Below are 144,179 nucleotides of genomic sequence, written 5' to 3'. Positions count from 1 at the left end.
CTAGTCGTACATTTGTCTTGAATTTATAATTATTTGGCAGTGCATCCTATGGATCCGTAATTGGGCCTCTCTCTTGCATCAGCTTGCTGGGCGTGCAGTTGTTCTCTTGCGTTATATTGCCTTTTTCATTATTTATGCTTCATTTGGTTTGACATAACTCCTTAAGGATTTCTAATCAATCAAATTTGCTGTTCATTTTAAAACTGTTCATTTTTTTAATTTGCTGTTCAATCAAATTGCCGCTCATTTTAAAATGCATGGAAATCGAGAACTTTTGTGGTCACACGAATGGAAACGCAGTTGAGATAATCAGTGATGCATGTCCAGTTTTCCACTGTCTGATCTAGCATGTCAAGCAGGCTAAACACGTGTCAGCATGAAACCAGGCTGAAACTTCCAGAGCTTGATTGTAAGCTTGAACAGATAGGCAATGCTCTCGCAGAGAGTGATGATGAATCTGTGTGTGATGATGATATTGCAGACCCATCATATCAGTTAGATGAAAACGCGAACAGAGAAGATAGTGATTCTGATGAGCTTACGGAAATTAATCAGGAAGTTGGTAAGAGTCTTCCTTTTATCACCTTTTTAAATGTTGTGTTTAGTTTCATTTAAAAGTTTATTACTTCCAGAGGTTGGTGATACAGAAGATTCGTCTCAAGTTAGTTCTGCTCAATTAAACACGGCTGAATCAGGCATAGAAAGTAATGGTATGTATGGTATTCATGTTTCTGATTTATTTCTCTTCTATTTTCAATAAGTGGATCTTTTGAATTATTCAGGTATTGGTTATGGTGAAATGCATGAAGGCAGTGATATCACAATGAAGAAAAAATCAAGAAAGCGAAAGAGTAACCAATCAGCATGGCCAAGAAACATAAGAAAGCAGAAGCGTGTTACTGGAGAAGGAAAGGCAGTTTGTGATGGCCAGTTATGCGCCGAAAATTGCAGAAGACAATGCAATGCTCATCAAAAATAAGCATGGATGTGCGGCAGCGCCTGTTCACAGATTTTTACTCCAAAACTTATGATCAACAACAACAAATTCTATTCGGTTGTATCGAACATCATGCCATGTCTTTCAGGTACAGGGTAAAAGTTTCCACAGCAAGGTGTGAAGAAACTACTGTCATAGCTGAGGAAGTTTATATCTGTAAAAGTGCCCTTATGAATATTTTTCAAGCAAAAAGAAAACGAATTGATCTCATCAATGCTCAGGTGAAGGAAGGCAATGTTACACCAAAGGACGATGGAAGAGGAAAGCACGCAAACAGACCAAACAAAATTGATGATTCACTAAAAGAGAACATTAAAACTCATATTAAACAATTTCCTAGGGTACAATCACACTACAGCCGTAGCCACAACCCGTATCGTGAATACTTGTCACCAACGCTTAGCTTTGCTAAAATGTACCGAGAATACGTCAATAGCTTGCCGCAAAAAGAAAAAGATCCGATGTTTGTAAAGCAAGGGTATTATAACAAGGTGTTCTCCGAGGACTTCAACTTGGGTTTTGGTTCACCAAAGTCTGACACATGTAGTGTAGGGTGCACACAACCCCCTCATATGCTACAATTGACTTATAGATTTGTGAGGTTGTTCCACTAGTGGAAAAACTTTCCAGACTCAAAAATCAATGACATCGGACCGTATTTATGTGGGCCACCATCCACTCAAAGTTTCCAGATATCTACTGAAGGCTTAATCGGAACAATTTTTCCTTTTTTTGTAATATTTTGTTTCTTTTTTCTTGTTTCAGAAACACAAGTCTACAAGTACATCAAATATAGTTACTATTCATTAAAAACCTCTACAGCCTCTAGGTTTTTAGTGAATAGTAACTATATTTGATGTATATAATTCGCTCTACTTGGCTTTTTGCTTGGCATTGAGCACTTTTTTGTAGTATTAATAGTATATATTTATTGTTTAAGTCTACAAGTAAATACGAATCATTCGTAATAAATGTGCACTAGATTAGATTATTATAGATAAAAGTCTGCTTCGCAAGTCAGCAACAGCAGCCACTATCATTTTGTTTTCGTACACATTTTGGAAGAGACGTACCTTAACGTCAATCCGTAAAATTTGACTCTGTTTCATTCACACGAGTCAGAAGGGGAAAAAATGGGATTCTGAGTGCAGAAAAACGAGGAAAATACTCTAAAAAAGAAACACATAAACTGTTTTCTACTACAGCTTTTTGTGACAGCACTGAAAGCAGCACTAGCGAGGAAGATGAACAACCTCTGGTATCGTTTGCTCTCAAGGAGAAACCGAAACCTCACAAGCGAACCTGGCGAACTAGAACTGAAGCAGTCATTCCACATTATCATCATTCCAAATATCATTAAGTCCCCAAAGTTAGTGACGTTGGCTGCTCGAATTAAGATGACACCAGCACAACAGGCAGCATTTACAAAAGCATTTGTGGATGAAGTTGGTGGTGATTCCTCGAAAGTTGATAAATTGAGGCGTCAAGTAAGTCACGAAGTTGCTCAAGAAGTTAGGGAATCTTGGGTTGTACCAAAATTTGCATCCATTCACTGGGATGGCAAAAACCGTCCTTCTCTTTGTGACAAATATGAGCAGGAAGAACGATTAGCAATCGTTGTTGGGGACTCACGAGAATTAAAGGTGCTTGGAATCCCAGCATACAAGACCGGTACTGATGAACTGTTTGTCGTATCCAGGCTTACACCTGGTGGTTGAAGATTTAGATTAAGTGGACAGGAAGGCAAGGAAGCCAATCTTCGTGTCCACCTTCAGGCATGCCTTTAAGTGTCCTGCCAGAGACACAGCCGCATGCTCTTGAGCGGTGTCGAACCGGCGCCCTTTCGATTGCCGTTCCAAGGCTCTCACCACTCGGCTATGCAACCGACACTGATGAACTAACTGGTACAATCATCTCTAGACTGTGCTGCGATTTGTTGACAAATTGGCAGACTGCTCAGACACTCATCAGACAGTATTGTTAATATGGTATTTGATACAACGTCATCAAATACTAGACATCTAACGGCAGCGTGTATCAGTATTCAAAACAGATTGGAACGTGCTCTTCTCTGGTCAAGTTGTTTACATCACATCGATGAAATCTTTGCGTCACATATCTTTGAAGATTTCAAGCTACAGGTTTCAAAATCACTAGACATGAACATCTTCATGAGACTCTGCAAAAACTGGAATTCTATTCCACACGGCAGTGGCCAGCTGCTAAGTACACTGGATATCAACACCTTTCCAGTAACAACACACGATCTCAATCAGAATCTCAGAGATGACGTTGTTCAACTTGCACAAAACCAATACGAGTTCATTCGAGGCAATTATAAAGAACTTATGAACTTGTGGATTGCTTATGCCAATCCTGGTCTACAAAATGTGAAATTCTACCGTCCTGGGGCCACACACAAGGCCAGGTGGATGGCCAAATTGATTCATTCCTATAAATTGGTGCTCCTGGAAAATCAAATAGCTAAGTTATCTCAGGAAACTATAACATCAGTTCCACAAGTGGCTAAACTGAAAGATCTCATGAACTTTATTTCACTTGTCTACTGTACAATGTGTACATATTGGTTTCGGTGTAGTGTTACTGTAGATGCTCCTTGGAACTGTTTGACTATGTACAAGAACATTCTCAGATATGGAGCAGTGCATAAGTTGATATCAGATGCTGCTGAACGTAGCTTCAAACGTCACTTTTGGTATCTCTCTGCTGAGATGGTACCACCCACACTGTTCAGCTCTGAAGTTCAGGAAGAGGAAAAACATGAGATGGCTGATGAACTTATATGTGTAAAACCTACAGATCCTGTTTTTACACCAGCAGATCGGTTTGACACTGGCTATATGGAAACCACGTTTTCCATCAGAAATCAATCTGGAATCAAAACTGACAGATTTTATCACAAAAGACTCTTGGTTCTTTTTCTCTGTTTGAGAGATATATGATTTATATATGATGATTTTCTTCCTTTATCAGTAGAGAAATGGTCTGAATCAGAGTCGTACCAGAAAGCTGTTTACAATGTTGGTTCCAATGTCACAAATGATGTAGCTTAACGTGGAGTTAAGCTGAGCACCAATTACCCACATGGTGCCAGAAACAAGGAACACTATCAAAACACTTTACAAATAGTAGAAGCTAATAGAAAAGACGCACCTAATTTGAGAAAGAGAAAAAACCAATATTCTCTTACACAGATTAGGCTACTCGATCACATTGCTTTCTGTGACAAAGTGTGTCAGTAAAAGTTTGCAGTTATATATATACTGTAAACAGATTTAATACCAGGCTTTCTTGTAGCAAACTTACTAGCCTATTAACTTTCTGTGTACTATTTGATCTATTTCCAGTGCGAAATTAAAATTTTAGACCACTTTCGCTCACTGGAGTTGTATTTTTAGCTATTGCAACGCGTAAAAATGTTAATTCACAGAGATCTCGCATAGACAAGCATATTCTTTTAATTCCCTGTACAATAGATAGTCACACAGGCATACTTTTTATGAGTTTCATGAATACTATTTTGTTGAAACATACAAATTCTGCTAAGAAGCATGAAAATAATTCAATATTTACTAATTGGCAACTCTGAAAATTTGAATCGGATGGTGGCCCACATAAACGTGCCCCAATTTTACTGATTTTTGGGCCAGGAAATTTTTTTGGCTAGCGGAACATTCTCACAAATCTACAATCTAATAGTACAAAAGAAGTAAAAAACAGGGGGGTTGTAAGCACCCTAATGTAGTGTCTGTGACATGATTGATAAAACAAGCAGGCATTGAAATGAAAGCTGACCGGGAAGAAGCTAGGAGCAGAAAAGGAACGACTTTTATGTGTTTTGACCTGCAGCAAACCATGTCTTTGCCCAAGTTATCTACGTCCATTGCCTTTTATTTGCGACAAGTCTGATTTTATAACCTGGGAATTCATATGGTTCTAATGAAAGAGGATGGTGATGTGGAGGAAAATGGTTTCATGTTTTCCTGGGTGGAGAATGAAGGTGTACGGGGGCCTGATGAAATATTGTCATCGTTGCATGCCTTCTTTTTAGAAGCTGATATTAGAGGTGATAAACTTTTAGCGTGGTCTGATTCGTGTGGAGGGCAGAATAAAAGTTTTTTACCATCACGTTCTGGCAAAAATTGCTCCTTTCTGGAAGATTCAAGGAGATTTATCACAAATTCCCTGTTGTGGGACATACATACATGGACTGCGATTGAGATTTTGGATCGATAGAGAAGCAACTTCGACGACGCCAGACTGTTTATTTACCATCCCAGTACAAGGAAATTATTCGTGACACGAAGCACAGAAACAAGTACATTGTTTATGATATGTCAAACAACTTCTACCGCTTCAAAGATCTTCCTTCACGCCTTGGGTTGGTGCGGCGAAAGAAAAATGAGGAGAAGGAGGATTTCTTTATTCAGAAGGTTTGCGCTTTGCGCATTTTAGAATTTGGCAAGATTAATTAGAAATACAGCTTCAACGAAACCACTTGGAAAACGGTAAATATCCAACACAAACGAAAAAGCCAGAATCTCTTGGACACCATTGACATGGCAGCTCTTAAAAAGAAACAAGATTTCTCATACCGGATTGCTGCGAAAAAATTAGCAGATATACAAAAACAAATGCCTTATATCCCAGAACAACACCGCTGGTTCTACGAACGCTTGGTGGAGCGTGACAGCCATGAGGATCGTAAAGATTGCTAAGCAGTTTCTGTTATATTACTTCGATTACTTTTGCTGTATCATGCAGTGTTTTTTAAACAAATCACGTTTTTCAATAAACAACACTTTTTTCAAAGTTTGTGAAACACTGTGGATAAAGGTGATATGTCAATTTATGTTCAAATAAACAAACAGTAATTTAAGCAAGATGTCATATCGATGTGAAAGATAGTTCTAATCATCACCAGCTATCGAAAGATTAGAAAAATATAAGGAATTGGGCAGATGCGTGAACAGGGTAACTTTGCAAAGTTATGAAACTTCAAAAGGCTTTTTCTCGAAAACAACTTTTTTGACGTATCACCTTTTTACACTAAGGGCTTCAATTGTTCACAAAGATAAGTGTTCCCAAACATGGATGCAATTTTTTTCGCATTATCTCGTAATTTCAGAAATAGGGTTGCAGATACATGTTCTTTGTAAAACACTTCCGGAGAAGTAACGTGAAACTTCGACTTTAACGTTGTATTATTCTGAAGTTCAATCAGTTCCATCTGCACGCTATTGTTCGCATCGGCTGGATCCACATCAAAAGGTGTTGCCAGTAACGCGAATTCGTGTTTGTGCTTTCGCATGTCCTGAAACCGGGAAGCAAACTGCTGTTTGATGTCAACAATAACCTCCACATATTTCAACGTACTTGACGGACTGTTGTTACCAAGATTGGAAAAATGTGCAATTTTAGAATTACGAAGTTGGTGTTCCCAAAGTCGCAGCTTACATTCAAATGCAGCAATAGAATCATAAAGAGAACTTATCAGGTGTCCGCAACCTTGTAATTTTAAATTCAAATCGTTCAAATGGGTTGTTAAATCCACCAAAAAGGCCAAGTCAGTAACCCATTCGGGGTCATCAAAATAACTTGTGTTCATGTTCTTTTGTTGCAAAAATGCACAAAAATGAAACATGTGCAATGAAGCATATAATTTGTAGCACGAAGTAGTATCCGTGGTTTTGTTGCACTATGATTCAGTCTTTGAAATTAGCCTCGGCAATTGCCGAGGTGACTGCCGAGGCAGATGCATGAATGGCACATTAGCCTCGGCAATAAAAATGCCGAGGCCACACGAGCGCGTGTAAGGACCACAAGATTACAAAAATAACCCTAATTTTCTCAGACCAAACCAGACTAGGAGGTTGATTTAATCTTACTATTGCTTAATGTTTTTATTTGGGTTACTTTCTACTTCGCCGGCGCTTATAGAAATATCACCCTATTTGCATTGATTCAACGCCAGTAGACGTCAAATTATTGTAAGCATTTACTCCTTATCGGATTCGCCTTCCGTTATCTCGTCCAGCTGTATCAAAAACGATCGCGCCGCTTTCACAACGAACCACACAACATCAACAGACGTAGAATACATGTAAGTAATAGGTTAACGCGTTAACCTTTGTTAACCTTTAGAGTGAGCGTGGTTACGAATTGCGGTTTGTGATAGATGTCTGGTTGCGTAACATTTTTAACAACAACATGTGCAATTTTATGCGCTGACAATGCTCATGTGAACTATAAAAAAAAGTTTGCAACCTTATAAATACTGGCTTAATTGTTACGCAATAAGTTATTCTTTCATCAAATGCTTGTTCTTTTCCAGTGTCATTGCCAATATAAATCATGGTAAAGGAAGAGTAGATACAGTTAAAATATGGAATTTACCTGCTATAGGTTATGAAACAGAAGGGTCAGAAGGAAAAGTTAGTTAGTATTTTGCAAAATTTGTAAAGAATTTTATGACCGAAACAAATCAGAATTAGAAAAGCTACGGGGCCCAGTTAAAAAAGTAGTACAAAATTGGATAAATGGTACTTCGGCAGTAAAGAAAAGTAATGCTTCCGATCATATGACATCGCGCGTTCATGAACGGGCAGTTTTGCGTCTTCAAGCTTAAGCTTCAAGCGTCTTAAGAAATGACGTCGTCGTCGTCATTTCTTATTGAACGTTGTTGTTACGCAATACAACCGGTAGGGTGGTCCAAAAAAAACTTTTTTTGTAAATGTTAATGTCTCACCCTAAAATATTGTTACCATTGATGAGAAAATGACATATGTGAATTTTCATAAAGATTGGTTGATATTTAGAGGTTGCTACCGGGGTTCAAAATTTTGTCGTTTGCCCCTATTTTAACGTTTCGAAAGGATATGATACGGTACAGTGCCATGGTATATTGCAGGAGAAAATACAGTTTAATAATTACTTCTATAGTCTGTTTATAAACTCATGTGTCTGTATTACGAATTATACTAACTGGTGTACATGTACGAAATGTGTGACTTTGTATAAGGTAAAGGTGAGTCCCATACTTGAATACAAGCATCGAGGGATGAGGTTCTCATTATACTAAGCCTTCGGCACTGACGAGAGTAGGGTGGCCAGTTCCTTTCTCTCAGCCGCCTTTACTTCAACAACTACGCCCACCCAATATATTGCACCCTGGGTAGAAGTGGGCGTGGGCGATGTTTGTCAACAACCAGTATAAGCCGAGAGTCAAACCAGGATTGCATAATTGGAAAGCGAGCGCCTCACCTCTGCGACTTTGTATACTTGTGTTTAAAATTTAGAGACTAAATTGGACATTCAGTAACAACTTTAGAATACAATAAATAAACTACATGTACAAATGTACATGATGTAAACTAATATACATAGTACATACATATCGGAATTATTGCGCGAGGGTCTTTCTACTGCAGTCTGGATATCGCTGACGGTGATCGGCGACGACATGCAAAAGATACTGTTTTTGTTCTTTGTCACATGTGTGTAATGTGTTTTATTCCATGATCAACGCCACTCCACGCTCGGCAATGTCATTTACAACCTTCATTTCACTCACAATTGCTCTCGCTCTTTGATACGCGTCATTGGTCTTCCAGTTATCTGGGTCTATCTCCAAAAATGATGAAGACAAATTCAGAGCCTTAAAAAATCTGTTTGTATTTGATGCAACAAAATCAATGAATGACCATTTTATTTGAAAACCAAAAACTTGTTGTATTTGGCCTGCCGTCATCATATTCACGAGATAGTTCTCGAGGCAATATTTTCATGTGTGATGGGTCGTTCGACTGGTCTGGACATGTCATTCATTGCTAAAGATGATGTACAATGTGCGTGCACTGACGACGAGGCTTTAAAGCATGTGACAGACATAGCAGATGCCATAATAACCTTCGCTAATGAAAATTGTTAATACAGCAACATTGCGATGACTAAAGAGAGCTCCTTGAGTTGACCAATGACCATCATATTCTTGGGTAGAGTTCCTCTTCGTTGCATCAAAATCATGGCTCCTGGAGTCCTGGTGCCCTTCATCGACCGTGCCAGGTGGATGGCGAAAGCCATCTATGCACTCAAAGTTGGGATGTACCGAAAACAGTACATGTTGACTAAAAGGGAGGATGTCGCTTTGCGCAATATCTGTGTGTTTGTTGTGAGAGTGTATGTGAAAGCTTGGTTTGTTGCCCCATCGCCGATTCTTGCACTACCTCAGGATCTTGCATTTCCCAACATCTCGATCAGTACAAGGATATTCATTCAAATATGGCAAAGGCCGCAGTGAACACTGAACAAGATGTTGCGTCATTTGTGGTACCTGGTAGAGGAGCTTATCGCGTTGGCATTCTTTATTAATTCTGTATCATCAGACACTAAACGGAAGATGATGACTCCAATAAAGACATGTGACGAAGGAGTAGAGCCTAGAAAAAAGCTGTAATTGGCCACAAAGAAATTGCAGACAAAAGTTTGGAAGATTTTGCTACATCAAATACAAACAGATTTTAAAGCCCTGAATATGTCTTTATAATATCATTTTTGGAGATAGACCCAGATAACTGAGAAACCAATGACGCGTATCAAAGAGCGAGAGCAATTGAGAGTGAAATGAAGGTTGTAAATGACATTGCCAAGCGCGGAGGGGCGTTGATCACGAAATACGACACATTACACACATGTGACGACTGACAACCAACAAAAACAGTATCTTTTGCGCGTCGTCGCTGATCACCGATATCCAGACTGTAGTAGAAAGACCCTCGCGCAATAATTCCGATATGTATGTACTAAACAATAAAAACTATTAATACTACAAAAAGTGCTCAATGCCAAGCAAAAAGCCAAGCAGAGCGAATTTAATCAAATATAGTTATTATTCTCTAAACCATTGACAGCCTGTTTTACCCTAAAAGGAGGACCTTCTGATGATTACCCATTTAGGGTGAAACAGGCTGTCAAGGGTTTAGACAGTGGTTCTCAACCTTTTCTGAGTCATGGCCCCACAGACTGTGGCTCTAAAAGACCATGGCCGCCTTGAGTGAAATAAAAATGTATTTGTTTAAAGAACAACGAAACAAAATCAACGAAAACAGTTAACAAGTGATTAAATGATTTAATGCTTTCTTTTTCGTAATAGACTAGCCTACGCTAGTAAATCAAGCGTATCCTTAATTGTTACGTTACAATCACAAAAGCTGATGCAACATGCAGTGAGATAGAACATACGATGAAAAAGCATGCTTTTAGCTAGCTTTACGATACTAACACCTACATGAGTGCTTTTTGTGTCACAATTCTACGTTTCTGTCAATATATATATATACATGTTATATTATAATTCATTAATGAAGCCTTTTATCGTGGCTCCCCTAAGAACGCTCTGTGGCCCCTTTGGTGGGCCGAGGGCCACGGTTGAGAACCCCTGGTTTAAAGGGTAATAACCATGTATGTACTATGTATATTAGTTTACATCATGTACATTTGTACATGTAGTTTATTTACTGTCTTCTAAAGTTGTTATTGATTGTCAAATTTAGTCTCTGAATTTAAACACAAGTATCCAAAGTTGCACATTTTGTATATGAAGAGTCCAATTCCAAAACCACTTAGGCGCCACTTTCACCAAAATTGAGTTTAGAGTGTCATTAGGTAGAGTATTACCATAGGTACCTACTATCAAATTCTTTCTTTTCAAAATCTTTGCTATCTGCTTCAAATTCGACACTAAAAATTGCGTTTGTTTCCTAAACCACTTACGCGACATCACACTTTGTTTCCAAAACCATTTGTATCCACAATTAACCAATCATATTAAGCCATTGTATCACATGACATATCGCTGATTGTTTTGTCATCGTTTCGTGATAAGCAGGAGTGTTGCCATTTGGCAAATTTCACTACCAAATTCGAGAAATTTGGCAGAATTTTACGTTGTTTGGCGGTAAAATTTTGAGTTGGCAGAATTTTGGCAAACATTTTTGGTGAGTTGGCAGTCAGTCTCTTTTCAGTTTGGCAAAATTTGAAATGTGTTTGGTAGTTTGAAGCATCTACTATCTGGCAACACTGATAAGCAGTGTTGTAGGCTTGCAGCCTACTGTTCAGTTACCAACGGTGCTTAGTAGCCTATTTGAGCTTCATAGCTGTTTTTTTTTTGCTTTGTTTAAAATGGATTTGGATTGTGGTGATGAATTAGTGGTGGTCAGCTTGGAAAAATGCTTTCAAAATTGGTTTCTTTCATTCTGGCAATTTTTATTCTCCAGTTTATTTCCAAAACCACTTATATCCACATTTCTAATTTTATAAAAAGGCGATTTTAAGCCCTCCAATATTCGTTAGATCTGGCAAACGTCATGTCTCAATTCAGTAGGTAGTTATACATCGTTAGAAATCAAAAGCGCATTACATTTACCAAGCGAAACTGTCATAAACGTTTTTCGTGGTTTTCTCAAAATTACCGAAAGTGAATGTAAGTGGTTTTGGAAATAAGCTCTTCATATGTAGACCAGTTAGTATAATTCGTAATACAGACGTACATGAGTTTATAAACAGACTATAGAGTAATTATTAAACTGTATATATTTTTCTTGCAATATACCATGGCGCTGTACCATATTTTTTACTGTACTGTATCATATCATATCTGTATCACATCCTCTCAAAACGTTAAAATGGGGGTAAACGACAAAATTTTGAACCCCGGTAGCAACCTCTAAATATCAACCAATCTTTATGAAAATTCACATATGTCATTTTCTCATCAATGGTAACAATATTTTAGGGTGAGACATTAACATTTACAAAAAAAGTTTTTTTTGGACCACCCTAACAACCGGTCGGGAAAATTAAATCGATTTGTGCTGACTCGAACGTTGAATCAACCCAAAATTAACATACTTCCCCCCCCGTGAGTTATTTAACATGAATTATCGTAACAGCGTGGGTATCGCGTTGCTCGTTTTATCGCTACTTTTGGTTAGAGTGGTCCAAAAAAAACTTTTTTTGTAAATGTTAATGTCTCACCCTAAAATATTGTTACCATTGATGAGAAAATGATATATGTGAATTTTCATAAAGATTGGTTGATATTTAGGGGTTGCTACCGGGGTTCAAAGTTTTGTCGTTTGCCCCCATTTTAACGTTTCGAGAGGATATGATATGATACGGTACAGTAAAAAATACGGTACAGTGCCATTGTATATTGCAATAAAAATACAGTTTAATAATTACTCTATGGTCTGTTTATAAACTCATGTGTCTGTATTACGAATTATACTAACTGGTGTACATGTACGAAATGTGCGACTTTGTATAAGGTAAAGGTGAGTCCCATACTTGAATACAAGCATCGAGGGATGAGGTTCTCATTATACTAAGCCTTCGGCACTGACGAGAGTAGGGTGGCCAGTTCCTTTCTCTCGGCCGCCTTTACTTCAGCAACTACGCCCACCCAATATATTATACCCTGGGTAGAGGTGGGCGTGGGCGGTGTTTGTCAACAACCAGTATAAGCCGGGAGTCAAACCAGGATTGCATAATTGGAAAGCGAGCGCGTCACCGCTGCGACTTTGTATACTTGTGTTTAAAATTCAGAGACTAAATTGGACATTCATTAACAGCTTTAGAATACAACAAATAAACTACATACAGGAATTATTGCGCGAGGGTCTTTCTACTGCAGTCTGGATATCGCTGACGGTGATCGGCGACGACACGCAAAAGATACTGTTTTTGTTCTTCGTCACATGTGTGTAATGTGTTGTATTCCGTGATCAACGCCACTCCACGCTCGGCAATGTCCCAACCGGGGTGCCAATTGCAATGCTCAAGGGTGCCGCGAGATATTTTAACTTTAACCCGTTAAGTGTGGAATTTATTTATTTATTTTAACTCTAATCCACAATAAGCCTTTGTTTTCTCGCCCAGGAATAACAGCGTGAAAGAGATTTTGAATCGTTGCTGTTTTTTCCATAAAAACGTTTGAAACGCATCATTATTGCCAGGTTTCATGATTTTATTTTGCGTTTCACGGCGCACAAAGTCAAATTGCAGTGATGGATTATCGGATTGTGTGACCCAGCACGATTATAAAATTGCACGATTGTTTGCGAACCACTATAAAATAGAAACTTTTGCATGGGGGATACCATACCTGCGCATACAAACACGATAGCCTACATAGCTAATCGAGAAAAGGCTAAGTTATAATTGATTTATTCTTTATACCAGTGCTCCGCAACCTTTATTTACTCACGGCACACTTAAAAACTCTTTAAAATTTTGCGGCACAATTCGGCCGACACATTTTCAAAATGTAAAAAATAACTATCATCTTTTTAATGAGATATTTGCGCTTGTTTCTTGCTTTAATAAAGTTAACAATTTGGATACAGTCATTCATTGTTTCTGTCAGCTCCCTTGTAAAATGTTTGATCATCAAGGCTTCCCTGTGTAAGCAGCAATACATAAGTTGAATGGCTGGATTTTGACGTTTTACCCATGCAGCTAAACTTCTTCCTTCGCCCACCATTGCTGAAGCACCATCTGTGCAAACGTTGATGCAGTTATTCCAATGGATACCATGGGTTATGAAAAACTCGTTGGTCACTCTAAAAATTTCCTGGCCAGTCGTTCGTTCCTGGCTGGAAGTTCTTTGCAAAATAATTAGGCTACTCGTTTGTTATGGACTCGCCATTGACAAAACGTTGGCTACTACACTTAATAGCTGTGCTTTCAATATTACGAAATTTTTCATTAAACACTGCTAACTGACAATTCAAAATGACCTAGCCTGACTTCTAAAAACGCACTACCACGTTAACCAGCCTTTTTTAAAACTAGGGCAGCCTTCCCATTGCGAAAACTTCAATGTGAGGCAAAAAAATCATAAATGCACTGTGGGAAGTCTAGCTAGAGTTTGAGTTGTCTTGCAGTGGTAAAGCGAGAATTTTTAAAACATAAAAACTCCTTTCTTTTCAAAAAGTATGTTCTGATGATAGTTATCCCGCGGCACACCGGTTGCGGAGCACTGCTTTATACTTATATGAATATATTTTGTGAATTGCTTTGCGATTACAATTGGGTCTCCAAATTAGTGGATTTTCCGTACAAACGAACATTAAAACTAAAAAAACGAGAACGACTGCTTATAGTCGAGGAAGAAATGTGGGTGGCTTTGTCGAATGTGCCTCGAGATATTAAGGGACTTGTGCAAGAAGTCAAGCCCAAATTTCACACTAAATTTTGAATAAATACATTTATTTATGCGCGCTATACTGTACAACTCATTCTGTGCTATTTCATACAGTTACTTGAAATACAGAAATCTCATAAAATTGACCCAGTTTTGCCAGGATGCCGCAAACTATTTATCTCTTCGATAGGGTGCCGCAAGGTCAAAAAGGTTGGGAACCACTGCTCTAAACCCTTGACAGCCTGTTTTAACCTAAAAGGAGGACTTTCTGATGATTACCCTTTTAGGGTGAAACAGGCTGTCAAGGGTTTAGACAGTGGTTCTCAACCTTTTCTGAGTCATGGCCCCCCAGACTGTGGCTCTAAAAGACCATGGCCCCCTTGAGCAAAATAAAAATGTATTTGTTTAAAGAACAATGAAACGAAATCAATAAAAACAGTTAACGAATGATTAAATGATTTAATGCTTTCTTTTTCGTAATAGACTACGCTAGTAAATCAAGCGTATCCTTAATTGTTACGTTACAATCACAAAAGATGATGCCACATGCAGTGAGATAGAACATATGATGAAAAAACATGCTTTTAGCTAGCTTTACGATACTAACACCTACATGAGTGTTTTTTGTGTCACAATTCTGTTATAATTCATCAATACATGTTATAATTTATTAATGAAGCTTTTTATCGTGGCTCCCCTGAGAACGCTCTGTGGTCCCCTTGGGGGGCCGAAGGCCACGGTTGAGAACCCCTGGTTTAGAGGGTAATAACTATGTATGTACTATGTATATTAGTTTACATCATGTACATTTGTACATGTAGTTTATTTACTGTCTTCTAAAGCTGTTATTGATTGTCAAATTTAGTCTCTGAACTTTAAACACAAGTATACAAAGTCGCACATTTTGTATATATATGTAGACCAGTTAGTATAATTCGTAATACAGACGTACATGAGTTTATAAACAGACTATATAGAGTAATTATTAAACTGTATTTTTCTTGCAATATGCCATGGCACTGTACCATATTTTTTACTGTACCGTATCATATCATATCTGTATCACATCCTCTTAAAACGTTAAAATGGGGGCAAACGACAAAACTTTGAACCCCGGTAGCAACCTCTAAATATCAACCAATCTTTATGAAAATTCACATATATCATTTTCTCATCAATGGTAACAATATTTTAGGGTGAGACATTAACATTTACAAAAAAAGTTTTTTTTGGACCACCCTACTTTTGGTATTATTACATCACAACAAATCAAACAATGCGGTCTTGATAGACTACTCTATTATATTTTTCGCTTCTCGTTTTACATGTTGTGGTAGCCTACAATTTTTTCGTAATAAACGTTCACAGCAATTGCCGAGGCAATTTCAACTTTTGCCGTTTGGCCTCGGCAACGTTTTTGCCGAAGTAAAAATATGCTAATTTCGAAGACTGATGATTTTAGCATGCAAAAAACAACTTATTTATCGTCGCGGGCCGAATTGCGTGCTTTTGCTTGGAACTGCTCGCGGGCCGGACCTGGCCCGCGGGCCGTAGGTTGCCGACCCCTGCCCTTAATGGTGACATTATAACGGTATAAATGGTCAGGTTTTATGAAAGGCAGGCGGTATACAGTTGAAACAATTTACTGAGCAACAAGCAGTTGAAACAATTTAGTGTCGTAAGATGGTCCGCAATACCGGATTACAATCCCGATAAAGCAGTTATTGTGTGGTACAACGATTCTCGGAATGGCCCGTTTCGGTGAGTCCGATTCGGTGAGTCCGATCCCTTAACGGGGGATTTTTTCAACTTTTTTTTTAAATTATTGGGTACCGTAGCCTAATTATCATTGCCGTTTTAGGGTTAGGGGTTAGAGGTTAGGAACTCACCGAATCGGACTCACCGAATAGTAGCAGACCCAACGATTCTATAGCAGGACGTCGCCCAGACTTCAACAACACTAAGTGATCATTTTAGCATTGTTGCAAGTTTAATTTTATTTACTTGTGCTATCGTTATTTGTATTTTGGCCTCCAAGCATGCAGATTTGGCCGCCGAGAAGGAGCTCTTGGTAGGCCACGATGGCTGCCGGGAAAGAACACGAGTTTTAAGGCCTGAAGACGCCGTCGGGCTTCGCCAGCTGGCCATCAAACCCCCCCCCCCTTTCTAAATTCCTGGCTACGCTACTGCCAATGTGTATGATGTGGCTCTTTGCGGTTAACATAGTAAGAAATGAGGCTCCTAGTCTCTGACTGGTTGGCTACCCCTGGACTAGACTGTCAAACAGCTGTGCCAGCCTTCACTGCTGTGTGTGAAGTGACAGTTTCACCATGGTTTCAGGCAAGCACAGTAATGATGCACACCTGCAGTAACAGTGCGCAAGAGATAAAAAAAGAGGATAGAACAGCTATACAACGTAAACGTAGCCACATTTCCCAATAACTACAGTACAGTACTGTACCACTACGATTCGTACTGAACGAAAAAGAAACAGTGAAAGGACCAAAACTATTGCCGTCTCACCTGCATTACCTGGTTGCGGTGCAATTCTATTACTGCCGGTATATGTCTCATCACGTTCATGAACAGAATCAGACATTCTTGTATATACTTTAGACTTTTAGATCAAGCAAAATAATTTCAACAAACACTTTGTCTCTACTTACAACAGACAAAAAGTAATATAATGGAAAACGATTTAATAGCCTATATGAAGGAAAATCGAGTAAGTAGTTAGCAATGTTAGTATTGACATAGCGATTCATTATTGCAATATTGCAAATAAGTTTCCATTTTTTAACTATAGTGAACCAGTTTAACTAACCTATATGTTGTTTCGGGTGCGACCTATTTCGTCCCCTGAAAAGATCAAGGAAAAAATACAACAGAGCCGAAGTCGCTGATCGGAGTTGCTGCAAACATTTCAAAATTTCTCTTCATCTTTTCAGAAGACGAAATAGGTTGCAGGCCTTGAAATTCGATTTTGTTGACGGCGAACAAACGTGTCTGGTCTGAAGTGCTATCTGGGCAGACACACCAGTTTTAACGTTGATCATCATGCTCTCTCTCTCTCGTTTGACTTGTAGTAGCTTAGATTGGCAATGCCTCCTCGTGCAGCCAAGATACGGTAGTTGGGTCCAGTTGTCGAATACCAGTGATTCCACTTGGGGGTCGTAAGATCATCATGCTTAATCACTTTATCTTGATAATTCTTTGCCATTTGAGAACTATATAGCTACGGTTTAGAAAGCTTTTTAAAATTTCAGCAAAGTCACTCTGAAAGGCTTTCACCAGACCAACGACGAGTGATTGAACTTGAAGAGTTAAAGTGCCCTGTAGTAGCCCAATACGCCACATAACTGTTTAACTTCCACCGAACGAGGTCGTGTGGCTTCTTGCATCACAATCAAGGCCTATGAGAGGGGGGTACGGAGGGATGCAACCTAGTTCGTACCCTGAACAAGTTTGTACTCTCAGTTTGAAGTGGAATGAACTGGAAGTGGAAGGCCATGATGATGAGTTCTGCCATGGCATCGAAACAGTGACAGACTTCTGTTATCTGGGTGATCGGATAAATGGAAGTGGTGGATGTGAAGCAGCGGTGACAACAAGGGCAAGATTGGGCTGGGTAAAGTTCAGGGAATGTGGGGAAATGTTGTATGGCAGAAAATTTTCACTAAGGATGAAAGGAAAAGTCTATCGGAGCTGTGTGCGGCCTGCAATGCTATATGGTAGCGAGACATGGGTATTGAGAGAGAGTGAACTGGCAATCCTGAGAAGAACGGAAAGGTCAATGGTGAGAGCAATGTGTGGGGTGAAAACGAGAAGGGAAAAAAGGATTGAAGAATTGTTGGATATGCTAGAGATGAGAGAGACCATAGACCAAATGGCAAGGGCAAATGGAGTAAGATGGTATGGACATGTGATAAGGAGGGAGAAAGGAAGTTTTCTTAGAAAGGCACTAGATCTAAAGGTGGATGGGAAGAGGAAACGCGGTCGTCCAAGAAGAACGTGGAAACAACAAGTGAAGGATGAATTTAAAAAAGTCGGACTGAAGGAGGAAGATGCAAGGGACAGGGTGAAATGGAGAAGAGGGATAAAAAAAATTGCTGCGCGGAAACAATCGGCCACCCCCACTAGTGGGGAACAAACCGACGATGGATTATGATGATGATGAGTTTGTACCCTGAAAAGATCGAGAGGAAAAATTAAAAAAAGCCAAAGTCGCTGATCGCAGTTTCCGCAAACAAACAAAAACTCTTACGATCATTACTGGAAATCAACCCTTTTAAAATGTTTGTGAAAACTGCGGAAAACGGGTCTATTTTTTCTCTTGATCTTTTCAGTTTGTTTGTTTGCGGAAACTCCAATCAGCGACTTCGGCTATTTTTAATTTTTTCTTCTCGATCTTTTCCTAACCCTAACCCTTTTAAAAGTTTGCGGCAACTGCGATCAGCGACTTCGGCAAACTCTTAGGATCATTACCGGGTACGAAGTGTTCAGGGTACGAACTAGGTTGCACCCGGTACAGAGTACCCTTGAAGGCCCAGGACTGTGATTGTTGGGGGCCCGAAATTGTGATTTTATGCGTCTGAATATCAACCTGGTGCATCAAAACGTGGAGCTGCTGCTTCCTCAGAAAGTGAGTTAATGTTGCATTACAGATGTTCATGTTTTTTTTTCGCTTTGCAGGTGGTAACTACGGTAAATCATATTTAAAAAAGATTAGAACCTTCTAATTATTCAACTGCTCAGTTTTAATTTTTAAAACTTGTTTGTTTTGCTCTAAACGCTTCCACATACATTTTGTGTGCAGAAATACTTTAGTTTGTAATTGAATTGAATTTGTAAAATAGAATCATGTTTATTAGACCAATTTATGATAATTTTTAAAGAATAACCTAACGATTAACCAATATATAGAGCGTGTAGTTGTTTGGTTTGAGTTCTCGATCTAGACTTGGCTTGTTACCTTGTTCACAATGTTCAGTTTTAAACTGACTATTGAGTAACGTGTGGAATGTGGATGTTCATTTAACAGTGATGGAAAATAACAACGGTTGGAGGTTCCAAACGATTGTACCGAAACTGTGTGGAGAGTTATGCGACTTTTAATGAATGACGATCTGGCCGCTCAGTTTAACTGGACTGGAAAAAATGTAAAAACTGTCTTTCTTGATCTGAAAATAAAAAAAGTGTTATTTGGTAAGTTTGTATTTATATGATTGTATATTTACGTAGTTTTACGAGCTATCGTCAGTAATAAGTGCTGCCAATGCTAACACCATGCATACTACAAAACGATGGTGGAAAATGCCAGGCCTCTTTGTTCTTATGAATGCAAGTTAAATATAAATCAAATCAACTGAGGATTGACAAATTGGAAGTTTTATCAAGGAATGGAATATTTTTCTGTAATACTATATATAATATAAACGTTAAAATGGGACAACGTCCAGTAGCCTATTAGATCAGCTTCTACTATTTAGCCCTCCCTTCCCAATATCACCATGACGTTAACATAACGCTTTGCATAACCCCCCCCCCCCCCCCCGTCGAAGGCGTTACGTAATATTTGAATGTTCCCTAATTACAATTTTTGACGTATTTTTTATGTTACTTTATATTACTACCCGTCTTGCTACGTCATTGGAGGTTTATACCAATATGCAGTACATTTAATTGAGTTAGTAGTGTAATTAAGTTGTTGTGAGCGAAATTGTTTTCACAGAGAGCTCATTTTGTATTATTACAGATGTGATTTGAAGGCAAGCCAAGGCGACGGATAGGCATGGGCAATTCAGAATACCGAATCCAGAAGGATTCGGATCCTAAACTATCCGAATTCAAAACGGCAATAAAACCGGGTAATAAGATTCGGTTTTAAAGATATAAGTTACATCAGTCTTGTGCAAGCTGTCAGCTGGAGACAGTGAACTGAAAAAAACTGTGGTTTACTCACTTTTTTCTTTGCACTGACACCATCCGCAGTTCCGCACTTTCAAAAACGTTGTGCGCGCACGGCGCATGCAACCCTATACGTCACTCGCTCGCATGAGCAATCAAAGAAACTAAGCGCGCAATTTTCTTCATGCTTTGTACACATGCACAATCGTGCAATGCTTTTTTTCAATCCACGTGCGTATGCGACTCTGCGATAGTTTGACTGGTGGGCGTAACAACACTGAGCAGATGCCCCCTGCTAAAGGAGTTGGCTCTGAAACACCTCAGCATACCTGCCACATCAGCATCTTCCGAGCGATTCTTTTCGACTGCGACTTAACGGAAACTAAGCTGCGCTCCCGTTCAGCGTTGCCAGATGGGGAAATAGAATATCAAATTAAAAAATTCTGGTGAAATTTAGAGGCCTTTATTGCCAAGCTTTTGATCTTGGAACCAGATAACTTTTTGGTGAAATCTGGTGAAATTTTCCCTACTCAATTTTTTTCAAGAAAGTTTTTTCAATTTTTTTAACTTTTTAGCAAATAATCCCTGCTTGTATAGAAAACGTTTTGCAAGAGGTTTGCATATGGATGATGGCAGTGTCTTATCTCAAAAACTATTTGTATTTAAGCGAAATTGCTTTATTTAGGGTCAGGGCCGTAGCCAGACCGCAGAGCAAGGGGGGCAATTTTTTTTTATGGGGGGGGGCCGAAAATTTTCTTTGGGCAAAATCATTATAATTGTAGCTGTTGCTCGAGAATGTTGGGATTTTGCCAGGGGGAGGCGAAATTTTTTCAGGGGCGGGGGGCGATGCCCCCCTGGCCCCCGGCTGGCTACGGGCCTGTTTAAGGTGTTTTAAATATCTGGTGAAAGTTTAGTTACTTTTTGTTGCCAAGCGGCTTCCATCATCTGGCAACACTGCTCCCATTTGGCTGGAAGTCATTTAGAATGCCTTAATGTGTTGCATTGCAACTAACATTTACTTTGATTGTGTAGCTTTTGTGTCTGAAAGTTTTTAGTTTTTGTGTTGCTGGAGCCTGGAAGTCGGTATTCATAACAGAATTCGGTATTCTGGATTCGATTCTGGATTCGGTTTAGTATTCTGGAATAATTCTGGAATAGTGAATTATTCTGAATTGCCCATCCCTAGCGACGGACAAAGATATCGAATCTGCAGTGAAGCGGTATTTGAAGGCGGCTGGTGACAGAAACGAAAAAAAAAGAACTGGGCAAACAAAACTTCCAGCGCAGATAAAACTTCCGACAATACATGAAAGCTATCTTGTTTGTTGACTTTTTAGTGTTCACTTTTAATATGTTTACTGTTGTTATTCAAACGTGTTTTCGGAGGCATGTTTTGCCGCCAGTCCTAATCCCTAACATTGCCGCGAACCCAAGCTCTTTGGCGTCAAAACGACCTGTTCCCAGTTTTTTTTCATATTTACGTAATGGATGTCGAAACGCAATAACAGCGCAATAATCACTCATGATTGTTGATATACTGCATATATCCTACCCGGGTTTATGTTTTTTTCATGCAATGGTAGGCTATGTTATGAGGGTTTGAATTTTGTGTTATCTGGCTTTGAAGGTTGCCAGCATGAGAGCCACAACAAATGTGCAAACGAAAATGCGTTGTGGTCGTCGTTCAGGCGGCCCTTCCCTATAATTGTGGTTGCCGTGCTGGCAACCATCAAAGCCAGATGGCACAAAAAACTCATTAATTTGGATTTCTCTGCTGGCTATGTATTAATCTTATTACATCATAGAGTAGGCCTACAGTGCAAGCAATCTAGTGTTCTTGATGTTGCTGTGTATTTTCTTCCAGTGCTGTGATTTTGACGTATTGGAATACCTACCATATATGCTTATTGCTTATTTGTAAAAGCTCCACAGCTGTTAAGTAAATTTTGACAGTTTTCGCGCAAACAACAATTTTTAAGGAAGAAGTTCTATTAAAAAAAACTTTCTTGGTTTTCGAAACTAGTTGTATAACTTTACAGTTATATATTACTATATATAGTTGTAACATGTACCATGTTTTAAGCAACAAATTTATATTTTAACATTTAACTGAAATTTATCATTATTGCAAAATGCATTTCAATGCTACAAATTCAAAACCTAACGTTCTCACAGAACATAAGTCAAGCTTCCTGTTAACAAACGCCACTCACACAGAATCTAGCTCAACACATCTGTATTTCTAATGCGACATAACTATGAAACCGGTATAGCTTTTCCCTTGATTCTTACGATAGCTGTTATTGATGAAAAGGCTCTACCGGTATATTATGAAGTAAGCGAGGAATTGAAAAGGACAGGCATTCGAAATTAGACTTGAAAAGCGAACGGACTGAACTTCAGAACAAGAAGGTAAAATTCACGACAGGAGAATGTCACTCATCCGACACCCGTCTCAATAAACTAGATTGGTTAGCTATTTTCCCAATTTTCCAAATAGTATTATAAAACTTGTAACACGGATTAATAATAAAAATGTTTAATTCTTTTTAATTCGTTTGCTTTTTTTGTAGGAAGTCATACCCCTAGACTAGACAGAGAGCCTAAATTATCCCCCTTTTTAGAGTCTCTCAATATCCTTTTAAATTATCCTTTCTATATTTTTACTAACAAAATTACAACAAATTAGACAGCCAAACCCTACGCTGGGGACTAAGATAGGTAAAATCCCTACATTGGAGGCTTGTCCAAACAAAATGATGATTAACTTTTAATTAATTCCACAATATAAATGAACAGCAAATGAGTGAATAAGGTTTAGTGGAGTCAAAATATAGAAGTTTATGAGATAGTCAGACAATCTTAATATAATTAACTTATTAAGCCTTTAATTTAACATATGTAATATACATAAATGTTAGCCTACCACATTGGTGATACTCAGACAAGTATATAAGTTTAGAAAGATTTTCTCCAAACTAGCTATGACAAATCTGGTAAGTACCGTACGCTATGCTACAATGTTTTATTTCTGAGGTAAAAAAAGCACGTACTGATAAATATATTTTAAAAACATGGTTACTTGATAAAATTTCACACGTTGATTCGCCAACAAATTTTTGTGTAGCCTACTGTACTCTTAAGCGCAACGCCGGCAATTTATTGCTTGTCAAACGTACCTGATTTCTGTTTTTGATCATGGGAAGTAATAAAGCGAATTGTTCAGCGATAGACCGCTTATTTAGCCGCCGATGTCGACAATTTTATTTTTATACCGAAGCACCATTTGTCACTTTTAATATTTTTAAACGTTCACATTAGGTTTAGCCTACTAATTGCCTACAAGTTGCCTTTTCAGGGAAACATAACCAAGTAATTTTTGTTGAAAAATCGCAGTGTCAAATGTAACTTGAATTTTTAGCTCATTTTAATATTCCTTTTTATTTTGCCTTTCGGCATAGCAGATTGCAGGACACCCCGTCCCAATCTTATTTTATACAGACGTGCAGGCGCCGCTCTGCAAAGCGTTGTGGTTTCGCTCCCAAGCAACCTTTCGTGATTTTTGTGCGTCTTTTTACTCCGGCTAGGAGTTATCCACTTTGGTACCCTTGACGTTCTCAGCTGAAGCTATCAGTTCGTGCAACTCCCTGGGGCAAAGGATAGGGGAAATCATGCGAAGTCGCCTTCGCCATAGAGGTTGTTATCGTTCCCCCCCATTTTTTTAGTATTATTAGAAGCTAACATGATTTGAGAAACTTTGTTTAGCAATTTTAGCCGCTGTTTCTCTTTTGTTTGAAATTGCAGTATATGCACAGTTAGTTACCCTAAATATGGAACTTTGTGTGTAAGCTTAGTTGGCATTTGGCCATGTAATTCTTTTATCTCTTGATAAGGCAGAAGCACTGCTGCATTCTGAAATCAATAAAACAGTACCATTCATCATACGTCGTTCAAACGTTGATTAACCACTAAAAAACATACTAGCCGCTTTAGGCCTAACGATTTTATCTCGGTATGTTCTATTGAACCATTAGGCCTACTGTTTCCTGTTACATACACCCTATTAGCCGTAAGCTTAGCCTACGCCATGACACTGTCATGTTACGTAGTATTCCCATTTACCTTATGCTATTATTTACCGCTTTTACATATCGTACTTCAAGCTACGCCATGTCTCACTGACATTGTTCATTTACTGATATATCGCATCACCACCTGTTTTCACTGCATTTTATTACAATATTAGGTGCTCACCATTTCACCTAGCCTACGTTAACTAAGCTATTCCTTCTCAACGGCTTCGCTCATTCCCTGACATTGCATACCCAGTATAGTATCACATTGTACTTGCAGTCTACCAATTTTTCCTGCCTGTTCTTACAGTTGAACAGCTTCTAGAACCTCATAAGCTGGCATCTGCCCTCATGATTAAATCATGTTGCCTTGTCATTTTGACCATTTTATGATATACTTTTTGTTATTGTGTTATATTACCATGAACGTACTTTACTTATTATATAATACCGTAATTATGTATCTTGCGGATGCTACTCTGTATCGCTGTTTGCAGGCAGTGGCTATTTGACCGGCTCCGGTCTTTGAATCTGAAACACTATTTGACCGGTCATGACGTCACTACATTAGCACTTTTTTCTTTCAAAGCAAAAGACGATAAGCGCGTTAAGTTTTAAATTCAACACGTTTTCTTCAACTGAGTCCGTGGCGCATACGTAACGTCTCGGGCTGCCATTTTAGAGGGAATGAGTTCGATACTATCCGGAAGCGTTTTTTTTTTTTTTTTTAACTACAAAAGGATACAAACTGATATGAATGAATCAACAAGTGAATAAAAAAGTTTCAAAACGAATTAAAAAAGTTTTTTCTAGTCTTTATTTTTAACAAATTCCTTTCATTTCTTAGCACAAATTCTCTGAAAAAATCACACCTTCTAACAGGCTGTAAGATTACGTTTCGCTAAAGTCCGAAGTTAAAAATTAAATCCAGTCTCATTGTCGCACAACAATCAGTCAAGTTTCAAATCATCATCTCAACCAACCCTTCAAGACAACTTTCCACTTTTAAAAATTTAATTAAAAAAAAAAAAAGAACGCTTCCGGATAGAATCGAACTCATTCCCTCTACAATGGCAGCCCGATACGTTACGTATGCGCCACGGATTCAGTTGCAAAAAACGTATTGAATATAAAACTTAAGGCGCTTATCGTCTTTTGCTTTGAAAGAGAAAAAGAAAAAAGTGCTTATGTAGTGACGTCATGACCGGTCAAATAGTGTTTCAGATTCAAAGACCGGAGCCGGTCAAATAGCCACTGCCCTGTTTGCAGATGCACCCCTCACCACACGGTTGCTGCTAGATGAGATGCGAGAGACCTTAAGAGACTACAGGCTACAGCACTACGACGGATGAAACGACAAAGTTCTCTATCGCCACCACACGGTGACTCTCATCAACTTACCTCCACGTGAGATACCTCTATTCGAGATGCCTTTACTTAAAGAAGCACTAAGGAGATAGTCAATACGGCTAACCTCATAGCCGCCGACATGCACCGAAGCTGCATCGTTATCTTTCAACATGGTCAACCTCATGTCCACTGCTACATTGCGACACCACGCGTAGTTGCATTGTTACGCACTCAAGCCTTCTTCACACAAGAAGCACTGCTGCTTGCGACACACCCACGTGCACCACAGTGGGCGCCAGATGTTTCGTCCCTGAGATGTTTCGTCCCGACGTTTCGGCCCTACAAGACATCGGCTGCTTTGGTGGAAAGTGCGAGATTAACAGTGGTAAAACACCGCGACCGAAAAAAAGTTTTATTCGAAGTCGGCAAGGGGTCGAAACATCTCTTGAGCTGGCGAACACCGCGGCCGAAAAAAAGTTTAGCCTAATTCCGCGGGCGAAAAAAAGTTTAATTCGAAGACGGCAAGAGGCCGAAACATCTTTTAAGTTTTCAAATTAACAACCTTTGGGCTACGGCCGTGTGACACACGATGAAGAAAATCAATAACTATTGCCTTATATGCCTACAATACAGCCACTGCAGGATTCAACATAACAGCATTTGATAATATTCGTCAGAGGTAGATGAAGACATGACCTTTAATTTCAACTGTCAGATAGTGGAAACAAACTAATAGTAGGCCTATCTGAATACAATTGTGATTAAAAAAGCTATAGCCTAATTTAAATTATCATGTCATATATTCATTGATTTAGACTAGAAAAAGAAACGCATGTCGTTTTTTTGGTTATTCACAAACGTATTATTGTAGCCTATAGAACATTGCTTGAAAAAGTAGGCTAAAACAGCCACAGTAGGCTACATCATGTCTATTCGTCTTTCCATTGTTGGCCAGAACAATCAAGCAGCGACGATCGCTCCCCGCGGAGCAGCTGGATAGTGCAATCATTTGTAGGTACCGCGGTAGCCTACTGTGTAATTTTTTCAAAACGAATTTGTATAGAATAAATATGCCAATGGTGTGTTTAGGAAAAAAGACAATTGTTACGGTATTTCAAAATAATTATTTTATAATTTTTGCCATCATCAAAACAAGAATTCGAACGCCCAAAATTACTAGGCCACACGGACGTAGACTTCCTTATGAGATCACTCAAAACAAATAAGTTAAACGTAAGTTTTGAAAATGAATAAATCAAAACATAGGCTATTATGTCTATTCGATCGTGTGCATGTTTAGTTTTCTTAAATGTGTGACAACCCAGGTAGCAATAGTCGGCGTGCAGCTGGCGTCATCAGGGCGGCGAGCGCTCACATTGGCGACATCGAAAATCGTTAGCTGTAGGACAGCGCCTCACTGGCGAATATCGTCATGATTTTTTTTCTGTAAAGTCATGACGATATTCACCAGTCAGGCGCTGTACTACAGCTAACGATTTTCGATGTCGCCAATGTGAGCGTTTTCTGCTAGCTTCGCGCCGTCGACTTTCGAGCGAGAGACGCGCTTTCGAATTTCGCTCGCTTTCCGCTGGCAGCGCGCCGTCGAGTTTCATCAGATGGTGTTGGTTTCGTACGAAAGGCCGAGCTTCGCGCTTGATTATACCGTTTAGTTGCGCTTGATTGAAGTCACGTGCCATTTCAAACACGCGGTTGATTTGATTTGAAGAGCCTGTTTGTCTGATCAATTGTCTTTTGCGCTTGCTCAGTTATTGGGTAGACTGCTGTACAATAAAGCTTACTTTGCACTTATTTTGGTGTACCCGGTTATGCCTACAGCATGTAAGAAAGTGTCGAAAGAGGAAACTGTGTCCTAGTCTATTGTGTTTTAACCTTTAATTACATGAAGATTTAAGAAAGCTAACAAACGCTCTCTTTTTGATCTGGAAGAAAAGTTAGAAGAAGATGCGGATGTTTCGGCAGCCATTGTAAGTCACTGTACTCATTTGTTATAACTTACACTTTTATGCCACAAGCTACATGTGCGATAGGCCATGTCGGAATAGGTACATGCAATCCTATTCCGACATGGCTACACCAGCCTTATGTCATGCAACAACCGATCAGTTAAATTCTAACATGACGTGTTGACAAAATATTTGTTATTGCACCTATAAAGTAACTGTTGTCATATTAGTTACATGTTTGTTTTCGCTTTGCAGGTGGTAACTACAGTAAATCATACTCAAAAAAAATTACAACCTCCCAGACAGCAATATCCGTCATTTTTACAATGATGTGACGTCTGCGGACATTGAACCAATGTAAAAATGACAGATTTTGCTGTCTGGGCTTTTAATTATTCAACTGCTCAGTTTCAATTTTTAAAACTTGTTTGTTTTGCTCTAAACGCTTCCACATACATTTTGTGTGCAGAAATAACTTAGTTTGTAAAATAGAATCATGTTTATTAAACCAATTTATGATGATTTTTCAAGAATAACCTAACGATTAACCAATACAGTAGGCCTATATAGAACGTGTGGTTGTTTGGTTTGAGTTCACGATCTAGACTTCGCTTGTTACCTTGTTCACAATGTTCAGTTCTAAACTGACTATTGAGTAACGTGTGGATGTTCATTTAACAGCGATGGAAAATAACAACGGTTGGAGGAAATGATTGTACGGAAACTGTGTGGAGAGTTATGCGACTTTTAATGAATGACGATCTGGCCGCTCAGTTTAATTGGAGTGGAAAAAACAAAAAAACTACCTTTCTTGATCTGAAAATAAAAAAGTGTTATTTGGTAAGTTTGTATTTATATAATTGTATATTTAAGACTTAAATTTTAAGTTTAAGTAGTTTTACGATTTTAAAATAATCTTATCCTTAAATTTTAAGTAGTTTTATGAGCTACCGTCAGTAATAAGTGCTGCAATGCTATTGCTAACACCATGCATACTACAATATTATAGTGGAAAATGCCAGGCTTCTTTGTTTTTATGAATGGAAGTTAAATATAAATCAAATCAACTGAGGATTGAGAAATTGGAAGATTTATCAAGGAATGGAATATTTTTCTGTAATATAAACGTTAAAATGTGACAACGTCCTGTAATATATCAGTTTCTACTATTTAGCCATGCCTTCCCAATATCACATGCGTGGTTGTTGTTGCAGGATAAAACACCGGTTTCAGCAGCACCTTATCACAAACGATGTTTTAATAATGCTGAGTATTATCACTGATGAATTATATTAAACCCCCTCCACCACCGATGTAGCGCTAACGTAACGCTTTACATACCCCCCCCCCCCCCCCCGTCGAAGGCGTTACGTAATATTTGAACGTTTCCTAATTACAATTTTTTTATATTACTACCCGTCTTGCTACGTCATAGGGGGGCTTTTACAGTACATTTAATTGTAATGAACCCCGCTCATGTCCTCATGCAGGTTAAGGATACTTGCCATCGGTTCGATCCCTAATAATGAGTTAGTAGTGTAATTAAGTTGTTGTTGTGAGCGAAATTGTTTTCACAGAGAGCTCATATTGTATTATTACAGATGTGGCGCGGAAAATCCACTGTAGATCAGGTCACACTGTTGACCCAAGACATGGAGGACTGCTTTGAGGCAAAAAAGAAGGCCGGCGCTGTCTTTCTAGATCTCACAGCTGCCTACGATACCGTATGGCATCGCGGCCTTACTTACAAGCTGCTTCGCCTGCTTCCTGACCGACATATGGTCCATATGATTATGGAACTTGTCAGGAATCGAAGCTTCACCCTCACCACCGGCAACCCACGGCGAAGCAGACTGAGACGCCTGAAAAACGGCGTCCCACAGGGATCGGTCCTGGCTCCACTTCTTTTCAACATCTACACCCACGACCTGCCAACCACGGTCTCCGCAGAATACGCTTATGCGGACGATCTGGCAGTTCTCCACTCCACAAAGTCGTGGGAAAATCTAGAAGACACCTTGAGCCAGGACATGCAAACCATCTCAACTTATCTCCAGAACTGGCGACTGAAACTCAGCGAAACCAAAACTGTGGCGGCAGCTTTCCACCTACACAATCGGGAAGCTGATCGTGAGCTACATGTCCACAACAACGGAAAACCTCTGTCCTTCTGCCCCGAGCCAAGGTACCTTGGGGTGACACTAGACAGATCGCTCACATACCGCCACCATTTGGTGTCACTGCGCAAGAAACTGACATCCCGCGCTGCATTACTGAAGCGCCTGGCAGGCTCTAGCTGGGGGTCGAGGGCTGACACTTTGCGAATAGCAGCCTTAGCCCTTGTCTACTCTTCAGCAGAGTACTGTGCACCTGTCTGGTGCCGCAGTGCTCACTGCCACAACATCGACACTGCCATAAACAGCGCCCTGCGCACAGTGACCGGATGCCTGCGTCCCACACCATTGGACAATCTCCCCATTCTCGCTGGCATCCAACCTGCTGAGCTTCGTCGCGAAGAAGCCACTCTGTCCCTCGGTCGACGGGCACTGGAGCCTAATCATCTTCTCCACCACAAGATCTCTGCCTTCCCAAATGGGCACCCCCGCCGACTGAAATCAAGACACCCATTCGTGCCAGCCGCTCAACTTCTGATCAACGAAGCTGATGAACAAGACATCTCTGCGGCTACTTGGGCGGACCATAAATGGAATTCTGAATGGAGGTCAAGCACCACCAGACTCCATTCATTCATCCCCGACGCCGACACACGCCCAATCGGCCTGACACTACAGAGACAGGCGTAGGTGCGCCTCAACCGTCTCCGTACGGGCGTCGGCCTTTTCCGCTCAACCATGCACCAATGGAGAATGGCTTCTTCCTCCTCCTGTGAATGTGGTGCCGAGGAACAGACCGCAGACCACATCATCAATGACTGTACCATCTTCAAGCCACCTAACGGAGTGGAAGGTCTGCGCGTCATGGATGATGAAACTAAAGACTGGCTGCTCTCTAGCAGCCTTCCAGTGTAGTCAGGGAACATCGTGAATCTGGGGTGGTAAAAGGATAGACCCTCGGCCCCAGAAGCTCAGACGACGACGACGATTACAGATGTGATTCGAAGGCAAGCCAAGGCGACGGACAAAGTTATCAAATCTGCAGTGAAGCGGTATTTGAAGGCGGCTGGTGACAGAAATGAAAAAAAAAAGAACCGGGCAAACAAAACTTCCGGCGCAGATAAAAATTCGGACGCTACATGAACGCTATCTGTTTTTTGATTGTTTGTTGACCTTTTAGTGTTCTTTTTTAACATCTTGCTGCGAATTATTATTTTTGCGTGCCTCTTAATTCGGTTTGCTTCCTTCGTACAGTAGTTGCATTTGGGGACAATTTTATCCCGACAAGCTATTGCCAAACACTGTTGTGCCGCCTATCCACTGATATTAATTCTTGTAGTGAAGTCGAGTTTAATGTTATTAATCATTTAATTAATATGTTTAATGTTGTTATTCAAACGTGTTTTCGGAGGGGTGTTTTGCCGCCAGTCCTAATCCCTAACATTAACCCGAACCAAAGCTCTTTGGCGTCAAAACGACCTGTTCCCATTTTTTTTATATTTACCTAATGGATGTCGGAACGCAATAATCACTCATGATTGTTGGTATACTGCATGTATCCTACGTGGATTTACATTTTTTTTCATGCAATGGTATGTTATGAGGGTTTGAATTTTGTGCTATCTGGCTTTGAAGGTTGCCAGCATGACAGCCACAACAAATGTGCAAACGAAAATGCGTTATGGTCGTCGTTCAGGCGCCCTTCCCTATAATTGTGGTTGCCGTGCTGGCAACCCTCAAAGCCAGACAGCACAAAAAACTCATTAATTTGAATTTCCATGCTGGCTACGTATTAATCTTTATTACATCATAGAGTACAGTGGAAGCAATAGTAGTGTTCTTGATGTTGCTGTGTATTTTCTTCCAGTGCTGTGATTTTGACGTATTGCAATACCTATCATATATGCTAATATGCTTATATAATAATGATACTGTCGTATGTAGTACACAATTGGTTTCTAACCGGGAGTAAATTTTACTTACCCCTTACCCTAGGCCTAAGGTAAATCTTGCAAGCAAACATTTTAATCAAACTCATTATAGTTTGGAAAACCAAGAAAGTTTTTTTAATAGAATTTTTTGCTTAAAAATTATTGTTTTGCGAAAACTGTCAAAATTCACTTAACAGCTGCTGGGCTTTTACAAATAATCTCATGTTTATAGTCTTTAGCTTTGCTCTCACATAGCTTGGACTTGTAAATTGTTCTGTTATTTGTATTACAAATGATCAGAAAAACCGCCATTTATTATTACTGAAACATTTTTTAGCATTGTGTTACGAAAATGGAGCTGTGGTAAGTCAGTGTATTAAAATGCTTCATTGTTTTCGTTGTTTTACATTTTTGAATTGCGTCTCGATTTAACCACAAAAAGACAATTAATACACGAAATGCTTCAAAAAGTTTTAGTGTTTTGTTTTGATAATTTCGCAAACAACAGCTGCTGATGGTGGCCGAAAAAAAAAGGGCTTCAGCAGGGCGACATTCGTCAGTCCAGCGACAGCGCGCGCAGTCGCAAAAACGTGCCAGCAAGTTTAGCGAAATTCGTTGGCGTACAGACAGCGCGCCGTTAACTAACTTGAGCGACTTTCGCGATCGAAGCGCTTACGCACAGCCGACTTTATTGTCGAATTTCGCCAGCGTTACGCCGGCTATGCGATGAGCAGATCGGTGGCGGCTGGATGGCGATTATCGCTGGCGCGTCGCCAATAACTTCGCTAGCATGGAGCTGGCTAGACGCCAATCTTTGCTACTTGGGAAGCCATTTACAAGCTAAGTTATGAGTCTGACTTGATTGATTGAATTTTTATCCTCGGACTGGGAATGCTTCTTGCAGAGCTTAATCCTGGCAGTTTCGCATACTTGTAGAGGCTTTGAATCACTGACGCAGGCCCGGTCACCGAGATTGACAGAGTGAAGTTTCCGATTGTTGAAGAGTTATTGCCGAGGAAACTATTCCATCTATTAGATGCCGCTGAATGGAGAGCAGTCCTTAACGTGCGTTGCTCAAGCGCACACCCCGAGAGTCGAACCAGCGCCGCTTGATCTTGAAGCTTCTTCGTTCCAGAAGTGACGCGCAAACCAATTGATCTATCGGGGCTTTTCAATCAAGACGGGCTTTTAAACTCTGCGCCTCTTATTTTCTAAGCAGACGAGGAACAAGTAGGCCAGATTATAATGGGGAAGATTATAGGCTACTTGAAGAAAAAAAATGTTTTTAAATGTAGCTTCATAGATGGGTGGATGAGCTGAGGAATAGACATATAGTAGGCCTACCATATTTTCATCCCCTAAAAAGAGGACACATTTCGCCAGCGAGTAAAATACAAGTAGGCCTAGAATGTTACGTACCGGTATGAAGAATTTTTGACATCCTTTTGGATAATTATATAGACGTATGCAGCAAAAGTTACAGCAAAAAAACAAACACCAAAAAACAGATAAATTTGTTAGATTTGTGTGACAAAATAAAAATGTGATGTGATAATGTAATTAAAAGATGTGAGGCAGGCAGTAGCCTACCTGTAGGTAGGTAGGCTATAGCCAATTAGCCATGCCTTAACTTTTTTCAGAAAAAGGGATCCGCTTTAACGAAGTTGTAGCTATAGGCTACAGCTGTTAATGAGATGCTAAGGACAGACTCAGCTAAAAGGCTGATTCCTTCCTTGTACCATTGTGGCTGCATCACAGATAAAATTTATTCTACATTTGCACCCACATAAGTTGTAAGTATCCAACTATCCATGCCACGATTTATTTTTAAGTAGGTTATATGTTATGCATCGTGCACATTGGATTATTTTTTCGATTTGCTTCACTTGACAAATTAGCCAAACTAATAAGTTGGTAATCAGCAACGTCTACAAGCGCTGAATCAATATAAAATAGATCTGGGTAAAACAATAATTCATTGTAAAAGTGTGAGAACCTTAAAATGTAAACATGTCAAACTCTTTTGCAAGTTTATGCGTTTTCTAATTTTTTATTTCTTTGTGATCTACTCATTTTTTTGATTTTCTCATTTTTTTTTAATTTGTCCCAATTTTTCTTTTTCATAAAATTGTTGATCAAATCTCCTCAAATGAAGTAATTTCCTCACAAGTGGATTTGCAGTTCGCTCGCACTCATCACTGTGACCGCTATTTGGCTACCTCCGACAATCGTAAAGCAATGTAGTTTGTTTCAATGAATGTCTAAGATTATTTAGAACAACAGATTCAGTTCAATTTCTTTTATTTTTTATTCAATTTAATTCAATTTATTTTTTGCTGCTGGCGCAAACATGTACAAAACGGCAAAGTAAACATACGAATTTGACACCAACAAAAGGGAAAGATCAAATAACTTAGTAGGCTCCCGGTACGCCAATGTTTTTTCGAAAATCTATAATCAACATGTTGCATTAGTACAGAAATGGTTGGAAATTGCGAAAAAGTCACATTACAATGAAATCCTGTTGAAAATATAAGAAAGAAAACTGAAAATAGGGACGAAACATCTGGCAAGCACCACAGTTGCACTGTCTATCCAGCATCCATCTGCTCAAAACGTCTGCTTTACAGCTTGCGACCTTACAAGCTGACAACTCATTCATGTCGTGTTCTTCATCCGTCAACAGATATAAACTGAACTGCTCATCAGCACTGCTTGTCATAGTCTCGAACTCAACATGCTTGAACTGTAGGTATACATAGCATATCTGGTCCTCAAAGACATGAACGCCATTTCAGTCTAGTTAGTACAACCTTCGCACACGCGCCGCTCACCGCTATTCTATTATTATTATGGTTGCTTCTATGAGTGTCAAGCCTATCTCCCCGGACGCGGGGCATGAACAATCAAGAACACTCACCTGCCTATATAGCCTACTATCTTCGTGTCTTCTTTTTTTCAAATTATTCGTAATGCTTACTCAAGAATGACGCAGCAACGTAGCAGCTGCCAAACTCATAAATCCTCCTGAGCATGAGGTGAAACTACACCCCTCCTGGACAAGAGGTAAAACTGTACCCATCCCATTGTTACCCCTGCAACCGCAAATAGCCTACTGTAGCCTATTACAGTGCTGCAATTAGTGTATATCGTAGCCTGCTAAGCCAAAATGACCCCCAGGGAACTTAAGACATCGCCTTATCTCTTATGATAAACGACTGTTACCCCTGTAACCGCAATTACTGTAGCCTGTTACAGTCCTGCAATTATTGTATATTGTAGCCTACTAAGCCAAAATGGCTCCCAGGGAACTTAAGACATCGCCTTATCTCTTATGATAAACGACTGTTACCCCTGTAACCGCAATTACTGTAGCCTATTACTGGTCACAGCGGTAAACCATAATTTCTTCGTGGGAAAATTGTAACTTAAAGTTCCCGGATCCTTTCGTCTGCATATAATGACCGAAGAAACACACACTTGAACTTCTTTTCAAACAGTGTATTTCTGTAAAAATTAGCCCACGGCTACCAAAAACGAGGGGGTGCAACGCGTACACCACTTAAACTGTCACTACACAACAGATTACTTGGATAAAAGACGGAACTTTTGTCCAGCTAGCAAGCACTAAGCCAACAGTTAAATGTGCGGCCAACTTTCAAACAATCATTTTACGAATGACCAGAATAGATATCAATATCTCAAATTCACGTAGAAAGTAACTGTGACGCAATAAATGAAAGACAATTATGAAGTCATTCCAACAGGTGTTTAAGCTGATGTAATATTTCCTGTTTAAACAGGCCCAAACAGGTCCAAACAGGTCTTATGAACGATGGTGCAATTTTGGCACATGCTTTAGGAATTTCCATGACGTAATATTCAGTAGACTTGAACGGTTTTTATATGACGTTTGATTTGGTGAAAATTGTCGGGAACAATTACAGTCCTGCAATTATTGTATATCGTAGCCTACTAAGCCAAAATGACCCCCAGGGAACTTAAGACATCGCATCTTTTATGATAAACGACTGTTACTCCTGCAATCACGTTATCGACTACTTGTTAACTTATGTGTGCGTCCAATCTTCTCATCCCACGAAAGGAGGGGGGTCATGTGTCTTCCCCTACAATTGTTAATTTTGTTGTAAAGTATCTTATAACCACACATCTGTACACCTGTACATAGTTTGCATCTTGTATAACCGCTTATTGTGATATGAATTACCTGTTATTTTGCTGTAAGGAGGGAAGTGTGTAACATGTAGGCCAACCATGTTTTAAGCAACAAATTTATATTTTAACATTTAACCGAAATTTATCATTATTGCAAAATGCATTTCAATGCTGCAAATTCAAAACCTAACGTTCTCACAGAACATAGGCTAAGTCACGCTTCCTGTTAACAAACGCCACTCACACAGAATCTAGCTCAACACACCTGTATTTCTAATGCGACATAACTATGAAACCGGTATAGCTTTCCCTTGATTCTTACGATTGCTATTATTGATGAAAAGGCTCTACCGGTATATTATGAAGTAGCCTAGTAGGGATTGTAGATCATAGGGATGCGAAACTTCATCCGCTTTTGGCTTATCCACAACACTAGAAGGGTTACTTTTTTTTCTAATTTACAAAATATTTTACTTTTTATGGGTTATATAAGAAGAGTTAAGTTGGTTTTAAAGTAATTTAAAGTTTTTAGTTGAAAGCAAGCCTACAGGAAAGCGTAAAAAAAATGTCAAATTGGCAATTGACCCTTCTAATGTTGAAGGAACAACGGAGTTGGCGTCCCGTAATGTATCGTATCTATTATGAAGTAAGCGGGGAATTGAAAAGGACAGGCATTCGAAATTAGACTTGAAAAGCGAACGGACTGAACTTCAGAACAAGAAGGTAAAATTCACGACAGGAGAATGTCACTCATCCGACACCCGTCTCAATAAACTAGATTGGTTAGTTATTTTCTCAATTCCCCAAATAGTAAAATTTGTAACACGGATTAATAATAAAAATGTTTAATTCTTTTTTAATTCGTTTGCTTTTTTTGTAGGAAGTCATACCCCTAGACTAGACTAGACAGACAGAGAGCCTAAATTTTCCCCTTTTTTAATTAGAGACTTAGAGTCTCTCAATATCCTTTTAAATTATCCTTTCTATATTTTTACTAACAAAATTTACGACAAATTAGACAGCCAAACTCTACGCTGGGGACTAAGATAGGTAAAATCCCTACATAGTTATATATAACGGTAGGCCTATATAACTATAGTTATAGTTATATAACTATAGTTATAGTTATATAACTATAGTTATGACACTGTAGTATGTAGTACACAATTCGTTTCAAATCGGGAGTAAATTTTACTTACCCTTACCCTAGCCTAGGGTAAATCATGCAAGCAAAAATTTGAATCACACTCAGTCACACCCATTATAGTTTCGAAAACCAAGAAAGTTTTTTTAATAGAATTTCTTCCTTAAAAATTATTGTTTGCGCGATAACTGTCAAAATTTACTTAACAGCTGTTGGGCTTTTATTAAATAACCTCATGTTTATAGTCTAGCTTTGCTCTCACATGGCTTGAACTTGTAAATTGTTTTGTTATTTGTATTACAAATGATCATAAAAACAGCCATTCATTAATTACTGAATCATTTTTTAGCATTGTAGGCTATTACGAAAATGGAGCTGTGGGAAGACTGTGTATTAAAAATCTTCATTGTTTTCGTTGTTTTACATTCTTGAATTGCGTCTGGCTTTAATCACAAAAAGACAATTAATACACAAAATGCTTCCAATAGTTTTAGTGTTTTGTTTTGGTAATTTCGCAAAACAACAGCTGCTGATGGTGGCCGATAAAAAGGGATTCAGCAGGGTGGCATTCGTCAGCTAAGTGACAGCGCGCACAGCCGGAAAAACGTGCCAGTAAGTTTAGCGAAATTCGTTGACGAACAGACAGCGCGCCGTTAACTGACTTGAGCGACTTTCGTGTTGGGGGCGTTTTCGCGCCGCCAACTCTATTGTCGATTTTCGCCAGCGTTACGGCGGTTAAACGATGAGCAGATCGGTGGCGGCTGGCTGGCGATTATCGCCGGCGCGTCGCCAATAACTTCGTTAGCGTGTAGCTGTCTAGACGCCAATCTTTGCTACTTGGGTAGTTAACTATCTGGAATTGACTTATTTGGAATAGTCTCACCTTGGATATTAAAAATACATATGAAAATATGCTAAATCAGACTGGACTTTATTTATTCGATTGAAAACCTCCTTAGGAGTGAGAGCCTTAACAAAAAATAGAATCAATAATTAACAATCGTGATTTCCAAGAAAGGACTCCGTGGCAAACTGACTGAGAAAATAAGGCACACCACAACTGGCCGACAAGAAACCATACTGAAAACTTACAAACTGAACTGAACTGTGTTTCACGATGGTCAAATGCGCAACGCTACAACAACGTAAAACTACGTGTGCAAATCAAACCGAGGAAACGCTATAATCTTCAGCCAGCGTTTCAAATTCTAAACAAGTACAATTTTCACAATGGCAATTATACTAAGGCTGTACTAATGAATAATAACGACCACAACTCTAGCACAACAATTTAGGTTCTCTGCACCAGTAGGCTACGCTACAGCTTTTGTTAACCGCGATAGAGCGAAGATGATAAGTGAGTCCTAACAAAACAGCTCACGTCATGACGACACAACCCAAAATACGTCACAGAACAAGTCACGCGGAACTCTAATAACACTCCTCCATGATGTCCAAATCATCGTCAACAAAATAATCATTAAAGCGAGTTGGCAATCGTCTCTGACGCGCTACGCGCTGAACGTGCGCGGTCGAAATGTCCTCTGGTTCATCAGCCCCGTCAGTCCTGGGTTGATGACTCCATCGTCATTGGTGAAAGACTCAGAAATACTTGGCACAACTTCGCGATCATGGGGTGCCAAAGGCAAAGCAATAAAGTTTTCACTTTCGTCTCTGCATTGGTGAGTCCATCTTCTGATATCACGCACGTGTCTGGGCATTCCATCGACTTCGATGTTGTATTTGGAATTAACTTCTGTGACCCTACCAGGATCCAATGAAGAAGTACAAACGTGCACGTGGAAGTTTAACCTAGACTTGATCACCAACAGAAAATTTACAGTCATCGCATTCACCGTCGTCCTTCTTGTTCATTTCAGTTTTCTTTTTAAGAAACGGATTTCGCCATTCATATGTGTTCCAGACAATTGTTCACCAAATCAAACGTCATATAAAAACCGTTATGGTCTACTTAACCTAGCTGGCATCTTTTGTCATGGAAATTGCTAGAAAATGTCCAAATATTGCACCATCGTTCGTAAGACCTGGTGAAACATTGCATCATCACCTTTGAACACTTGTTTGAATTGCTTGACAATGTTTCACTATTACGTCACAGTAACTGTTTACGTGAGTTTGAGATATTACAATCTAATCTTGTTATTTTAAAATTGTTGCTTGAAGAGGTTGGTCGCATGTTTAACTGTTTTGCTTAGTGCTTGTCAGCTGGACGAAAGTTCCGTCTTTTGTCTAAGTAGTTTGTATCGCAGTGACAAGTTTTTAGTGGCGTACGGTGTTGCGTCCCAATTTCGACAGCTTTGAGGCTATTTTTGCAGAAATACAATTCTTGAAAAGACGTTTCGGAAGAGTGTTTCTTTTCGGTCATTGCATACAGACGAACGGATCCGAGAATCTTATGTTACAATTTTACAATTTTCCCACGAAGAGATTATGGTTTACCGCTTTGACCATAAATAATAAAAGACGAGTTCTTGTCAGTTGGTAAGCTGCAGAAGCAAAATAATAAAAGACGTTGTTGTCAGTTGGAACTTAGAAGCACAAAATAATAAAAGACGAAGTTGTTGGTTGGTAGCCTACAGAAGAAAAGAAATAATAAAAGAAGATCTTGTTGGTTGGTAGTCTACAGAAGCAAAAGAAAATTAAAGACATTTCTTCTCAGTTGGTACTGAAGAACTTCTAGCTAAAAATTAAAGGCGTTTCTTTGTTGGTTCTGAAGGAAAACAACTTTGACATTCATTGGCAAGAAAGAAGACTAAAGACAATCGATGAGGCCGACGCGAGAGCTGCTGAGTCCGCACGAGCAGAGGCTGCCGCGTGAGCTGAGGCCGACGCGAGAGCTGCTGAGGCAGCACGAGCAGAGACTGCCGCGAGAGCTGAGGCCGAAGCGAGAGCTGCTGAGGCCGCCACAAGAGCCGAAGCTAGAGCTGCAGAGTTCGCACTCAAAGACGCTCAGTTGAGGGCTGAACAACGTAAAATGGTAGTTTTAGCTGAGTTCAGAGTTGGGCTCACGGCGTAGTTCTAAGAAGGGCTCTTCTAGCCATTCCAGAAGTGAACATCAATCGCAGTTGAATTTAAATAATCTTTTCTAGACGCCTGTTCAATCTGTAAGTGGACCAGTGCAATCCACACGTGGGAAGTCTCGGGGCCGCAGCTAAGGGTGTTCCGAAGGCTATAGAGCCAAGGCCTGCGAATTACAACAGAACTCCTCCCCCAGAGCGTACAGGTCACGGGGCCGCCATTAGCAGTAATGCTTTGCCCCCTTCACAGTTTTCTGCGCCGCTAGTTTTTGATCGCCCAGCTACACGTAATTTGGGTGGTTGTGAGAGGCGTATCGCGTCTCCTGATTTTAACGTGTGTGAGGATCGTGATCGGGCTGTGCATGTGACTGAGCCCCATCAGCTCCTTAAGGGATATAGCTTGTCTTCACCTGCTAAATCGAGTTCTCATCAACAGGATTGCTTTTTTGAATACCAAAATAGTAGGACGTTTTTTGATAAGGCGGCCTTGATTGGTTACGATGGTAATAATATGCCATTTATCTTCTTCATAAATCGTGTTACGGCCTTGATGGCAGCTTCACCCTTTAAAGGAACTCGTTTGACTTTGTTACAAGCAGCTTGTGTTAGAACAGCTGCGCAAACGATTGCTAATTTGGTTTCTGACACTCCTGGCTTGTCAGAGGAAGACAGGATAGAAATGTCGTTAGATCGCTTGTCTCAACGTTTTGGAGTTCATGGAGGTCTTTTCGCCGAACCGGAAATTACAAAGTATCGCTATGGTAGCAAATTGGCTTCGATCTCTTTCAGTGATTTGAAAGAGTTTAAAAATGAATTGTCGCAGTGTCTGCTTTACGCGCAAGCTTATGGTCAGCGTGATAAATTAGAAGGACGTTTTGTTTTGGATTTGGCTAAGCGACTCCCGTTTGACGCTAAGCAGCGTTATCTTGACTTTTTAGGTGATCAGTATGCAGTGTTGTACGTTGACGCCGTCAATTTGACGGCGTCAACTTTTTGTTGACGCTGAGGCTAGGGCCGTCAATTTATTTTTCAGTTGACGGAAGTGATAGCGCCGTCAACTGTTTTGCCGATTTTAAGCGTCAAGCGCTAAGCGTCATTTTTTGTTTTCATGGAAAATCTCGTTTTACAATAAGAGTTTCACAATGTATTCTGGCCAGCGCGACTCATCCGAATTACCGGCTTTTGCGTTGGTTGGAATGGCTCCCTGGAATACATGCGGAAGAAGTTCGCCAAATGGTGATCACCCATGTATTGAGAACGAGGGATCAGAGACTGAAAGCGAAAAATCCATGAATGGCATCGTGGACGTTGAATATACTTTATTTCAAGAGCTCTATGCCCATGAAAAGAGCGATGTTGGTGCAGTAGACCTCGTTAAAAGATTTATACATGCTAAACTATCACAACACGCTTGGAACGGTGATACCTTTCCGACTAAACGTTTTCAACTTGTTTTTGAAATACAACACACCAATACCAACCAGCGCTGCTGTGGAACGCATGTTTTGACTTGGAAAGGACAATATGCGCAGGGGCGCCGGAAGCGGGGGGGGGGGAGCATGGGGAGCGGATGCCCCCCTTCCCTCCAATTACTGTGGATGGGGAGGAAAGAGGGGGCAATGGTGCCCTTTTAAGGTCATGTAAGCTCCTGCACACTTTGCAATATAACAATTTCTGCTATTCGCTTTTAGCCTAATTATAGGGTAAAGGCAGGTTAGTTGATACAATTTTCACATTTAGTGAGATTTTACTAAAACTGTTGGATATAGAAACACCATTTATGGTGCTAAAGAAACTTCGTTTGTTGGGCTAACTTTCCCCCAAGTTTAGTCTGTTTGATGTCACTGGTTAATAGTTCAGACTCATTCAAACATAGGCTACATCTCCGGTTTGTATCAACCATGGCGATCTGTATACACAGGCCTTGACAACGTACGAACTGTAGGGCTGACTGAAGGCCGATGAATTTTCAATTTTGAAGTTTAAGCTAAATTCACTTTATATTCCTTTTAAATGATAATTTAAACAATTTAAATTGCCAAAGTGTGATCACTGAATCCCAAATCACTGCAAAACTCCTAAAATTATACACTGGGGAACAATTTTGAAAAAATTTTTTGTTGACTTTGATTTTTCACTTGATTTAGGCTAATTCCGGTGTGCTGATTTCAAAAATGCCGCCAGTTTTCTTCTATCACGTCAAGTTTTTGCTCTACAGCATATATCCAAAATATGCAACTTTTCACGACTTTAGCCGTATTTCTTTTCCATACGTAATAGGAATGCACAAGCTAATCATATAGTAAGTAATATACAAGAAGGGTCAACTGAATTATTAAGCAAAAAAGGCACAGGCATCGATTTAGGTCGATGCTACGCTATTTCCCACATTTTTGGTACCGGTAGGAGGATGTAGGCTAATCAGCCAACGAAACTAGATTAGGATGGTAAAATTAAAGTTAGTTGCTTTCCACTTTCAACCATATATGTTATATATGTTTTGTTTGTTAGAATACTATCTTGTTTGCGTCTGCTGTGCTCGTCGTCAGTGTCTAAATAACCCGGATTCCTTTTACTATATTTGCGGCAATTTTACTATTGCTGGCCAAAGAAAGGACTTTAGTGCATTTGTCAAACAAGCCTACTTTGTACATTTTAAATAAAACTTGGTGATCAAGATAAGTCTTGGGCACCCCACAAGGTATTGAAGTAGTGTATCGAGAGTTTGCGGATTTAGACCAAGGGAACACGTGACAAATTGGCATTCGGTATACTCATGGTTTGGCGAGAGCCTAAAGATCATTACACAAACCGCTACTTTTGCTTGGTGCAAACTTCAGGGTATAAAAAGAAAAACAAAGGTAAAGTTGAGTATCCAAGTCTTCCATCAGCTATTTGTCCAGTGCCTCATTCAGCTGAAATCCCAGTTCCAGTTTTCGTTCAAACACCTACACTCGAAGATTTGGATCATGATAAGTTCCCACGTGTTCCCTTGATGAAGATGTTGCAATTGAAGATGATTCAGAACAAGAAGTAGTATTCCATCAACATGAGTTGAATGATTTGGCACGAGATATGGGACTAGGAAAAAAAGCTTCGGAACTCTTAGCATCCAGACTAGATGAGAAAAATTTACTTGGAAAAGGAGCGAAGTTATTATACTTTCGATCAAAAGAAAATGTGTTTTTACCGTACTCTCGAAGTGACAGTAGCTTTGTGACCGAGATCTGACCTTAAACCTGGTGATCCCAATATTCTACATGAGCCACTTGTTGACAGAGAGAAAATTATTTTCCCACCACTGCATATAAAGCTCGGCCTAATAAAGCAATTCGTTAAAGCATTGTCAACTAAAAGCACTGTTTCAATTACCGTACCTCGTTTTGGCTTTTCCTGGCCTGTCAATTCAAAAAATTAAGGCTGAAGTATTTGATTGTCCACAAATTCGGCAACTCATCAAAGATGAACGTTTCAGTGGTTCAATGTCAGAATTGGAAGAAAATGCGTGGTTATCATTTAAAAACTTTGTCAAGGAATTTCTTGGGAATAGCTTACACGGGCAGAGAATTACATCGAAATTGTTCAGAAGCTATGGGAAAGCTACAAATAACTTGGCTGCAACATGAGCATCCAGATGCATTTTTCGCATAGCCATCTTGCTAATTTCCCGGAAAACCTTGATGCGGTCAGCGATGAGCAAGGAGAAAGATTCCACCAAAATCTGAAGGTGAGGGAGGAAAGATATCAGGGACGATGGGACTTACATATGCTCGCTGACTATTGCTTGAGTATTCAGCAAGACTGCACGTAGCTTGAACATGTCAGGAAAAGCTACAAGCATAAATTTTTGCCCTAAAACTCGCACTTTATTTGTCCTGCAGAAGCAATATCCGTTTTAAGAAACAAAATATTGCTGTATAAATGTTTATTTGAAAACCATGGAGTTACTTTCGGTTGCTTGTAGTTCTTAAAACGTTTTATACAATAAACGCAGATGTCTTAAATGTTGTACTTTTGTGGGTTATGAGACAAAGTGGTTGGTGCCTAGCTAAAAAACTTGACGTGGTAGAGAAAAACTGATGTCATTTTTGGATTCAGCGCCCAAAAGTTAGTCAAAAACAATTGTTATCTTGAAGTCAACAAAAATTGTGTTCCCTTGTGTTATGTTGACAAACTGACAATGTTTTCCGAAATACTGGTGTTGCCAGACGCTTTTTGGATTTCCAGTAAAAGTGCCAAAATCTATTCCGTTATTTGAATGGTAAAAACAGCACAAAACTAACTCAAACTCTCACAAAATATAGACAAAGACTCTATTTATCAACTAATACTCAAACTATCAACTTATACTCGCGATTTTAGCTACTAACAGATCGGCCTTCAGTCAAATTTTAAGCTGCACGTTGCCACGGCCTGTGTATAAAGGTCGCCATGGTATCAACTAACCTTCCAAGAAGGTTAGTTGATACACCTATGAGGTTAGTTGATACATGGAACTTCTAGTTGATACGATTAAAATACGCCTCAGTTATACTGAGAATATAATATACTTTATAGGCTATTTTTGAAATTTATACTCAAACTACTGTAGTGTAGATAGTAGAACCATATTGCCAGGTCAGGGTTAACCAAAATCCATGACAGTGCTGCAGTCTTATAGTGTTATCTAGTGTAAAATGTGATAAAGATATTTTACATCCGGATGTTCTTCCTAACGCCAACCTGTTATATAGAGTTGAAAATTGACATAATTGTCAATTCTTATGACAGCCAGGGTTTAGGTACAACGTACAGTAAGAGAGTCTTCAGTTGATCTGTAGCATCCAGTGGCGTAGCCAAGGGGGGGGGGGGGAGGTTTGAGGGGTTACAACCCTCTTTGGCACTCGTGTGACGTCACGATATTGAGAATGATGCTTTCAGTCTCTATGTCTCTAAAACAACGTTTGCCTAATTCTAAACGAAACTGCATCAAAAGAACCAGTTTTGCCAATAGGCCTACCAAACATTCAAATATCTCAACCAGGAATTAACAAGAAAACATAGAGACAGCTTTATTACCAAAAAATGCCCAAGAAAACATGATCTTATCCTTTTGTTATGCCACCGGACAGCACCATTTTACAGGAATATTTATACCCACACCTTTGTTGAAAATGCTCTCAAAATGCACCAAATTCAAAGTAATTTAATCAAATTTTCTGGGGGAGGCCCCCCAGACCCCCGCCGCTGGGTGTCGTCTTTGGCGAAGACGCCGTCGGGCTTTGCCTGCCGGCCGTCAAAACCCCCTCTTTTCAAAATTCCTGGCTACGCCACTGCATCGATCAGTTTTTCTTTTTATAAAACTGGGGCATGTTGTCAAAGAGGCCTTATTAATTCTGTGATGTTGTCAAGTTCACAGGTTCTGCAGCTTCATTTACACACAGCTCAAAAGTTCAACAACTAATTCCAAACCAATTTACAGAGTTTCACATGTAGGCCTATTTTACCTGAAAATATGGTTGAAATATTGCAGGTTACTGAATGTATGAATGCAGGTTAGTTGATACAGTGTATCAACTAGCCTGGGCTAAAATGTATCAACTAACCTTTTCCTTACTTTTATCAAAAATGTGTCTGCCATCAATCAAATTAAGTCGGTTAAAAATGATTTGATTTATACAATGATACTATACACCTATATACTGCCTGTCGCCAATAAGTTAATCTTTTACCGTTTTTCAAACACTCAAGAATTAACTGAATTGTAAATTTGATAAAATTTACAAAAAAACTCAATTTTTGAACATTTCGCATTATTTTACAAACTTGAAATTGGATAACAGCGAATTCATCATGTCACCACTCAATCATTTTTCTTCCCCAGTTGGTGGCGGTATTTGTACAAAATTCGTTTTCTGGAATCTGTTTTTAGTAGTGTATCAACTAACCTTCTGTATCAACTAACCTGCCCTTGCCCTAATGTTCTATTTTTGCCTCAAAATAATATTCACGACACAAAATTCTCCATCACAGTAAGTTATATTACATCATTATAAAATAGCATGATGCCCTTCCGTGCCATTGTTCTTTGTATAGCGAACACTTGTATCATTACTCGATAATGAGCTGATAGATGAGCATTATCGCTAGGCCTATATATCTTATATTAAAACTTACAAAAAAATTGGCCTTTCAGCAACAAAAGTGCCCTTTTTTCATACTCCTGCCCATCCAGTTGAAAATCACTCCGGCGCCCCTGAATATGCGTACCAAACGCAGCAGATTGTCAGACAAACGTTTTAAAATGCTTGTTTTTCTGCAAGGAAATAACTAATAGGCTGAGCAGCTAATTACAATACAGTCTCAAAACATAATACCTGCTCTTTATTTATAGCTATTGTTAGCCTGAACTTGGTTGAAATATTTCCGTTTTATGAGACGCTGGCAAAAAATAGCGCTAGAAATTGGCGCTGACGCCGTCAATTTTTTTAAGAGCTTACGCAGTCCTTTACGCCGTAAAGTTTTTAGGCAATTCGCGCTGACGCTGACGCCGTCAAATTATTTCAATGACGCGTACAACACTGTCAGTATGGTGGCACTGATGAGCCTACTTTTCAGAGTTTGTTTGAATTTGTAGTACGGGAGGAAACGCGCAAGTCGACTGATTTTAGCATTATGTTAATGGGCGATTCTAGTGAGTCGCAGCATTTTAAAAGTTTGGCAAAGGAAAATTGCCTTCATGTCCGGTTAGGCAGGCGTCGGTAAAACCCCATGATAATGTGATTTCAGGGAGTTTGCAGTACTCGACTGCTGTTGGCGCACCGCGCGGTGGTGTGGCCAGACGTAGAGACCTACCGGCATGTTTTTATTGTTCGTCACGTGGTCAAGTTGAATATCATTTTTTGTCTAATTGTAAAGATTTTTTGCGCTTGACACCTAAAGATCGGAGAGATGTTATTGCGAAAGCTGGAAAATGCTTGAATTGTTTGCGCCAGCATATGGTTAGGGACTGTAATCATGCAAATAACTGTCGTCAATGTGGGCCTAACAACGATAGGAAACACTTTTTTCTTCTGCATGATTTTTATGTGACGTCACGTGATTCTCTGGATTCGGTCGGTAAAGATGATGCTGGTGCCAGAGTTCCTGTGCGTAATGTTAAGATTGGAAATGTTAAAGCAGCCTTTAACCGCGTTACTGCTGCTCGTGTTTTGAATCCAATAACTGGCAAATCGAAGTTGGTGTATTGTCAGCATGATCCTGGTTCGCAGTTGACTTTTGTTTCGAGTGATTTGGTCTGCGAACTTGGCGTTTAACCGTATGACAAAGCGTCGTTTAAAATGGATACTCTGGCTGGTCAGAAAGCTACTTGTGCTAACCTTGTTAAACTCAACATCCAGTCGTTAGAGACGGATGAACTGTTTTGTAATATAACTTCGGTGGTTAACCCAGCTTGGGCTGACGATGTTAAAACTTTACCGCATAAGCAGTATTTAAGTGGTTTTCGTAATTTTCATGATGTCAATATGTTTCATTTGAATAATTGTAGTACTGTAGATGTAGGCTACTGATTGGCAACGACAACGCTTAATTGATGTGGGCTAAAGAAGAGCGTGTTGGTGAGAATCGTAGTGAACCGCATGCTTTACTCACTCCTCTCGGTTGGTTGGCTTGTGGTAGTAAGTCACCCTTAGATGAAAGCGTTGCAAATGTGTGCAGAGTGCAGACGTCTTCGTAAAATTGAGTCTCGTGATATGGAAATAGCAGACCTGAATAGAGTTATTCAGGATTTGACCTTGCAAAATGAAACCTGTGAATTGTCTCGCAATGACATTTTGGCTAGAGAACTTGTTGAACCGAATATTGAGTTGAAATATGGTCGATTTGAGATAGCCTACCTGTACCGTTGAAGGAAGATATTGATTTACCTGACAATTTTCTGTTGGCGTCAGATAGAGCTGCTGCATTAAGGAAGAAGGCTTTAAAACAACCTGAACTTCGTGATTTCCTTACTTACACCATGAAGGATCTTAAATCTAATGGCTATATTGAGCGTGCTGGTGAAGCAGAAAATGTAAAGGGATTTGAGTGGTATCTACCATACTTTGTGACGTCACAATTAAAAAAGCGCATTGTTTACGATGGCAAGTCTGAATTTCAAGGAACTTGTGTTAACGATGTAATGTTTTCGTGTCCTGATTTGTTAAACCCTCTGGTAGATCTCTTGGTTAGATTTCGGCTGAGTAGATTTGGTTTCGTGGCCGATATGACCAAGTACTTTTTTAACATTTTGGACAGTTCGCTACGTAAGCCCAATTTTATTGAACTGCTTACGTACACAGTTGTATACGTACACAGTTCTCTTTTGGGTCATGAAAAAAATATATAGTTCAGTTTTAAACTTTGAAGGAAATTGTGTGCTTTGCAGAAAGGTAGGCTACCTGTTTTTAATGTTTGGTGTGCCTGAATGTGATGTTGGCACAGCAGTAGATATGGGGAAGCTTGTAGTGAGAATGGAACCTATGGTTGGCTACTGCTCAGTACAAATATGTAGCCTACAACTTTACAAAGCATAAAACATTAGCAAGAAATACCACGTTTTTGATTGTTGACAGTGAATATAAAAAGGCTTGCATTGAGTGACATTGATTAACAGCACAGCTCAGTAAGGTATGCAAGAAGTCAAGTTTTGGAAATAGCCTAGGCTACATAATAGTAGTAGGCTACTGTAAGCAGTTAGCTATGGTATTTTGTAATTTCCGCAAAACTAAAGCATACAGAGTTGAAATCAGTTGGAAAGTGATGTTTCCAATTCATCACTCTTATCACAACAGTTACATGTTAGACTAATTTAGTCATTTAATTTACAAATAAAGACACCTGATGAATTGTTGCAGGCTGTGTAGCTTGGTACAAATTTCGAATTATGGGACGTTGCTATGCTTATGGCTGTAAAAGTGGCTATGATAGGCATAAAACACCAAAAGGTGTGTCAATGCACAGTTTTCCTTTTCAAAATGATGAACTGTTAGAAAAATGGATCTGCAAACTTTCTCGAAAAGATTTTGTTCCGAAAAAGTTCTAAAGTGTGTTCTTTGCATTTTACTGATGATTGCTTTGTGAGTTTATCAGAAGATTCTAATGCAAGTCGAATTAAGAAGAAAGAAACTTCAGATCTCAAAAGAAAGTGTGCCTCAGATTGTATATACAGAAAAAAGCTAATGGTCTTTTTGTACTTTAAGATGTCCGTATTGAACATGGACGGCTTAAAGTACACAAGACCCAAAGCTTAGTTCAGTTTTGTTTATTGGTTTTGTTGACGATAGAGAGAAAAAAACAAAACAAAATTATTCAAAACACAAATAAATTCAAACAAATAAATAAATTCTAGTTAATTGTCTTTTAAGATTTATGTTGCTGTGCTACGTCATATCTTATTTTCTCCATATAGGCCTACAGTAGTAGGCTGATAAAAGTAGTGTTAATCATGTTGGGCCTACCAATTATATGCAGCCGTAGGCTTATTGATTATGAAATTGAGACCTTCCATTGAATGTTTTGACTCATAGAGTACCGGTATGTGTTGTTTATCATGAAACTCTAATCTTAAAAGAGATGCATAGGTTTTGTATTATCACTTTTACAGAAAACTAAGGAGTGATGCATTGCCAACACTATTTCCCAACTGCCCAACTTACATGTCCAGTGAGCCACCACCCAAACGATCCAAAACAACTTCTGCCAGTGCCAGACACAAACAAGATACTGAAAATGTAGAGAAAATGAGCAAATTATTTTTAGAAAAAGACCAGGTGAGATCAATTGAAGACATAGGCTATATGAGCGAATACAGACAGAACAAGCCATGCCATCTGAAATTCAGCTTTCACCAAACCCTGTTCTGCTTGTTTTGACATTCTTTTGTCAAATTCAACTGCTGTTATGGTAATTGAATCAAAAGACTTTGATAGGGAATGTGATGAAGCCTGCAAATTTACGAAGGAAATTAATCGAGGTGGATTTATTTCACCTTATGATATATCGTTTTGTTTGTGTCAACATTGCTACTGTATCTTCAATTCAATTCACTCTGAACCTTTCCTGGAGCAAAAATTCTTAGCAATTGAAAAAAAAAAAAAATTTTGTGGGACTTGTCACAGTTTCATTGACTGATCTTTGGCAAAATTATAAAGATATTTCAAAGTGCACCATGGGCCATGATATCATCAACAATATGATCTGCAAGTTTTTTAATTGTTTTATGTCCAATTATGTTCGTGATCTATCACAAAGCGGCAGATCAACGTCGTGCCGTAAAATTACGAAGTTGCGTGGTGGATACTAACAACAACCGGAGATGTGACTTTATATTTTCGCTTAACTGCTTACAAATGTGCTATTGATTTGGTTCAATATTGGTAGTCTATGTCTATTATCTTTCACGTGCTCCTCTGCTATATCTGGGTAAATCTGAAATTGTGTTCACAGACTCTGTAAAATACTTGGGTATATTTATTGAGAGTTCTCTCTCAGATGAAAATGATATTTCAAGGCAAGTACGCTCTCAGGACTGTGCTGCAAACAATGCAAAATTTCATTTTGGTAAATGCTCACCCACCTAAAAAACATTGTATTTCGCTCTTATTGTATGTCGTTTTACCCATCCCAGTTGTGGAACAAGTTTAGATCTTCTAGAATAAAACGATTACGTGTTGCTTACAATGATTCTTTCAGAATATTGCACAATTTGCCTCGTTATGTCAGTGCCCGTGGATATCAAGTAATGAATAATATAACAACGTTTGATGCTTTATTGAGGAAAAACATGTTTTTGTTTATCAACCGTTGCATACACTCCTCAAATCGCTTTATATCAGACCTGATGTCATCTGATTGTTTTTATCGTTCTGAATACTTTCAACTCTTCCAACGCTCATTGTAGCCTATGTAAATTTGTAATAGGGGAAGGTCGGGACCTGTGAGCCACTTTTTTCTTTTAGATGCATATCTTCTACGTTTCTCAATATTTTTCTCTAAAAATTGGTTTTACAATGCCTTGTATTGCTACCTAAGGAAAGGCGAACTTGAAGATTTATCTTTAAGTAGAAAAATAATAGGAAAACGGTCAAGAGGAGCTCAAAGATTCACATTTTTGCACAATTTTCAACCACAAATCAAAAACCCTACTAAAATTTGGCAAGACGCACGAGATCGATCAAACTGGAACATCATTGTACATCGAGGGCTGTATCAGCCATGATACCTACAGAGAGTATTGCTACCTACTCTACAGCAAAAGCACAAGTTATTATTTCAGCAAATGTTTAATTTACGCTCAAAAACATAAACACGCGCCAAGCGGCTTATCGCTCCCCACATGTGGGGAGCGATAAGCTACAATTGCGATAAGCCAAAAATGTAGTATTTCAGCAAAGAAATCACTTCGCCATATCAAAAATACAATTCTAAAACATAGTTGTATTATTTATGTTGTGAAATCAATCTTCAAGCCAGCTTCCAAGCTTTAAATTTTGAAATAAGCGATGGAGAATTTTCAAATGATTCCTTGGGATGAGTTGTCAGAATTTTCATGTGAAATAGCATAATTAATCGTTGCAAACGAAACAAAAGTCAGAATTGTGATATATCCTAATGGAAAGGTGTGAAAACAAAAAAATGATGTCATATGACACTTTAACATCTACTATCACAGGCACTTGTCATGGCTTGTAGGTCCCAACACATGGTGACTCAAGGCTCCCTACCTGATCGTTCAGAAATGAAACAACAGCTGAAAAAAAAACTAACATTGCTATCTAAAAAACTTTCAGCTTAATCTCATCATAAATACATCACCTACGGTACCACTACAAAAAAGTTTATGAACATTTCTTGCATAACAAATGAGTTATTTTAAAACACATTCAGTCAAAAAAGTTTACTTTTTTAACCCAAAACCTATAAATCCTCTTTGCACCTTCATTTTTAGTACAATTTTGACCAAAGGATTGTGGGAAAGTTATCCAAGCATAAAAAATATAATGACGTCAAAAAATGCAAAAAGAGTACTTTATATTAAAAAAAACGGGGGTGGATTATGGCTCCCACCATGATCATGGGTCCCGACCTTCCCCTAGTAACTTAGATATTTAGTGAACTCTTAAACTGACGACATCCAAAGTGGCTCTCTGTGACCTTTGCAGTGTGTGTATTACCTCGTTATTTTGGATATGGACAGCTTTGTCTGACGCAAATTAATAATAATAATAATAATTAACGGACAACCGATATTTTGACGTCGTCGTCAGTGGAATCGTACCTCAAACATTGAGAAATTAATTAAAGCTGTACCAGCACAAAGTTTCAGCCAAGAATGCGATGAAAATAATTCAGTGATAACTTTCTTGGACATTGTTCCGCGTAGCCTACCTTGTTGTTTGTGTTGCATCAATGTCACACCCAGTGGCTCCGACAGGGGGGGGGGAAGTCGGGCTACTTTCCCCCCTAGCATAACATTGTAAAGGAAAAACGAGTAGTTTTTCGTTTTGTCACTTTTGAGGGGGCCCATTTTTACTACTACCCACGAGTATTCAAATCGTCCTTGTAGCTAAGCTTCTCTTCCTCGTGGGAGACCCCAAAGTTTATCCGCCCTGCCTACGGGCAGACCGGGTATAGGAGTCAAACGCACCTGTGTTACGGTCACGTGATGGAGACGTGGGCGCTGCCTGGCTTTATAAAACCTCTGTCGCCCGGCCCGTCGTGAGATGACCTTTTTGCGTTTGCAGAAAGCAAAGCCCGTCTCCCTGGCCCGTTCCACCATTCTAACTTTTGCGGACGAGTCGCACAAAATTCTCGATCCACACTTTCCTTCCACAGGTACCTAGACTCCCCAGCCTGGCCCCCGCGACCTAAGCTGGTGGACTTCCCTTCCGGGTGCATCGCCACCCCATAATCACGCCGCTCCCGGCCTCCACGGGGCGTGGCAGGCCGGTTCTTTAAAGTCTCTGACCTGGCTATGTTTATTGTGTTCTTCTCGCCGTGTCAATTATTTTGTACTAGTGCGTCTTTGATCAAAATAAAACAGTTCATCATCAGAAATTTATCAACCTAAACGTAAATAAATTTTTGAATGAAATGCGTAGTTACAACTTTACAAGGATTTTTCGATCATTGTTATGTTGTTCTAACTTTAAAACTAGTGCTGCTTTGGCTAAGCGTGCACTATTTTTGCTGGACCAACTGCGTTTGCCAGGCATATGATAATGGGTCCAACATATTTGGAAAACTGTCCAAGCAAGATTGAAGAAAGTAAATCCTTCTTGCCTATTTTCTGCTTATGGATGTCATTGCTTAAATGCACTAGAGTTGGAGTTCATGGTGTACAGTATTGTCCAAATATTAGGCCTATATCATTTTTGAGTAGTGTAATTGATCGACTAAGCTTATGTCATTTTCAATTGCAATCAAGCCAAATAGGATATTCTAAAGAAAGCTATCCTACCATTTCCAAGCAACCTACTTGAACAGTTTCAATCCTGTGCTTCTCTACATTATTTAGTCTCTTCCTTCACTGGAATACATTTTCACAAGCACATAGAAACCAGCTTCATCACTCTACTTTGGCGAAATCGTCGTCTTTGTCATGACGTAATGCTTTTCTGACTAACTGCACAAAGTGTTTCTATCAATATTGTTTTCTCTGGCAGTCTTTCTTAAACTGACATTATGTTCTAATACTTCCTTCAAAGAATTGTTCTACACTTCTTGTGTAAACAAGGAATAAATATTGTTGCACAGCTTAAAAGTAGGCATATTGAATCTACTGTAAAAACAAATAAAATAACATTGGGGGACCTTTGACCCACCTGATTGCAAGCATGGGTCAAAGGTCCCACATCTGCTCCATCTTGGCATTCATGCAATGGTTAAAAAACTGGTATGAATTTTTACCGGAATCCAATGCAGTTCTATCACCCAATCCATGGTGCATAGCCTGAACTAAAAAAACTATTTAAAAATGTTCTCTTCTTATAGACGAGTCAATATAAGGTTGAACCCCAAAAAAATTGATACAAAAGGTTTTTCAACGGATTCTGTTACCTATGGGCCTACTAAATAACATACTAAAAGTCTACCAAAATCGGACCCCCAGAAAGGGGTCATTTTCAAGATGGCGTCCAAGATGGCCGCCGAGATGTTATATTGCCTATATCTCAATTGCTATTTAAGCTAGAAAGGCGGTTTAGGTGTCTATCCCTAGGTTTTCGGGGTCAATCAATCGAATTAAGTAGGTTAAATTACGATAGACTGATTATCTACTGAGATACGTATGATTTGTATATAATATACGACCTGGAGGAGCCCGGGGACATTTCGGACGCAGCGATAGGCCAACATCAGACAGAGCAGAGCACGATATTAGCAAATTCACTTGAGGCTTGAGATAAACCGCAAACAAAATCATCTTGACTTCCATTATGTAACACAAGCTTGAGAAAAGTGGTTTTCCAACATTCCAGTTTCTATACTTTTGGCAGCTTGATAAGCCGAATAGTGGTAAAATTTTCAGAGACAACTCCTCACTTTTCATCTGAATAAATTCCATATGTATTGGTGCAAAACGGTTTCCAGTAAACTTTAAAATAAAACGTTTTTTCGAAAACAAAATACTCGAAAATCCGTCCGTAGTATCCACAATCTTCCCTAATAAGATGGAATTATCATAACAGCATATTACATGCGGCATAACAGGTACTATCAATACAGGCATCTAAGAAAAACTGCAACCAACAGGAGGCTCATACTTGGCCTCCTACAGCAGATGAATACAGGGGATTAATCTGTTCTAAAGAATGGCGTACCATTAAAGTCTGGACACAGACACATTCAGAAAATCATCGGAATTACAACATTAGGCTACAAAGGTACAGTAAATCGTAAACCAGGGTGATCAGCCCGTTCGTTGTCTTATTGCCTACGGCTGTCTCTATTCATCATCTTCCGACTCGTCTAGAAGAAACTTGTTATGTGGATTGTCACATTCTTGCAGTTTGCATGGTCGACATGCAGCGGTACATGGTAATCCGTATCCTCTACAGGAGCAGCGGAGTGTCTTACAGGCAGTGGAGCAGTTGCAATGAATGACCTTCAAGAGACTGTCTGGAGCAGTCTTCATTTTTGACATAAGTGGGATGAGCCGATTCTTTTGCAGGTTCCACCCCCAATTCATGACATCCATAGCCTACTCTCTGCTTTTCCCATCCAGACCATTATCTGGTACTGTAGTAAACTCGACGACAGTGAAATTGGGTAGCAGATTCAGTTGGTGGCAGACTCTCGGGCGTTACAAATGATGAAGCAGAGACAACTTTCTTGCTGAAGGTGTTGTATCGCATTGTCGCAAGGGAATCTGTGCTCTGGCCATCAAAGAAGACAGCCATTACTTATTGAAACTTGAAACTTGGCACCCAAGGTCATCGATTATCTCTGTGGTCTGGTTTGGGGCAGTGAATGCTTTAGCACAAGACCGAAGAACAGGATCTCCATGCACAAGTTTCCGAAAAACAGTTTTCTTGCAAACACCGAATATCCGAGACGTAGTGTCACAACCAGTCATGGCATGGATAAATATCAACTCAGAACACATGTCATGTCCAAAGATTTTTTTCAAACGGTTGATGTTGTATACTTTGGTACTGCCATCAGCTTTGGACTTGTCTGACCTGAAATAAAGGCCCTTATACTGTCTTGTCCCCGGAGTACATGTCTATCATTAGCAGATACCTTACTAAAGACTGGCCTGGGTGTTCCTTTCCCTGATAAATAGCGTGAATCATCCCCTGCCAGCCTGGCGTGGCCTGCTTGAAGTTGAATGACAACTCCCAAAGCAGATCAACCATGTTCGCACATGCAGTGAGAATGGGAAGTTCTCTGAATGTGATGTTTTATCGAATATGTTTCGCAAAACGATGCTCAATTATCGCAACCTTGGACGTCTCTACAATGTTCAGTTTTAACGTTTCGTGCCTTGGGATAATCTGGCCTGTTTCCTGTCCTGGTGTCAAGGCGGCTATCATGCCCATCCCGTGAAACGTTCCTTTCCCATCAATTGTGAGAATGTTATGATCTACATTTTCTGCTGCGAATAGCAAGTTGTTGTCCAACACATCAATATCCTTACCAAGCATGTTTGGTGCAGAACAATTTGCGGCATTCATTTCAAACCTCTGCATTTCGCCATACGAAGAGCAGAACCCCATCTGACACAAGCTATCCAAAAGAAACCGCGATCGATTTAGATGGTGCAGTTGCACTGAAAGGCCAATTTGCAAAGGGGCAATAACAGCTCGTGGTCGGACTGCCTGTATGATTGCATGACCAATAATAGCAACTTTTCGCTGTGTGCCTTTACCTACAAACAAGGCATTGAACACAACGTAGAGTGATTTTGGAATATAATCAAGAGCCGCCTGGATTTTAAGTGTCTCTGTAGTCGGGTACTGGTCGTTAACGGATGGCACATTTGTCTTGATGTCACTCTTTATGAGCCTGGCAGCTGCTTCAAGTAATGCTCTCTTCTGTGACTCTTCATCACCTTCTTGGTTTGTGCTTGCGAAGTATGACCTGAGGATGCTTCCCGTTTTCTCTCTCAGCGTCACTATGTCCTCTAAACCTTTTTCTTCTGCAATAATTATGGAGTTTCCATACCGTTTCTTCAGGTGACTTTTTAGGTATTGATAGCCATAAGGGAGGGAACCGTCCTCAGATAAATACTCTGTCATTTTACACCTTAGATCAGAAACAGTCAGCTGTTCTTCATCATTCATGGCTAGGTACGCACACATCTTTGTGAAGGCTTGCTCTTGATCCTCATTCTTTGGCCTTCCAGCTTTCCTACGCTTTGAATCGCGATCAGTCTGAAACTGCAAGGGGACATCACGGCTACACCTGAAATGGCGGCTACATATTTTGTGATATACGCAGTCTGCAGCATGTAGATCACCACAATAGTATTCAATTCTACCTTTGACTTTCAAAGACCACTCATCATGGCGGTTTTCACTGCAATCCAATATTGCCTTTGCGAAGATATCAGTTTTCACATAACTGTAGTCTTCACTTCCATCATGAACATTATTTCCGCAGTAAAGGCAATCAGTCTTGGTATTGAACAGACCCTCAGAGTCCCTAGTACCGGTACTTCTTTTATAAGTGCTGGTGGAATAAATCTTTTCGACTTTAACAACGATAACTTTGCTTGCATTGTGATGCGACTATGCACGCATTCATGTGATTATGATGTCACAAACACAAGAACAATAAAAACTTGAATACCACCATCTACCCAATACGCAAAATTATTTAGAAATATGCCGTACATTTCTTTGAAAATGACCCCTTTCTGGGGGTCCGATTTTGGTAGACTTTTAGTATGTTATTTAGTATGCCCATTGGTAACAGAATCCGTTGAAAAACCTTTTGTATCAATTTTTTTGGGGTTAGGTGCCTTTTTTCCGTATATTGACTCGTCTATTATTCAAAAACAAAAAATGAATGCGCCCGAAAAAACCTATTTTTTTCCTCTAAAAACAACTTTTGCCTCCTAAAATCAAACTAGCAAGTCTGAGTTGACCAAAACACATGTGCTTGACAAAGAAGAAATCTCGACACCAAAACAACAAATAAAAGAATAAAACGCCTACAGGATAGCGAAGTCGAGGCTATGGTCATTGGTCCCACCCTGCTCATTGGTCCCACATCTCCCCTACGATTTTATGTTTTACTTTTCGCAGTTGCACTTGCTTTATTTTTGACAAGCTGACTTTTTTATTGAAATTTCTGTGTTCACTGTTCATTTTCCTATGGAAAAAATATAAGGTTTGCTTTGATGTGGTAAGGAGAAGTGATTTTATCAGCTTCCGAGTGTTGCTACTTTCATCGCATTGTTTATCGCAAACTTTTACGGATCATTTTTTTAGGCGGATCGCGCAGAATTATTCTGCCAGAATGACGGTGGTGAATGATGGTGGTTGTTTAGTTCCTCCAGTCAGTGTCAAGTTTATGTAATTTAGGAACACTGCTCTGTAATTTAGGAGCTACACTCAAGTAATTTAGGTGAAAGAGTGTAGAAATGTCGGATGATGACATAGCTACAAAACTAAGAAAAACCGTGAAAGGAAGCTTATCTTATCGAACATCTGGTTTGCAATGGTTGCCCACTAATGAGGTATCACATGTTTTTGAAATTTACCTAATAAAACAAATCCACTAGGCTACTGCTGTTCTTCAGATATTACTTGTATTGTTTTGAACATCACGTTTCGAAAAATATTGTCTGTGTTTGAAAATCAACAGTTGTTTTGCACAAAATAAATTTATGAGAATTTTTTAAAAAAAATAAAAAAGTTAACATATGTGGGGGTGTAACCTAATTCGTACCCTGAACAATTCGTACCCTCATTTTGTACCCTGAAAAGATCAAGAGAAACAATAGCACAAAGCCAAAGTTGCTAATCGGAGTTTCAGCAAAAATTTTAGGCAGTGGCTATTTGACCGGCGCCGGTCTTTGAATCTGAAACACTATTTGACCGTCATTACGTCATTATACAGTCACTTTTTTTCTTTTTCTCTTTCCAAGCAAAAGACGAGAAGCGCGTTGTATATAAGTTCTAAATCAGACTATTTTATTCAACTCGTTACGTGGCGAGTGCGATACGTCGCCGCCTCCTATTCTAGAGGGACTGAGTTCGATACTACCCGCAAGCGTTCTTTTTTTTTAACTAAATTTTAACCCGAAGTGCATTTTTGTAGTCAATTTTTAATTTGTGTTGCATTACATTTACATACCACAGGGACGAAAAAGATACTAACTACAAAAATCGATATGGACCTCCCAGCACATTAATGAACGGGAAAAGGTGGCAAAACCTTGAAGGTTTAAAACGTGCCTAAATGAAAAATTATGTAGTAGGCTATAGTTAGCACGGCCACAAACGGAAAATTACCCAGAGAAATTCTCAAGTTCCAGCAAATTAAAAAAACTCTAACTTTATTACTCACTCACATTTATTACTTTATTACTCACATTTGAAAAGACATAAAAAATTGGGCTGTAGACAACTCAAATTAAAAATTGACTACAAAAATGCACTTTGTGTCAAAATTTAATTTAAAAAAAATAAATGAAAAAAAGAACGCTTCCAGGTTGTATCGAACTCAGTCCCTCTAGAATAGGAGGCGGCGACGTATCGCACTCGCCACGTAACGAGTTGAATAAAATAGTCGGATTTAGAGCTTATATACGCGCTCTCGTCTTTTGCTTTGAAAGAGAAAAAGAAAAACAGTGACTGTAAAGTGACATCATGACCGGTCAAATAGCGGTCCCACGAATTACCCATAAGTACCCATAAACACCATAAGTACCCATAAGCCCCATAAGTCGCGTCGAATTACCCATAAGTCGCGTCGAATTACCCATAAGGCCCATAAGTCGCGTCGAATTACCCATAAGCCCCATAAGTCGCGTCGAATTACCCATAAGCACCATAAGTCGCGTCGAATTACCCATAAGCCCCATAAGTCGCGTCGAATTACCCATAAGCCTCATAAGTCGCATCGAATTACCCATAAGCCCCATAAGTCGCGTCGAATTACCCATAAGCCCCATAAGTCGCGTCGAATTACCCATAGGCACCATAAGTAGCATTGAATTACCTAGAAGTAACGTCAAATTACCCATAAGCCTGTATAATGCGTAGTGTAGTCTATAGCCGTCTAGAAGCCTAGTAGGCCTACGGTAGTCGGTTGCATAGCCGAGTGGTGAGGAGCACTGGCTGGGCGTTCCAAAATATAGTTCGACACCGCTCAAGAGCAGGACACTTGAAGGCATGCCTAAAGGTGGACACGAAGATTGGCTTCCTTGCCTTCCCGTCCGCTTATGTGTAATCTGCAGTTTGTTGCTGCAGATGGAGTGTTTTGTCCGATAAAACACTTTAACATTGGACAATTTTCCCTATAAACCAGGTGACTGCAGCATAGCAATCGTTCTCGCACTCAGCCAGAGACTTAATTCTTGCTTTAAACTTGATAATTAAAGAAAAAAATAATAATGGCAAGGGTGGGAATCAAACCCATGTCACCAAATTCAATAGCCCTTCGGCTAAACCACTCCGCCACGGAAGCGCTCGTGGAATCTTTGCTTAATTTGGTTTATATGGTTAATGTTTCGAGAACGCTCACAATATTATCAGTTTAGTTCGTTTTTATTTCTGACTATCACAACGAAAAAACAATATACGACAAACTTAGCACAGATCTATAAAAGGTAGAAGCGAGAAAACGCGGACGTTATAACGTGCATGATACCAAAGCAAGACAATCAGTTTAACATGACACGTAGGCCTACGGTCGCAAGTCGCAACAGCAACCTGCAGATTACATATACGCTGACATGAGGCGTAAGTAATTCCACGTTGCTTATGGGTAATTCGACGCGACTTATGGGGCATTTGGGTAATTCGACGCGACTTATGGAGCTTATGGGTAATTCGACGTGACTTATGGGGCTTATGGGTAATTCGACTCGAGTCGAATTACCCATAAGTCACGTCGAATTACCCATAAGCAACGTGGAATTACTTACGCCTTCATGTCAGCATATATGTAATCTGCAAGTCGCTGCAACAGACGGAGTGTCACGTAAAATAAGGTGTTGCGACCGTGCCATATTTTAAACTGATTGTCCTGCTTTGGTATCATGCACGTTATAACGTCCGCTTTTTGTCGCCTCTACCTTTTATAGACCTCTGCTATGTTTGTCGTATATTGTTTTTTCGTTGTGATAGTCAGAAATAAGAACAAACTGAACTGAAAATATTGTGAGCGTTCTCGAGACATTACCGATAGCCTATAAGCTAAATTAAGCCAGGTTTCAAGAGTACTTGCGTGGCGTAATGGTCCAGACGATAGCTATGCAATTTGATGATACGGGTTCGATTCCTACCCTTGCCAATGTTTTTTTTTCTTCAATTATTATCAAGTTCAAAGCAAGAATTAAGTCTCTGGCTGAGTGCTAGAATGATTACTATGCTGCAGTCTCCTGGTTCATAGGGAAAATTGTCCTATGGTAAAGTGTTTTACCAGTCAAAACACTCCATCTGCTGCAGCGACCCGCAGATTACACATAAGCGGACGGGAAGGCAAGGAAGCCAATCTTCGTGTCCACCTTCAGGCATGCCTTCAAGTCTCCTGCCAAAGACACAGGTACAGCCTCTTGGGCGGTGTCGAACTATATTTTCGAACGCCGAGCCAGTGCTTCTCACTACTAGGCGACTATACACTACAGGCTTATGGGTAATTCGACGCGACTTACGGGTAATTCGACGCGACTTATGGAGCTTATGGGTAATTCGACGCGACTTATGGGGCTTTGGGTAATTCGACGCGACTTATGGAGCTTATGGGCAATTCGACGTGACTTATGGGGCTTATGGGTAATTCGACGCGACCTATGGGTAATTCGACGCGACTTATGGGGCTTATGGGTAATTCGACGCGACTTATGGTGCTTATGGGTACTTATGGGTAGTTATGGGGCTTATGGGTAATTCGTGGGACCCGTCAAATAGTGTTTCAGATTCAAAGACCGGCACCGGTCAAATAGCCACTGCCAAAATTTTACAGTTAGGGTTAAGCGGAAACTTTGATCCGTGTGTTATTTTGGCTTAATTTAATTCTTTTCTCCATTTTTTCAGGGTACAAAATGAGGGTACGAATTGTTCAGGGTGCGAATTAGGTTACACCCCCACAATAGGGTGGCCAAAAAAAATGGAAATTTTTTATTTTTGTTTGCACACCCTCTCATTTGAGGAGGATTCTTAAAAAAATGACACTGTGAAAATTTGAAGTGAATCCGACAAGAAGAAGTGCTCTCCCACCGACCTCAAAGTTTGCTTTCTTTGGCATAATTCGTCAAAATTCCTTGAATATGTGACGTAATTCTTTTTTGACTTATCTACATTGCAGTTGCAGCATTTTTGTGTAAACCATTGTTTTACTCTGAATTTATGATATAATAAGTGTTTCCACATGCAGAAAAACAGAAATAATACACAAAATAGATCACATTAACAAGCGTTTGGTATGAAATAAAATGCACTAAACTTTAGCTAAAACCGCATAAAAGTACGTTCACCAGTCACGATCGCAACGCTTCAGGTGACAACACATTGCCCAGAAATTGCAAAAGAAATGTTTGTAAAGAGTCAAGCCATTGGTTGACTTTATTGCACTTGTTGGAAGCAGCTTTCTGTGGTGCTTGACCACTTGCTAGAGGAGCTGGCGCTGTTGTTCATTTTTTGTATGGACTTCATTGAAGTCAGTAGCTAATTTGACTGCCCGCTCTGCACAATCATTGACGGCTTTGAGATGACGCCAAACTTTGCATGCTTCTTTATAATCATCACGATCACGCCATGTGTCAACAGAAGCAGTGACTCGAAAAGGTTAAGTGAACGCTGTGTTACAAACTGTGCCAAAGAGAGACGTTAAAACTTGACAATTTTGTTTGGGGCAACACGACGAACATCTTCGGGAAATGGGTCTTTCTTAAGAGCATTAACGATTGCCTTCTTTTCATCATCTGTGTTATTATCACTGAATAAAGGCAGTGCAGCAAGATCCTCACTGATGTACCACAAGCGCAACCTCAACTTTTTTCTGCCACTTGAGAAATTGCATTGTCAACCTCTTTATAATCCTCTGTGAGCTGTAACATTGCTAGGTCATTTGTAGGGGCAGATATTGATGGTGCTGCAAACCAAAAAGTGGCATAGATGGTAGTAGTTAATATTACTTCATCTACAACTGTGCTGCATGCAAGTGGCAGTGTAATCTTATTGACCTTCATCTCGTAGTAGACGGCGAAGAACCACACCCCATACAGGCAGCTGGCATGGCCCTCAAGAGAGTCAACAAATGGACACCCACTCTCTAGTGTTGACTCCCTTGAGGGGCTATGTCAGCTGCCTGTATGGGGTGTGGTTCTACGAGATGAAGATCAATAAGGTTACACTGCCACTTGCTTGCAGTACAGTTCTTGTGAGTGAAAGCTAATATCGCTACCACTGCAAAGACTCACGTTGTTACCAAACTAAAACGCATCCATCAAGAGCATATAGGAGAATCAAAGCACAATGGGAGGCGAAATTCAGCTTCCCAGCTGACCTCAGAAGCTGACTTCACCCAGAGCTTAAGTGCATTATTTGATATTGCACATGCTAACTGGGAATGCCGCATAACAATACCAAAAGACTGCCAGTTTCTGATAGACCAAGGTGGTGCATGACAGATACTGATGACAACAGAGGACCCAATGCATCGCAAAGCAGCTGCAAAGTATAGAAAGCGCAAAGATGATGAACAGAGACGCAACAGAAATCGCATTGATCCAGTACCATCAAGTGCTGCTGCTTTCTCATCTGAAAATGATTAGCAGATGATGAAGATTCTTCCAGTGACCCACTGTTTGCACCGTAAATCCAAATAACACCAAAACAAAAGAAAACCCAGTAGGAGCAGCCATTACCAAAACGCTGCATTATCGATAATCCACTGTTTAATGCAGCACTGAACAGAACTATAACATCAAGTCGTCAAGCAATGATGATCGTCACTCCTACTCTTGCTGCAGCTGGAATTGATATATATAAATGAATTGACAATGTCACATTCCTCTGTCATGAATGCTCGAAACACCTCATGTGAAAGCCTGGCAGCTGCAGTGCTGCAAAAATTTAAACTAACAGCTACAGTTCCACTTGTTCATTTTCATGGTAAACATTTGACTAATGCCAATGGCACAAAGTCCGAATCTTTGGCCATTGTAGTTTCTGGTATGCATGTTGAGATACCGCTTGGCATTCCGAAGCTGCCTATTGGAACGGGATCACCAATGGGCCAAAAAGTAGTGGAATTCATACACGAGTTGTAGCAGAGCACTTAGCTGCACTTTGTTTTGACACGACATCAAGCAATACGGGAATCCACACTGGAGCTATCACCGTCATGCAGCAGGCATTTAATCGAAGGCTGCTATTTCTTGCATGCCATGATCTCAAAGTCGTCAATGATTGTGCAGAGCGGGCACTGGGCAGTCAAATTAGCTACTGACTTCAATGAAGTCCTTACGGAAAATGAACAACAGCGCCAGCTCCTCTATCAGGTGATCGAGCACCACAGAAAGCTGCTTCCAACAAGTGCAAGCAAAAGCCAACATGCCAACAGCTCCATTAAATAAAATCAATGGCTTGACTCTTTACAAACATTTCTTTTGCTTTTTCTGGGCAATGTGTTGTCACCTGAAGCGTTGCGATCGTGACTGGTGAACGTACTTTTATACGGTTTTCGCTAAAGTTCAGTGCATTTAATTTCATACCAAACGCTTGTTAATGTGATCTATTTTGTGCATTATTTATGTTTTTCTGCATGTGGAAACACTTATTATATCATAAATTCAGAGTAAAACAATGGTTAACACAAAAATGCTGCAACTGCAATGTAGATAAGTCAAAAAAGAATTACGTCACATATTCAAGGAATTTTGATGAATTATGCCAAAGAAAGCAAATTTAGAGGTCGGTGGGAGAGCACTTCCTCTTGTGGGATTCACTTCAAATTTTCACAGTGTCATTTTTTCATGAATCCTCCTCAAATGAGAGGGTGTGCAAACAAAAATAAAAAATTTCCATTTTTTTTGGCCACCCTACCCCACAATCCACATAGGAGCTGGTATACAAGTCGCTGCCCTGGTTAAAAGGGCGATGACGTCACGGAGAAGGAATCCACCAAAGAAAAGGTGGAAAAGTGGGGTTAAATCAGTCAACCATAACAAAAAAAGCATGCAAGTGTCCGCCTTTACTAAATTAGTTGTGATTTTCTTGTTTCTGCTTCGATTTTTACAATTGAACCAGCCCTGCAAAGCAGAAGATCTCCCCTATGCAAAGCAATGTAACACAGGCCCGAAAAACACCACATATCTCCTTAGAAAAGAGTTAAACTTGACCAAGTTTAACTATATATCCGAAGAATACTTCTAAAGATACCAGCATTTAATCAAGAACATATCTCTGTCGTTTCTGCTTCGATTTTTACAATTGAACCATTGCTGGAAAGCACAAGCTATCGTCTACCCAAATAAAGCTAAGCCAGACCCTAAAAGTTAAAAATATTTCCTAGGTAAAGAGTTGAACTTGACCGAGTTTAACCATTTAGGCTATCCCAAAAATACCTTTAAAGATACCAGCATTTAATAAACGCTAATCTAAAGAACATATCTCTGTCTATTTACAAGCAAAAGTTGAGGTTGATAGCTTTTTCACTTTAGCGAGCAACTGGGCTTCAAACACAAGCAAATAGCGCCCGATGACTCGTTGCATTTCCGAATCGAAGCAAGTATACAAGTCTCCCCGGTCTGCGATCATTATATGTCTTTATTAAATTAGTTGTAAGTTGCTTGTTTCTGCTTCGATTTTAACAATTGAACCATTGCTGGAAAGCACAAACTATCGTCTACTCAAATGAAGGTGAGCCAGACTCTAAAAGTTAAAAACATTTCCTAGGTAAAGAGTTGAACTTGACCGAGTTTTAACCATTTATCCCACAAATACCTTTAAAGATAACAGCATTTAATAAACGCTAATCTAAAGAACATATCTCTGTCTATTCACAAGCAAAAGTTGAGGTTGATAGCTTTTTCACAAAGCGAGCAACCGGGCTTCAAACACAAGCAAATAGCGCCCGATGACTCGTTGCATTTCCGAATCGAAGCAAGTATACAAGTCTCCCCGGTCTGCGATCATTTCATGCCTTTATTAAATTGGTTGTAAGTTGCTTGTTTCTGCTTCGATTTTTACAATTGAACCATTGCTGGAAAGCAGAAGCTATCGTCTACCCAAATGAAGGTGAGCCAGACTCTAAAAGCTAAAAATATTTCCTAGGTAAAAAGTTGAACTTGACCGAGTTTTAACCATTTATCCCACAATTATTTTAAAAAATACCAGCATTTAGTAAACGCTAATCTAAAGAACAGAATGCCACCGATGTTGTCCCCTGGACATGTCGTCCCCCCGATGTCGTCCCCTGCCGATGTCGTCCCACGTCGATGTCGTCCCTGTTGCCAGATGTTCAACTTTTTTTGTCCTCCATTTAATTTTAAATGTAGGTAAAAATTATGGTTGTTCGAAACGAACTCGTAGCAGTGGGCTACCGTGTCTGTAGGTTATATTATTTTAAAGAAATAATAATAAATAAACAAACTGTTCATTCAGTTGTGCAAAACTGTGCACTCAGTGTCACTCAGCAACAAAATAACTCAGTGTCACTCAGCAACAACTGTGCACTCTGTGTCACTCAGCAACAAAATAATTAACCCTGGCTAGCGGACATTTGAAAAAAAAAATTAGCCTAGAAATTAATTTTTATTTTTGAAATTAAAATAATTTGTTTGTTCATCTGAACAAAAAAAAATGTTTGTTCATCAACTAATCCCACAAGTTGTACCAAACTGAAAGAATAACGTAGCCTACCAAACTGAAAGAATAACGTGAGCATTGACGCTCGAGCTGAAATGCAACAGCCCGCCGCATTTTGAAGTCTGTTCGGCAGCGTGATTCATGATCACTCACCGGAGACGACATGGGCATTGACGCTCGAGCTGAAATCCAACAGCGCGCCGCATATGAAGTTTTTTTTTGGCGGCGTAAATTATTGCGCGTCCCGATGTATGAGGGTACGACATCGGGGGGACGACATTGTCGCCACCCTAAAGAACATATCTCTGTGTATTTACAAGCAAAAGTTGAGGTTGATAGCTTTTTCACAAAGCGAGCAACCGGGCTTCAAACACAAGCAAATAGCGCCCGCTGACTCGTTGCATTTCTGAATCAAAGCAAGTATACAAGTCTCTCCGGTCTGCGATCATTATACTGTATGTCTTTATTAAATTAGTTGTAAGTTGCTTGTTTCTGCTTCGATTTTTACAATTGAACCATTGCTGGAAAGCACAAGCTAGTGTTTGAAGCCCGGTTGCTCGCTTTGTGAAAAAGCTATCAACCTCAACTTTTTCTTGTAAATAGACAGAGACAGGGTTGGAAAAAATCATGATTTTTTTAAAAAAATCAAAAAAATTGGATTTTTTTGATTTAAATCGGATTTTTTTGATTTAAATCAGATTTTTTTGATTTTTTTTATATAAAAAAGAGTCGAGTCTACTTGGGGGAAAAAATCATTTTAGTAAGATAGCAGAATTATTTTTAACCCCTTGATTGATTGAAAGGCTTTGCGTTGCAAGTGTTTAATCATTTTTATTATTATATTGTAGGCTAGCCTGTCTATTGCACACATTTTTAAGTAGGTGTGATATGTTGCTTTATACTAAATCATAATGTGCATATCGAGATTGAGGTACGTCTCAGACTGTCATCTCACTACACTAAGATCTTTCCTTACGTTTGAGCACACATCACTTTGCTTTTTTGCTCAACTAATGCATAGCCTAGAACCAGACTTTTTGCAAAGAAAGTTTAACTGTGTAATATAATTATGTTACCGACGTACCATACCAAAACAATAAAAGTTCAGATGACACAAATTTGCAGTTTATTTTGCATTGTGAAGTTTGTACATAAATACAAGCTCGCCAGCTTTTGCAGTGCCCAATCGATTTCGAACTTCTGATTGAACCAGACCAAAAGTGGAAAAAACTCGCTCAAAAACTATGTTTAGTGAACAACACTGTTTGTGAACTGCCAAGTAAACTAAGTTGCCTTTCTTAACATGCATAGCCTATAGCCATAAGTATTTAAATATAACTTTTGTATTACAGAGAAGCAGTGAAACGTTTGTTGATGTATTTATTTTTATTTTAGCAAATAAAAAAATCATTTGATTTTTTTAATTGATTTTTTTGATTTTTATTGTTTGATTTAAATCATGATTTAAATCAATGATTTAAATCATTTGATTTAAATCAACCAACCCTGGAGAGATATGTTCTTTAGATTAGCGTTTATTAAATGCTGTTATCTTTAAAGATATTTGTGGGATAAATGGTTAAAGTCGGTCAAGTTCAACTCTTTACCTAGGAAATGTTTTTAACTTTTAGGGTCTGGCTTAGCTTTATTTGGATATACGATAGCTTGTGCTTTCCAGCAATGGTCTTTCTCTGTAGGTATCATGGCTGATACAGCCCTCGATGTACAATGATGTTCCAGTTTGATCGATCTCCTGCGTCTTGCCAAATTTTAGTAGGGTTTTTGATTTGTGGTTGAAAATTGTGTGTGAATCTTTGAGCTCCTCTTGATCGTTTTCCTATTATTTTTCCACTTAAAGATAAATCTTCAAGTTTGCCTTTCCTTATGCTGTGACCCAAGAACTTCAGTTGCCGCCTTTCTATAGATCTCATTATCTGCTGCTCCTGGCCCATCTGTTGGAGAACTGCTCTGTTGGTTCGAAAAGCTGTCCATGGAATTTTGAGAATTCTTCGGTAAAACCACATTTCTGCAGCTTCAAGCTTTTTTCAGGTTTTTGTTGTTAGCGTCCAGGTTTCACATCCGTACATCAAAATTGACCAAACAAAGCATTTTAACAAACAAATTTTTAAAGTTTTGGAAAGCTTTCGATCTTTAATGATTTTTGTCATGGTGTTAAAGATTTTTGTCAAGGTGTTGAAACCAGCAATGGTACAATTGTAAAAATCGAAGCAGAAACAAGCAACTTACAACTAATTTAATAAAGACATAATAATGATCGCAGACCTGGGGAGACTTGTATACTTGCTTCGATTCGGAAATGCAACGAGTCATCGGGCGCTATTTGCTTGTGTTTGAAGCCCAGTTGCTCGCTTTGTGAAAAAGCTATCAACCTCAACTTTTGCTTGTAAATAGACAGAGATATGTTCTTTAGATTAGCGTTTATTAAATGCTATTATCTTTAAAGGTATTTGTGGGATAAATGGTTAAAACTCGGTCAAGTTCAACTCTTTACCTAGGAAATGTTTTTAACTTTTAAAGTCTGGCTCACCTTCATTTGGATAGACGATAGTTTGTGCTTTCCAGCAATGATTCAATTGTTAAAATCGAAGCAGAGACAAGCAACTTACAACTAATTTAATAAAGACATATAATGATCGCAGACCGGGGAGACTTGTATACTTGCTACGATTCGGAAATGCAACGAGTCATCGGGCGCTATTTGCTTGTGTTTGAAGCCCGGTTGCTCGCTTTGTGAAAAGCTATCAACCTCAACTTTTGCTTGTAAATAGACAAAGATATGTTCTTTAGATTAGCGTTTATTAAATGCTGGTATCTTTAAAGGTATTTGTGGGATAAATGGTTAAACTCGGTCAAGTTCAACTCTTTACCTAGGAAATAATTTTAACTTTTAGGGTCTGGCTTAGCTTTATTTGGGTAGACGATAGCTTGTGCTTTCCAGCAATGGTTCAATTGTAAAAATCCAGCAGAAACGAAAATCCAGCAGAAAGCAGAAATGACAGAGATATGTTCTTGATTAAATGCTGTTATCTTTAGAAGTATTCTTCGGATAAATAGTTAAACTTGGTCAAGTTTAACTCTTTTCTAAGGAGATATGTGGTGTTTTTCGGGCCTGTGTTACATTGCTTTGCATAAGGCAGATCTTCTGCTTTGCAGGGCTGGTTCAATTGTAAAAATCGAAGCAGAAACAAGCAAATCACAACTAATTTAGTAAAGGGGACACTTGCATGCTTTTTTTTGTTGTGGTTGACTGATTTCACCCCACTTTTCCACCAATTTTTTGGTGGATTCCTTCTCCGTGACGTCATCGCCTTTTTAACCAGGGCGGCGACTTGTATACCAGCTCCCCCATATATGTTGACCTTTTTATTTTCCAATATGTGTATCCATCATGGCGATCTACCTATATGCTAGTACTGGCCTTCCCAACGTGGCAACAGCCAAATAATGTGGGGGCCTATTCAAAATTCAATTTACCAACTGAGATAAGTGTTACAACATAGCCTACCGTGTATATAATAATCAGCAATTTTCATTGGTCAAGTATAGTTAATCTGGGTAATGCGAAAACAGTGATGCCGGTGGCTCCACGGTGGGCGCAGCTTTATGCGAAGTATAGCGATACAATTCGCTTTCCCACTCCGGAGGATAAAAATGTGAAAGAAAACAAAAACAGTTTAGTATGGTATTCAATGTTAAGATGAACTACGGATTACGGAAGGTATAACTTCATATTTTCCAGACTATCTAAATCTTCCTACAATATCACATTGTTTCTGTTGGATGCAACCTAGTTCGTACCATGAACAGTTCGGACCGTCAGTTCATACCTTGAAATGATCAAGAAAAAATTAAAAAAAGTCGCTGATCGCAGTTTCCGCAATCATTTAAAAATTTTCCCCCTGAAAAGATCAAGAGAAAAAATGGGTGCAACCTAGTTCGTACCTTGAACCATTTGTACAGTCAGTTCGTACCCTGAAAAGATCGAGAGAAAAAATGAAAAAAAGCCGTAGTCGCTGATCGCAGTTAGGGATAATCGCAGTTTAATAGCACAAAACCGAAGTCGCTGATTGGAGTTTCCCCAAACAATTTGAAACAAACTCGTGGGTTAGGGTTAGCGGAAACTGCAAAACTGCGGAAAAATGTTTGCGAAAACTGCGATCAGCAAGGGTTAGGGTTAGAGCATAGATTACTCTACATGGTTAGAGTTAGGGTAAGCGGAAACTGCGGAAAAATGTTTGCGGAAACTACGATCAGCGAGGGTTAAAGCATAGATTACTCTATAGTTAGGGTAAAGGTTAGCGGAAACTACGGAAAATTGTTTGCGGAAACTGCGATCATAGATTACTCTATGGTTAGAGATAGGGTAAGCGGAAACTGTGGTTAGCGGAAACTGCGGAAAAATGTTGGCAGTGGCTATTTGACCGGCGCCGGTCTTTGAATCTGAAACACTATTTGACCGTCATTACGTCATTATACAGTCACTGTTTTTCTTTTTCACTTTCAAAGCAAAAGACGAGAAGCGCTATATAAGTTCTAAATCCGACCATTGTATTCAACTCGATACGTGGCGCGTGCGGTTAGTCGCCGCTTCCTATGCTAGAGGGACTGAGTTCGATACTACTCGGAAGCGTTCTTTTTTTTTTTTACTAAATTTTGACCCGAAGTGCATTTTTGTAGTCAATTTTTAATTTGAGTTGCATTACATTTACATACCATTACCATTTTTTTAAAAGAAGCATTGTATATAACTAACTTGTTGAGAGCAAAAATGTAATGCTTCGTTCAGCAAACACGGTCAAATCTATCAATCATTTTATTTTTCGTCATTATAACACGTCCGGGACGAAAAAGATACTACAAAAATCGATATAGACCTACCAGCACGTTAATGAACGGGAAAAGGTGGCAAAACCTTGAAAGGTTCAAAACGTGCCTGAATGAAAAATTATGTAGTAGGCCAGGCTATATATCAGTAGTTAGCACGGCCACAAACGGAAAATTACCCAGAGAAATTCTCAAATTCCAGCAAATTAAAAAAACTCTAACTTTATTACTCACATTTGAAAAGACATAAAAAATTGAGCTGTAGGCAACTCAAATTAAAAATTGACTACAAAAATGCACTTCGTGTCAAAATTTTGTTAAAAAAAAATACATAAAAAAGGAACGCTTCCAGGTAGCATCGAACTCAGTCCCTCTAGAATAGGAGGCGGTCAAATAGTGTTTCAGATTCAAAGACCGGCGCCGGTCAAATAGCCACTGCCAAAAATGTTTGCGGAAACTGCGATCAGCGAGGGTTAAAGCATAGATTACTCTATATAGTTAGGATAAAGGTTAGCGGAAACTGCGGAAAAATGTTTGTGGAAACTGCGATCAGCGAGGGTTAGGGTAGAGCATAGTTTACTTTATGGTTAGAATTAGGGTTAGCAGAAACTGCGGAAAAATGTTTGCGGAAACTGCGATCAGCGGACTTCGGTTTTGATTTTTTCTCGACCTTTTCAGTTCATTCATGAACTACATAACAATTGTCATGACAAACAATATGTAAATTGTGATGTCATTAACAAGCAATAATGTAAATTGTGATGTCATAGACAAAAATCTTGAACAATTAGACTTGAGTGTCTTGCGAAGACGCCTGTGCATGAGTTGATTAGCGTGGACTTGTTGGCGCACACTCATCAAGCACACATAAATTTGACAAGGTCACCAACTTTATCCAATGGCAAGGCAAGTCAAGACGATTGGAGCTAGTGACATGCTGCAGCCTTCATCCGCCTTCACAGTCGTTGAGCTTGACTGGCTTCATCCGCCGTTGGGGACTTGGGTACTTTGGACTACGTTTTGCCTCTACCTTTTAACGTTGGCACACTTGACATGGTAGCTGACTTGGAGATAACCGGAACAATCCGGAACATGCCTTTTATAGGGATGTGTGACCTTGCAGCCATAAGGTGGTGCAAGTTAGCCTGGAAAAACTTCAGGAGTTATTTTTTCTGACAACCTCACCATTTAATAGGGTGTCCTCAGCAAAATTCAAAATATTTTCAGTTTTTTCCAAATAAGCCACCCTACCTCTCACCCCCGAGACTTTTGCATGTGATTGTCAAGCTCATGATTTCACAGCTGCATTTACTGTTGAAGGAGTTGGGTTACATATTTGAAACTTGAACTGTTTATAGTTTAGGCAAAGAAGATTTTTGCTGAAAGTTTCAACTTCCTGAATGACTGTCCACAGGGTCAAATATTAACCACAAGATGGTGCATTTTAAGTTTTTTGCTCGGGCCTCATCTTAGCACCCTTTGAAACTGACATCAAACTTCAATATTTTCACATTTGTTTGGTGTCAGTTTCATGGGGGTTAATTACCAACTAGTATAGATTAATGATATGCAAAATGGTAGTTCTGTGACTATTGACTGTAGAAGAAGACATAGGCGCCTAGGGGTGTTCAATTTCGATCATTTGAATATTCGAAAAATATTTGTTTTCGATTTCCGAATTTCGATTTCGAATATCACAACTATTCACCTAACTGCAAAATGTGATTTTATTGAAAGAAACGACATGAAAATTCGCTAGAAAACGCGAAAAAAAGCCATGAAAATTTGCGAAAAAAGAACACAAAATAACGTCTACAGCTCTAGGCCCATGTTGGTGTTTATGAACACAAGCTGATCGACATGGTCATTGGTCAGTCGGGATCTCAGCTTCGTGACGGTCAGGCCAGCTTTTGAAAACGATTGCTCCGCTGGAGCCGAGGTTGCTGGGATCCTAAACACTTCAAGTTCATCTTCACAGCGAGCGATTCAGTAGCAGCTACGTAGCAAATTATGTTGTTTTTGGATGCATTCAACATCTGATGACATTGAATCGACACAAAATGGTAGATGTTTGCTATGTCCCAGGCAGCAAAATCAGTCATTTTTACATTGATTCAACGTCTGCAGACATTAAATCAATGTAAAAATGACAGACTTTGTTGTCTGGTGTTGGATTGTAGCATCGCAACTCGTTCATAGTGATTATTTATCGCAAAGCTGTTGCGGTTTGCATTCAAAAAGTGTTTTCCTGCTGCCGATCACTAGTTCATCTATTGTTTTATGTATCAATATTCAATATGACAGCATAAAAAGTTGCCCCCACACAGAAATATGCGTGGGGGCCTGGCACCCACGCAGGCCCGTAGCCAGCCGGGAGCCAAGGGGGCCTTGCCCCCCTGAAAAAAATTTCGCCCCCATTGGCAAAATCTCAACATTCTAGAGCAACAGTTACAATTATAATGATTTTGCCCATTTAAATTTTTTCGCCCCCTCCCCCCTAAAAAAAAGTTGCCCCCCTTGCTCTGCGGTCTGGCTACGGCCCTGCCCCCACGGCTTAGGCGCCTATGGATTCGGTAAAAAATGGATAAAACTGCAACAAAGCTCAGCCTACACTTTCTGCTATTGCACAACCTAGCAACCTGGCATCCCTGGTGCAGGACTGGCCGATGGACCCGCGAGAGCGTGTGGTAGTCACGTGATCGACGATGCGTCGAAGTCTTTTTTCGCTTGCAAAATGTGACAAGACAGATTTCGCGCCACTTGCGTTACTTTCAACCGCGTTCAGCCGAAAGGGCTGCTATAATTTCGAATATGTCCGATACGAAAAACGAATTTCGAATATCACCATAATCAAAATCGAATTAAATCGAAAATCGAAATTGAACACCCCTATAGGTGCCTAACTATTTTTTTGGCCGTGGGGGCGAAAGCGTGTTTCATCAGCAACAACGTAAATTCAGCGCAATGTCACGCAGATGGATGACGTAATTATGTCGTCACACTAGGATTGCTTTTATTGCCACACTCGGAGTTATCGCAACGTTCGACCTACCGTTAATTACTATAAACAAAACTTGACCAAAGCACATGCTATGCGTCTGCGTGGGCTAGCGGTTGATGGACTGCGACTCTTCAAGCCAAGCACAACATAAAGTTTAGCAACGAACTAGATTTATTAGCATGAAACAAGAGACAAAAAGGTTTACTAAAAGGTATGATATACTGTAAATGGAATGAAAATACTAACTTGATCATACGCTTGAAAATAAACCTGGTGAAAGCAAAATCATTCATGTTTACATCAATTCAACAGCACGTCACCTTGAATAAATTTAAAAGTTGCTGACATCCGTAAACAACCCTTGAAAAATAGTTACGGAGAGACGTTTGATTAAGTTTTCGGATTGACATTGCTCCCTTTTCACTACAATATTGCGACTTATGGCTGACCTGCTTTCAAGTTTCAATTCGCTGTGATATGCCCGTTTTCGTGTTGCAGATGAAAGAAAAGATGCGCATATTCTCGCCTTTGATCGGGTTTCTATGTGGTCGTGTATGCGCCATGCAGTTTGCGCGAGTCCGTTGTTGTGTTGAATTGATTATGCCGTGTGTGCGCAATGCGGTTTGTACCAGCCCTTGTTACGTTGGTTAGTGGTTACCTCGGGCCGAGACTTCAAGTTCATTTTCACAGCGAGCGATTCACTGTCGCAACAATTTTCTGCAGAGGTTTCGACTTTCGAAAGCGACATCCAGTCTGTTTGCAAATTGCAAGCGCATTACGCTAAACGCACGCTGCGTCTACGTAGCAAATTAAGTTGTTTTTGGGTAGCTGATGTTGTTTTTGGGTTTCTGATGACATTGAAGCAAAGTGGTAGATTTTTGCTATGTCTCAGGCAACAAAATCTGTCATTTTTACATTGATTTAACGTCTGCAGTCGTTGAATCAATGACAGATTTTTTTTGTCTGGAGTGGGATTGTAGCATCGCTACTCGTTCTAGTGATTATTTATCGCAAAGCTGTTGCGGTTTGCATTTAAAAATGTTTTCCTGCTGCCGATCGCTAGTTCATCTATTGTTTTATGTATAATACAGCATAAAAAGTTGCTCCCACACAGAAATATGCGTGGGGGTCCTGGCCCCCACAGCTTAGGCGCCTATGGAAGAGGACTTCGCTCTCCACAGACAGACAGACCACACGCTCAACATAAGGAATAATTCATGGCCTGTGTAATCAATATTGGTTGATGATGATGATCATTGATCACCTTATCTATATGATAAAGCTTTGGTAGAGAGTTTGCTTTGTTGAACCGTAGAAAAATATAACAAAGTAACTTTAGCGGGTTTAACATGATGTATTACATGCACAAATAGTTTAGTTTTAATTTTAATTATGTTATATTTGTGTATGTAATACATCATGTTAAACCCGCTAAAGTTATGCAATTGATTGAGTTTCGCTTTTAGCAGCATGATCGATCGTTGCTTACTTCACTGTGTAGATTCTAAAGATCTTTTTAAGCTTGATGCTGTGAGTTAGTTGTGGCATCAGGCTTAAAAAGACCGTTAGAATCTACACAGTGAAGTCCGCTAAAGTTACTTTGTTTTATTTCTTTATCTATATGATTTAAAGTCATTACCATTTCCCATTTGTTTTGTTTGCAGCTAAACATTTCTGCAAAGCAGGTTCCAAAACAAGTATTCGACATTTTTGACTCAAGAGCTATTTTGGAAACTTGTGAAGAAATATCTTTTGCCAACGAATCCCTTTTCCTTGAACAAAAGCAAGCTCAGATTTTTAAAGCTCAGTTTCTAAAATTGAAAGATGCCACACCTAACAGGTGTGTAAGGGGAGCAAGCCTTTTAGGCGCAGACAGTTAGGCGCCGGTCAAATAGGTGCGCACACTGTGGCATTTGGATATTTAGGTGCGGAGCACTGTGGCGCTCGTTCATTTAGGTGCTATTCCTAGTAAAGTCTGCAGATTGGATCAGCTTGGCAGGTAGGGCAATGCTTTTCATACAAAATGTAATCAGTTAATCACACTTCCCAATAAAGAAGTTGAAATGCTTTTAATGTCATCTGTCGGCGACTGGCCCTCCAAGGTATGGACATAGAAAATTATTTCGGCTTAAGAGGGAAGTGTTGGAAAGCATGTCCAAAAGTTTTTACCAGGAAACTTTGGAGAGTTTTTTTAAATTGCTGAAAAAAAGTAGCCTACTGTTGTGAAATGCAGTACATAATTTCATTTGTGCAGTTTCTTTCAGTTGAAGAACATTGCAAATTAATTATTTTACCAGACAGCGCAAAAGACTTGAAAAAAACTTTGCGATTTCAAAACAATGAGTGTGAGCCGTGTTTTTCTACCATACCACTATTTTCGTAGGCCACGTTCCATACTCAAAACTACACAGCTGGTACGAGCTAAAAATAGCACGCTTGAATCTAAAACATCAACGTCAAAGTTCGCGTTGTGACGTCACAGAGATCGGTGAGATTAAAAGAAGTCCGATTGCCTCAGGTTTGCAGAAAAATGCTTTGATCATACCTGCTCAGCCAAGTCAGCAAAGCTGGTCTTTTTACATTGTTTCAACGTCTGCAGATGATGAATCAATGTAAAAAGGACCAGTTTTGCTGGCTGGAACATACAGCATAGTGTTATGTAACACAGAACTAGTAAACTCTTCAAAGTTTAACCAGAATTGTAAACAGTTGTAGGAAGCATCCGTTGTAATGTGCGTTGCAGCCCAGTCAGCACAGACATCTTCCTAACAATTACGCCCATTCACAATAAACCTTTTTTTTTTACTAAATTGGTTAAACGAATCAATCGTATAAACGTATCAAAACGTCTGGCAAATAGGTGATTCGATTAACCGATTTCGTCTGTAGTACAGGCAATTGCTTTAAAGATCACATTAAGATCACATTAGAGTGGCGTGGTTAACGAGCTGATGGCAAAAGTAGCCATTTTTACATTATTTTAACGCCTTGCAATGTTGCCTTGCAATAAAGTTGTCTGAACTTTTCGGCAGGATATGTATTCTAATTATAGCAATGAAGATTATCGCGTTACATTGATCGTTTGTTAAAAAGAAACGTCACAGAGAAGTAAGTCTCAGTTGGGTTCTGCACGTGCTTAGACGAATATGGCGACCTTATTCACGCTGATACTGATAGAAATAGAATTTCTGCACATAAGGAGGGTGTTAGACTAACACTATTGAGGGCTAACACTATTGAGTCACTAATGCGGATTTGTCTGGACAGTCCTGACATGGAAATTTACGACCCCGCGCCGGCAGTAATTGGTTGGCACAATGATTCTATAACGCGAAAAGCCGAAAACCACGGAATAAGTGATCGTAGTTGATTTTGTAATAAGGAAATTTGGATTGTTGTTTTTAATTGTGTTTATTGCGTCATTACACGACTGTCATTAACGCACTGATTTATTTGCAAGCAATCTGCTCCAGTATACTTCAGGGTCGGTTAATTAAGCCACCAACCATTGCAGAGTTATTCTGTTGTAGAAAATCTTCATCTACAAACACGACTACACAATACTGTAGTGTGATTTTGTGCAAAATCTACATGCAAAAAATATGTTCGGTTGAGATATTAAATGTCCGCTGAAAGGCCAGTCCGGTAGCACATGCTTGACTGCTGGAACAAAAGTACAAATTTCGAGGCCTGCTATATTCAAGCGGGCAGTAGTAGGGGGGTGTGTTATTTGACGAATTTCACGATGGCAACGTGGTACGGTGCTTAAAATATGTGGAGTAGTAGCCAAATCCGGAATATGAAAACAATTATCATATTGGACCACCCTAACCCCCATGTACATGCCCCCTGAAAAGGGGGTATCCATAAATTCACCAAAATATGAGTTTTTAAGCCTTTTCACCAAACGACGTGTATTTTGGCGGTATTTATGGTGCTCCTATAGAAGTTTTCGGGGTCTGTGAGTTCAAATATGGCATTAGAAATTACCTCCAAAAATCCAATATAATGGTAATCCAATATGGCGGCCAAAATAGCGCTTAGAATGGGTACTTTCGTAAAGTTTAACTAAACATAGTCATGTAATATGTCGAATTATAGGTTTTCGGGGGCGTAGAATACGAATTCATGATTATTTCAAACGAAAAATAAGCTGATAACAACATATTTTCAAACTTATGACGTATATGTAATTTAGTATAAAACACAGTATTCAGCTCTGTTAGATTCATGCCGTCAAGAACAGAATTTAAATCATTCATTGTAACATCCGCTTTGCAACTCAAATTACTCAGGTAAGCTTTCAGATTGGCTCCATAAACAGAAGCTGGCAACTTTTTATGGTCTTTCAATAAACGAAAAATGTCACTTTGTTTTGGAACTGAGAGTGCAGTGTCACGGGCGTATCTGATCTCGAGGTATAACCGCTTCTGTTTCTCGATCTCTGTTATATTACTATTTAGAATCTCATCCACATCAGAGTCCTTCGTAAAAGGACCGCCTTGTTTTTTCAGTTCGTTTAAATCATTATTTCGTCTTTTATCAAGTGCTACATTAGCTATTTCTTTGTCGTCGAGGCCCTGTTGTTGCAAATGCTTCTGTTGCTCATCCCAGGCTTTCATTATGGCGGGAATCGTAAACTTTGCAATGTTGCCATATTGTCGGAATGAACCAGAAGATTTGGATTCTATCAACTCCTGTGATTTGGCCTTTACTTGAACAGTCGACGCACACTTTAAGTTTTTGGCGCCTCGTTGTTTGAGTTCATAATTTATGAATCCTACCGCCCGTTCTGAATCCAGATTGTGTATAGGGACACTTTCTAGTTTTTCGAATCCATTCTTGACAGAGCAATCTCCGATACCTCATCTGAAAGTCCAAATCCAAATATGTCCCCTTTCTGGCGTTGGAAACCATCCGCTAGTTTTGGTAATAACATGGTAAGAACCTTAATCACTTCAGGACGTGTGTCTTCAATTGCTTTACTAAGTGACGTACGGATATCTTGGCTGTATGTTGTCTGGTTGAAGCGTTCCAGGGAAATGAAGTTGAATGCAGGCTGTTCGAGATTGAACAAAGCCTGAGCATCGGTTTCACGAAGGTTTTTATTCAGTGTTTGGAAAGGTTCTGTTAGCTTTGAATACTTAGTAGTTTTTGCCGTAGTGAGGGATAGAAAAGGTTCTACCAGATGCAATCCAATCAGTGCTCCTACAACGTACATTACTCTCATGAAATCTAGTTCTAGAAAACATCTTACAATACAAGCGAGCTGGTTTGTTACTTGCTGAAATTTTTGTAGAAATCTATTCACGTCTTGAAGATGGTGAACAACTACAGCGCAAGTGAGTGTCAACCGATTAAATCTTTCATCTTTTAAACATACGAAAAGATTCTTTTTCGGCGCTATGGAGATATCAAAACCCACTGCTCTGTTCCAAGTCTTATGATTGAAGTCGTGGTTTACGAGCCTTGTTATGCAATCGAGTGCTTGTTCGGTCACACTTGAATGTGTATTACTTGCTTCAACAAGGAATTTTGAATAGATTTTGTCCTTTCCAAGAGCGTTCTCTATCTCTGCCCATAACCTCGTGATTATTCTATTGAACATCAATGTTAGATGCACATTACAGAAGAGGTGATCAGGGATGTGCCCAGTCTCAAGTCTTTCAGCTACAAGTTTCTCTACCTCTAGATTGTGCGAAGTCTGATCAGTAAGAATGAAGTCAAGTTTTTCAAACAGAAGTTTGGTGCTAACTCCACTAGCAGCTGATAACACATTTAACACGGCAATCTTCAGTTCTGCTAGGTTTTCACGAGTCTCGGATGCCATTGGCAATGTTGGTAGTGGTCGAAACATGCCATTTACCGTTACACCCAGAACTGAGAAGGACCCAGCTCCTTGCTTTTTTGATCCGTCATCTGCGTACGTAACTGCAGATTTTTCATCGCTGTCCATCATCTGTTTTACGATTTCATCTAACGCCAAAGCTTCTAAACTTCGCCCCACCTGTTTCACGTTGCGCTTATCAGGCAACATATCTCTGTCTGTTTCATCGGGAGACTCATTATGAAGTTTCCATTTTTGACCAAAAACCTTACTGCCGATGGTCACAACGGCCGCTGCCGCCTGTGTTTCTGACATGTGGTTGACGCTTTTTAATTTGTCCATTGCCTCGTAAATCTCTGGATGCACTTTTTGTTCACGTAAACGGATGTGACGATACTGCGCTGGCATGTCATCATGTTCATCAGATATACTGAGACCAAAATTGAGCTTTCGTTTCTTTCTGTGTCCTCTTGAAACTTCCTCGGAATCACTTACTTCATACTCGCTTCGGTTTTCTTCAGCTGATTGTTCGGAGGAGCCACTTATTTCTGCTTTCTCTTCCAAGTATGATTTTTCTAAGACAGCCGTCTGGCGCGATCTGTCGATACTCTGCATATCCTGAGGATATTGCAAAACACAATGCAAAATAACAAGCATAATTCATCAGTATGAACATATGTAAATACTCAGGTATGTAGTAACTACTGCACTGATGAGACCGGGGGGTCGAAACGGTGTGCACTGTCTGCAGTTAAATACTCAGGTATATTCATTGCGCATGCCAGGAAAGAATAAGCTTACTTTTGGGATCAAATTCGTATTCTACGCCCTCGAAAACCTATAATTCGACATATCACACAACTATGTTGGGTCAAAATTTACAAAAGTACCCATTCCAAGCCCCATTTTGGCCGCCATATTGAAATACCACCATGTTGAAAATTCTTAGGAATTTTCTAATGTCATATTTGAACACACAGACCCCGAAAAGCCACATATGAGTAAGATAAATACCACCAAAACGCAAGTATAGTGGGTGAAAAGGCCAACAATCTCATATTTTTCTGAAAATAGGGGTACCTTATATTCGGGGGGCATGTACATGGGGGTTAGGGGGATCGTATGTCGAATTTTCATAAATATTCTCGATTTTGATACTGCTCCACAAATTTTTAGCAGCGTACGGTATGAATCGACAATTAACACACCCCCCTAGCAGTAGGCTTGAGTGAAGAGTAACTTAGTTTTCTGTCAAAATCCTGACTAGGTTTTGCCAAAGCTGAGCTGAGACAATCTGCAAACTTTACTAAGAATAGTACCTAAAATCCTAAATGACTGGGCACCACAGTGCTCCGCACCTAAATATCTTGACGCCACAATGTGCACGCCTATTTGGCCGGCGCCTAACTGTCTGCGCCTAAAAGACGTCAAACCCTGTGGAAGCTAGTTCTAAAGTATAGTAAACTGGTTTGTTGCTAATGTAACACTTAACTATTTTTAGCTATCTGCTTATTAAGAGATTCTGAGTCTAGTAGAAGAGGTTAATTTAGAATGTTTCTGTTTAGGGCAGTAGTTCTGACCCCCAAGGAGCTTGCTCAAAGGTTGTGTGGTGGTTGCGACCATCGACTTTGTTTATCACGACTATCAACAATGATCTTGAATCTTGATGTTTGGATATAAATAGTTAGTCAGAGGGAGGGAGGTCGCAAGATATTTAAAATCAACATAAGAGATCGTCATCGATAAAAGGTTGGGAACCACGGGTGGTCTAGGGCAGGGGTCACCAACTGGCGGCCCGCCACGCTGTTATGTGCGACCCGCAGAAGGTATCAGTGTACAAGTACATCCAAAACTACTTTTCTTGAGGAGTTAAAGAGCATGAAGGCAAAAAATACGTTCTGGGAAGCGACCTACCAATCAGATTGTAGTTCTAGGTGGGGGTCGCTTAAAGTTATCCCAAAGCGATGTCCAGCCACACTGTCCCAGTGGTTGATAAAACGCGTAAATAGTAGAATTATTATGCTTCCGGGCAGTTGAAAAATATGGACGAAAACTCCTTGTTGCATCATAATTGTTTTGATTTTTTTAGAAATCTAGGGCACAGGTAGAGTTGTTGTTGAGTTGAATAGTTAGGCTACTGTTGTGCAGACCCGCAGTAAAATGTTGCAGTCTAACAGTAGGGAGCGTAAATTAACTGAAGAAGGCAAAAGTTTTAATGAAAGTTGGACAAATGATTACTTTTTTGTTTTTTACAAAAGTAAAGCAACCTGTCTAATAGTAATCACACAGAAAGAGTACAACATAAAACGCCATTACGAAAGTTGCCATAATGAGTTCAAGTTGCTAAGCGGAAAATACATAATCATAAAATTGCTACTTTGAAAAGAAATCTTTCTCACCAGCAAAGCGTGTTTGTGAATTTCCGAGATGTCAGCTGTGAGAGCAAGTTTTTACTTGGCTCAGTTTATAGATATTCTAAGATATATATTAACAACATGTAACGCTGGATACTAGGTACGAAATGCGTTCTTTTCCAGCATAAGAGTCAACCTAACCAAACTTTTGTTAGTGCGGCCTGGCACAGCTCTCCTTAGTGCCAAAGTGGTCCGCATGCAAAAATGATTGGTGACCCCTGGTCTAGGGTATGATTGCCTACAATTCAAAAAAAAATCCGGTATATTGAAGTTAAATCCATTTTACGATAATCAAGGTTACAAGCTTTAACTCGGGAGATTAAGAAGTACATACTCATTCTGTCTACCCAATTAGTTTGTTGCAACGGGTGCTAGAAAAACGACTTTCTCTCGTCGTAAGGTTTACCTTTAATTTGGTCACTAACTCCTGCCAGTTCTCAGGGTTGATCTCTCGTTGAACTGGCAGTTCTGCTGGACGCAGACTCAGTGTTTTCAAGTTGATTGCAAGTTGGTACTGGGCTACTGTTCTGTCTTCCCTTTTCTTTTTGTTCAAGAACCATTAAAAAGTAGACATTTTTTCAGTTTATATACATGACGAATACTTTTCAATTTCCCTCCTTATTTCCTAAAGTACCGGTAGTGCTTTTTTAAAGGTGACATCACTGTGGCCTATGTTTGACGGAAACTTTACACCAGGGGTCACCAACCATTTTTGCATGCAGGTCACTTTGGCACTTAGGAGAGCTGTGGCGGGCCGCACTAATAAAATTTTAGGTAGGTTGACTCTTATGCTAGAAAAAAACGCATTTTGTACCCAGTATCCAGCGTTACATGTTGATGTTAATATTTTTTCTTAGAATACCGCAGCAACAAAATCAGTCAAACAACGCTACTGCCAGGCCAAGCTCCTTTAACAACACTTTTGACTTTTTTAACGTTGCTTAATAAACGAGGCCACTTGTTTTGCGCACTTATAGCGAGGCGAGCGATTTCATCAGAATATATATCTCCAAGCAGGATTGGTGTTGTCACTTCGCTTCACAAAATATATCTTGCCATTAACAGTTTCACTAAACATGGAAATGTTTGATACATCGCAATACAGGCAATACCTGCAAACATATCAGCGAAAAATAGGCTCCAATAACAGGGAAAAAGAAACCAGGTACCATGAAACAAACGTTTGTAGAAATCACCGAAAAAAAAAAAACGGTTCTATTGTAGCCTAACTCATGAACAGTGTTCCCTCTAAAAAAGCAATGAGTTGGTTTTTCATCCTTTTTCTGAGAGTCTACAAAACCGTCTTTCCTTGTTTATTAGATAACTGTCACTTGCGGTGCTTATCAGCATGGCAAGAATTGTTGATAATTAACAACATTTTGCAGTACTAAGCTAAATATTTTCATAATTTATATATAATATTTTTCCAATTTATTATAAATTGAGTTGGCACATCGACCGGTGACCTATTTTGCCAACAAAAACTGGCATAAAGGAACACTGCTCTTGAAACACAATAACGATGAAACGCACACTAGTGTTTACAGGACATTTACAAACTTAAAATCAGCAACCCTATGCTCACAGACATTTTCGAAAACAGACATTTTAATCAACCACTGGGACAGTGTGGCTGGACATCGCATTAGAATAACTTTAAACGACCCCTACCCTAGAACTACAATCTGATTGGTCGGTCGGTGGAATCTCATGCAAAGCGAAAATATGCTTTCCGGATAGTATTTCTTGCCTTCGTGCTGTTTAACTCCTCAAGAAAAGTATTTTTAGTTGTACTTGTTCGCTTGTGCACGATATCTTCCGTGGGCCGCACATAACAGCGTGGTGGGCCGCCAGTTGGTGACCCCTGCTTTATACAGTTATATCGCTTCCAAGATAGAGGAGGTGGTGGGCTAAATTCTGTGAGAGTAGAATTTAGGTTTAGAATTTACACAGTTGCAATGCATTTGCAATTCTCATAGGTTTCGGCGAAATGTTCTAATAATAGGGTGGAGTGAAAAAAGTTTTTTGTTTAAATCGAAAAAAAACCGGGGTTCTTAAATCCCGACAAATGACCTAAAACTTCATTAAAAATTGACTTTAGGGGGTTGCCCCCATTTTCCAGCCGGCAACCCCCCAATTTCTGCTCGCGAGGGGGTAAAATTTCCCATCTCGGCAACCAGTGGTCGTAGAGTCATGATATATAGCTCAAACGCTGCCAAAACATCATGTTTCTATCTGTCCTAAGAAGAAAGTTTGCTCTATTTACAATACAAAACGAGTTATGGCCAAAAAACCAACATGTACACACATTTTTGTTAAAATTCAGCATTTTTTCTGACAAATTGTGATCTGTCATAAGTTTTTTGAAAAAAATCTGATATGTTGCACAAGATATAGTAACACACTGATAATACCGAAGATTGGGCCCACAATCCAAAAATATTCACAACACAGTCCTTTTAACATCGGTTCAAAACATCATAATGAAGCACTCACATTAAGCATAATGTTAATTGCAGCAGTGCAAAAATATCACAAGTGTTTGGTAATGAACTTCAAAGAAGTCATATCCATTTTGCAAGAACAAGTTGCTTTGCCTGGTGTGACATGTTAGCGACATGGCCGAGCGGAACTGCTCGTGGTTTTCAATACTGCAGCGGCAAAGCACGAGTTTGATTACGGCTGGAGGACGGAGGCCGATTGTGGACATATATTTGGGTGGCTGGAGACTCGAAGAGTGGTGAACTCATTTCCCAGTCGCACTTAAACTTACGTTTTTTCATAATTTCATTGATTTGTAATTCCTCAGTTGAAATATTTCAAGTGAGCTTTGCTAATCCTAAAAGGCTCTGTTTTTAAAATGACAATTCAGGCCTTCTGATGGCACGATAATCACAAAAAAATATTGAATAGGTATGTCAATTGAATTAAAACGACTTATTTAAAATGCATCTTTGTGTCAAATCTTTTCATCAATTTACGAGACTTAACTTTTTGGCAAATGAGTCCATCTCGTCTTTCAAATCCTGAAACTTGTGCTGATGCTTCTGCTACGAGCTTCACATGTTCCACTGTTTGATTGTGGCATGGATGAAACAAAATCAAAGGCTTCTCTCGGCATTCTTCCAACTCTGCATCGGTTAAGTGCTCAATTGCTGGAGAAAGTTGTTGATAAGGTTCAATATCAACTAACTCGTGGTATGCCTTTGCTTCCAAGTTCAACTTTGGAACACAGAACAAACGAATTGGACTGCAGTTCAATGGGTTGGAACTGCTATGACTTTCAATGTCCATAAGTGAATTTTTTTCAGCGGCATGTTTGCGAATTGCAAGCACCTTGGTCACACTCTTATTTCGTATGTCTTCATTATCATCCCCCAGCATTGCAATCAGAATATTTTCGGGGTGTGCGAAATAACCGTTTCTTGTCACCACATTCAAAGCAATTTCCCGAACGTTTTGGTCAGAAAAATTCAAAACCTGTTGAATCAAGTTGAAAAAGTTTATGGATCCATGTGTTATCCTAGTTGTTTAGCTTGATTTCAAACCTAGTCGGAAAATATAATTCAAGGCAAAAACGAACCAGAATCTCCAGGTTCACAGTGTCAAACTGTCATACAATAAAGTAAAATTCTGCGTCCCAAAGTTAGCCATCTTGAATGCACAACTGGTCCAACCTTCAAATAAGCCAGATCATCATCAACGTTTCCTTCAATAATTGCCCAGCACATTTTATAAGCATAGAACTGGTCCGTACTTTAAAGTCATTCACAACTTCGGATGGGAGCTTTGAAAAGGCCAAAAGTGGTGGCGAGAGCTCTTTGAATTGAGTAACTGGCTAACAGGTTACAGTTCCATGTAGTTTTTTCCAATTGGACCTGCAAATGTGTCTGGGCCACTTGTAGCACCATCGAGACCTGCAAACACATGTCGCAAAGGCAATTCATTAGTATGTAGCAGACATACTATCCATTGAAGTGGCTTATTCAGCAACTCTTCCAGGCCTCGAATGCATCCATTGTGTTTTCCTGTCGTCGATACAGTGCCATCAGTACCAACAACTGCCAGTTTATTTTGCAATTCTGTATCTTCTAATGAATTGAATAGATGTTGAGCTATGGTTCTGCCCTTGCCATCTTCAGGAGAAAAGTGGGTGAGGTAATAACTCCCCGGCTCGCTAACTGCAGTATAGTGTTCTTCCAATTGAACAGATCTGTAGTGCTTTTCGTTTGGACCTTACACAACCGTTTGTGTTGTATCTTTACGTCCATCAAAGTATAGACCATTCACTATACTGAAATTTTGTTGCTCTTCTTGCCGTAGTTCCTCCCCGCATCTTTCACATTCGGTATTATCAGTGTGTACTGTGTTACTATATCTTGTGCAACGCTAAGCATTGACATTATGATTGTAAAATAGCTGCCTTTGAATACTCTGGACATTTCATTCAACGGCCTAGTTTTGTAGACACGAATGTGTACTATACTTCTTTAAGTTCCATTACCCTGGCATGAATAGCCAATGCATACTTGCCTGCGAACTGTGATTAACTTCTGCCCTCTCTGTGTTGATTTTTGTTAATAGTAACATTTAATTTTTTACAAAACCTTATCATTTGTTTGCTTGTTATTTGTCTAATGTCTTTCACTCATGCGTCAGTGTGGATTATTAGTGATGATTCAATGTATTTTTAGTGCTGAATTGATGTCTGGCTACATCACATTTGGCCTTCCGCGATGCCACATGATGCTATTCTTCTGCGTGCTCTTCATATCTTGGATAATCCCTGCGTGCTGATTACCGCGTCAAACTGTGCTGATCCACATTTCTCGTAATTAATTGTACCAATAATGACATTTCAGAGACTCATGTGTCCTCGAGTCAGGCTACTGCCCTTGATTCAGATGCAGAAAATGCGTTCTACCTATGCGATTCTCTTAATCGGTCACTAACTCGCAACTTCAATAACTGCGAATACCACAACATCAACTCTCCTACTTTTGAGACAATTCGTAGTGCATCATTATTTGTTATTCATGTAAATATCAGGTCATTACAAAAGAATTTTGACTCTTTGTACGATTTTCTTGCTAACTTCGACAAACTTCCTGATGTTATTTGCATTTAACTGAAACTCGTATTAAAGTCACTCCTCGGTCAAATATTATTCTACCTGGGTACGAGTTTAAATACGTTAACTCCATTACTTCTGCAGGTGGAGCTTTGATTTAATCATTAGACAAATATAATATCGCACCCTTGAAACCTTTTGAAGTGCCTTGTGCTGACTATGAAAGCTTATTTGTTAATATAAGTAACACCACAACAAGCGCTAGCACAACAATGCTCTGGACAGTGTGCTAAGTAACAAACAAAATGAATCAAACCTACTATATATTAGGTGATTTCAATATCAATATTTTAAATGACGTTCTCCCTTCACCCGTCACAAATTACCTAAATATGCTAAACAGCAATGGTACTTGCCCTATAATTACTCAGCCTACAAGAGTTACTGATAAATCGTCAACACTTATTCGTCACATTTTATCGAACGATGTTTCTCATTCCGTATTACCTGGAATAATTAAGTCTGACATCTCTGATCATTACCCTATTTTTTGTATAATTTCCCATGTTGACAATGCGCATCAATGCAAACCTCGTTTAGAACTACAGAGACAAGTGTAACCTTGATTTGGCTTCCTTCATTGAGGACTTGAACTCCCAACTAGGCACGTTTCTGTTGGGTATTAAATCATTACAACCTCAGGAACTGATTATAAATATAGCGAACTATTACAAATTTAAAAAAATGCAATTGACAAATACGCTCCACTGAAAAAAATGTCAAGGAAAATGTGCAAGTTAAAAAGGAAGCCGTGGATTACCAGTGGGTTGTTTACTTCAATTAAAAATAAGCAAAAAATGTACCAATCGCACTACCTGAAAGGGAATCAAACAGACAGGCTAGAGTACAAAAAATACGCAAATAAGCTCACCAAATTGAAATATATTTCCAAGCAAAATTATATACAATCGGAAATTGAACTGAACAAATCTTCTCCACGTAAAGTTTGGGAAGTCATTAACTCATTGCTGCCAAATAAACAAAAATCAAAGCAAACAATCAATTCCATTAATATTGATGGAGTGTCATCAAACAAACCCATCAAAATGGCGAACCAATTCAATAAATTCTTCTGCAATGTTGAAAAAGAGATCTCTTCTGCTTGCCAACGATAACAACTTCACATCCTACCTTACAAACCACGTTCCTTCTATTTTTCTTGAACCAACGACTGGCGATGAGGTACTCAAAGAAATCCGAGCTCTAAAACCCAACAAAGCAACTGGCTACGATGACATTTCAGCATATTTCATGCAGATTGCCTCCGTGATTATTGCCCTGCCCTTCTCAAATCTTATTAACTATTCCTTTCAGTTCGGTATTTTCCCAGATACAGTTAAACTTGCTAAAGTTGTACCCGTCTTCAAATCTGGAGACAAACTTGAGGTAAATAATTATAGACCTATCTCCCTTTTATCGTCTTCCGAATTTTTTTTGGAAAAGCTCATATATAAAAGGGTCTCTTCCTTTCTAGACAAACATTCTGTCTTTGCTCCTATGCAATTTGGATTTCGGTCTGGCTCCTCTACTTCATATGCCACTATTGATATTATTAGTGCCACCTATGAACACGTAAAAAGCAACCTGTACACAGGTTTGGTTCTCTTGGATCTCAAAAAAGCCTTTGACACGGTATACCATCCCATTCTACTATACAGACTCAACCACTATGGAATCCAAGGTACAGCAAACAAATTATTCTCCTCCTACCTAAAAGACAGAATGCAGTATGTCGCGATTAATGAACAGGAATCTGAACAGAGATGCATAACATACGGTGTACCTCAGGGTTCAACGCTGGGTCCATTACTGTTTTTATTGTACGTAAACGATTTACCAAACTGCACGTCTTCTGTTCCAAGACTTTTCGCAGACGATACCTGCCTGGTAATTAACGCTCCTAATCCATCCTACTTAGAAAAGGAAATATCGTCTGAACTACTTAACATCAAGAACTGGATTAATGCCAATAAATTAGTTATCAATCCTTCCAAATCAAATGTCATTGTGATCCCTCCTAAAAAATGTAGCTACCCAGAAGATATCAATGTACTTTATAATTGTGCTCAGATCGAACAAGTTACGTTTGCCAAATGCCTTGGCATTATTTTTAACAATGGTCTAAATTTTGAACCTCATTTTAATATGCTTCACAAGAAACTTTCTATATCTGTAGAATTATTGTCGAAACTCAAATACATTTTTACCAAACAAAACATTATTACAATTATACTACGCACTGGTACATTCTCATATCGTATATGGGATAACGATTTGGGGTTCATGCTGTAAGACACAAATGAAAAAGATTAGCACCTTACAAAATAAGGCTGTCAGAATAGTAGCAGGTGGTCTGATCAGGTCACACCTTTCTATAAGAAACTTAACATACTCAAGCTTAAAGATTTGTACGAACACGAAATTGCTAAATTCATGTTTAAATTTGATATGGATGTATTGCCTCTGCCTTTCGCACACTACTTTGAAAAAACCAAACTCATGTATAATGCACGTCTTACTAGACACTCTTCCAATGATTGTTATTTTGTCCCACGTTACGCCTCATCCCGACTCCAGCGCAGCATTAAATATGCCGGAGTGAAAGTCTGGAACTCCTTACCAACGAGCTTGCGTAAATTGTCATTTTATTCTTTTAAAGAGCAACACAAATATTCACTCATTGCCAAATATTAGCACGACTAATTTTGTACTACCTTCATGCTACCGATAGGCTACTTTGGCTACTAAATATATTTCTCTGTGCAAGACCATCATCTAACACCTTGTCTCAATTTTCGTTATTGAATTATTCATTGTGTTCTCTATCCTATGTCGCTTATTCGTAGTGATCTTTTAGATTTCGTAACTAACTGTTATCGCAATTTTAGATCTTCAATTAGAATCTAGGGTATCTGCTTGACTCGAAGACCCATGGTCTCTTCGCAGATTCTCGTTGCTGGAAATTCCTTTTTTATTGCTGTATTTATTGCACTATATTTACCTACAACGAAATAAAATCAATCAATCAACATATCAGATTTTTTTTTCAAAAAACTTATGACAGATCACAATTTGTCAGAAAAAATGCTGAATTTTAACAAAAATGTGTGTATATTTTGGTTTTTTGGCCATAACTCGTTTTGTATTGTAAATAGAGCAAACTTTCTTCTTAGAACAGATAGAAACATGATGTTTTGGCAGCTTTTGAGCTATATATCATGACTTTACGACCACTGGTTGCCGAGATGGGCAATTTTACCCCTCGCGCACAGAAATTGGGGGTTGCCGGCTGGAAAATGGGGGCAACCCCCTAAAGTCAATTTTTAATGAAGTTTTAGGTCAATTGTCGAGATTTAAGAACCCCGTTTTTTTTTTGATTTAAACAAAAAACTTTTTTCACTCCACCCTATTCTAATAATGGGAATTTGTCAGTTAGAAACATCAAACATGTTACATTGTTGCAATACCATACACCTCGATCACAGATGCAACACAACAAACAATTGAAAGCAGCGAAAGGAAATGTAGTCATTGAATTATCTGTGTCCATTATTATTGAATGCCATTAAGTGTCTTATGGTGCAGACCTGACTACTTGTATATGCAGGTCAATCTGGTCAATGCCATTTCAACATGCTAGCTTCAAATTTGACCGGTGGCTGAGCTGCTACGCTCAATAGTGGTCAAAATCGCTAGTATAAATTGATAAATATGGTTCTTGTGCAATGTGCATATTGTAAGTTTGAGCTACTTTAGTACTATTTTTATTATACTAATGTTGGACTAGATCAGGGGTGACGAACCTTTTTGCAGTCGCGGGTCACTTTGTCAATTACACATGACTTATCGGGCCACACAACTTTTTAATCGTGACGTCATAGATTGGAATCGACCAAAAATACAAGGTGAAGTTGGTGAATAGGGTCTTCACAACTTTACCTTATAGCTTTCCTATTTACTAACTTTAAACTCTGAAAGTTAGTGTTTAGGGCACAGGGTTGATCTCTAAGTGGTCAAAACTGGGTTTTGACCACTAAGCGGTTTAATCTAAACCTGGTTTTAACCGGTCAAAACTAGGTTTAAACCGGTCAAAACCCTGACCGGACCCTGACCTGACTGGTCAAAACCCTGTAATGAGTTGCTTGATCGTGTTCGCCAGAAAATCACTGAAAATATGAGGGAGAAGGTAGAAGGTGAGGGAGGAGGGAGTAGGAAAAGATGAAATTGACTGGTGAATGAAGCATTTGAATATACTGGAGAGACTTGTTAATTCCAACTGTTCAATTGAGGTGTTCTACATAAAGTAGATAGGCATAAGGCATCACAACTTGTTCCTTTTCCGATAATCCTTTCTTGGCTTGACATGTACTTTGCTTCAAAGAACGAATCATAAACTATCCTGTCTTTAATTTTTAAAGCATCTTACAATATGCATTCGCATTGTTTATTTTAACTGGATAAAATTTGATGGCAAATGTTATTCATAAAAAAAAATTGTTGGAATAAATTCTTGTACTTCAGTTGGCTGTGCAAATTGTTCATCGTTCTACCAAGCATTTTTTGGTTCATCAGAAACTTATTTTTAGAATTTGAATTTTCTCCATGATTAAAATAACCAACTGATTGAAATATCAAAAACAAACAGAGAAGTTGAATATTTTTTGTTCCAAATCCAGCATTTAGGTTATGTTGATCAAAACAAAATATGAACATCATTACTAATAACATGGAGGGTAATACTTTTAATCCAATTGAAAAGCAACTTGATTCATACACTAAAGGGGTTTTGACCAGCAACAGGTGGTCAAAACTGCCCGGTTTAAACCAGGTTTTAACCGGGCGGTTGAAACCAATTAACCCTGTTAGGGCAAGAAAATAGCAATGGAAAAGTGTACCAGTGAAGGCATAAAACAGCTTTGAGATGTCTTTTGTCTTTAATGCATGAGCGATTGTCAAATTGTTTTGCGGGCAGCACAAAATTCTTTGACGGGCCGCAGGTTCGTAACCTCTAGACTAGATTTTAGCATGTGTTGGATATCTGAAAAGCATCTGGTAACAGAAAAAGGTTTGTCATTTTTTAACGTGAAACAAGAAGTTTTACAGTGATAAAGTTATACTTATTGATTTTCAAAACGGTCATTTCAAAAAGATATAAAGTATATTTAGTTTAGAGCTCAACATCAAAATTGCATCAGCCTTCAGTCATTAGTATAGTTTCGCACTTTGGCATGGCATGTGTTGACAGGTCTTACCAAAGTGTGGACCTACAATCAGTCAATCATGACTGGAGGTCGATCTGCTGCATTTGATAGCAGCTATTATCCCCATTATAAGAAGGAGTAGGCTGTACATATAGTTAAAAAAGTTATCATTTTGGTGACACCCCTATTTTGATGTACCTTGTCCCCTGAGCATTTTAAGCCATAATTCAATAAATTTAGAGAAAAACTGAGGCAGTGCCGGCAAAAACGGTGTCCGGAATGCATTAAGATCGAAAATGACACTTTTAATGTTAATAACGCATTTAATAAAGTAATGTCGCCATTAGCCAGCAATTGGCCTTACTGTTTACAGTGGTGACATTCAAGATGGTCATTGTTTACAGTCTTGCAAACTCGAGGAGAGTATTAGAGCCGCACTCTCGCCGGCACTCATGTACTTACTCCGCCAGAGTCCAACTAGACTTACCCAATTAGTAATATTTTTTAATTAAATAAACAAATATAGATGCCATTATTTAAAGCACGCTTGACTCTTGCCCCACTGAAGACAAATTTGCAAGCCTGGTTTACATAGTAAAAATATCGGATTCACTACTAGCAATGCCCACTGTGCTAATGCAAGCAATCGATGTCTGGTAGTATTTAATAAGCATACTGTTAGTGTTCTGTATACTAATTATACTGATTCATGATAATAGTACTACGTAGAAAACTACTTGTACTAAAATGCTTTGAATAATCTCTCAATGATGTGGCAGTTATCCAAAAGAAATGCCATACTCCTTCCTGACTAGGGATGGGCAAAATAGAATACCGAATATAGAATAACCAGTTGTAGAGTCTAACCGGTTTCAAAATGCATATGAAATCGGATAATTGAAACCGCTTTAACGACCTACTTCGTACTAGTCCGTTTGATCGCAACGAATTCGCTGCAGCGAAAGTAGAATTGTTTATCGATTCAGTGCGATTCGGCGTCGGAAAAACGCACGAGTTTCATTGTTCGCATTAAAGAGATCTTTCTTGTCAAGCGCTTTGTAGTCCTCACAGTCTTGCGGAAGTGTGGCACGAAACAACTTAATCCGCTTTCAGGATTTTTCTCTATTTCGGTACCACAAACCTAAGTTGTTTCTGGTAGAATACAAGGGTCCTTGCCTTCGCTGAGCCACCCAACATCGTGAGCTCCCACTCAAAAAAAAAAATGCGAGGCAACGTCGACCACAGGGTGTGCGCATTAGCGACCCTCCCCGCAGAACTACGTACGGGTAGTTGGCTTTTTCTTAGCTTTTACTGTACTACCGCAGAGCAAGGGGGGGGGCAACTTTTTTTCTACCGCAGAGCAAGGGGGGGGGGGCGAAAAAATTTAAATGGGCAAAATCATTATTTGTAGCTGTTGCTCGAGAATGTTGGGATTTTGCCAGGGGGGCAAATTTTTTTTAGGGGGACAAGGCCCCCCTGGCCCCCAGCTGGCTACGGGCCTGTACTACCGGTATGCCAGTACAGTGACATGGACGACTTGTTGAGCTGTGGGATTGAAGATGCTACTTGCAGTAGTGAAGATGAATCAGCAAATTTGGCTTCCCCTGTTTCAGAAATAGATACCTATCTCACGTTGTTGAAAGCATCCACTACATGGAAAGCAAAACAAAAACCAATTTTCTTGTTTCTATCAGTTTCAAAATATTTTTGTGTACCTGCTACATCTGCTTCTTCAGAGAGATGTTTTTCAAGTGCAGGTTTAACTGCCACCAAGTTAAGATCTCGTTTGACTGGTGAAAATTTAGAAAGCCTAAATCTGTTACACTGCGATAAGCAATTTTTGTGATGTTCATTGTTTTTGTAAAGTCATAAAAATCATTAAAATGTGTCGATGGTAAAAGTTGTCAATTATTCTAGAATAGATATCTGTATTCTATATTCGGTTTCAGTATTCTAGAGTAGCTAATTATTCTATTTTGCCCATCCCTATTCCTGACATATCCCATGAACCAAGTATATTAAAGGCACTATCTGTATAGACGTACCGGTAGTATGATACATTGGGAAAAAGAGCCAAAACATGTCGAAAAAAGGGCCAAACTGGGTAAAAACCAGCCAAATTGTTCAATAACGTTGTTAATAATACATAATAACGTTTACAACGTCAATAACGTTACAACATTACAACAACATGGTCTACATTCTACAAGAACAATTTCAAATCTTCTAGGGTTGCCAGAGGTTAATACAAAAAAGAGCCCAAACTTGTGCAAAAAGTAGCCCAATTTTTTTGGGGGTTCTAAAATGGAGCCCAAGCAAAGAGATAAGTTATTATACAAAATTCTTCCAGAACGCTTGATCATCAGTCCCAAATTATAAGTGTTTTTCCATTTCTTCACATCTTTCAGACAGATTGGCAACCATGCATTCACTCAACTGTTTGTTAAAATAACTACAAACAAGTACCGATACCACACCAAGTAACACAAAAAATGGTTTAAGTGCTTTTCGTGATGAGCTAACGCATCAAGAGTGTTCCCCTTAAGACCATCAACAGTTTTGATAACCCACCTAGGTCAATCAACGTAGAAACTATCTTTTTTTTTTACTCATATAAATTGTTAAAAAAAAATTCACTAGGCTTTTTTTTCTCATCTTTCTACATTTGTAAAAACTTTATTAAGGTGTTGCAACCATGCCATAACTGATTGTCCTGCTTTGGCATCATGCACATTATAGCGTCCGTGTTTTGTCGCTTCTATCTTTTTCTAGACCTGCTATGTTTGACATATATTGTTTTTCGTTGTGATGGTCAGAAATAAAAACAAGCTGAACTGATGTGCACTACATTTTCATAAAAACCTGGATCACTTAAGTTGCCAGGCTTGCCAGACATTAAAGCCTAAACATGCATATTTTTGAAAATTGGCATCTTTATACCAAATTGGTAACCTTGCCTCACCGGGGCCTCCAAAAACGCTCCTCCTCAATGAAATAACTACAAATTAGGTAAAAATCTTTAACATGATACAATTTTTACATAAAAAGTTATATTATATTTTTAAAAAAAAGTAGCCCAATTGGGCGCCAGCCAAAAAAGCGAGCCCAACGTGAATTTTTGGCGCCTGGAGAAATCAAAAGTAGCCCAATTGGGCATAAAAGCGCCCAATCTGGCAACCCTAAAATCTTCATCTTCTACAGTGTTTCCACTCGAACCTTTGGCATTGGCATAAACATTGTCAGCTAAACACTGTCTAAAAAATCGTAATAACACTTTTCAGTCGCAATTTCTGAAAGAAATTTATTTAAATAGCTAGTTTAATAGTATGTGCCAACTGTTTCCAAAAAGAGCCAAATATTGAAAACAAAGGGCCAAGGAGCCAAACAAATTTTTTTTTGCCAAATGCGTCTAAAAGGGGTCAATCTGGCAAGCCTGATCAGGTCTGCTTGGATAACTCCACCTCTGATTCACACTTTCATTGGAATGACTTGCCTTTTCTAAATGCTCAATTGTGTAAGTTGTATCACCATTGTTCTTCCTACAAATTCCAAGATACCAATTTCTTTAGTTCCCAGCAATGCACGGCTCATTTACCAAAACATCAAGTTCATCTTTATTCCTGGATCGTTGTGGATCAGCTTCTCCCAGTTCTTGATTATCGTTGTCAGATGTAAGATGCAATGTAGTCAATATGTCTTCTTCTGTTTAGTTAGAATCAAGGTCAGGTTCAGCTTCGCCTTCAGTCCTTCCTTTTTAATCTGATTTACTTTGAACAAATTTGGCCAAGTCACTATGTCCTGTCTGTGCTTTCGAAATGAAACCTCGTTTCGAAGAATATTTTTCAGGGAATTGTCATCCGTGGAGTTTTGAACACATTGTTCCAATTTGACAGCAGTTGTAAAGGGGCCATTCCATGATTTGTATTTGTAAAGCAAAATGTTACCAGTGTCCTCAGCTTTCTGTGCAGCCTCTATACAATTTTTGTAATTGTATTTTGTTGGAGTATGTTATGTTGGAGTTGGAGTATCAGCCTGATAAAGAGTCATTTCTCAGATTCGTTTGGCAGTGAATATTTTGTTAGGCAGCTTGCTGATCTTTTGGCCAATGACCGAATTTGGCTAAGTCGCGCTAACATTCAAGATTATTGCTGGGCAAACCTTGTAGCTATGAAGAGGCCAGTTTGTGTACTTCAGTTGCATGTGAAGACTATATAGGCACTGGTCTGCGAACCAAAACCATCTTCTCTGCCGCGTTGTATGGCAAGGTCTTTAGCTGCCAGGGAACAACAATTTTTGAACAAATACTTTTCAACTATCGAAATGGGTTCTTCAACAGAGAATGAATATGGAACGCGGTACTCCTGGAGAATATTAGCATTGCATTCAGCCAAGGCAGTGTGCAAGTCCAGTCGGAATGGCCCGTTTCGGTGAGTCCGATTCGGTGAGTCCGATTCGGTGAGTCCGATTTGGTGAGTCCAATCCCTATTCAGTAATTTTTTGAATTTTTAAAAAAATATCAGGTACCGTAGCCTAATTATCATTGCCGTGTAAGGGTTAGGGTTAGGAACTCACCGAATCGGACTCACCAAATAGTAGCAGACCCAAGTCCAGTAGTATTAGCAAGCCTTAAAGCAACCGGCGGCCATCGCGGCCATGGCCGCTAAGTAGTGCTTGAATGACCGCCGGTGCTACCTTCTCAGTCGGCAAAGTTTGGCTGCCGATTTCTTCTAGCCAATTATTTAATTTTGTAATAGAATGAGCGTGGATTAACTGTCGAAAATATGTAGTATCAAAGAGTGACGCAGAATTAGGTCCAGCACGTTATAATCACCACTGTTGTATTGTGCGGGACATTTGCTGTTCTTGTATATATGGAATATGGTGCAATGGACATAAAACGTGGAGTTCGCCAGGGATGTTATTGTATACTATCTCCATGTCTATTCAACCTGTATACTGAAATGATTTTCAGACAGATTGATGAAATGAAAGGTATCAGCATAGGAGGTATGAATATATCTAACCTACGGTATGCAGATGATACTGTTTTATTGGCGGAAGCAGCAGAAGCTCTCCAAACAATAATAGAAAAAGTGAACAATACTGGAAAGGAATATAACATGAAAAGCAACACAAACAAGACGAAAACGCGATGATTAGCCTATTACAAGAAAATAAAATGTACCAAGTGTAAATATTACTATTGATGGAATGCTGGTCGGTCAAGTCAAAAGCTTTACCTATCTGGGACACACAATAACTGAAAATGGCAGATGCGATACGGAAATATTGAGACGAATAGAAATAGCAAGAAATAACTTCGTAAAAATGAAAAAGACATTAACAACACGCAAAATTAACATCAACACTCGAAAACGAATTATGAAATGTTATATCTGGACTACGTTACTTTACAATGCAGAAACATAGACACTGTCATCACAAATGGTTAAACGACTTGGGGCATTTGAAATGTGGATTTATAAAAGAATGCTTAAAATTTCATGGAAGGATAAAATCACAAATAAAGATGTACTATCCAGAATACAAACCAACATGGAAATTCTACAAACAATTAAATCAAGAAAATTGAAATATTTTGGCCACATGATTCGCAATAATTCTATTCAAAGACAACTACTAGAAGGAAAAATGAACGGCAAACGAAATAGACCACCAAGACTGGTCAGGACTTAATTACTAAACTGTAGTAAAAAAATCTCACAACAGAGAAACTTGGCGTTTCATTGCCTCCAACCCTCGACGAGAGGAAGGAACTTAATGATGATGATGATATGGAATATATCCAGCTGCAATCACCAGCTGAATATTCGGCCAACGCGCGACGCGCATTCATCCATTGTGCGCGAGTAATAGCGTTAATTACCGTGACGCAATACCACAAGTCACAGGTTTGCGATTTTTTGCATGATTATAGAGCAGTGCTAGATGAACATAACTGAACAAAAACAAGACAAATGTTCCGCTTCTTAAATGATCTAGAATAAAGTTTTTAAAAAAACCTTTGCGCATTTGCCTGTTTGACCAAGTCTTGTTTGTAATTCCCGACGTTTATTTTAACAAAGTGCTAATTTACATCAGCTGGCAATATTGTCGTTTTTATGTCGATGCAATGTTGTCGGACATTGAATCGTTGTTAAAAAGGAGAACTAGTTTAGTTGACATCCGAGGGGAAAACACGTGTCTTCACAGTTGAGAAACATTCAGTTCACACCCTCAATAGTGACATTACAACGGTATAAATGGTTAGATTTTATGAAAAGGCGGTATTAGGGTGGCCAAAAAATATTAAAATTTTTTATTTTTGTTTGCACACCCTCTCATTTGAGGAGGATTCATGAAAAAATAACACTGTGAAAATTTGAAGTGAATCCGACAAGAGGAAGTGCTCTCCCACCGACCTCAAAGTTTGCTTTTATTGGCATAATCCGTCAAAATTCCTTGAATATGTGACGTAATTCTTTTTTGACTTATGTACATTGCAGTTGCAGCATTTTTGTTTTAACCATTGTTTTACTCTGAATTTATGATACAATAAGTGTTTCCACATGCAGAAAAACATAAATAATGCACAAAATAGATCACATTAACAAGCGTTTGGTATGAAATTAAATGCACTAAACTTTAGCGAAAACCGCATAAAAGTACGTTCACCAGTCACGATCGCAACGCTTTAGGTGACAACACATTGCCCAGAAAAAGCAAACGAAACGTTTGTAAAGAGTCAAGCCATTGATTTTATTTAATGGAGCTGTTGGCATGTTGGCTTTTACTTGCACTTGTTGGAAGCAGCTTTCTGTGGTGCTCGACCACCTGATAGAGGAGCTGGCGCTGCTGTTTATTTTCCATAAGGACTTCATTGAAGTGAGTAGCTAATTTGACTGCCCAGTGCCCGCTCTGCACAATCATTGACGGCTTTGAGACGACGGCATGCAAGAAATAGCAGCCTTCGATTAAATGCCTGCTGCACGACAGTGATAGCTCCAGTGTGGATTCTCATATTGCTTGATGTTGTGTCAAAATAAAGTGCAGCTAAATGCTCTGCTACAACTCGTGTATGAACTCCACTACTTTTTGGCCCATTAGTGATCCCGTTCCAATAGGCAGCTTCGGAATGCCAAGCAGTATTTCAACATGCATACCAGAAACTACAATGGCCAAAGAGTCGCACTTTGTGCCAGTGGCATTAGTCAAATGGTACCATGAAAATAAGCAACAAGTGGAACTGTTGGTTTAAATTTTTTCCGCACTGCAGCTGCAAGGCTTTCACGTGAGGTGTTTTGAGCATTCATGACAGAGGAATGTGACATTGTCAATTCATTTATATCAATTCCAGCTGCAGCAAGATCAGGAGTGATGATCATCATTGCTTGACAACTTGATGTTATAGTTCTGTTCAGTGCTGCATTAAACAGTGGATTATCGATAATGCAGCGTTTTGGTGATGGCTGCTCCTACTGAGTTTTCTTTTGTTTTGCTGTTATTTGGATTTGTGGTGCAAATAGTGGGTCACTAGAAGAATCTTCATAATTTGCTGATCATTTTCAGATGAGAAAGCAGCAGCACTTGATGGTACTGGATCAATGCGATTTCTATTGCGTCTCTGTTCATCATCTTTGCGCTTTCTATACTTTGCAGCAGCTTTGCGATGCATTGGGTCCTCTGTTGTCATCAGTATCTGTCATGCACCACATTGGTCTATCAAAAACTGGCAGTATTCTGGTATTGTTGTGCGGCATTCCCAGTTAGCATGTGTAATATCAAATAATGCACTTAAGCTCTGGGTGAAGTCAGCTTCTGAGGTCAGCTAGGAAGCTGAATTTCGCCTCCCTTTGTGCTTTGATTCTCCTATACGCTCTTGATGGATGCGTTTTAGTTTGGTAACAACGTGAGTCTTTGCAGTGGTAGCGATATTAGCTTTCACCCACAAGAACTGTACTGCAAGCAAGTGGCAGTGTAACCTTATTGATCTTCATCTCGTAGTAGAGGTGGTGAAGAACCACACCCCATACAGGCAGCTGACATGGCCCCTCAAGAGAGTCAACACTAGAGAGTGGGTGTCCATTTGTTGACTGTCTTGAGGGGCCATGTCAGCTGCCTGTATGGGGTGTGGTTCTTCGCCGTCTCTACTACGAGATGAAGATCAATTAGATTACACTGCCACTTGCGTGCAGTACAGTTGCAGATGAAGTAATATTAACTACTACCATCTATGCCACTTTTTGGTTTGCAGCACCTTCATCAATATCTGCCCCTACAAATGACCTAGCAATGTTACAGCTTACAGAGGATTATAAAGAGGTTGACAATGCAATTTCTCAAGTGGCAGAAAAAAGTTGAGGTTGCGCTTGTGGTACATCAGTGAGGATCTTGCTGCACTACCTTTATTCAATGATAATAACACAGATGATGAAAAGAAAGCAATCGTTAATGCTCTTAAGAAAGACCCATTTCCCGAAGATGTTCGTCGTGTTGCCCCAAACAAAATTGTCAAGTTTCAACGTCTCTCTTTGGCACAGTTTGTAACACAGCATTCACTTAACCTTTTCGAGTCACTGCTTCTGTCGACACATGGCGTGATCGTGATGATTATAAAGAAGCCTGCAAAGTTTGGTGTCATCTCAAAGCCGTCAATGATTGTGCAGAGCGGGCACTGGGCAGTCAAATTAGCTACTGACTTCAATGAAGTCCTTACAAAAAATGAACAACAGCGTCAGCTTGGCAGCTTCTCTATCAAATGGTCGAACACCACAGAAAGCTGCTTCCAACAAGTGCAATAAAGTCAACCAATGGCTTGACTCTTTACAAACATTTCTCTTGCAATTTCTGGGCAATGTGTTGTCACCTAAAGCGTTGCGATCGTGACTGGTGAACGTACTTTTATGCGGTTTTCGCTAAAGTTTAGTGCATTTAATTTCATACCCAACGCTTGTTAATGTGATCTATCTTGTGCATTATTTATGTTTTTCTGCATGTGGAAACACTTATTGTATCATAAATTCAGAGTGAAACAATGGTTAAAACAAAAATGCTGCAACTGCAATGTACATAAGTCAAAAAAGAATTACGTCACATATTCAAGGAATTTTGACGGATTATGCAAATAAAAGCAAACTTTGAGGTCGGTGGGAGACCACTTCCTCTTGTCGGATTCACTTCAAATTTTCACATAGTTATTTTTTCATGAATCCTCCTCAAATGAGAGGGTGTGCAAACAAAAATAAAAAATTTCAATTTTTTTTGGCCACCCTAGGCGGTATTTGGTAATGCAGTTGAAACAATTTATTGTCATTAGAATTAGATGATCCCGCAATACCGGATTACAATCCCGATAAAGCAGTTATTGCGTGGTACAACGATTCTATTGCAGGACGTCGCCCAGACTTCAACAACACTAAGTGATCATTTTAGCATTGCAGCAAGTTTAAGTATATTTACTTGTGCTATCGCTATTTGTACTTTGGCCTCCAAGTGCGCAGATTTGGCCGCCGAGAAGGAGCTACCGGTAGGCCGGAAAAAATACGAGTTTTAAGGCCTGTATTAGTACAAGCTCTACTTGAGTGTTTTTTTTCAACCATATTAAAATGGCAGTGTGAAATGGTAAGAAAACCATGCAAGCACTTTCAATCCCAACACAACAAAGTCACTCTGCAGTATAAGTTTATGCGGCAAGCTTGCACCAATTGAATATTCGACTTTGTTTTTTTTAGCAATGACATATTCCAGAATGGGTACATTGTTGCTGCTGTGTATCCATACTATCACATGGAGTAAAACATGTTTTTCCTAAATATTTATTTATTTGACAATAATATTATATGTTTATTACTCAAAAATTGTCTACCATTTGTTAAGTGCCAAGCCTTAATAATACTAATTCTAATTCCTGCTTTGAACTCAGCAACGAAGAAATGGGTACAGCATAAACAATAAATACACTTGGTTGCACTGAAATCATCTGATTTATATGTGTCAAAAGCTATCTCCGTCTGTGAATTGTGATTGATGATTGAATTGTTGATTGGTGGCAACTGACTAGTTGACCGTATGGTCGTTTCGTTGTCTCCCTATCAATAACAAAACCTAAACATTGTAGCCTATGTATTATTGTTTTATGTCACTTTTGTGTTTTGTTTTTTGATAAATAAACGATTGATTGATTGATACAGTGTTATTCAAAATACCCAAATTACTAATGAAATATTCAGCCATATTTTGGTGTCAGTGACATATGCAGCAAATTTTCAAGTAGTTCCCTTTTTTTCTTTGGGACTACATTAAACAGAGCTGCCTATCTCTACTGCATGATAGGTCACAAAATGTAGGCATATACGGTATTAATTGTACTAATCAGGGCTACAAAACTGTCAAGTAAGCTTCACCAACTTTGCTGGTTTTGGTTAAAAAATGTGTTGGTTTAGTGAGCTGAGTTTTTTTTTTGGTCATTTATCGGTCATTGACCGATTTTTTAGCAAAATGTCCGAAAAAAAGTATAGTCAATTCGGTCAAAATGTCTGAAAAAATATATAGTCAATTTGGTCAAAATGTCAGAAAAAAAAACGTTTCTCAGCGAAACTTATGTTGTAGTTAGACAGTAACTGCAAATTTTGGTTTGTATCAGGTACTTAAAAGGAAATATTTTCATTCGGACAAATGTTCGAAAAGTCTCAGCAAAAAAAGAAAAAAACCAGTTAGCCATGTAGGCTATGAATGCATTATTCACTGTCTAGACCAGCGGTTCCCAAACTGGGGTCCGTACAGCAGCTTCACAGGGTCCGCACTGAGAATTTACATTTTTAAGGATTGTGATTCGATAATGAAGATTTCTCAGGTGTAATGCTTGCTTTATCATTAGTCTTTAGTTAGCGAATGTTGTAAACATTATTGCGTGTTTTAGGATGTCTCTTGTGACATCATAAAGCATCTAGGCTATTATGCTGTACTACATGCTATCAGTGAATTGTTCACAATAGTTAGAAAGTTGTTAACATTAGAAACAATCGTGACTGCACTAGTGTAGCCTACTACAAGAAACATGGGTCAACTGACCCTTGAACGAAGGAGTGACTGTCGCGGTGTGCCGGTGTAGATGTAGTAGCAGACTGAGTTGGTAGCACTTTGTAGATAGGAGAGTTAAATGCTTACCGTATTTGATTGTTTTTGCTTTTCTTTTATTGGTGTGGTTTTTGCTTTTTTCCAATAGCATTTTTTGATTTTTATAGGGCCGCGAAATATCAAAACAATTGCAAAGGGTCCACCAGGCAAAATTTTTAGAAAAGTTTGGGAACCGCTGGTCTAGACTGTCTACAGATATTGCATGCTGTATTGTAGGCCTACTGTGTGTAAATCTTCCCTATAAAGTACAAAGACAATATTTACGCGAGGTTGTATACAATTACATCACATAACAGAAAAGCATTTTGAATACTTGTAACAGTGGTTCACACTTCACCGCTCACGCCAGAAAAAAGTAGGTCAATTGCCATAAAAGCGTCTACAAATCTTGTGAATATCTTCTTCTTATGCCTTATCTGAGTCATTGTGTGAAATGATTGTTGAACAAGAGTGAACATCGCTAGAATTCTAAAGGCTACGTGAACACAGTAAATTACATTTCGTTTAGCAGATGCAACAAGAACTCACATCTCAAAAACTGTTCATATCAATCAATATGTAGACAAATACTTACCGTACTCAAACAATTTTGGGAGACAGTTGTGTTAATTCCTATTTTTCCTATTCTTTCCAACATCTTTAAACAATAAACATGCTATGTCCTCTGGCTTCTGCGACGCGTATGTTATGGGTGTACAATGCACTTGAATATTTTGAGTTGACAATTGCACATAGGCCTATGTCAGACGTTATAGCCTAATCATGAAGTTAGACAGCATCCTATGTCACTGACTTCACTTCCCATCTACAGGGATCAAGCGGTCGAGGTATTGGATGTCGAGTGGGCGACTGCAACGATTGCTAAAGATTTAAGTCAAGATTTGAAAGAAACAAAGGAAACTGCCATCGTCAATAAAACCAAGTAAGAAATGCGTGGTTGTAAATTGTTTATGCATTATGTTTGGACCAAACAAGCATTTGTAAGAAGTTGCAGTTTCTGTACAAGTGATATGTTGGATTTATTTCAAATTTTAGCTTTTCTTTGTGCAATAAAGCAATTAGAAACACATCACTGAATTTAGCTTGAGTTGTGTATCACAAAGTTGTTCACTGGGGTTTGTATGAATTCGTCTTCCCACTATTGTCTAGTATGGTGGTAATGTTGATATTAATACATAAGATCTACCAGTAACAGTGTCTTGTCAATTAAAAGGTTATATGAAGATGTGAGTTCCTTTCTGTCCAACGATGCCGGAGAAAGGTTCCTAAGAAGGCAGGAGAAGAATGTTGAAAAAGATTTGAAGATTCAAGATCAGTTATATAAGTTTTATCATGAAAGGTTTGTTGTATTCCGGTTTACGCCCGGTTGTTGAAGAATTGAAGATTTAGCATAAGTGGACGCGAAGGCAAGGATGCCAATCTTTGTGTCCATCTTTCAGGCATGCTATTAAGTGTCCTGCCGAAAACACAGCCACGTGCTTGAGGGCGGTGTCAAACCGGCACTCTTTCGAGTGTCGTACCAGAGCTCTCGCCAATCGGCTATGCAGTATGCAGAGGTGGGCAGTAACTAGTTACAAAAGTAACTAGTTACTGTAACTAGTTACTTTTTGAGTAACTGTAACGGTAACTTCGTTACTATTTTCCAAAAGTAACGAAACGCGGTAACTAGTTCCTATTTTAGCACTTTTTCAACAGTTACAGTTACAAGTTACTTTTGTATTGAAATTTCAGTTTTTAATTACCGTTTATTTCTCTGTACGTGTTTGTGTCTTGCTTAGTGCGTGTTTGCTGCGTTTTGCGCAATAATGCATTTTTCTCGCAGATGTGTCGGCGCAGCACTGCGCATGCGCGGTTCTACTTTTGTTTTGTGGACTGGTGGAGAAGGGTTGCCATATTGGCGAATTTATCGCCAAAGTCCAGAAATATGGCGATTTTTTAAGACGTTTAGCTTCATATTTATGATTTGGCTCTTTTTTGGCGATTTTTGATAACTGATTTGGCTAAATTAATTGTTTTTGGCGATTAATCAATATGTACCAAAGACAGGCAAGACACAACAATACAACAGGGTTGAGCATTATAATAATATATTTTACATATTTACAAATGAGTTTAACAGTCAAACGTTTTCAGTTTAACTTCAGCCCTCATCAGGAACCTGAAAATATTTATAAAAATGCAGTAAATTTCAACTTCTTGAAGGTAACTAACTAACTGACCATAAGCATCAAGAAACACGCAGCGATTAAAAGCAATTTGTTGATGCTTATAGTCAGTTAGTTAGTTACCTTCAAGAAGTTGAAATTTATTGCATTTAGTGCAACGTTTGCAATGCCTCTAAAAAGATTGTCTGACATTAAAACCAGCAACAGCATTGCTGATTGCTTGCCGTTGGTGGACGTTCTTGTGGAAGCAATACAAATCAGATTTGGTCATTGGTTCGAGGACAGCGACTTTCAGCTTGCGACTGCATTCTACCCACAATTTAGACTTATCTGTGTTTAATGCCTGATCATTACGCGACACTGCTGAATTGAAGACCAAAATAAAACAGAACATGCTTCAAGCAATTGAAGAAGCAAACTGCTCTGTTGAAGAGGGGAGTAGCAGCGACACTGAAGTGGATGGTGGTGGATAGAGCCACGGAGGACTTTTTGCACAACTTTACGCAAAAACCAAGAAAAGAAAGCAATGCGCGTTGAATCTGTTACAGGAGTATTTGGAAGCGGACCCTGAGGACAAGTTAAGCGGATCCAGATTAACAATTGGACCGATGAAAAACCTGTTTTAAAAACATAACACTCCCATTCCGTCAAGTGCTGCAGTAAAAATATTGTTTTTATTGCAGCACTTGTTCATCACCAGACTTTATTCGTTCATCCCCGACGCCGACACACGCTCCATCGACCTGACACTACCAAGACAAGCATGGGTGCGCCTCAACCGTCTCCGTACGGGCGTCGGGCTTTTCCGTTCAACCATGCACCAATGGGAAATGGCCTCTTCCTCCTCCTGTGAATGTGGTGCCGAGGAACAGACCGCAGACCACATCATTGATTGATTGATTGAATAAATCTTTATCCTCGGACTGGGAAAGCAGTTTCGCATACTTGTAGACTAAAGGCTTTAAATCACTGACGCAGGCCCGGTCACCGAGATTGACAGAGTGAAGTTTCTAATTGTTGAAGTCTCGTTGCCGGGAAATTATTCCATCTATTAGATGCCGCTAAATGGAGAGCAGTCCTTAACGTGCGTTGCTCAAGTGCATGCCCTGAGAGTCGAACCGGTGCCGCTTGATCTTGAAGCTGCTTCGTTCCAGAAGTGACGCGCTAACCAATTGAACTATCGAGACGGACATCATCAATGACTGTAACATCTTCAAGCCACCTAACGGAATGAAAGGTCTGCGTGTCACGAATGATGAAACCAAAGACTGGCTGCTCTCTAGTAGCCTTCTAGTGTAGTCCGGGAACATCGTGAATCTGGGGCGGTAAAAGGATAAACTCTCGGCCCCAGAGGCTCACACGACGACGACGATTAGGCAAGGACATTTTAAAGCCCAAAAGGGCAGGCCTGAGTGACGAGCACTTTGAAATGCTCGTATTTCTCAAAGGAAATAAACATAATAAGCCACTGAGTATTTTTTTTTAAATAAAACCTTGTTGGTTTTGTACTTGTGCTGTTATGTTAGCATGGATGGCTCTAACACTATATATCAAACATTGCGGTTAAACTGGACTTGCATGCAGAGCTGGCCAGGTGCAGAATTTTATGTTGAGATTTGTGAGCAACTGAAAGTAACTAGTAACTGTAACTAGTAACGGTAACTAGTTACTTTTTAAAATTAGTAACTGTAACGGTAACTCAGTTACTATTTTGGCCAAGTAACTGTAACTGTAACTCAGTTACTTTTGAAAGTAACTTTGCCCACCTATGGCAGTATGCAGCCGACAAAGGTAGTCAATAGTCATTTGTTGGATGTGTAACATGTAACATGCAGTACTTTAATTTACAACAAACATAAGGTAAGTTTTGCCATTCTAAAGTAAATTTGTTACTCAGATGGTGCAATTTCACCACTCCATTAACTTTGTTGCTTTTACCTTTTTAAGAGGGTTGTCTTGTTACAATGTTTGTCCTCACTTGCAGTGAAGATGCCGCCAGAAAGATATTGCAACAGAACAAGGAACAACATAAGTCCAGACATAGGATTCTGAAAACCCGCATTGAAGAAGCTGAGAACAGGTTTGAAGCTAATTTTCAGTCACTGAATAAGTATTTTATCATCACTCAAATTCGCTTTTGTTTGCACTAGTGGAGGTGACCGATTCTTTCCGTTCAGTGATCACTGATCGCATACACCATAAAACTTTACATCTTAATAATAATGGTCACTTCTTACCACGTCCCACAATGGCATTTTAAATTGATGTTTGATAGCCTGATAGAGCTCACCAGTTTGACTATACTATACCCAAAAATTTGCTTAAAGTTTTGATACCTTTTAAAGCTATTATATTAACTTTTTTTTCGTAGAAAATAAGTTAACATGGTACCGTACTTAAAAGTGTGTAACAAATTTTCTAATTGTGGGCATTGAATTAAAAATAGGTTTAAAATCACCCCACTTTTGAAGTACCTCGGGCTAAGTTGGACAAATTACAATTGTATATAATTGGATGTATATACCTAATTAGTTACACATTTTCATGTAATTGTAATGAGACTTTGTTGTGTAATATTAATTTCAAAAATTTTTGATCCTAATTATAATTACATTATGGGCTAACTGTACCACCAGCCCCAGCAGAAAGACTTTTTTCAATAGCTGGTAACTTTTATACCGCAAAGAAGAACTTGCTGGTACAGACACTTTTCGCAACCTACCGTAGTCTTCATCGAATACAATTCTACTGCCTTTAACAAAATCAATCTGTAAGAAGTCATCAATGAATATATTTATTCAAACATGTAATTAATTACATTTGAAAGTAATGGTAATTTGAAAATTTCATAATATAATGTAATTGAACCTGAAACTATGTAATTGATCCAACTTTGAACTGGGATGTTCCTTTTGAGATTAGGGTTTTGAAAAGTTTGGTTCGCATGAGTGCACCCAAAAATGTGGTTTAAATTTGATTTAAAAATTTGAGCGGCCAAAGTCAGAAATGTTTTCATACAGTTTTGTGTACCATGTTGTATTTTTTCAAAAAAAAATAAAGCCAATGGCTTAAGAAATTACTAAGTTATTGAAATGTTAAACAATTGTGAAAAACTCTTGAAGAAACACTTTGAAATTTAGCTTTATGTTGACAAATTCAAATTCTTTTAACTTGTTTAATTCTTGTTCACTTTTATAAATAAAGAGTTTTTTGAGTTCGATTGATGAGCTTTATAAGCTCGCTAAATTTCAACCCGGAGTTTCATGGTGTTATATACAGCTCTGGATTACTTCACATGGAATGATTCTTAAACACATTATTATTATACCATAATATTTTAATTTTTTTTTTATCTAAACTTACGTTAAGAAAGTTAGATGGAAACTGTTTTGTTTAAGTTAATCTCTCATTTCTTGTCATAATCTTGTCCATATGTACACCAGGAGGCTACAAAAACTGCAGCATGGAAAAGAAAGGATGCAGAAAGCAGAGCCAATGGTTGTGAAGTGCAGCGATCTCTACAAAAACTTTCTGCGACAAATACAGAACACAAGGTATCATTGTCTGTTACTTGCGATCTGTTTTAAATCGATTGAACTTTCCTCATGCGATAACCAGAGAGGACTTTTAAACGTTTATTTGAGTTTGATTTTAATTAACTATTTGTCAGTATGAAGCATGCCCACTGCCCAGTTCTCTTCATCGTCAATCGATTTTCTCAGTGATGAGAAGTTTGCATCGGACGCGTCTGTTCGTTCCATCATGCAGGAGATGCAGGATCGATACATCGCGACACTGACGACCATGGAAGAGTGTCGTAACGGAATGATGATGGAGCAATCCCAGTTGGTGGAGATATCGAGCTCCCTTGATCTCATTGTGCATCTATCTAATCAACTTGTCGTTGTATTAGGTATATTGTGATTCCTTTTCTAACAGTTTTCCTAATGTTTGCTGTTTTCAAACGATTTGTTTGTATTTTGTCCTTTAGTTAGACTAGAACCGTACAGGAGCCAACTATTCGAAAACAATGAACCGGACTTACGGAAGTGGGGAACTGAATCATGCGTTGTTGTTGTTGATGCAATACCAGAATGTGTTGCTCGTATCTACAAACTGCAATCAAACTTGAGTTCATTGCATTGCGTCAGTCATGTTTAAATCTCTTGCTGTTAAAGCTCGATGGCAGTGACCTGTTTATTGTGATATCATGTCCAGGTAGGCTCGGACAACCAGAGATTAATTCTTCTGTGACTCGTTTCCTCGCGCTCGTAATTATCAATGTTGCCAGAGCGTTTACGATCCGTCGACGATAAACGGAGACTGGAGGAAGAGAAGAGGCTTGAAGAAGAACGCACCATTGCTACAAAGAAGGAACTAGCATTGAAAGCGGAAAAACAAAAATTGTTAGCAGAGAAGTGTCCTGATTTTTCACTCCCGGAAGTTCCGAAGGTAAATATCTTAATGGAATTCAAAGTAGCATTTGCAAAACTTTAATATGTGGCCATGATGCACAAACAACCGATTGCGCTACAATATTTTTCAAATTATTCAAATAGTAGTGAGGTAAATTTGTAATGAGACAGACACTTCAGCTTAATATACTCTTTGTGGTTTGAATAGAGAGTTTATTAGGTAATTACTACAGTAGGTTCTGTTAATGAAGGAATGATAAAATCAAGCAATGGTGGCTTAACAGTCGAGGTGTACACTTGAGCAACGCACTTTCAGTACAACTCAATAGTCAATATTCAGCGACACCTAGTAACTGTTAACAATAACATGCAACAATACTTCAAGCAGTAGCGGAAATTTACACTGTCGGATCTCGCTAACTTGGCCTGTATCAGTGGTTTAAAAGTAGCAGGATAAAGCGGCCACTCCACCGAATCTCACTTGTATTTTTACCCAGGAATTGCGCTTGTCAGTGAGCCGGGCAGCGTATCATTCCTCCATCGAGCTGAAAGCGTTGCTGTCCAGGTACGAGAAAGCGAGCAAACGATTCACGTCCGATAAGTGCAATATGGTGAGTAGCAATTTCATACCCAAGCAATTTGTCAATGACTCTGCTCTCAGTCGCGCTAACAGCTGTTTGGTATAGCCTCTGCCGCATTCGTTTTTTGAAAGGATAACAAAACTCAACTCTCTGTAGCTATTTCGATCGAGTTGATATCAGACACCAATTCTGGTTTCAAAGGCCCATCTCTGTGCAGACCAATTACAATCTTGAATCGAACGATAGCCCAATCAAGTAGCTGACATACAGGATGAATAGAAAGTCCCTGGACTTTTTTTTACTACATGGTTAAACATATTGAATGTCACTTACATGCCTGTTAATATGCTAAATATCCTGCTCATATGTTTTTTTAAACTTAGGTCTAATTGTGAGCATCACTTGTAAGGTCTAAAATGAGCCAAAGAGAAGCCATCATTCAGCTCCATTGCGCGGTGAAAATCGACTCTGAGACCATTAAGCCCTTAAAAGTTGCCAAATCCACTGTTTACCATGTTGTGAATAGATTTAAGGCACTTGGTACATCTGAATATCAGCCTAAAAGTGAAACTCAAACAGATCCATCTGTTAAATGACCAAAGATATGAATGTGAGCACTGAGCAACCATTGTGAAAAAAGATATTCATTTGTCTCTTTACAATAATTAGAAAAGGCAGTTCCTTACACCTCTCCGAAAGCAAAAGGGACTTGAATAAGCACAGATTCTTCTCAGAGAACTGAAGGCAGGCATGGCAGGGCAAGAGATCATTTTTCAGACCAAAAACTCTTCACAAATGAAGCTCATCAGAATGATAGAATTAATGCAAAATCTTATAGCAGATATTAAAGATTCTATGAGAATAGTTTACCGCCGTTAGAAACCGTCTGTCATGTTGTGGGCCGCCATCTTCAAAACCTGGAAGTCTCGTCTGATTTTCGTAGAACAAGGGGTTAAAGTCAATTCAGATCGCTGTATCAACGATATTTTGGTTCCAGCTCTTGAAGAGATGAAGAAAAACTACAAAGATCAGCCCTTCACATACCAACAATATGGTGCACCAACCCACACCTCAAGAAAGACTTGTGCTTAAGTCAACTCCCAAGATTCTGAGGCAAGGAAATGTGGCCTCCCTCATCGCCTGATTTGAATCCGGACTTTCGTTATTAGAGGCAAAGGCCTGTTCCGTTGCTCACACAAGTGTTGATGCTCTGAAGCAATCACTCCTGTGGGAATGGGTTAAAATACCCCAGGATTAGCTACGTGTCTCGGTCGAAAACTTTCGATAAAGAATTGAGGGTGTTACTCAGTTGATGGGCTGCCACATTGAAAAAAAAAAATATTCCTGGTATTGTAAGCTCTCATTGTGATACTTTTTTGATGAAATTTTATTTATTTTACATTGATAAATCGTTTATAAGTTGTTGCAAGGACTTTGTTCATCTTGTACAGCTACTTGAATTCCTCATCGCTTCATCTGTTTCAACTCTGTTGTTTTCAGAAAGCCATCATGGCCATCAACAAAGCGATCAATGTGCCTATATCCTCTATCACTGACAGGGCAGGGTCGGACGTGAAGAACACACTGGCAGACCTGAAAGCCGTCTTACAAGGTGAACTTTTTAACTTGATGATTCAGTTATTTTCAAGCAGTATCAAGACAACATATGATTTGTTTCGTTTGGTTTGATATGATTTGAAAGTTTAGTTTAATTATAACTTTAGGAAAAAATATCAAAGTTGGAAAGCAATCCATCACCTTTAGCGAGGATGCCGCGAGTTTCACCTGCCTCTCCATGGCCAAGAAGTTTGTGGTAAGGTTTTAGTTTAGTTATAACCAACCAGTGCTGTTGGAGCGTGGTTGTGGTCCGACTTCCGATCATCTACATGCAATCGATTGCATGAAATGGGTGAGCTCATTACAGACACGATTTCTTTCTGACGTTACTTCGAAGGCGAAATAGTCACCCGGTAGAGGCCACTGCCCTGAAAAACATTCAAACTAATGCTTCTTTTCGAAATAAGTCAATTTCTTGGAAATGTGAAGTCAAAACAGTTTGAAGTACGATTTCTTGTAAGTACAAATGTATCCTCTAGTCAACAGCTTTTATCAGCCAAAATGCGACCTTCCCAAACCTTCGTGACGCAACAGTTACTATGAGACAGCGCAATGTTTGCTGATTTTAGATTGTTGCCAAAGAGCTGGGCGACTGACAAACAAGTTGTTGGAAACAACATGATATTGAATTATAGTAACTCTCAGGCTAAGAAAGCCTCTTTGGAAGCTTCATCTTGGCAGGTCCAGGTGGTTTAATTTTTAAACAACTGACGCACCTTCGTCCACCGAAGTTCATTATTTATACTTCCTAATGAAGTAATGTTGCCTGCATGTTATTTCTGGCACTGCATAGAGAGTTGTTCTTAAAGTGCGTTGCTCAGCTGCACGGTGTGAGATTTGAATCAGCGTTGCTATTTTTTCGTTTGTAAAAGTGTTTATCCCCCTGAGCTATACAGGATCAGACTGTCTTCTGAAAACAATTTTATATCTGAGTTGACATCAGAAATCAAGATCCTTCCATGATTGTGTGTGATGACTTTTTCTATTCAGCCCGGTTGTGAAGCCTTTGTCTGCTTCCGCTGATGCTCAATTGTTATTTGTTTCGATAGCGCCATGTGAAAGAGTGAATGTGAAGCCCTCAAAACGATATGTTGCGTTATAAGCGGTTGTATAATGGCCCTGTGGGAATGGCTGCAAAAGGTCGTATGCGGTTATCTAGTTAGCCACCACCCTATAACACCAAATTTAATGGCACTCGCACATAAGCAAACAAAAAACCATACGGTACATGCAAAAAAACTTACTGCAAATCTTTGAAAGTCATGTACTTTGTTTATGTTTCTTCGCTTGTATGTTTGTAGTCAGTGATTTGTATAAGCACGGATGCGAAACTACTTGCTCATAGTGGGGCGTGTAAAATAGCAGGCTCTGCCAAATGTGATTTTCCTAACCTTACAAATTTATTTTTCAACTCATCAGTTCAGAAGCATTTGAGCGACAGCACATAGGCTGTAACCTGAAAAAATACAAATTTACCAAATACTGCAATTGGTCAGTGCAATATTTGTTAATCGACACCATTGTTTTGAAACATTTTTGGTCTCATCAGTTTTTTATCTGGTTGGTATGGTAACAAATTACTTTGATTTGACTTGTATGGTTTTTACAAATTTTAAGTTTCACTGAAGATCATTTCTTTACTTTTGAGCTGTGTGATCTGAAAACAGCAGTTTTTCTTCAAAGTTTGGGAAGATCTGATAACACTTTTGCATAAGCTTCACCTCAGAACTATGATGGTTGCGGCTACCGGTACTTTTTCTTGATTTCTTTGATTTGTAGGGTAAAGTTTCCATGTTAATGTTGACAAACTGGTTGGATGTTCATTGAGCTTCAACTTGTTTTTTAATCGTCATCTGTCTATTCAGAAACAAGCCGAAGGTCAGGTGGCTTTCAACCACAGCACAGCGTTCAGTCTATCATTGACTTTGATCGGTGTCTGGTGCCAGCACGAGTCATTCGGTAAGCTCTTACTTGCCCAGCTTCAGTCTAGGTGTCCATTCGTCGTCCCCTGGTACGTGCCCCAGCTTCCCGGGCAGACGGACAAGGACTATAACAAGTGAGTACCATCCAACCGCTCTATAAATGCTGCCAGCGTGAACAGACAAGACCTAGCAACAACTAACTCGTTATCAATCAACTACAATACCACAATTGCCACCTTTTCTGTAATGCATCGAGTGCTTGTCAAGCATATGAAAACTGCATTGCATTGAAAAATAAAACGCCACGAATGGATTACATCACACAACCAATCAAAGCTAAGCACCGAGCTTGAGAAATAATATCGTTTGAAATGTTATGTTGTTCATGATGATGCTATGTTGCTGGATATCGTCTGCTCACTGTGAGCAAAGCACCGAAATTGCTTTCTGTCATAGCATATGTTTCAGCTAGAGATGCACCGATACCAATGTTTTGGCCGATACTTTAGTGTTACAAAAAGAAGCGATTTTGGTATTTGCAAGGAATTATATCAAATGCTAAGTTTGACCTTATTTGCATAAAACTATTAAAAAAGGCTTTGAATTGGCATAATTTATTAAAGATTCAAGAATCCAATCTCAACCGCACTGTTGTGTCATAATAATATGTTTTAGTAGTGAAAGGCCACCGTGATTGAGGACTGGGGTATCAAGGAAGAAACATTACATCATCATTGGGGTTTCTGAAAATTAATAAAGGGTTTGCGCAAACTCTCCAAATAGGCTATCATAATTGATAATAAGATGTAAACCAAGTCATTTGTGTAGTCGTACAAAAACTATTCGACAAGTAATGTGCAACCTAAGGGTTTTGTCGTTTGGTTGAGAAGCTTTTGCCAGGCCAAGACTACCCAGGTAGCAAAAATGTATAATTTTGCATCGTTTTTACGTTGCTAAACGATTAAAAAATCCATGTAACTTGGTTGTTTTTAGTAAGCTGGTTCTATCAGTTTGTGATTTAATTTCCACCTTTCGTTTAAATTGAGTTTCATCAAGCTTAAACCATGTCATGGCAGATTACGACTATGAACAAAAGAAACATTTTTTTAAACTTCAATTTGTATTGAAAATACATGACATGATGTCTTCCAACCTTATCACATATTTTTTCATGACGTAATGTCTTATAAGAATTCACTAAAAACGAGAGCAACGGGACCACGAATTCTCACTGAACCAATCAATAAAAGGGGTTGTTGTGCCTACTGATCTCTGGAGCTGACGTACCCCTTAAAAAATATGGACTTATTCTTGATATGGGATTTGACTACATATATTACATATCGATTAATGGATATTTTGTTTCACTGAACTTCGAAGTCAAAACGTATTTGTTTACCACAACCAAGCCATTTGTGACGATCGAATTTGTTAATTCATTTATTCGATAAAATGTTTATAGATGATGTCACATCATTACACCGATTTGAGATATTTCATTCATGACATCGTATGGTAGTGACTTTAACCTACCACACTGTCCGAATTCATAACGCAATCATGCGTATTGCGTAACGTATATGACATCACTGGTGTTTTTGTCAGAATTTTCCTTATAAACTCCATCGATTGCAATCTTAAGATCCTTCTTGCACTAAGTTCAGTTGCAGAAAAAAAAAAATAGTATTAACAGAGGGTGGGAATCGAACCCACGAAATCGAAATTACTACTCCTTTGCCGTAACCCATTACCATTAGGCCACGCTGGCTGTGGCGATGCATTCAGTTCAATTTCTTGTATCAAAATCTTTCGATAAAGACGGTCAGAATATCACGTGTTGAGTCACATGACTGAAATCAGCTGATTTGCGTGTGCGTTTTTCGAAGAGTGTGTTACGTTAAAGTGCCTACCGCGTCGTATGGATGGATGAAAAACCTTTACAAGTTTTATACTCTGCTGAGAGTAAAAAAGAAGCACAAATGATCAATATTGGAGAAATTGAATTTCCTTCACGATTTAAGAATCGAACAATGCAAAACTGCTGAAACAAAACGTTTTGTTTGAGTGAAAGAATCACTGCAAGCAACCAATGCCAAAAGGTGCGCGCAAAAAGTCATGAGAGCTTTGTCATACTGAATGAAGAAATCAACAAAGAGTTTGGCATACGCCACAAGGTCGGCTTCATCACCGCCTCCAGTGCACACCTGGTTTGACTTGAACCTTATCCGACAATGCTAATTCTGTGATTTTTTTTGAAAGGAAATTTCTACTTGCTAGCCACATTCTTGCTAATGTACAAATCACCTCTGCCCTACAACCAGGTCACGTGGTTATCTCTATGACGACGACACAGTGGAAACGCAAGATAAATACCTTAGTCGGATGTCCGGACTCGTAAGGACATATGCCGCGCTCATCCAATCCCCACTGCCACCTGGTGTGAAGTTGCATCCTCACGGGACACCCGCTGGATGGACATGGTTGGCCAGGTTAGCTCTACTGTGATTTGGTTGAACCTAATATCCGCCATTCAAGTTTTCTAGATAAATGACTTTGTGTTTATAGCTGTAAAATTACCTAGGTAAAACACCCGAAGTGGACTTCTGTAAGGCTAGAACGGACAAGCAAACAAAATTTTTAAGAATGAAATTTGAGCCATATTTTTATTTGTTTATTAAAACATGATGTGTATTTGGTTTTGCCAGATAACTAGTTATAAAAAATGTATTAGGTTTGTATTGTAAAGCCTAATATAATCTCGATGTTGGCTTTAACCGCCTTATTGGCTTATTTAATGTTATGCTTTTGTATAGTAAAACCTAATACAAGCCTGATGTTGGCTTTAACCGCCTAATTAGCTTATTTAATGATTAGGCTTTTGTATAGTAAAACCTAATATAAGCTAAATGTTGGCTTTGACCACACTATAATTTCATAATTTTGAATAGTAAAGCCTAATGTAAGATTATTGGCTACTAAATTGCCTTTGCAGAGTTTTTATTTGACGTTTAGTGTGAGTACCCTGGAATAAACTGTGGATTACTTTGCTTGTAAAAATATAATCGAAGCATTAACATTCGCAATTCCTTTGGTTTATAATTGAACCAAGTCATTATGTTGATGCCTTTTTGATTTTTCAAGAATTTTTTTGCTACTTGCTGTGATATGTTGGTTTTAAATCACAGTCATAAAATTTCAGGAAGATAACTAAATTTATTTTTCGACCAGACAATGGTGTTATTAATAAAAGTAATTTGCGTTCTTCTGGTGACTATTTACTAGGTTACCTCCTGATGTTAAAGATGATAACTAGCTTTTGTATTTCCGACGTTTGAGGAAGTGTTATTAATATTATTAAAATTACCAAACTTCTAGTTAGGCCCTGCAGGTACAGCCGCAAGGCGTTATTACCGCTTTAGTTATTCCATGGCCCAGAACTGTGTATCATTTCGTCACTGTGATCTGTAGATAACTTTGCTGATATCACAGAAGCCTGTTAGGTTAGCTATCGTCGATTTAAAATCAGTTGCTGGTAGCCTATTTGATTACCATACATTCATTTAACGCTTCCGTGCTACATTGGCTACACAGTACACACTACACAGCATCTGGTACGGTTGATTAGAAATGACCAAACACACTGGGTTATGTACTTCTGGGCCGCTGCTTTATATTCTTATTAATCGTATGCAAGCTAAGCTATTTAGCGTACCGTATAGTCAGCTGAGCCATCAGTACACCAGTAGGCTACGAAAAATGAAACTGGTCGGCGAGACTTAAAGTACCTCTAACAGAAAAATAAATTCGCTAAATTTAACTAAGATACCAACGAGATGACACTAACAAACTTCCCTGACCAGGAAATCGTAAAAAATATCAACAGGTTACTAAGTTACACGCTTGCAAACTTTCGTTCACTTTCGGCGAATCTGGTACTCATTCAATTGCGAAAATAAATACGGCAACACCGCTGTGACGCACCATGGGTGGGAAGGATACATTCTTTCTCTGTGGTGAGTTGGTATGGTATGGTACGACTACTGCAAAACGTCAATGTGTGGGGCTCTATTGGTCTAAAGCATGGGCAAAATGAGAATTACCGAAATGAAAAAGTCAACTTATTACTACTATCAGGTTTAGATCAAATAGATTGAGTTTATTTTTATCAAACAGCATCTCAATTCAATAGAAATTGCAGTTTTTCTAAATTCTTGTAGGGCTACAATTTTGATAATTTTTTATTTGTCCTAATCTGGCTATAGCCATTTGCAGTGTAACAGCAGTATCTCACAAACAGTACCCTTAATTTATGGTTGAGGTAATGCATGCAAATTGCTGTTTCTGTGACAGTGTCAGTGACAAAGACGTATCTATCTTGTCATGCTTTCAAACACAACAAGGTGCTGAGAAGAAAATGGTCAAAGTTTTCTTCAAGTGTTTGAAAGTGGGATGGGCCATACAAAACTAGTCGTATATGTTCTCTTCACTTCACTGGAGATGATTTTGTTAACACCACCAACCCGATTTGGATCTTCCCAGCATTGAGTAGCCTGCTGGCAACTGTAGGTGGTGCGTTTGCCACAAGTGCGAGTTTATGCCCCAGCCCAATGAATGTGTATGTTGCCATGAAGTGCCACAGACGAAAGAACTTTTGAAGAAAGACGCATCTAGCTGTGTTACCAATTTGACCGATTTTGGGGCTCACTTACATCCTGCAGTTCTGAGAAAGGTTTTTATGAGGAGGAGGAAGAACTGGGAAAAAAGCAATAAACCGAAAGAAAACGGAGACCTATGAAAAGAGTAAGGATGCTACATTAGGCTAAAAATACCCAAAACGCTAAAGAATGCACACTAAAAGAAGTGATTTTATTTCCTTGCAGGCAGTATCGGTAATTAGTCGCTTACAGGCAGAGGTGGGCACCCGCTACTTTTAAAGTAGCGCGCTACCCGCTACCGCTACTTTGGCCAAAGTAGCGCGCGCTACCGCTACCCGCTACCAATTTACAAAAGTAGCGCGCTACCCGCTACCGCTACTCGGGCTAAAGTAGCGCGCGCTACCGCTACTTTTGTCTAAAATGACACTAGGAAACATTCAAGTCTCTAGTGACGCAAAAATGACCTTGAAAACGAATGTTATCATTCGTTTACGCTGTCATTTTGACGTCGTTATAGAAAACACATTCTAAGGGAAATTTATTGTTACGCATCTTTCAAAAATACGAGCATTTCAAAATGAGAGTCACTAAGTCCTACCCGCACTTTCGCTTAAGCACATCTTTTCCAACAGAGAAAAGTCTCTCCACCGCAGCACTGGAAGGAATGGGGGTGTTGTATTTAATGAACAGATGTTTTAACTCGGTATTCGAAAAGCTCAAGGACTTGCTCTTGTCCGAAAAAAAGGCGTCCACAATTATTGTTGCTTCCTTCTGCACCGACGTTTCACGGGATGGTGCAAACACTCCAAAAAATACATTCTGGAGTCATGACTGGTGTTGGTGGCACTCTTCTCGGTATCAACCTGGCTTGATGTCTCCCGCAACAGTCGAGTTGCATCTGTCTTGACTTTTTCTCGCAGTGCGTCAGCATCATCCATGGAAACGTAGTGCAGAAATTGTAGCCACGACGTCTTGAAAGAGGGATGAAGACATGATGCCATAACGCATTTCATGTTGTTGAAGCACTTATTGAATCGTTTCTTCACCCCTTTAAGGACTTTCACTTTCAACTCCTCACAGGTCACAAGATCACTGATCTCGGTCAACTTCTTCGCGCAAAATGTAATGGTTGGAAGCAAGACTCCGTCATACGCCTTGGACTCGCCCTAGAGAATGTCTAAAGCCTGGCAGATAGGCTTCATCACACAGAGATATTCCCCGAAGAAATTGACGTCAGCTAGAAAAGACCGAAACTTTGCAACCAAGCCGATTGTATAGCTGCTTGACCAATGACCACGCCAGTATTGCAAAAAAATCAAGCATTTTTTTCAATTTAAATTAAAAAGTAGCGGGTAGCGGGAGTGCGACTGAAAAAAAGTAGCGCCTCTCCCGCTACCGCTACTTTGGAATAAAAATAGCGCCGCTACTGCAGCCGCTACTCCAACTAAAAAGTAGCGCCGCTACTTTTACCAAAAAAGTAGCGCCGCTAGTAGCGCCGCTACAAAAGTAGCGCGCTACTGCCCACCTCTGCTTACAGGCATGTATTGGAGTGGATACTACAAGGTGGTGCTCTCGAAAGCAACAATCGGATTGTGCTGAAGTCCAGATGGCCGTTACACCGGATTTCAATGGCCAACTGAAGGCACATTATGAGAGAGAGAGAGCTTTTATTTATTTTCGAATAGTGATGAATGATGATGAATTAAATATGAATGATGATTCGTACGATTTCTTCATTTTTCACTTCAAGTATATTATAGTTTTTGTAGGAACGTATCCAGTACAGTTTTATTAAAGAAAAAAATAGGTAGAATACCTTAACATATTAACGTCCACTTTGTAGAGTACAAGTCAATTCAAAGAGAAAAAAGGATTTATTTGCTAAACTTCCATGTTAGATCAACTACAGCATTAATAGTTTTCAAAGTTTTTCTGGTCCAGCTTGAAATTATCGTGTTGCAGATCGCGATTTCGGGTATTAAACCCTCTTCAGTACAACTTCATAAACAGCATAGTACAGTAAAATTTGCAGCAGTTCACTTTAGGAAGTAACAAAGTTGTTATATGGTTGCCAAGAAACGAATTAGTCTGCGAAATTAGTGTACAAGCAGTAATAATGACAATTTTTATTTAAATTATGAAGGTAATAACTACAAAAAAACAATAAATCTTTGAAAAAAGCAACTGCTTGTACCAACTCCGACCAAACTGTGATCCACCAATCATCTAGAAAGCATTTGTTTCATCCGTCGCTAACAACGCCCACCCAGGATGACGTAACACCACCAAAGTCGTCACTGAGCAGTGAAATATGGAGTTTTGCCTGTGGTGACGCTCCGGAGCAGTTGTTTTGTATAAATTTTGCCCTAACCAGTCGAGTTTCGAGGATAAGATTAAAAAGTTCGCTAAGCATTATTCTGCGCTAGGAAATGCTTAGAAAAGTTACTATACTTGGGTCCAACCTGTCAGGGGCACTTTAAATGATACGGCATTTAATGAAAAGAAAAGCTATTGTGTATCGGACGGACATTTTTAGGCTACATAATTAAGTTTACCTAGTGCTTAACAACATTTTAGCCCAATTTACTTTATCGAACGCTTTTAAATCCGCTTCATGCAACTCAAGAGATGCAAGATGTGGTGAAGTAGCCTGCTGCAATGCTGCTGAAATTTTGTCTGTCATGTGACGATATCCTGTTACGTGATTGGATAGACGAATATGTTAGGTTTCCGAAAATTGTTCTTGCACAGATTAGAATACGTTAGATTTTACACACCAATTATATCGAAAACCATACTACATTGGGGCACAAATATTTGTCAGGAGATGCATGAAGTCTTTAAACGTAGAAAATCCAAAAAATCATTTTTGGAAAAATGGCGGCAGAGCTTTCCATCGCATTCTAGTGTGATTTGCTGCATTGTAACCCACAGCTGTTCTTGGTAAGGTGAGAACCAATCGGTGGCGACGTCAGCCGAGCATGCACAGTTGCGCTGACGCATGGCTTGTTGCCACTTCGAGGTATACAGTAATATGCATTAGTTTTAACCTAGCTCTTCGTATGAGTGAAGCTGTGGCTTCTCCAGATGCTGTCGGTTGCAACCAGGGCATTCACAATTTTAACTTTCTCAGCTTTATTTTCTTTATTATTCACGTTTTGCTGCTTACTGTTCAAGTGTTGAGATGTAGTCCAGCCCTTTTCACTTTCTTTCAATTCTCTTCACTCAGGAACCATTCAGCTTTTTGAGCACAAGCATTGATTAAAGAAAGTACTTGTTTTGAATCTTTATTAGCACCTGCACCTTGTTTTCATCAGATTTTTTTAGGATGGAATTCATTTAGGAATCCATTCCAACTTAAAGCCGTAATCTAACAACTTCATAATGCATATTAAAATTCTGTTGTTAAGCATCTCATCTAGCCCTTATTCCAAATGTTGACCAAAGGTTGGTGATCATTGTAACAAATGAAACGATTTCCAAGTAGAAATGTACGACATTTTCTAGTTTTCCACGCGATACACTGCAGCTCCAACTAAATTGGGTGGTAGAGAGTTTCTGCATCCAATAATGACCTAGACGCCAATTGAATAGGTGTCCAAGATCCATCAATTTTCATTTGTTACAAAACACAGCCTAATCCAGCATTTCTCAACCTGGGGGGTCGCGACCCGCGATCCCCAAAATTCTTTCCCTCTCTTTTTTACCTCATTTTTCTGCCACAAAACTTCACCATCTTTACTTTTTATGTTGTCTAGCTTTGGTTTGAACTTATTGGTTATGCTTTTAACCGCTTACTTTCAAGTAACTCAACTATACTGTATTCTTGACGTGTGTTTCTCGGCAGTCGAAGGTAGCATGAATTCAGCGATAGACACGTGTTTCGCCCATGAGGCTGAGCTCATCAGTATCGCATCACTAACTTATGCCACATTGCCACATAGTTCTCAACCGTTGCTTTTGTCAGTCAATTGAATCCTCCTTACCTTTGAGGAAAGAAAACAACTAAACTAACTGTCGCCAAGGATATGCACAGTTGAGAAGGAGCGATCTTCCTGGCGTCAACACTACCTGACTACTCACTATAGAACAGTGAGCATTGTGTTTCGCTAACCATACCTGTTCTAGATGGCTAATTGGCTAGTGCGGAGGCTACACTGGTAGGTAAAATCAGCTATTTAAAATTTCTCAGCTAGGTAAAACCCTTACTTCTGGTTGGTTAATAAACCTGATATGCCATCCGTACAAGGGAGCTCCTGCTTTACGGGCTGACTTGTTTTGATCCCGATCCTTGATATATTTTCTAATAGTAAATTCTGAATTATTCAGGATGTTGAACCTTGACCCGTGGCCGGATGTGACGTCGACAGTACTGTATGACTTTTTGGAAGTAAGCGGTCATGCACTGATGAAGGCTTACGGACGCCAGTTCGAGAAGCTCCTCTACACTCTTTGCCATGATTATTTTCCCAAGTGAGTTTTGTACAGCATTGGCTTCTATTGTGTGCTAGTGTCATCGTGTGGCAAGATTGCAACAGTGAATGTATTAGAATATACGCCACACTTTGTGGGCCGACCTACTGCACTTCCCGTTTAATTATTACAAACACTTTAGTTTTGTTTGATGTAACGAAACTAGGGAAGGGACTTACTTGGCAAAAAAATTTCAAAGTAATCTTTAGCCTTGAATTCGGTACAACAGAATATTCTAAGTCTCAAAATCTAAGGGTTTTTTTGCCAAATAAGCATTCCTCCCCTAATGAAACCTGCGAGTCAAGGCTACTAGTTTAACAGAACAATTTCACAAGTGTGGAATTGAACCTTTTTTTTTTAGCCCCATGCTGCGGGTTCGCTGTGATAATAGCAGTTCTTCACGAACTTGCGAAACACAGTTTCCTAGTCCTGTGCAAATGACGAATGGTGTTGGAGTTAGAGTGTTGCTGCTTTATGAGTTTTTTATGGCTTAAGGCTGCTGTCATGATTGCCGTGTGTTGAGTTTGTATATTGTTGAGACTCATGTTGCCAACTTCCTTGTGGTGAGTCCTGGTAATTCAAATTTATGAAGCAAATGGCAACAATCAGAAACTGCAACTCACAGGGCACACCAGGTGGTAAAAGGATAAACCCTCGGCCCCGGTGTCCAACGAGAGAAATTCATTCTCCTGTTGGAGTAACAATCTTGCTGCTAAACGTTGAAGGCCTTACCAAAGGCCAAATGCAACATGTTGGAACATCTCACACAAGTGCATAACATATCAGCATTGCTCCTTCAAGAAAACCACACCACTGAAGTATCGAAGTCAAAGATCAGTGGATATACCCTGGTAGCATGCACCAATAGCAACATTCATAGAATAGCCACATATGTGAGGAACTCCGCAAACTGAATACCGGTCGCTTCATCCAACTCTGGTTGTGAAGTTGAATGGACAGCCACTAAAATCGAAGGCACAGCTGTGATCAATGTGTATAAACCACCAAATACACGTCTGTAATCTATCTCCATCCCCGCCTTTGCTCAACCATGCATGTATGCCGGAGACTTCAATTCCCACAACACAACCTGGGGCTACCGTCACTCAAATGCAGACGGCATAGCGCTTGAAGCATGGGCAGCTGTCACTGGTATCCAGTTAATGTTCAACTCAAAAGAACCAGACAGTTTTATTCAGGAAGATGGAAAACAACAACCAATCCGGATCTGGCCTTTGCCAACCTAAAAGGACCTTTACCATATACCTTCCTGGGACGAAGAATGCAACAAACGCTATGATGCGTTCCTGGCCTCAAAAACTAGTGAAGAGACATACAATAAATACATGACTGCCACTGATCTGTTGGAACACCTCAACGTAAAACGTAAACAGCGTTGGAAAGATACAGTACAAGGCATTGACTTCACCCACTCAAGCAGAGCTGCATGGAAAGGTTTCAATCGCCTTACAGGCCGCACCCCAATTTCCTAAACGATGCCCTGTAACTGCTAACGCCATAGCACAACAGTTCCTGTTGTCAACAACTAGTCAATGACAAATGTAAATTGGCAAATAAGAAGCACGTCCTTGCAGTGAAGCAGGAATGCAGCAGGCTCTGAAACGCCCCAAGTGCAGATGGCCGTTTGTCAGCCCCCTTCAGCACCAGAGAACTTCATCTGTCATCAAACAAGTTAAAAGCGGGAAAGCACAAGGGCCCGATAACATCCCTCCAGAATTCTTATGACACTGCGGCCCCACATGTCTGGCATGGTTTAAATGCTTCTATTATGCTTGCCTGGCCCTCCAGGCCATACCTAAAATCTGGCGAAAAGCAACTGTAGTCACACTACTTAAACCAAACAAGCCAGCTGATGATACCAAGAGCTATCGCCCAATATCACTACTCTGCGTCCCATACAAGATCCTGGAATGGCTCCTATTAACTAGACTCGGGCCAGTTGTTGATCCCCAGCTACCAAAAGAAAAAGCTGGATTTCGGCACGGACGCTGTACGACTCATCAAGCAGTCAAGCTGACCGAGGATATTGAGGAAACGTTCGAGAAGGGCAACAAAGCAAGAGTAATCTTGGTTGACCTCATTGCTGCCTATGACACTCTGTGGCACCAAGGGCTAACCCTAAAGCTCCTCCGCATGATCCCAGACAAAAAGGTAGTGCGATTTCTTGTAAATATTCTGGCAAATCGGACCTTTTTGCTGAAAACGAGTGACGGCAGTGCAGCGGCTCCGCCGCTTAAGAAACGGTGTTTTGCAAGGATCATGCTTATCACCCCTACTATTTACTGTAACATCTACATCAGAAACTATGTTACGCCAGTACGGCTATGCTGATGATCTGGCACTACTCCATTCTGACAAGTACAGGCATGTGGTAGAGGAAGCACTTACAGATGACATGGCCCAAATCGCGGACTACCTAAAGCTGCGGATGCTGAAGCTGAGCCTGGCAAAGACCACTGTTACACCTTTTCACCTTTGCAACATGAAATCTACGCGCCAATTGTCAGTCTGTCTCAACGGAAATCCACTCCCGCACAACCCGTGTCCCACCTATCTAGGAGTGAAGCTCGACCGACAATTAACCTGCAAACACCATGCTGAAGCCCTCCAAGCTAAGCTATCAGCATGCAACGACTTGCTGAGATGCCTAGCTGGAACATCCTGGGGTGCTAGTATATCCACACTCAGTACAAGTGGTCTTGCACTTCTTTACAGCACCTCCGAATATGCTTCCCCCACTTGGTGCCGCAGCGTACACACTTGCAAAATTGACACTGCCCTCAACACCACCATGAGAATAATCACTGGTTGCCTGCTTCCAACTCCCACTGACTTTCTGCCGGTACTATCAGGCATCGCCCTAGGTAGACTTTGTAGGGAAAACCACGTACGCACTCTGGTCCTGCAAGCTATGTCAAGGGATGACCACCTCCTCAACCAGATTGTCCTAAACTCGCACTCTCAAAAGCCCCAGCGCTTGAAATCTCGACGCCCGTTTTTCCGACATGCTGCAGCTATCTGTAAATCCAACTTCCACATTTCCGAAATATGGAACAGTGAATGGAGAGAAGTTGCCAGACCAACTCAATTCATAGTCCTTCCCAATACCAACGCTCCACCCGGAGCAAAACTACCTCGGAAGGAATGGGTGAAGCTCAATCGACTGGGGTTGGCCGTTTCAACAGCAACTTGTTCCAATGGGGTCTCGCCGATTCACCATCTTGTGCATGTTGCTCAGATTCTCAGACCGCCTACCACATTTTCTACCATTGTCCTGTATATCGACCCCAGGACAGATATGTGGAACTCACAACGCTGGATGAACACACAATCCATTGGCTGCTTTGCCTGGATGTAACAACGTGATCTGCGGCGGCCTCAAATGCAAGAAGAAGAAGCTTGTATATTGCCAGGCGTGATTTCTGAAGTTTGACGAATCAGTTGATTAATAGATTAAGTGTCACGGTTCTTGTCGCGGTTGTTGATCTTTGGTCCGTGTTTGGTCATTAAAATAACGTTTTTGAAGCGTAACTGTGTGGCGTCGTTCTCTGGCAATGTCTTGAATAGAGGTGTTAGCTGTCCATGGTCAGACAGTTAGTGAACTGTCTACTGTCATGACCACGGTCTGTAACTTGGATTTTCGTCAACTGTCAGCCACCTGTCATTTGCAAGGATTCACAATCACAATGTGCAATTGTGCAACCTTGCACATTGGAGAAATGAATCGGAGAAGCAAACGGCAAAGAAGCTGTTAGTCAAAAAAGTGCAAGATCTTGCAAATGAAGACCGAACTCTCAGAAAAGAACGAGTGGGACCTCCCGTGGGGAAAGCAGATGATTCACCCATCGTTCTGAGCGGAGAAAGTGAAAGCGGCGACGAATTTTCATACACAGCATACTCAACAAGAGATTGATCCACCACTGCTACTGTTGATTACGCGTCAGAAGAAAGTGATTTTGAAGAGGCCAAGTTAAAGATTATGGCTGCTCAAAAAGTTCGGACGTACTTGATGGAGATTGATGGCAAGAAAGATGCACGATTCGACCCACTGGAGTGGTGGCGCTCTAATCGTAACAGATATCCAAATGTGGCTCGTGCAGCGCGGAAATGGCTATTGGTTTCTGGGACATTTACGCCAAGTGAGCGAGTATTTTCAATTTGTGGAATAGTAAATACTGCTAAACGTTCCCGCATGCTTGGAGGGGTCTGCTACTATTCGGTGAGTCCGATTCGGTGAGTCCGATTCGGTGAGTCCGATTCGGTGAGTCTGATTCGGTGAGTTTGTAACTTCTAACCCCTAACCTTAACCCCAAACCCCTAACCCTAAAACGGCAATGATAATTAGGCTATGGTACCCGATAATTTAAAAAAAAAATTGAAAAAATCCCCAGTTAAGGGATCGGACTCACCGAATCGGACTCACCGAATCAGACTCACCGAATCGGACTCACCGAAATGGGCCATTCCGTGCTTGGAGAATCAATTGAGAGCCAAGTATTTGTGCATAACAACTACTCGCAATGCTTAGTTAGATCTAAAGATCACAGGCCAACAAAAAAATTTGGCACAAAAGGTGAAAGTCATTTTAGAGTATTTCAGGGGCCCTGATTCCGAAAATGCACTTAATTTTTTCGAATTGGCTCTAGTTTTCGAGATATTCGACAATGAAAATATTTTTGAAATCATTACTTAAAAACTTTCAATTGGCACAGTACTTATTTTCAGCCCTACTTTTTATGGTGATGTGATAATTGCACTTGTCTAGTTCAATTGGTTGATGTTGTACGAAACTTCAAAACGCAAGCAAGGGTCGAAATGAACTGTGATTAATGTAAGGGAGACATGAACATTAGGGTGGCTCATTTTCCTTGATTTTTTTTTTAAATTTTTGTCAGTTTGGAATAATGTTCCATTTTGCTCACTGGTACTTGTAAACCAAAAATTTTTGTTGGGTTTTGACCTTTGACCCTGGTTCACCCAAGGAGAAATTCTGAATTTTTCTGAAAAATTAGTAAATTTCGAAGTGGTTTAGCAGTATCTGAAGAGAGCATTTCTCAAAATTTGACCACGTGATTTTGACGTCACTTCCTCTATTAACTTCCACGTGGAACATCTTCACTCTACTCCAAGTATGAGAGTCACTAATAGTGCATGCTTTTAGTGTCATTTTAGTTGATTTTACAGCCTTTTCGCAGTCAGTGAATCTATAACATAGACCAGGGGTCACCAAATGGCGGCCCGCCACGCTGTATCGCTGCGGCCCGCGGAAGGTATCAGCGTGCAAGTATAACCAAAAATACTTTTCTTGAGGAGTCAATGAGCATGAAGGTAAAAAATACTTTCCGGGAAGCATATTTTCGCTTTGCATACGATTTCACCGACAGACCATTCAGATTGTAGTTCTACGTGGAGATCGCTTAACGTTATTCCAATGCGATGTCCAGCCACACTGTCCCAGTGGTTGATTAAAACGTCTGTTTTCAATTTTCTGTGAGCATAGGGTTGCTTATTTTAAGTTTGCAAATATCATGTAAACACTAGTGTGCGTTTCACCGTTATTGTGTTTCACGAGCAGTATTCTCTTTATGCAAGTTTTTGTTAGCAAAATACGCCGGTGTGCCAACTCAATTTATAATAAATTGGCAAAATATTTTTAAAATTTAAAGACATTTTCTGGTTGTATCAAGAAAATGAAATATCTTCTGACAGGTGTTGGTTGTATTACTTCCGGTCGTATTATGGTTGTATTTTCATAAGACAACTTCTGGTTGCATTATGAAAATATTTAGTTTGGTACTGCAAAATGTTGTTAATCAACAATTCTTGTCATGCTGATAAGCACCGCAAGTGACAGTTGTCTAATAATCAAGAAATACGGTTTTATAGACTCTCACAAAAAGATGAAAAACCAACTCATTGCTTTTTTAGAGGGAACACCGTTCATGAGTTACGACAGAAACGTTTTTTTCGGTGATTTCTACAAGCGTTTGTTTCATGGTGCCTAGTTTCTTTCTCCCTGTTATTGGAGCCTTTTTTTCGCTGATATGTTAGCAGCATAGAAGGTCACTGTTGTTGCCTGTATTGCGATGCGTCAAACATTTCTTTGGTTACTGAAACTGTTAATTGCAAGATATCTTTTGCGAAGCGAAGTGACAACACCACTCTTTGCTTGGCGATGAATATTCTAATGAAACCGTTCGCCTCGCTACAAGTGCGCAAAACAAGTGGCCTCGTTCATTAGATATTGTTAAAGAAGTCAAAAGTGTTGTTAAAGGAGCTTGGCCTGGCAGTAGCGTTGTTCGACTAATTTTGTTGCTGCGGTATTCTAAGATAAATAGTAACAACATGTAACGCTGAATACTGGGTACAAAATGCGTTCATGTCTAGCATAAGAATCAACGACCTACCTAAAATTTTATTAGTGCGGCCCGCCACAGCTCTCCTTAGTGCCAAAGTGGCCCGCATGCAAAAAAGGTTGGTGACCCCTGACATAGACCAACAAAAAAATTTTGGCACAAAAGATGAGAGTCACTTTAGAGTATTTCAGGACCCCTGATTCCGAAAATGCACTTAGTTTTTTCGAATTGGCTTTAGTTTTCGAGATATTCGACAATGAAAATATTTTTGAAATCGTTTCTCAAAAGCTTTCAATTAGCAAATTACTTATTTTCAGCCCTGTTTACCATTATGATGTCATAGTTGCACTTGTTTAGTTCAATTGGTTCATACTGCACGAAAGTTCAAACGCAAGCAAAGGTTGAAATGAACTGTGTTTAACGCAAGGGAGACATAAATACTCAATGAAAACACTTGTGAATCAGTAGGCCTACATCACAAGAAAAATATCGCGAAGGTCATGTGTTTATGAATGCAGCTTTATATTGAAAAGGTAGGCCTACTGAAATGGATACTTGTACAAATGAAGATTTATTCCATGCCTTTGCTAAGGCAAAGTCTTTGCTGCAAGAAGTTTTTTTCTGGTCTGTAGGCTAAATAAATGGCATATAGGCTAATAAAATATGCCTTTGACAAGTAGGATGCTGTACAAACAACCCAGATATATTTTGCTGCATGAGGCAACGCAGAGGACCAACACATTCTGCGATAGATACAGCGCTATATAAAAACAAGCATTATTATTATTACTTTGACATGAAGCTGGGTGATCAAGATAAGTCCTGGGTTCCTCCTAAAGTATGCAAACATTGCACTCAAACCCGTTTCTGGGCTCAAGGATAAGAAGTTCAGAATGCCATGGCATAAAGAGAGCCGTGGAATCACCATGAAAATTGATACTTCTGCACGGTGAGGATGTTCGAAGGAAGTTGGAACATCATGTTTACATGGAGTGTACAAGGCAGTCATTGCATGGACGTTGCTATTTCTGTTTTTTGTTTGCCCTCTCTAGTTTCAAGTGGTGATTTGCTTGAAACAATAGGAAAACGGGCATGACTGAGAGTAACCTCAACACCTTCAGTAATGTTTTGGAGCAAGGTCAAGCTTTTTTCTCAAAACCATTTCTACCACCTACAGTACTGTAGTAGTTAAAGATTTAGTTATCAAAAGTGGTAGCTGCAACCTTGGCTCCTCATCTCGATCAACATGGCATTCTTGACTCCAAGGCCAAGATTACGTTCTTCCGCAGCAAGGATAAAATTCTAAGCAGCTACTTTACTGAAGGACATAACTTGGTATTCTGTAATTATATAAATGGCCTTCGTACCTTGATGGGTGTTGCTCAGTAGGCCAATCATAATAAAGAGTTGCGTTTGTTCATCGATAGCTTTGTTTTGATTATATTTGTCTAGTTTGTTAAGCAAAACAATGTATGCATTTTGTTTGTACTTAGTAGCCTGAGACTGTTGAAATCAACAAATATATTAACCCTTTGAGGTACAGTGGCACGCATGTGTGCCACAAAATTAACTCCAATTTTATGTTAGAAAATCGTTATATTTTGAAACGATTTTTATGCTGCAACTTCTCTATACATCAAACTTTATTTTGAAACTAATAGTTGGAAATATTTATTCAGAGTACACTTTAGAGTGTCTAGGACACCATTTTACCATTACTTAAGTTGGAAAGGAAGGTTTAGTGGTTGTGAGGCTAACTATTTATGTGAGGCACACATATGTGCCATTGTACTTCAAGGGTAAAAATTGCTACACAAGTTTATGTGAACCTTTGCAAGAAAGTCTGGTAATGTTTGCAATGTGTGAAGAAAATCTGTTTAGTATAGTAATTCAAAATGAAAACATATTGCAAAGTAACCTGATATTGAGCTTATTTTCATGTTTTATTAGTGCAAACTAAGTATTTTCAAAATAATAATATGGCTAAAAGGCAAAAAGTTTTCCTTTGAGTGAAGTCGCTGTCAATCGTGTGTTATTTGCGGACTGCAGGATGCCCTTTCCAAAAGAAATGTTTTCAGTACTGGCACAGTGAGATCCAATAGGAAGCATTTGCCAAAATCACAAGTCCTTGCTGACAAGAGCATGAAGAGAGGTGATGTTGCTTGGTTTCAAGCTAAAAATCTAGTATACTTTGTGAAGTGGATGGACAACGAAGCCATCAACTTTGTATCAAACTTTTTGACAGCTTTTCCATTGGGTGAAGTGAAAAGAAGAAAGAAGGGATCAAGCTCGAAACAATCTGTTGCTAGATGTTGTGAAGCATTACAACCAGCACATGGGTGGCGTAGATATAATGAATAAAAAAAAGTGACAAATCAATTTGATCACAAGTCCAGAATCAAATACTACTTGCGAATTGTGTTTGACCTGATGGACATTGCTGTAAATAATGCATTTGTTATTTACAACAAACTATGTGATGAAAATCCTGATATGAGCAACCTTGACTCTAAAACATTTCGACGACTTGTTGTGAGGAGTATGATTGGAACATTCACAAACAGGAAACGAGCAGTCGCATCATCAGCTATCATGACCTCAAAAAGAAGTCGCTCCATGGCATCAGTTGATATGAAACATACAATGGAAAAGGTGGAAGACAGAAAGCAATGCAAGTTGTGCACTACCCGGAAAACATATAACACTATGTAACAAAAAAAATTTTTTTTCTTGTCCTTGGGAAACAACTGCTACAGTTTGGTTGCTTTTGCCGAAAAAACATGAAAAATCATTATTATACCACTATAACTTTGGGTTTGTGTTCCTAAGACTAGTTTGAAATTTTTCCTATTTCTCATGAGAATAAGCATGTAGATTACATTGATTGTTTGCTAGATCGCAATTGTTGGTAGTGTGCAATGGCTTGCCGTGGTTGCAAGTACTCAGCAGTTTCCTTTTGACGTGTGGTGAGCTCTTTGCAAAAAAAGCCCTGTCCAGAGCAGTGGTTTCCAACTTAGGGAAAAATTACCTCCGGGGGGACATATACAATACTTTATGGGGTAGCGTGGCACCAAAATTGCGCTAAAAATATGTGTTGTTCATTATATGATATATGTTGTTCTCCAAGAGGCTCGGCAAAAGTTGAGAAACACTGGTTTAGAGAGTTACAGCCGTGCAAAAATATCTATCATGCATAGTTTACAATGCCAGACCGTGATCAAGACAAACGTTGGGCACCACTTATTTATGTAAATACTACCGCCGTACTCCAAAACGGTTGGTGTAGAGAAGAGAAAGGGAAATGCGTTTTGCTTTCTCCGTGCCCGCAAACCATCTCACAACTGTTACTTCTGTATGGTGGACCCAAACCAACGACAAAAGGAAAAAATGCCCTTCCCATCCCAGTACCCTGACATTCCGTGACCTATTGCATCTGTACCTCATAACGCAAATAGCATGCCTGATTGCCTGTCCCACAATTACCCAGGTTGAAAGATGAACAATTCATTGCACATGCAAGCTCTACAGATTCAGAAACGTATGAATCATCTGTTGCTTATCTTCAACGCTGAGTTGCCGGTGAAAGGTGCCCCTACTACCCCAACCAAAAAGATATGAACGATCTTGTCAGGGAACTGTCGTTGACCCAGTCGAATGCTGAGCTACTCATTTCCAGAGTAAAGCAATGGGACTTACTGGATGACAGTGTTCATGATATAGAAGGACTCTTTCAGGCTATGGGAATTTCTTGCAATCCTTGAGTGGAAGCTCTTCATCGACAGCTCATCTAGAAGCCTCAAAGCTGTTTTGCTGCACAACACAAACAAGTGTCCCTCCATTTCTCTGGCTCACTCAGTTTATATGAAAGAAGAGTATCAGAACGTCAAAATCCTGATGAGTGCATTAAAGTATGACCACTACAATTGGGAGGTCATTGGTGATTTCAAGATGGTGGTTTTCTTTATGGGCCTTCAGAGTGGTTACTGGCTATATAAAATTTCCGTGGTAGCCTATCTTTGTCTCTGGGACAGCAGAAATACAGCTTTTCACTACAAGAAGAGGAATTGGCCTCTAAGAACCAACTATGAGCTTGGAACTTATATTTAATGTGAAACAACAACCACTGGTACATGCAGCGGAAATACTGATACCATCTCTACACATAAAACTAGGTTTAATCAAGCAGTTTGTTAAACAACTCGACACGCATTCAAGCACATTTAAGAGCTGATTCCAAAATTATCAGAAGCAAAAATCAAAGCTGGAATATTTGTGAGACCTGAAGTGAAGCGACTGATAAATTGCAACGATTTTCCAGAGATGCTGTCTGAGGTTGAACAGAGAGCTTCGACTTCTTTCGTTTCTATAGTTAACGAGTTCCTGGGCAATCACAAGGCAGAGAACTACAGGGAACTTGTCGATGAACTTGTGGATGCGTATTGCAAGATGGGATGCTGGATGTCGCTGAAACTACACGTAATGCATGCTCATCTCGATGAATTTAAGGATAACATGGAGGACTACTCAGAAGAACAAGGTGAAAGACTTCATGAAGGTGTCAGGTCTTTCGAGGAACGCTATCAAGGACAGTGCAATGAAAATATGATGGGGGACTATGTATGGATCCTTTTACATGAAATTGAACTGACATATCGTCGCTAATCTTGAAAAAATGTTTCTTTTTGATTAAGTTATAAGTTTTGAGCACTTTAAGTGACAGTGCAGGTTTGCTCTGTAACAATTTTGAGTAAAGGCCTATAGCACCAGGCATTAAGGCTTTTGTCTCACGTTTATGTAGTAAAATCGCCTTGCATAGCCTACATGTGTTCTTCTTTATGTAATTTTTAAAAATTAGATTTTGAAAACAACATTTTCCGTTATTATTTTATTATGAGAAAGCAAACAACAAAAACTAAAATTAAATTTAACTCTATTCTAATGATTCAAAAAGATATAGAGGGAGCAAAGGCATTAACAAAGCAAAATTAGACGAAAAAATTCTAATAAATTGATCTCATAAAGTCAAAACCAAAGTTTGAACTTTATGAATGCTCATTTTTATTGATTTAGGCCATACTAAATCAGAAAATAATAGTTTTAACCCATGGACAAATTTTGTGTTACATAGTGTAATCGGACCAACAACCAATGTTTGGAATGTTGTAATCATCTATGCTATGTGAAAGACAGAGACTGTTTCAATGCATACCACAAACCTTTGTAGTGCAGTATGCATGTTGTATGATGTGATTTTAAAACCAATGAACAATTTTTATCAAAATTTCGGGAATTGCATCCTAAATTCATCATCATTTTACATTGATTCAGGTGGCTATAGATCCTCTAATGATTTGTACACCTTCATTTCAATCTGCAGTGATTGTTTTTACCTCAGAATACTGTATTTGCTGTGTCCATTCTCTTACTTTATGTTAGTGAACCAGATGGTTCAAGTTCAAGGTATTGAAGTCAGTTTTCTAGTCCTATAGGTCTCTACAATGCATGGGAATAATATTTGCATAGAACTTGAAGGTTGCTTAACTTTTAATCAATCAAATGTTGTGTTGAGTGTTCTTGCTAGTTTCCAAAATTCTACTTTGCAGATTTTATTTGGATTTTGCACTTTTTATCTGTGTTTTCAGTGTCTTTGTGGTGCGTTGTTTGTCTATTTCATTGTTTGAAATTAAATCAATGTGATCTGCAAAACCTTGCATTGGTTATCAGGCTGCTGTTGAAAACCATATAACAATTCTACCGTTTCTATTGCCATTTTGGCAACACAGGCTGGTGCTAAGAAAGTAGACAAAATATTTACCCTTGAGGCACAATGGCACACATACGTGCCATACATTATTTCTCTTACTACACATAATTTTTTAAAAATTTCTTCAAAAGTCCTCTTAAACAACACCACTAACCATAATAATACAATGGTTGACTGAAAATTCATTTCCAGTACCTTATGTGCGTCAAAGGGTTTTAATGCAAAACGCAAGTTATACATTCTACATCTTGTATCCTCAGGCTTACTTCACATCATATTTTGATTGTTACTAGGCCAGTAAACGTTAAATAGCTGTTTGTTTGGGTTGTAATCAACGTGATTGGTTCCAAATAGCGTTTATACAACTTAGAAATGTGCCTGGGATTACTTCCAGTTTTGTCTATGTAGTAAACGACACGACGTTAAATCTATAGGGGCTCAAAATTGCGAAAAAAATTTTTTTTGCTGTAACTCAAAAACTAAAGCCAATTCGAGAAAACTTAGTGCATTTTTAGAATCAGGGGCCTCGAAATACCTTAAAATGACTCTCACATGTCTTTATAGAAAAAAGTTTTGTTGGCCTGTGAAAATCGATAAACGTCGTCAAATGATTCAAGAAACTGAAAGCAGTAGATATTTAGGCTACTACGTAAAGAGTGCACAAAGAAAATCATGTCTGAATTGTGGTAGAATTCGACATTTTGAGAGTAATACATGTGTCAGTGTTCATGGAGTTGCTGATTAAACCACTTTGCTTGCTACGAGTACAAGTTTGTGTTACTGCCTCTTATTGTGTCCATTAAGATGCTAGAGTGCATTAGAAGATAGCGAGTGAGCAGTTCCAGGGATAAGCGAAAATTCGATATTTTGAAAAAATTCAAACCAGGTGAACCAGGGTCAAACGTTAATATTTTTTTGTGAAATTTGGTGTAGGAGATACATTTACCAAATGGAACAATATTTCAAACTGACGAAAAATTTAAAAGAAAAAAAATTTTTTTTCGAGATTTTGCGCCAGCCTAATGAACATTCAATGAAAACAGTTGTGAATCAGTACCTCACAAGAAAAATAGCTCGAAAGTCATGTGTTTATGAATGCAGCTTTATATTGAAAAGGTGGGCCTACTGAAATGGATACTTGTTCAAATGACATTTTATTCTAAGCCTTTGCTAAGGCAAGTCTTTCTGCAAGAAGTTTTTTTTTTATCTATAGGCTAATAAATGGCATGGGCTAATAAAATATGCCTTTGACGAGTAGGATGCTGTACTCTATCCGGCTGCATTGACACTGTCTGCTTTGTGAAGCGCTGAAGAGCAACGCATTCTGCGATGGATACAGCGCCATATAAAAACAAGCATTATTATATTATTACTTTGACATGAAACTGGTTGATCAAGATAAGTCCTGGGTTCCTCTGAAAGTATGCAAACATTGCACTCAAACCCGTTTCTGGGCTCAAGGCTAAGAAGAAGTTCAGAGTGCCATGGCGTAAAGAGAGCCATGGAATCACCTTATTGATAGGCTACTTATGTACGGTGAACATATTCGAATGAAGTCGTCACGAAGAAAGTTGGAACATCATGTTTACATGGAGTGTGCAAGACGGCCATTGCATGGACGTTGCCATTTATGGTTTTTCTTTGCCCTCTCTTGTTTCAAGTGGGGATTTGCTTGAAACAATAGTGAAACGGGAATGACCGAGAGTAACTTACATTCAGCAATGTTTTGGAGCAAGGTCAAGGTTTTTTCTCAAAATCATTTCTACCACCTATTGTAGTTAGAGATTTAGTTATCAAAAGTGGCAGCTGGAATCTTGGCTTCTCATCTCGATCAACGTGGCATTCTTGCCTCCGAGGCCAAGATTACGTTCTTCCGTAACAAGGATAAAATTCTGAGCAGCTACTTTACTGAAGGACATAACTTTGTGTTCTGTAATTACATAAATGGCCTTCATACCTTGATGGGATATTGCTCAGTAGGCTTACCATAATAAAGAGTTGCGTTTGTTCATCGATAGCTTTGTTTTGCTTGTTTGTCTAGTTTGTTCAGCAAAACAATGTATGCATTTTGTTTGTACTTAGTAGCTTAGTTAGTAAATCTGATACTGTTGAAGTCAACAAATATATTAACGCAAAACACAAGTTACATATTCTACATCTTCTATCCTCAGGCGTGCTTCACGTCGTATTTTGATTGTTACTGGGCCAGTAAACGTTAAATAGCTGTTTGTTTGGGTTGTAGTCAACGTGATTGGTTGCAAATAGTTTTTGTACAACTCAGAAATGTGCCTGGGATTACTTTCAGTTTTGTCTATGTTATAAACCACACGACATTAAATCTATAGGGGCTCAAAATTGCGAAAAAAATGTTTTTGCTGTATCTCAAAAACTAGAGCCAATTTTTTGTTGGCCTGTGATAATTAATGAAAATTGAAGGACAGTTGAGGACAATTGGACAGTTACTACCATTGTCGCTTCAACTGTCTGACCGACCGTTGAGGCTTCTGCCTGACCGTTGACACCTCTCTAGTCTCGAATTCAAAGGGTTTGTAAGAAATCGTATTTTGAAAATTGGATGAGGCTGTTCACCAGGCATTTAGTTAAATAGCATGATGCGTTCTACTGGTGCAAATTAATCTAAACTATCACAAGATGTATAAAGTTAAAAGTAGCTAGACCAAGCTCCCTGAAGTCTCAGAGTCTAGCTCCCTGTAAAAGTCAGTCGTGTCTGATTGACGAATCGTCGGAATAAAATCAGATTATCACTTTATTCATCATGTGATAGTTTAGGTTATTTTGCACCAGCACAACGCATCATGTTATTTAACTGAATCGTATTTTTTGTTTTGTTTTAGGGAAGCAAAACACGTTAACTTTCATAACGTCCACAATCATTCTGGTATATGTAACCGCGCATTCGCAGCTAATCTCCACGTCATCACTTTTGGCACATTAAATGACTTCGTTAAATATTTGATGACGTCAATTTAACAATAACTCAACAATGTTTTTCCAGGATCGAAGAGGTATCTGGAGGAGGAGGAGGGCCTCTACAGAGGCTGCAAATGTTTCTTAAGGTGAGTCCGACGAAGCCCGGTAGAATACCTAACATTTCACTTGGTAGCCGTCTAGGAGCAATCGACAATATATCTTTCACCATGTATCAGGTTAGGCTGCATACAGTGCATAGCCTTGTGGTGAGAACCTTGATACGGCATTTGCAAGGACTCCGGTTCGACACCGCCCAAGAGTATTGCGGCTGTGTCTTTGGCAGGACACTTAAAGCCATGCCTTGAGGTGGAGACGATTGGCTTCCTTGCCTTCCCGTTCACACAATCTAACCGGTTGTAAGCCTGGATAAGCAACATGTTAACTGAGAATGATGCTTATAATCCTATTGTGTACGGTTTAGCAAGCAGGAGTGGCTGACATCAGCCACTCGTTTTTGCGGAGAGAATGCAATATGTCGTTTAGCAATATTGGAGTTAGGAGATGGAACAGCAATATCTTCCAAATTGGTACCTGCACTAGTAAGAGAGCTTCTTAGTCTTATAAGTCAGAACTGCTTTGTCGATGGCTACAAGCGGGCTACTCTGAAGTCTGCATGCGACTTCCTGCTTGCTCCGCCCTAAGATTCCGAAAGCATGGAGAAGATCCCTGGTTGTCGCAATCGCTAAGCCGAATCAACCAGTGGACGGTCTAAAAAGCTATTGCCCTAACCCTTTGCTTGCATCCCTTTTGAAGTCCTCGAGAGACATATCTACATTCTACTCCCATGTTGCATCCACGACACAGGTCAACAAAAATTATTTTTGTTGCTTGGAATAGTATACCTCTTTTGTAGAGATAAAACAACCTCCCATTTCGCCCGTATTTTTAACTTCCGCTCATCCGGAGGTAGTTGTTGCTTCTGCCCTGAGCCTGAGGTGTGTGTGCAAGGTGTTGTTGAGGTATAGTAGGAATCAACCCCCCCCCCCCGAGAATCCACAAAATGGGCCTAACATTCCAGGCATAAAATTGTGTGTTGAACGCTGGGATCAACCCATTGCTTTTCAAAGAAGAAACTGGATTCCGACGGGAAGTTATCAATCAAGTCACACTACCACATTACACTCAGGACATGGAGGGAGCTTGACCGCAAAGAAGAAACAAGAGCTGAGTTTTTATCTATATCAGGAACCAGCATGACACCACAGTGTTTCACTGTGGCCTGCTCGGGCAGAATAATCCACCAGTCAGAGCGGGTGATTGACAAAGTGTGGACATTTAGGTCATAAACTTAACTCTTATGAAATAGAAAATCTGATCTTATGTGATAGTAATGGTAAACGGTCTGTGTTGTTAATGATTCATGTAGTAGACAAACTTTTGTTACGTGTCAAGTCTAAACAAAACATTTGATCGTAGGATTGCATCAAGTCGAAGGCCGTGCCGAGACCGGACGGTCATCTGGACGATGCGTTCTGGAACACCTACCACCACACTGGAGTGATCGGCAGTTGATGGATTCTTTCTTATCCGACAATATTGACTCCGTCTAAGAGGCGCTGTCTAGCGGATGGGAGGATGCATTCCATTGAATGAGATACAGAGTGAAAATAAAAACTTGTGTTGTTGGTGGGATTGCGCGTAACGGGACAGCTCGCTCTTTCCATGTTTTTTCGCTGGGTTCTAACAAGAGCAAGAAGATTCTCATGTTATTGAACAGACAGAAACATTTTACTATCTCTACTCTGCTACATGTCTTGTAATGCAAACCACTTCATTCTTATTTCAGTTAATTCTGATTTGAATTAGAAACTGATTTCTAGTGATGCCAATTATCTTCAGCATGGTTAATGTTCGAATATGCTTGACTGAAGTGTAGTAGATCGGTGTCCAGTTGAATAATGTTGAACTGGCTCTAATAAATTAGGCCACTACGTGCCGTTGGTATAGTAACCGAATGATTCTGTGAACTTTGTATAGGGAATGTGCCCACTTAGTGATTTATACTAAACACCGTCTTTTTATCGAATATAACTTTTCATACAATTGGTATTTACATTTCATAACGAATCATGTGATTAGTTTGATACTTGGCGCGCTGCTCTCAGTATTGCAATTGAAGACTTGGCTTGGGGTAGGGCAGCCTCACGATAAACGTTTAGAGAGAAGAAGCTTCGCAAATCACAACCATGCCACGTATGTAGCGATCAGACAGGCTACAGGGGATGTACGGTAACCTTCCGAATTTTAATAATTCTCAGTTGTAAAAACTACATCAAAACAAGGACATTTCTATTTTCGTGGCTCAGTGGTTATCCAGCACTAGCACCAGTACTAGTTATCCAGCACCCGTGGCTCAGTGGTTATCGCCTTCGGCTCTGGTGCTGGTAGCTTTGGGTTCGATTTCAGGTCGGGTCATACCAAAGACTTTAAAAATGGTACCGATTGTGTTCTTTCTTGCATAACGCAATGAGGAGAAATCGTGTAATAATCTGGTGACATATCACCCTCTTCCAATCTGCCTTGAGCCAGCATGGAAGCAGTACGGCTCATAAAATCACATGGAACCCTGTCAAGTAACCCATGTTAATGCGCAATCTGCTGCAAGCGGAGATAGCGAATGATTATTATTATTTGTATTTTCAGTCAATTTGAAATGAATTGCCATAATAGAGGCTAAGCAGGTCAATAAATTGCTTCATTAGATCTAGTCTCAAACCTTCATGTGCCACCAAACTTTGCCAGCCAGGGCGCATATCACCCATTGAAAGCCACTGTTGATGATATTGAAACAATGTTGACCAGTGGTTCTTAACCTTTTTCTATCAAGCCCCCCTTCAATAATGGTCATGTGCCTCGCGCCCCCTAGATTTTAAATAAGTATCATACCAAAAAAATCACATTTTGTCTATTTATTGAACACATCAGTAAGATACTTGACACTGCTTCTTTGCGACTAGATTTTTAATGCGAGGTTTCTCCAGAGAGTGAACAACGTAAGTCTCCTTCAACTCTCAGCCGTAGAAAAGTAAAAATGAAGCAGCGTCAAGAAAATTTGATAAATCTGAAGGAGTTCAGCGCAAAATAGTTTTGTGAAGTTCTGGTCTAACTAATAAAGCAAGAATTTCTGAATACAATACAATATAAAATAAGGAATATGACGAACACCATAGGTCCTAGGACATTAAAGTAATTAAAAAAATTGAAATTGTTGTAGAGCTCGCCCCCCCCCCCCCCTGAGAGATGCTTTACGCCCCCCTTAACGCGTGATAGCGTCAACACTAATTATGCTAATGTTTTCACGGGCGTTGGTACCTATGCAAAGGAGTACCACATTCAGATACAGCCTGATGCACAACCTGTAGTTCAACCCCTGTAGAGTCCCATGTGCCATACAACCCAAACTGAAAAGCGTCCTGGACAAGCTTGAAGAGGATGGCATCATTGCGAATGCAGACATTCCAACAGAATGGGTGAGCAACTTGGTGGTAGTTGAGAAGAAAAACAAAGACTTGCGTATATGCTTAGACCCCAAACCACTTAATGCGGTTATCATGCGCGAACGTCACAACATCCCGACTCCAGGAGATGTTGAAGCAAAGTTATCAGGAAAAAAATGTTTTCACTGTTATTGATATGAAGAATGCGTATTGGCATGTGAAGCTGAGTGACGAATCATCCTATCTCACAACATTTCACACGCCATGGGGTCGAAAGAGATTTTTAAGAATGCCCTTCGGTATTTCATCCGCCAGTGAAGTTATGCAGAAACGAAAAAACGTTTGGCGACTTACTGGGTGTACAACTGTACATGTTATTGCTAACGACTTGATTATTGCAACCACTGATGAAATACAACATGATGAAATTCTTCGAAGTGTGCTTAACAGAGCACAGGACAAGGGTGTGAAAGTCAACAAGGACAAGTTTCAATTTAAAGTCAATTCTGTCAAATACATGGAAAATTTCGTGTCACAAGATGGGTTGAAGCCAGACAACAAGAAAGTATCTGCCATAGCAGACATGCCTCAACCAAACGATATTGCATCTCTGCAAAGATTTTTGGGTATGACAAAATATTTATCGCAGTACATATCGAATGAGTCAACGATTACTGCACCCAGGGATATCTAGAGAAGGGGATATGAAGGCTCGCAGCGATTGCCTTATTCTCATGACACTACCAGGGCGATTGTTTGTAGTGCTTTAAACATGTGGTTCTTTTTAAAATCGTAGGAAGTTTTGTAGTGCAGCTGGTACAATGAGCTACAGGAGACAGCTAGCAAATGTTACGTAAAGTATATTTAAAGAATACTTGTTTACAAAGACAGTTGAAAAGTTATCAGTAAGCTGTTTTTTATAACAAAGCCTTTGCAGGAGGCTAGATGTAAAGCAAGTATATGGTTGGTTGAATTAACAAGCAGCCACGAGCATGCTGTGAATATCCAGGCCTGACGTTAATAGCGCAATGCAAGTTATCATAACAAGATTTATTAAACTACTATCGGTGCCAATTGTCATTTTACGATAAACACAGATTATTTACGATAAACAATAGCCCTTCTATTGTCAGACGTAATAAAAGCCTTCGTATCCCCTTCTTTAGATATCCCTGACTGCACCCCTTCGAGAACTTTTGAAGAAAAACGCTGAATGGAAATGGACAGATGAACACGACAAAGCGATGACACACTTGAAAACTGTGTTAACAAGTAAGCCAGTTTTGTCGTTTTATGATGTGAACAATTCAGTGCGATGCATCACAGAGTGGTTTAGGATCTTTGTTTATTGCAAAAGGGTAAGCCTATTGCATATGCGTCCAGACTCCAGAACAATGACATCAGCCGAAAAGAATTATGCACAAATTGAAAAGGAAATGCTTGCCATTGTGTTTGCAACCGAAAAATTCCATCAGTAGCCTATGTGTATGGAAAAGAAAACGTGACTGTTGAAAGCGACCACAAACCGCTGGAAACAATCATGAAGCAACCTTTAAACAAGGCTTCAAAGACTGATGCTGAGATTGCAACCATATGATCTTCGAGTAAAATTTGTACCAGGAAAGTACATGTATATGGCTGACACGTTATGGCTGACACATATTTACCGGAGACATCAGACAATGCATTGAATTGGTTTGGTTTGGTTTTGAATCTTTATCCTCGGACTGACAAAGCCTTGATAGGTTATTCCTGGTACTTGTTCGCATACTTGTAGAGGCTCTTGACGCAGGGCCGGTTA

The 144,179-nt window shown here is 39.4% G+C and overlaps 2 protein-coding genes across 3 annotated transcripts; one reads left to right on the top strand and one right to left on the bottom strand.

Moving 5' to 3' along the window:
- Nucleotides 1-6,062: 6,062 nt before the first annotated feature.
- LOC145766620 (general transcription factor II-I repeat domain-containing protein 2-like) lies at nt 6,063-6,626 on the bottom strand. The gene has a single exon (XM_082578334.1). It carries the CDS (start codon nt 6,624-6,626, stop codon nt 6,063-6,065), a length of 564 nt encoding a protein of 187 aa, XP_082434460.1.
- Nucleotides 6,627-57,927: 51,301 nt separating this feature from the next.
- Nucleotides 57,928-140,998, top strand: LOC145766058 (uncharacterized). 2 transcript variants are annotated; one of them, XM_082577712.1, is made up of 16 exons: nt 57,928-58,124; nt 75,937-76,112; nt 104,793-104,903; nt 105,195-105,320; nt 108,131-108,226; nt 109,590-109,700; nt 109,869-110,059; nt 110,438-110,598; nt 111,059-111,172; nt 112,643-112,754; nt 112,867-112,955; nt 114,625-114,815; nt 117,003-117,170; nt 123,666-123,809; nt 138,967-139,027; nt 140,358-140,998. In XM_082577712.1, the coding sequence occupies exons 1-16, from the start codon at nt 58,029-58,031 to the stop codon at nt 140,451-140,453; spliced, it is 2,043 nt and encodes a 680-aa protein (XP_082433838.1). In that variant the 5' UTR covers nt 57,928-58,028; the 3' UTR covers nt 140,454-140,998. The 2 variants fall into 2 exon arrangements, with proteins under 2 accessions (XP_082433838.1, XP_082433839.1); XM_082577713.1 differs by lacking the exon at nt 75,937-76,112 and having other exon boundaries at nt 58,088-58,124.
- Nucleotides 140,999-144,179: the final 3,181 nt, after the last annotated feature.

Source organism: Aplidium turbinatum, chromosome 3 (genome assembly GCF_918807975.1).
Source record: "Aplidium turbinatum chromosome 3, kaAplTurb1.1, whole genome shotgun sequence".
NCBI classification, from domain to species: Eukaryota; Metazoa; Chordata; class Ascidiacea; order Aplousobranchia; family Polyclinidae; genus Aplidium; species Aplidium turbinatum.
Note: the sequence above shows the minus strand (reverse complement) of the source record. Positions and strands in the feature narration are given on the sequence as shown.

Excerpts from the sequence above, each read along its gene's own strand:
- LOC145766058 (XM_082577712.1), top strand. The coding sequence starts at position 58,029 with ATGTCGGATGATGACATAGCTACAAAACTAAGAAAAACCGTGAAAGGA. Across the intron at positions 111,173-112,642 it reads CGTCCGATAAGTGCAATATG|AAAGCCATCATGGCCATCAA; the intron begins GTGAGTAGCAAT and ends TGTTGTTTTCAG. Across the intron at positions 112,755-112,866 it reads CCTGAAAGCCGTCTTACAAG|GAAAAAATATCAAAGTTGGA; the intron begins GTGAACTTTTTA and ends TTATAACTTTAG.
- LOC145766620 (XM_082578334.1), bottom strand. The coding sequence starts at position 6,626 with ATGAACACAAGTTATTTTGATGACCCCGAATGGGTTACTGACTTGGCC.